The sequence below is a fragment of the Hyaloscypha bicolor genome (assembly GCF_002865645.1).
Source record: "Hyaloscypha bicolor E unplaced genomic scaffold K444scaffold_10, whole genome shotgun sequence".
Lineage (NCBI taxonomy): Eukaryota > Fungi > Ascomycota > Leotiomycetes > Helotiales > Hyaloscyphaceae > Hyaloscypha > Hyaloscypha bicolor.
In genome coordinates this window covers 3,543,653-3,648,947 of record NW_020194512.1, presented here as the reverse complement: position 1 = coordinate 3,648,947, position 105,295 = coordinate 3,543,653, and the positions used below count along the sequence as shown (strand labels likewise).

At 47.5% G+C, this 105,295-nt stretch overlaps 37 protein-coding genes across 37 annotated transcripts; 20 read left to right on the top strand and 17 right to left on the bottom strand.

Moving 5' to 3' along the window:
- Positions 1 to 3,295: 3,295 nt before the first annotated feature.
- Positions 3,296 to 5,667, top strand: K444DRAFT_18408 (beta-lactamase/transpeptidase-like protein). Its single transcript, XM_024870855.1, has one exon. The coding sequence runs from the start codon at positions 3,679 to 3,681 to the stop codon at positions 5,392 to 5,394; it is 1,716 nt and encodes a 571-aa protein (XP_024744488.1). The 5' UTR covers positions 3,296 to 3,678; the 3' UTR covers positions 5,395 to 5,667.
- Positions 5,668 to 5,687: 20 nt separating this feature from the next.
- On the bottom strand, positions 5,688 to 7,101 carry K444DRAFT_551049 (uncharacterized protein). The gene is made up of 5 exons (XM_024876528.1): positions 7,045 to 7,101; positions 6,603 to 6,913; positions 6,268 to 6,506; positions 5,920 to 6,194; positions 5,688 to 5,843 (listed from the first exon to the last, which is right to left on the bottom strand). The coding sequence occupies exons 2-5, from the start codon at positions 6,889 to 6,891 to the stop codon at positions 5,795 to 5,797; spliced, it is 852 nt and encodes a 283-aa protein (XP_024744487.1). The 5' UTR covers positions 6,892 to 6,913; positions 7,045 to 7,101; the 3' UTR covers positions 5,688 to 5,794.
- Positions 7,102 to 9,411: 2,310 nt separating this feature from the next.
- On the bottom strand, positions 9,412 to 11,605 carry K444DRAFT_658584 (putative MFS quinate transporter). The gene is made up of 3 exons (XM_024886276.1): positions 11,259 to 11,605; positions 10,866 to 11,184; positions 9,412 to 10,805 (listed from the first exon to the last, which is right to left on the bottom strand). Exons 1-3 carry the CDS (start codon positions 11,534 to 11,536, stop codon positions 9,720 to 9,722), a joined length of 1,683 nt encoding a protein of 560 aa, XP_024744486.1. The 5' UTR covers positions 11,537 to 11,605; the 3' UTR covers positions 9,412 to 9,719.
- A 530-nt stretch (positions 11,606 to 12,135) lies between these two features.
- Positions 12,136 to 12,725, top strand: K444DRAFT_18380 (uncharacterized protein). Its single transcript, XM_024870852.1, has one exon. It carries the CDS (start codon positions 12,184 to 12,186, stop codon positions 12,691 to 12,693), a length of 510 nt encoding a protein of 169 aa, XP_024744485.1. The 5' UTR covers positions 12,136 to 12,183; the 3' UTR covers positions 12,694 to 12,725.
- Positions 12,726 to 13,308: 583 nt separating this feature from the next.
- On the top strand, positions 13,309 to 14,796 carry K444DRAFT_579242 (uncharacterized protein). The gene is made up of 5 exons (XM_024877650.1): positions 13,309 to 13,767; positions 13,819 to 14,003; positions 14,053 to 14,173; positions 14,229 to 14,605; positions 14,668 to 14,796. Exons 1-4 carry the CDS (start codon positions 13,457 to 13,459, stop codon positions 14,584 to 14,586), a joined length of 975 nt encoding a protein of 324 aa, XP_024744484.1. The 5' UTR covers positions 13,309 to 13,456; the 3' UTR covers positions 14,587 to 14,605; positions 14,668 to 14,796.
- Positions 14,797 to 16,460: 1,664 nt separating this feature from the next.
- On the top strand, positions 16,461 to 17,578 carry K444DRAFT_606501 (uncharacterized protein). Its single transcript, XM_024879006.1, has one exon. It carries the CDS (start codon positions 16,499 to 16,501, stop codon positions 17,396 to 17,398), a length of 900 nt encoding a protein of 299 aa, XP_024744483.1. The 5' UTR covers positions 16,461 to 16,498; the 3' UTR covers positions 17,399 to 17,578.
- Positions 17,579 to 20,936: 3,358 nt separating this feature from the next.
- Positions 20,937 to 22,700, top strand: K444DRAFT_18265 (uncharacterized protein). The gene is made up of 7 exons (XM_024870828.1): positions 20,937 to 21,120; positions 21,195 to 21,311; positions 21,380 to 21,472; positions 21,530 to 21,787; positions 21,842 to 21,881; positions 22,019 to 22,488; positions 22,546 to 22,700. The coding sequence occupies exons 1-6, from the start codon at positions 21,103 to 21,105 to the stop codon at positions 22,405 to 22,407; spliced, it is 915 nt and encodes a 304-aa protein (XP_024744482.1). The 5' UTR covers positions 20,937 to 21,102; the 3' UTR covers positions 22,408 to 22,488; positions 22,546 to 22,700.
- Positions 22,701 to 24,676: 1,976 nt separating this feature from the next.
- K444DRAFT_690371 (general substrate transporter) lies at positions 24,677 to 26,748 on the top strand (the record flags this gene model as incomplete). Its single annotated transcript, XM_024887766.1, has 5 exons — positions 24,677 to 24,880; positions 24,956 to 25,213; positions 25,278 to 25,526; positions 25,576 to 25,882; positions 25,941 to 26,748. 5 exons carry the CDS (start codon positions 24,680 to 24,682, stop codon positions 26,519 to 26,521), a joined length of 1,596 nt encoding a protein of 531 aa, XP_024744481.1. The 3' UTR covers positions 26,522 to 26,748.
- Positions 26,485 to 27,264, bottom strand: K444DRAFT_18260 (uncharacterized protein). Its single transcript, XM_024870827.1, has one exon. The coding sequence runs from the start codon at positions 27,139 to 27,141 to the stop codon at positions 26,830 to 26,832; it is 312 nt and encodes a 103-aa protein (XP_024744480.1). The 5' UTR covers positions 27,142 to 27,264; the 3' UTR covers positions 26,485 to 26,829.
- Positions 27,265 to 28,262: 998 nt separating this feature from the next.
- K444DRAFT_690369 (uncharacterized protein) lies at positions 28,263 to 28,706 on the top strand. The gene has a single exon (XM_024887765.1). The coding sequence runs from the start codon at positions 28,305 to 28,307 to the stop codon at positions 28,581 to 28,583; it is 279 nt and encodes a 92-aa protein (XP_024744479.1). The 5' UTR covers positions 28,263 to 28,304; the 3' UTR covers positions 28,584 to 28,706.
- A 1,095-nt stretch (positions 28,707 to 29,801) lies between these two features.
- Positions 29,802 to 30,888, top strand: K444DRAFT_658579 (NAD(P)-binding protein; the record flags this gene model as incomplete). The annotated part of the gene is made up of 3 exons (XM_024886275.1): positions 29,802 to 30,311; positions 30,351 to 30,527; positions 30,595 to 30,888. The coding sequence occupies 3 exons, from the start codon at positions 29,802 to 29,804 to the stop codon at positions 30,802 to 30,804; spliced, it is 897 nt and encodes a 298-aa protein (XP_024744478.1). The 3' UTR covers positions 30,805 to 30,888.
- A 42-nt stretch (positions 30,889 to 30,930) lies between these two features.
- On the bottom strand, positions 30,931 to 33,257 carry K444DRAFT_551035 (VHS-domain-containing protein). The gene is made up of 4 exons (XM_024876527.1): positions 32,600 to 33,257; positions 31,881 to 32,550; positions 31,267 to 31,829; positions 30,931 to 31,216 (listed from the first exon to the last, which is right to left on the bottom strand). Exons 1-4 carry the CDS (start codon positions 33,143 to 33,145, stop codon positions 31,016 to 31,018), a joined length of 1,980 nt encoding a protein of 659 aa, XP_024744477.1. The 5' UTR covers positions 33,146 to 33,257; the 3' UTR covers positions 30,931 to 31,015.
- A 102-nt stretch (positions 33,258 to 33,359) lies between these two features.
- On the top strand, positions 33,360 to 34,944 carry K444DRAFT_606494 (DUF367-domain-containing protein). The gene has a single exon (XM_024879005.1). The coding sequence runs from the start codon at positions 33,401 to 33,403 to the stop codon at positions 34,568 to 34,570; it is 1,170 nt and encodes a 389-aa protein (XP_024744476.1). The 5' UTR covers positions 33,360 to 33,400; the 3' UTR covers positions 34,571 to 34,944.
- Positions 34,945 to 35,665: 721 nt separating this feature from the next.
- Positions 35,666 to 36,195, bottom strand: K444DRAFT_606492 (uncharacterized protein). Its single transcript, XM_024879004.1, has one exon. The coding sequence runs from the start codon at positions 36,167 to 36,169 to the stop codon at positions 35,882 to 35,884; it is 288 nt and encodes a 95-aa protein (XP_024744475.1). The 5' UTR covers positions 36,170 to 36,195; the 3' UTR covers positions 35,666 to 35,881.
- A 510-nt stretch (positions 36,196 to 36,705) lies between these two features.
- On the top strand, positions 36,706 to 39,203 carry K444DRAFT_658576 (uncharacterized protein; the record flags this gene model as incomplete). Its single annotated transcript, XM_024886274.1, has 6 exons — positions 36,706 to 36,855; positions 36,910 to 37,557; positions 37,681 to 37,838; positions 37,909 to 38,098; positions 38,151 to 38,477; positions 38,537 to 39,203. The coding sequence occupies 6 exons, from the start codon at positions 36,706 to 36,708 to the stop codon at positions 39,185 to 39,187; spliced, it is 2,124 nt and encodes a 707-aa protein (XP_024744474.1). The 3' UTR covers positions 39,188 to 39,203.
- A 2,183-nt stretch (positions 39,204 to 41,386) lies between these two features.
- Positions 41,387 to 41,763, top strand: K444DRAFT_516269 (uncharacterized protein; the record flags this gene model as incomplete). The annotated part of the gene is made up of 2 exons (XM_024873669.1): positions 41,387 to 41,435; positions 41,501 to 41,763. Coding segments are annotated over 2 exons (312 nt in total), but the record flags the coding sequence as incomplete, so codon positions are not given.
- A 1,202-nt stretch (positions 41,764 to 42,965) lies between these two features.
- Positions 42,966 to 43,751, bottom strand: K444DRAFT_623721 (uncharacterized protein; the record flags this gene model as incomplete). Its single annotated transcript, XM_024882315.1, has 2 exons — positions 42,966 to 43,314; positions 43,687 to 43,751. 2 exons carry the CDS (start codon positions 43,749 to 43,751, stop codon positions 42,966 to 42,968), a joined length of 414 nt encoding a protein of 137 aa, XP_024744472.1.
- A 918-nt stretch (positions 43,752 to 44,669) lies between these two features.
- Positions 44,670 to 46,541, top strand: K444DRAFT_658575 (HET-domain-containing protein; the record flags this gene model as incomplete). Its single annotated transcript, XM_024886273.1, has 1 exon — positions 44,670 to 46,541. The coding sequence occupies one exon, from the start codon at positions 44,670 to 44,672 to the stop codon at positions 46,539 to 46,541; it is 1,872 nt and encodes a 623-aa protein (XP_024744471.1).
- A 1,095-nt stretch (positions 46,542 to 47,636) lies between these two features.
- Positions 47,637 to 49,315, bottom strand: K444DRAFT_623719 (uncharacterized protein; the record flags this gene model as incomplete). The annotated part of the gene is made up of 4 exons (XM_024882314.1): positions 47,637 to 48,660; positions 48,831 to 48,899; positions 48,985 to 49,073; positions 49,136 to 49,315. 4 exons carry the CDS (start codon positions 49,313 to 49,315, stop codon positions 47,637 to 47,639), a joined length of 1,362 nt encoding a protein of 453 aa, XP_024744470.1.
- Positions 49,316 to 50,735: 1,420 nt separating this feature from the next.
- Positions 50,736 to 51,072, bottom strand: K444DRAFT_690361 (uncharacterized protein; the record flags this gene model as incomplete). The annotated part of the gene is made up of 1 exon (XM_024887764.1): positions 50,736 to 51,072. The coding sequence occupies exon 1, from the start codon at positions 51,021 to 51,023 to the stop codon at positions 50,736 to 50,738; it is 288 nt and encodes a 95-aa protein (XP_024744469.1). The 5' UTR covers positions 51,024 to 51,072.
- Positions 51,073 to 51,317: 245 nt separating this feature from the next.
- K444DRAFT_579225 (mannitol dehydrogenase) lies at positions 51,318 to 52,460 on the bottom strand. The gene is made up of 2 exons (XM_024877649.1): positions 52,244 to 52,460; positions 51,318 to 52,140 (listed from the first exon to the last, which is right to left on the bottom strand). The coding sequence occupies exons 1-2, from the start codon at positions 52,310 to 52,312 to the stop codon at positions 51,409 to 51,411; spliced, it is 801 nt and encodes a 266-aa protein (XP_024744468.1). The 5' UTR covers positions 52,313 to 52,460; the 3' UTR covers positions 51,318 to 51,408.
- A 3,902-nt stretch (positions 52,461 to 56,362) lies between these two features.
- K444DRAFT_606489 (uncharacterized protein) lies at positions 56,363 to 58,941 on the top strand. The gene is made up of 6 exons (XM_024879003.1): positions 56,363 to 56,625; positions 56,677 to 56,759; positions 56,827 to 57,021; positions 57,068 to 57,957; positions 58,009 to 58,473; positions 58,530 to 58,941. The coding sequence occupies exons 1-6, from the start codon at positions 56,568 to 56,570 to the stop codon at positions 58,654 to 58,656; spliced, it is 1,818 nt and encodes a 605-aa protein (XP_024744467.1). The 5' UTR covers positions 56,363 to 56,567; the 3' UTR covers positions 58,657 to 58,941.
- Positions 58,942 to 63,072: 4,131 nt separating this feature from the next.
- On the bottom strand, positions 63,073 to 64,809 carry K444DRAFT_18037 (uncharacterized protein). Its single transcript, XM_024870810.1, has 4 exons — positions 64,518 to 64,809; positions 64,162 to 64,451; positions 63,680 to 64,109; positions 63,073 to 63,625 (listed from the first exon to the last, which is right to left on the bottom strand). The coding sequence occupies exons 1-4, from the start codon at positions 64,540 to 64,542 to the stop codon at positions 63,294 to 63,296; spliced, it is 1,077 nt and encodes a 358-aa protein (XP_024744466.1). The 5' UTR covers positions 64,543 to 64,809; the 3' UTR covers positions 63,073 to 63,293.
- Positions 64,810 to 66,846: 2,037 nt separating this feature from the next.
- Positions 66,847 to 68,227, top strand: K444DRAFT_515487 (uncharacterized protein; the record flags this gene model as incomplete). Its single annotated transcript, XM_024873603.1, has 3 exons — positions 66,847 to 67,324; positions 67,385 to 68,120; positions 68,176 to 68,227. 3 exons carry the CDS (start codon positions 66,847 to 66,849, stop codon positions 68,225 to 68,227), a joined length of 1,266 nt encoding a protein of 421 aa, XP_024744465.1.
- A 647-nt stretch (positions 68,228 to 68,874) lies between these two features.
- On the top strand, positions 68,875 to 69,356 carry K444DRAFT_623714 (uncharacterized protein; the record flags this gene model as incomplete). Its single annotated transcript, XM_024882313.1, has 2 exons — positions 68,875 to 68,929; positions 68,983 to 69,356. The coding sequence occupies 2 exons, from the start codon at positions 68,875 to 68,877 to the stop codon at positions 69,354 to 69,356; spliced, it is 429 nt and encodes a 142-aa protein (XP_024744464.1).
- A 48-nt stretch (positions 69,357 to 69,404) lies between these two features.
- K444DRAFT_649455 (alpha/beta-hydrolase) lies at positions 69,405 to 70,770 on the bottom strand. Its single transcript, XM_024885570.1, has 2 exons — positions 70,207 to 70,770; positions 69,405 to 70,125 (listed from the first exon to the last, which is right to left on the bottom strand). The coding sequence occupies exons 1-2, from the start codon at positions 70,731 to 70,733 to the stop codon at positions 69,579 to 69,581; spliced, it is 1,074 nt and encodes a 357-aa protein (XP_024744463.1). The 5' UTR covers positions 70,734 to 70,770; the 3' UTR covers positions 69,405 to 69,578.
- A 1,337-nt stretch (positions 70,771 to 72,107) lies between these two features.
- Positions 72,108 to 72,819, top strand: K444DRAFT_17991 (uncharacterized protein). The gene has a single exon (XM_024870808.1). It carries the CDS (start codon positions 72,246 to 72,248, stop codon positions 72,648 to 72,650), a length of 405 nt encoding a protein of 134 aa, XP_024744462.1. The 5' UTR covers positions 72,108 to 72,245; the 3' UTR covers positions 72,651 to 72,819.
- Positions 72,820 to 73,147: 328 nt separating this feature from the next.
- K444DRAFT_623712 (putative nitrate transporter) lies at positions 73,148 to 74,724 on the top strand (the record flags this gene model as incomplete). The annotated part of the gene is made up of 3 exons (XM_024882312.1): positions 73,148 to 73,299; positions 73,358 to 73,730; positions 73,786 to 74,724. The coding sequence occupies 3 exons, from the start codon at positions 73,148 to 73,150 to the stop codon at positions 74,722 to 74,724; spliced, it is 1,464 nt and encodes a 487-aa protein (XP_024744461.1).
- Positions 74,725 to 74,917: 193 nt separating this feature from the next.
- Positions 74,918 to 76,250, bottom strand: K444DRAFT_17988 (uncharacterized protein). Its single transcript, XM_024870807.1, has 2 exons — positions 76,026 to 76,250; positions 74,918 to 75,977 (listed from the first exon to the last, which is right to left on the bottom strand). Exons 1-2 carry the CDS (start codon positions 76,077 to 76,079, stop codon positions 75,111 to 75,113), a joined length of 921 nt encoding a protein of 306 aa, XP_024744460.1. The 5' UTR covers positions 76,080 to 76,250; the 3' UTR covers positions 74,918 to 75,110.
- Positions 76,251 to 83,562: 7,312 nt separating this feature from the next.
- Positions 83,563 to 84,647, top strand: K444DRAFT_639445 (carbohydrate esterase family 1 protein; the record flags this gene model as incomplete). The annotated part of the gene is made up of 3 exons (XM_024884384.1): positions 83,563 to 83,727; positions 83,799 to 84,314; positions 84,444 to 84,647. 3 exons carry the CDS (start codon positions 83,563 to 83,565, stop codon positions 84,645 to 84,647), a joined length of 885 nt encoding a protein of 294 aa, XP_024744459.1.
- A 1,015-nt stretch (positions 84,648 to 85,662) lies between these two features.
- On the bottom strand, positions 85,663 to 87,320 carry K444DRAFT_17967 (ribosomal protein S2). The gene is made up of 3 exons (XM_024870805.1): positions 87,090 to 87,320; positions 86,174 to 87,035; positions 85,663 to 86,121 (listed from the first exon to the last, which is right to left on the bottom strand). Exons 1-3 carry the CDS (start codon positions 87,265 to 87,267, stop codon positions 85,851 to 85,853), a joined length of 1,311 nt encoding a protein of 436 aa, XP_024744458.1. The 5' UTR covers positions 87,268 to 87,320; the 3' UTR covers positions 85,663 to 85,850.
- Positions 87,321 to 87,452: 132 nt separating this feature from the next.
- Positions 87,453 to 89,705, bottom strand: K444DRAFT_579211 (CBS-domain-containing protein; the record flags this gene model as incomplete). The annotated part of the gene is made up of 3 exons (XM_024877648.1): positions 89,389 to 89,705; positions 88,456 to 89,329; positions 87,453 to 88,411 (listed from the first exon to the last, which is right to left on the bottom strand). The coding sequence occupies exons 1-3, from the start codon at positions 89,569 to 89,571 to the stop codon at positions 87,453 to 87,455; spliced, it is 2,016 nt and encodes a 671-aa protein (XP_024744457.1). The 5' UTR covers positions 89,572 to 89,705.
- Positions 89,706 to 90,643: 938 nt separating this feature from the next.
- Positions 90,644 to 92,635, top strand: K444DRAFT_515959 (uncharacterized protein; the record flags this gene model as incomplete). Its single annotated transcript, XM_024873637.1, has 2 exons — positions 90,644 to 90,983; positions 91,041 to 92,635. 2 exons carry the CDS (start codon positions 90,644 to 90,646, stop codon positions 92,633 to 92,635), a joined length of 1,935 nt encoding a protein of 644 aa, XP_024744456.1.
- A 1,199-nt stretch (positions 92,636 to 93,834) lies between these two features.
- K444DRAFT_658565 (uncharacterized protein) lies at positions 93,835 to 95,025 on the bottom strand. The gene is made up of 3 exons (XM_024886272.1): positions 94,787 to 95,025; positions 94,173 to 94,742; positions 93,835 to 94,116 (listed from the first exon to the last, which is right to left on the bottom strand). Exons 1-3 carry the CDS (start codon positions 94,976 to 94,978, stop codon positions 94,105 to 94,107), a joined length of 774 nt encoding a protein of 257 aa, XP_024744455.1. The 5' UTR covers positions 94,979 to 95,025; the 3' UTR covers positions 93,835 to 94,104.
- Positions 95,026 to 95,700: 675 nt separating this feature from the next.
- K444DRAFT_623705 (uncharacterized protein) lies at positions 95,701 to 96,500 on the bottom strand (the record flags this gene model as incomplete). The annotated part of the gene is made up of 2 exons (XM_024882311.1): positions 95,701 to 95,769; positions 95,823 to 96,500. The coding sequence occupies 2 exons, from the start codon at positions 96,498 to 96,500 to the stop codon at positions 95,701 to 95,703; spliced, it is 747 nt and encodes a 248-aa protein (XP_024744454.1).
- A 1,303-nt stretch (positions 96,501 to 97,803) lies between these two features.
- K444DRAFT_515116 (protein tyrosine phosphatase) lies at positions 97,804 to 98,268 on the top strand (the record flags this gene model as incomplete). The annotated part of the gene is made up of 1 exon (XM_024873569.1): positions 97,804 to 98,268. The coding sequence occupies one exon, from the start codon at positions 97,804 to 97,806 to the stop codon at positions 98,266 to 98,268; it is 465 nt and encodes a 154-aa protein (XP_024744453.1).
- Positions 98,269 to 98,719: 451 nt separating this feature from the next.
- K444DRAFT_623703 (uncharacterized protein) lies at positions 98,720 to 99,575 on the bottom strand (the record flags this gene model as incomplete). The annotated part of the gene is made up of 2 exons (XM_024882310.1): positions 98,720 to 98,797; positions 98,850 to 99,575. 2 exons carry the CDS (start codon positions 99,573 to 99,575, stop codon positions 98,720 to 98,722), a joined length of 804 nt encoding a protein of 267 aa, XP_024744452.1.
- Between the last annotated feature and the right edge of the window lie 5,720 nt (positions 99,576 to 105,295).

The following is a 105,295-nucleotide window of genomic DNA, read 5'->3' as shown; positions in this document are numbered from 1 at the left end:
GGATACTTCCACGTCCTATACATTATCGAACCTATCCTCTGGGAACATCTAATGAAACTCTACCAATGATAAGAGAGAATCTATTGACGATATCAAGTCAAGACGGTTTTGAGAAAGTGCATATTGGTGATCGGCAAGGAAGCAGCTTTTTCTCTGGGCTTGGGTTTCAGGCTCGTGTTGCTACCTTGGAACGTTTTCCGTCGCAAACGGGGTCAGCAAAAACGTGTCAGAGGTGAGGACCCGCTCATTCCAGTGTTGGGAACTAACCGAACTATTGCTAGAAATGTTTCGATGTTTCGCTGGTAGTAGATAAGTATGGGGGAGAGACGAGTCTTGGTCATTTATGAATTAAAGCGGGCTCCACAGAGATTTTGCTTTGAAGCTAGGACTCGTCCACCAGGTCCTCGCAAATTTCTTACTCATACTCGATAACATCTTTCAGTCAGTGTTAAAAGAGCTAGTGATTGGCTGGTTTCCCGAGAGCTCCAACGCAGGGTGTCTGGCTGTGTAACCTTCTATCCCACAAAAGCAATTTAGGCCCCACTAAGAAGAAGCACGAAGACATTCTTACACTTCGGGGGTCCAGATATGGCTTGAGCTGTGGGAGCCAGAAATGGGCTCGTGACACTGCCGCACCAAAAATCCTCGCGCGAGAAGGCCACCTACCTGCATAAGGTTACCCGGGGAAGCTCAGAATTGACCCCCGCGCGGTCCCGCACCGCCTCGGGATGCGACGCGAACCCGACTAAGGTAAAACTCAGGCTCTTTACTCGTTCCCTATGCTGGCGTCGCTATGCCAGAGCACGCTGCTGGCTGGGTTATTGCAGGGCCCGCAACACTGCTCGAGCCTATCAGCGAATTCAGTATTTATGGTTGGCTTGGATGGTACTGTAACTTTGAACTCGCGGGACGAGTGGAGGGTGGGGGTTGAAGAACTGCAAGGGTCCTGGCATTCTGGGTCGGTCCGCAAAGCCTGGGCAACACGTAATTTCCCCCAAACCCACAGAGCTGACAATCATTTAATATTGAATTGTAGCAAGAAGTAAACCGCCAAAGTCTGTTGTATACACAGATTTGTTCAAGTCTCTTGCTGAGTCTCGCAGTGTCCGCCGTCACGCCCGACCACAGCCCACAATCAGCTCAGCACTCGTCGTTCACTGTGACCACCACTGTCAGGAAGCAATACATTTATGACCCTGATAGCATTGTCAGACTCCCAATCGCGACAGACTTCAAGAATTGGTACCTACGCGGCTTTCCTTCTTGGGCTTTGGTTGAGCAGAACCACCCTTAGATGATCCACCAAGTGTCTCCGCTGGTACGTCCTCTTCCTTCCGAGGCTGAAAAGACGTATCCTCCGCGAGGTCTGGCATAAATTCTGGCAAGATGTGCGGCCGACTCTTCTTGCCCTTTTTCGAAATACGAGCAGCAGAGCCAGACATTCTGATTGGTCTTTGTTTGTGGGCTTCCGTGCTTCGTCGTTTTTGCCAGACCACGACCGCAACACCAACCCGTCAGGATACATCCTCTATCTTAAATAAACAGACTCAGGCCTGAGACCGTTCATCCCGCTCCTGCAGCTTGTGCAGAGACGTGCAGCAACACCATTGGCCTTCAACTATGCCCTCCACCCTCTACGGCCCACCTTGTACACTCAATCACACCGGGAAGTCGCTTCCCGGGCCGAATTTGGTGCAGCTTGAGTCAGAAAAGTCGAGCTCCGATCCCGAGCATCCCGTGGAGGTACTCCATCGAATATCGGCACGATCAACCATCGCATTACGAGAGGCCCAATTGGCGAGCCCTTTCGCAGCGTAGATGACTATCAGAATGCCAACACCTGGTATTCCCCAATGTCCCTAGCTGCCCTGATTGGCCTATCCACACTCCAGATTCCCATATTGTTTTGGCTCCTTGGCTTTGACAACAGTACCAGAGCAACATCATGTGCAATGGTCTGCTCCATGGCGAATAGTTTAATTTTTACCCTTAGGCGTCATCCCTCTGCCCTGGGCTAGCTGATTGCCATCGAATGCCATCACCTCCCGGTTGTTACTTGCTCCATGTTGCTCCATACATCGATCGAGCCAAGTCGACGTCTGCCGTTCCTTGAAGCACATCTGTTCTCGCTTTATGCCGATGAGATTCGATATAGCGTTTGGTCGGGAAGCATTCGCAGCGGGGTAGAAGATGAGGTGGGGTTTAGACTGGGTAATCGCCAAACAATGAGTTACGTATCAGCAACAGCCTCTGTATGTTTGCTCCAGGACCTAATGGAATTTTCGTCGTTCATAGGCACAGCCGAAGGCATTGCGCTTTTGGGAAGTCCGGCATTGTACTGAGTTCCATGACCTTTAAGGAGACCGTCTCCAAAAGGTATATGTAACTGGTCGAGAGGTTGTTTTCCTGTTACTTTAACAATTTCTTGATTATTTGGAATGAAGCTGCAGACCTGGACGGCGAAGCATCAGCGATTGTCGAGGTATAAAGGGTCGTTCTGTGGAGTCAACAACCTGTTTTGTCAGCATTCATCAACAAGATGAAAGCTGCAGAGGATGACTGAGCAAAGATACCAATATTCAGCACCAGCTGGCTGTGATCTATGTCGGACGCAGTTGATCTGCTTGTCGCGGTACGTTTCGTAGGTTCACTTCTGACGAGGCTAACTCCTTTTCGGTAGGAATGCCCCGCTGACTTGCCGCACCAATGCCACCAAGTGCACAGAAAACATTCCTCCAGAAGTCAATCCAATAGGCTAGAGAGATTGGCAATGGAATGTTACTAAGGTCATGGTGCAAATTCTGCGAGAATACATTCCACAGCAACATTTTTTGAGTAGCATTTGGCGGGTACCTTAGACTATTGCATCCATATTCTTGATCCTCTGTAATAAGACCAAGGGTATAGTACATCGCAGTTCCAACTTCCCATTTACATTTAGAACCACAATTCTTGGATTTCGGATTTGGAACACGAGATAGGTACCAAACACCAAGTTACGTACACCATGCTAACTGAACGGCGTAGTTGCCAGGAATCGATAGTCTTAGATACAGCAAGCGTCCAATGGGGCCCTCAAATCGATTTCCAATGGTCCCGACAGCATGTCCTAATCTTGCTGGGCTCAAATATACCACAACGCCTTTTGGATAGAGGCGATAAAGATACTTCTCCTTCGCCATGCTTGTCCAGAACTGGATCATGTTGTACGGTATTTATGTTCGTTTTCATTCGGATGCGTGCTCCATAAATATCTCTCCTACTGGGCTTGCTGTCTCTCCCGTGGAAACTTAATGGAGCTAAGGCGCTGGCGGGACGGGAGATAGAGGATTGAGGGGTGCACTCGCTCGGAAGACACAGGATACTCCTTCAGCTGGGCCCACCTTCTTTAAAACCGAGGCTAGACATCGGGCATTCGTAATTGCCTTCGGTTTGAATCATTTCCCTTACTCGCAGTACTAGAAGACATCTTCAATTCGAAGTCTACGAGTGATTCGAGGTCGCAAATCGGCTACTAGCGAGGAAGGTTGTTTTCACTACCTTTGTCTTGATTGTTCCTCTATTCCACGAGATTCTCCTCTCCCACCGATCCAACCATCTCCACCGAGCGCTCTACGACCACTTATCAACAGCTACAGCATCTGCCGACATCTGCCAGTCATATCTTACCTCTCAGCGATGCTTCTCGATGACCTCGCAGAATACGTACAGAAAGTTCAGGAGATCTCCAAAACCGAACTTTGTACTATCCACGTCGGAATAAGGAAAGCCAGATACTTCTCAACGTTCCGTCTTCCAGATGGTGGAAGTGCGGAGCGTATCGCAACCGCAGATGATGGACGTATCTTCGCTGGATCCTCACTCTTCAAAGTCTATATAGCTGCCGGCGCTTCCTGGATGATTGAGAAGCTATCAGCAGGCTCTGATCCATCCAACAGGTTCCGCGGCGTCCGAAATGCTTGGTCGAGGACGTTCACAGATGTATTCAACGAATATAGCCAAGATTTTAAGATCAAGCCTCTATACGGCAACCCCACAGTCTTCGAACTTATCGTCCATTACAAAGGGCCATGCAATATCAATCACTGGCTTTTTTCTCCAGACGGAAGCCCCCTCTTATCGAAGAACGCCTTCCTCAACACGATCTCTCAATACACAGAAGACTCTCGCAAGCAACACAATAATACGGCTTGGGTCGAGTACTCGAACGCCAATTTTATTTTGATAGCCCTCTTAATCGAAGTCGTTTCGGGCAAATCGCTCCCTGATTTCCTAAGGGAATACATTTTCGACCCCCTTGGCATGCACCAGACGTACATGAGTGCCGATGAGTTGAACGCGGTGCCAATCGGAAAACGAGTACAACCGCATATGGTGTCCAGCAAAGGACTTCGCCGAGCCATCCACGTTAACGAAATCCTTTACCTGTCCGACACTGTGGAGAAGGCTGCTATGGGTGGTCATACAAGCGCTGCAGATATTGGGAAATTCTTTGAAATGGTGCTGGAGGGGTTACATGGGACACCTAGCAGTGCCATGTTTGATAAAGGATTTGTCGAGTCTCTCTTCAGAGGCATAGGCACGCTTGATGACGAGAAACATGGCTACACAAGGTTTGGGCTCTATACGACACTTGACGAGGATTTGCCGGGTAGTCATTCTCTCAACCGACTAATATCAAGTGACGGTGATGCCTCAACCTATAAGTTAGGCAAGGATTCTCAAAACAAAGACGTGACAGCGTTTTATATGGCTGGGTGCGCGACCGGTTGGCTGAGCACAGTATATTTACTCCCGAAACAACAAATCTTTGTTATTATCCTGACGAACACCACGAGTCCCATTGATATGTCGGATATCGTCTCGAAACTCTGTCTCCAAGAGATCCTTGACCTTCGACCCTCCAAGATCGGAGATCCAAACTTTGCTTGTCGGCCAAAGGGGTGGCAGACGATGACGCTGCCCCAGATACATAGAGCGCACTATGTGGAGTTAGCGGCTCAGATGTACGAAGAGAACGCTCGTGTTTATTCGAAGCTCGAGGAGGAAGACAAGGCACCCGATACACTAACTGCAGCTTGTCCTAATATCCTCGGCATCTACAAGAACAAGAAGAATGGACAAAGTCTGGAAATCATTGACCTCGATGGCACCCTGGGAGTCAAACTGAAAGGAGAGACCAAGGTGTCGAAGCCAATGAGATTTGTTCGCAAGGGCCAAGTTTTTAGAATATGTTCGCGTGTACGTGGCACTACTGATTTAGCCATTGATTGTTTTGGAGACTGGGAGAACTTAACCTTTGGTTTCGAGGAAATGAATGGAGTTGTTGTGTGCTTCTTTAGGAATGGACGGAATGTTGTAGATCGTTTTACTCGAATCGAAGCAGTAGGTTGAGGGTTTGTACTATCGTTGGGAATTCGTCTAAGGTATAGTTCTGAGTACTCAATTGCCATAGACTTTACGTCTAATACTTATTTCGTCAATTTTCATGGCCTTTTGTTTTCTCGCAATGTTTTATAAGTTCTTGCTTCTTTGAAACAATCTTCTTTGTTGGGGAAGGTGCCTTTTTTTTTGGGAGAACACTAGCTACCCTTATTTGATTATCCTCAATCTGTAATTAGTTTGTCATGTTCTTTATTTTTTCAGGCTGATTCACGAACAATTTACGTATGGCGAGTCTGAAATAAATACTTTTGAATTTTTCATTTGCTTGAGAATGCATTCATACTAGGAACCTCTCAGTATAAAATTAACAACGCACTATCTGCTTGCTACGTCCTCCAGGATACACGTATCAGGGGCCACCATTACCAGATAGAAACACAACCAATATTGCAGCATACCTATTATGTGAAAGTCAGCCCAAGTAACTATGTGTAGAGTCTACACTAGGGAGATTGAAATGGCAGAGCAACATACCCTGCCACTAAAGCGAGACCGCTTTTATTTGGCATGTTTACAAGGCCCACAAAAAGCAGTGATGCTACGAACAAAAAGATTCCTAAAAGTACCAGCTTCCACATCTTACTTTGCATGTACGAGAGCCCTATGATGGGGCAAATCAATAAAATACAGAAGCTTAAGTGGAGAAAAACAGCCTCGGCACGTTGAACACTTTCTTCTGAGTAGAGCAGTATTGTCCGGGTTTTCGACGAAGGTCGCTGTTCTGGGGGCATCTGATCTTCAGGGATCTCCTAAATTCCTCAGCGTCAGCTTATTCCTGCATATTGAGTTAACCTGGCTGGTGACAGGCATAGAAAAACGCACGAAGATCCTACGCAAGCAATGATGCTTATCTATAAACCGGTGGGTCCATGATTTCTCAACCGCTGCTATCGACGCAAGGTCTTTAAGGCACGTGTTCCCTGGATAAGGTATCTCGAGTCCGTGCAATAGCGGATGGCCATTTTCAAGGCATGTAGTTCCCCATTCTGTCAACTCGCTGACAATATTACGGTCAGGCTCTCGATAAGACTTGAATCGGGCGAGGGATGACAATGCGGCATCTAGAGAGAAGCACAATATATTAGTTCAACTTGCTCTTGGCATGTTAAGCCGAAGTGGGGTACATGAGAGAATGGTAAGTTGGTTGTGGAGCGTACCGTATTCAGACAACGAACTCTGAATATCCGACAACAGGGTGTGAGAATCATTCTCCTCCTCATTCCCTTCCCCCGCTGATAGTTGCGTATCGAGCTTGTGTTCGAGCCTCACTAGGTCCAGCTGCATGCGGAGCACATTGACAAGGTGAAGCTTTCTAAAGCGCCGAAATACCCAAAAGTCTGGGTCAGTGTCCAAGTATCTTGCGACGCCCTCGAGTTCGGAGGAAGAAAAGGGTGGAGGGGTATTTGTGCGTCTATTTTCGGGATTATCCAGAGTGCCTTCCTCCATTGCAGCCTCAGGTGAGTTTCTTCTGTCATAAAATGTGAGAAGATTACGCCAATGCTGCAGTGTGAATTGAGTCATTTTGTTCATGTGCAATGCTTCAATATATCTCATAGCATACAATATATGGGTGAAAATTAGGCAACTAGATGCTCTTACCTTTATCTACGAGGCACACGATAGGATTGTGAAACCCACCGTTCCGAGCGCTCCCCGATTTTGACAGATGTACGAGCCGTTTCAGGTTGTCACTCCACCTAATACGCTGGAATAGGCGCCAAAGGGTGTTGCTGGAGGAGATGGTTGCATGGTGCCAGATCCGGTAGCCGCCGGAAGGTCTCGTGCACCAATCGAAGAGACGCTCGAAGCCGACATAGATATGAATTGTAATAATCGCTCGACCGCGGACCTTCCGAGTAGGGGACATGCCAGGTGTGGCCTACTTTTGACACAGCGCTAACTAGGTTGTGCCCCAACTTCTTTGCCCTATGCTGCAAATTAAAGGAGTATTTGTGGTGAGATGCAGAATTGTTGAAGGAATTCGCGAGGCGAGAGTTTATTCGGTGCTGCTTATGCCCCGTTCGTTTTCGCGATCTTCATGAAATCTGGGACATATTAGACCAAATCGCTCGACAAAATGAACGCGCAGTTTGCAAAATCGAGAACTAGGTCAATTTCATCAAATCGATCAAAATCGATCAAATTCTCCCATACAAAAAACGTCCGAGTGCCCGATTTCATGGACTCTGGCCCGGACCAGAGTTCATAAAAATCCTTGGCATTTCGCCCTTTTTCTATGTGTTTATTCTATGCCTTTAAGCTAGTCTTTAAGCCACGACTTATATAAGCCTAAAGATCAGATCTTTATAATCGCTGCCTATTCTTTAATAACTTTGGTAACTTTTATAATTTTCTAAAGAGGTCAGGTTTTTTGGTGTTCCTTATAAATTCACGAAATCGATTTCGTGAAGTGACTTTTGCCTTAGTTGGGGTTCATTGCAAGCCCGAGGATCTGCCTCACCGGGCCAAACGCCCAAACCACGCAACCGCCTATTCCGAACACCGAAAGTTTTGTCAACTTTTCAAAATACTTAAAAAATTCTAAAACTTTGGTACAATATGAAGAATACCCTGGTTATGGCGGATATTATGTTAATTTCTTGAAGTTGTGGCGTTAAGGTCTCCAAATCTCATTTTGAGCGGTTGAGTGAAATCGGCGATTGGGTTGTGAAACCTTCTGGGCGGACTGCGTGGATGTGTTGAGAGGGTAATTTTGGGGTCCTGCAAAAGAGCATATAATTGGTGTAAAGGCTAAGGTTTACAAGTGCCCAAAAATCAGAGTTTTACCCTTAGCGCCATCACGTGCAAAACAGCCCTTTTAACAGGATGTGCCTTCCTTAGCGAGCTACACTATCTGTACTTATCACTTCTCACACACCATCAATTGATCAACATCATCTCGCCCAATATTCTGAATGCAGTGCCCAGCCACGCTAAAAAGCGGGCAGACCCACCTCGCACTCTTTGAGATCAATGACTCAATCGAACCTTCGAATCGTTATTCAGGGTTTAGGGTCCGATTCCAGTCCGTTTGAAACGCGAAGAGCAAAAAATCCTATTTGGAAAGAATCGAAAGTCCGCGTGATTTTAGCGACAACACTTGCACCTCTCCCTTTCTAAAGACCTTTTAATAAAGATGAAACTTCGAGGAGGATAATACAGTATTTATTGCGATTAAGATACTTTCACTCTCATTTCCTACTCTTTTGTGTTGACGGAGCCAATATTGTCAAGTGTTGACATCCGCCCCGCCCCTTGTGCCTTCGCTTAAATTTGGCCACTCAATCTACCTTCTTTACTGTCACGTGCTGCGCACAGGCGTATATATAGCTTCTTCACCGCCCTTAGGGCATCATCATTCTTACATATTTACACAAACACACCACATTCCACCCCCACAGCTTGTCCAGGCCATGACACTTACCTATACAGGGTGAGATCTCTCTTAACAGATGGAGTGTCACATCACTACTTAGAATCACCTGGTCTTATCATTCACTCGCAAGAAGCTTCACGCCTTTAGTCTTCTCAGGCCATGCTGTCAAAATCGCGGCAAATTCGGAAAATAATGTCAACATAATAAATAATTCCACACCGGAATCCCCTATTTATTCGTTGGATGGCCTTATGTACACTGCATATTCAGGCACTTTAGCTTGGATCGCAAACGTTCTGTTCTGTCCAATGGTGCAAGCATACACGGTCATTCGGACGGTCTTTTGTGAGAATCAGTGCCGTAGATATTCTATTGCTTGCTAAATGCTATTGATCACAGGTGCCATTCATAGCCAATTTTAGAGATTTTTCTACGGAGATCGACTCATTAACGGATCCCCCGTGGTAGCTTCTCTTGGACATGATCAACAACACCCACCAACTCGGATTCATACCCCGTACGATATGCATTTTGAGGTTAACAGAAATCTCTCGCTTTTACCTGGTTGTGTAGTACAGTTGAGCAGCCCACTAAAAATAAATTCTTTTCCTTCAGGTTCTTTTCCAAATATCGTGGGCTGGTTGCACCCTCATGTTGGTTCACTCTAAGCTTTCGAATTCGTTTAACAAAGCACGAGTTTTGCCAATCAAACTAACCTAACTAATATTCGATGATCCCACACTGTCCCCGCCAAGAATCCCCCCCAAAAATGAAAAGAGCGAGAGAAGAATACTGTTGCGAAGTTACACAGGGCTGGTCCTGCCGCTCCTTACCGATATTCCTCACCGAAGCCACTTTGCCACACAACAATGTATACAACTATCTGGTATGTTATAAACTACGCCTTTGAAGTCTCAACCGTTTCAACAACCTCAACCTGGTGGACCATACCATGCTCGTGTCCCATGGCAGCCTCCTTCTCTGTGAGCCTCGCGTCTTGTTCCTCGGCAACCCGGTTTCCGTAGATACCGATCTTGTACCAGGGAAGTGAGAAGAGGCGATCCATGCTCTCGAGGTCACGACCGGCTGTCTCGGGGATCGTGAACCAGACCCACACCCCGCCAACAATCGTGACGACAGTGAAGAACCAAAACGTGCCAGAGGGGTTGATGCCGCCAGTAGCCTTCGGCAACAGCATGTTGGGCACAGCGCGCGAGTTTCCATACTGGTTCGCAAAGTGGAAGCACATGACGATAGAGGTAGATACCGCGCGAATACGGAGAGGGAATAGCTCAGCAGTAAGGAGATACTGCATGGAGTTCCAGCCTAGAGCCCATCCAACACCCGAGACGTAGATCATGACAATCGCACCAGTGCTTGCACCTTTTTGGGATTTTGGCAGGACAAAATTCTTCACGGTCCCGAGTTTGGGAACGGCGGTGAGAAAGGCGGCAATGTAGATCATGGAAATGGCTTGAAGGGTGATGCCAATTAGAAGTGAGCGCTTACGGCCGATGACATCGACGAGAAAGAGCGCACAGACGACAGCGGCGACTAGCTTTACAATACCAAAGATGGCTGTTGCTAGAAGAGCCTCGTTTGTGCCGGTAATTCCAAGAAGGGCAAACAAGTTGACGGCGTAAAGCGTGATTGAACCGGCTCCGGACCACTGAGAAAGAACCTGACTCATAAGGCCAAGGTAGATTCTGTAAAAGTTGCTCGGGATAAGGAACATCTCCTTGACAATTCCAATCCAGCCTTGGCCCATAGTTGCTTCTTCCTCTTCTTGAAGCTGGACTTGGATGGCATTGATTTCGCGGACGACATATGAATCGTCTTGTGGCAGGTTCCGGATAATTGCCATGTTTTTCGTTGCTTGTTCACCACGGCCCTTCTTAATGAGATAACGAGGAGACTCATATTGGAAGAAGGTTAGAATGAGAATGAGACTCGCAAACATAATGTGCAAGCTGGTAGGTACCTCCTAAACGGCAATCAGCTTAAATGACCCACGAAAATCAACAAGTTGTGAAGGAAAACTTACCCATCGTGCAATAGTACGCTCTCCAAGATTCACCGAGCAACCATAGTTGGCGAAGTATGCAAGGACAATGCCAAGGTAAACAAATCCGGTAAAGATGCAGGTACAAAGTCCTCGAATAGAAGCAGGAGCGATCTCGGCCAGGTAGACGGGACCAACGACTGTTGTTTGCCCAACACCTAAGCCAGCTATGAAGCGTCCGGCGTAGATGGCGCCCAGGTTGCCATTGGCACCCATAAAAATGGCAATGCCAACAATCCAAATTATGCAAAGTTGACGGGTTGCCCAGATACGGCCGATACGGTCACATACAAGAAAGGCACTAACTATCTCGTCAGTCTACTCCGACTTCTGCCAGCACACTGGGAAGTAGGAGTATAAAATGGTGAAACTCACATGAGAGCCCCACCGACAGAGCCTATCTGGACCATGGCGGAAACATTGGCTTTAATGTTTGTTTGTTCAACAGTGCTGTACGTGCTGTAGTGGATGGTTTTCTGGAAATTCTTCGAGCCGAAAGCACCACTAATAAGACCCTCATCGACGCCGCGGGCAGCGCCCATGAGGCCGAACGAAAAGACAGCGAACCAAAGTCTCCAGTTGAAAACTTGCGCTGGGTCATCAAGGTTCTTGAGTTTAAAGACATTGACAGGTTTCTTTACGCCCCCTGCCATTTTGAAAGAGAGGGGATGTAAGATAGCTGGGGTGTAAGATATGAAGGGTAGATATGCTCTGAATGAAAGGATTGCAAGTGATATAAAATAGTTGGGGATCTTGTGATTCTTATATCAAGATGAATAGTGGGAGGACGTAATGATGGCAAAGCACTCCGTTGGTCGCCAAACCATCCTAAACTGCTCATCCATCCATGTGAAAGACCAGCATTCGTTACCGGCCGAGTAGACCCGACTTGATGACATTCCCCACCATCTTCTTCCTTGACAGACAACATGGTGTCTGGCTCGAGGATTGCCGCGGAAGGGGCGCTAGGAGACTCTCCTAATTGACGACAGGGGAGCTGTGGATCTTCGGAATGTTGAAACTTTGAGACAGCCAAAATCGCGATAAGGTGAAAAGCCCTGCATAGAAAGATCCAGAGCCCTTCTGGAAAATCAAGTTGGAGTTACCTTCCCTTTCAAGCTAGTCTAATTTGACAACTTTGTCTGGTAGGCTCCGTCTCATGCGGGGCGGGATGCTGATTAATTAAGGGTAGAAAGCCGATGCAACAGATGTGACAACTAATCGATCCGATTTGTAGATACCCAAACGTCTTCTGGATCGTGGGGCCATGTGGGAAGGTGCCATCGGCAAGGGCATGTAGATGCGGGAGGAAGGGAAACTGCATAATCCAGGTGGTTTCCACGTGGCAACAACATGGCATCATGCATATTCCATGCATCCTTCTGTTCTGATCCCTCCCGCGGTTGAAACTTCCAAAGGTGACTGCATACTGTGGTATTCCGCTCCTCTACGAGGAGTCTTCGGCAAGACCTTCTTGCGTCTTCTTTGCCGGGCAACTTTGATCCCCTGCAGAACTTCTGAGCATGATACTACTGTCTTCCGTCTGCCTTCTAGACCCATCACTTGTGGCTTCCATGCATCTCTCCTGCAGGACGCATTTCGAGTCAGGTTCGAGCTCCCTGTCACCACGTGGGAGACCTCCAATCACCTCTGCACTTTGGAGGAACTAGCCGTTGTCATGGCGGCGGGATATTCAGCAGAATTACTGTGGTGTGGCACACATGGGATAATTGACCTTTCTACAAAGAACTTTCCGTCACGGAGGTGTCAACCTCCGCGTCCCGAATTGCCTTCCAGTACTAAATTATAGGTGCGCCACTTTTTAAGCTTTTTAAGGCCAAGTTGGCGAGTATCATGGGGCAACATGGGGCGTTGGGGAGGTAGCGGTGTGGACTTGAAGCGCCTGCTGCGTTCTGGTGTTCCAAGTCTTTTGTCCAATAGGCTGTTTTCGCGCTCTTTGAAGGTCAGTCTGACTCTTAGCGTAGGAACCACATACACATGGGTTTGAACGAGTCTAACCTCTCGACGAAAACTATCTTTGGGGGGGTTGAAGGCTGATGGTGGAGAGGGAATGTGGCTTCAAACATGCAAGCAGATTGGACCCCTCGTCAGCTCATTGAACAGCCACACGATAACATTACGGAGCTGCCGTGCGCAGATGCCAATAGGCCATGGCTGATTCATGCAAGTTCAAAAGCCGAAAGTTGCCGACCAATGTGCTCCTCCTCGACTGAACCCCAGGAGGCACAAGGCGGGCTGGAGCGTGGAGTAAACTTGGCTGCTCTGGGGGCGGGGTAAGAAACATGGGTGGCCCCCCCCCTTTTTTTTTCGTCTGACAACCAACCACCATAGTTCGTCTCCCGCTCAAGAGCGCCACACACATACAGCGCAACGCCAAAACGTCCCGCTCTTCCCTAACCTAACCCGACACCTCACCTCAACGCTCCTTATCCTTTCTCGCTTCCGCCCCGACCCTGCGACTTAATCTGACCTCTGGACCCTCGTGCAGCACACACCACGCAGCACGAAGCTGACAGAACTTTCGTGTCTGCAACAAACAAAACAGTTTCAGAATGGAAGAAGATTTGCGAAAGACTATCATTATGGTGGCTGTGTGCGGGTTCTGCAGCGCTTTGCTCATGCTAGCTCGCCTCGCAATGCGCAAGGTCAGACGGCAGGGGTTCAACCTGAGTGACTACCTCACCATGGTAGCATTGGCTTGCCTCGCCTCTCGTACTGCATTCACCACGGTCGTTGTTCTGTGGGGAAACAACAATTTGACGGCTGCAGATCGAGCTTCGAAATTGTTTACTGCAGTAGAAATCTACCAGCGTGAGGTTGGAAGTAAATTGACTCTTGTTAACAGGATCACTTACAATACCTAGTAAGTCGTTCTTGGACCAACTTCCCATGTCTTGTTAACCATTTACCTTAGTATTTGGATACAGAAGGCTGTCGTGCTACTTCTCTATCGACGGATGTTGGATGGCCTTCCACAACCCCATCATATCATGAACTTCTACTGGGCTTTTCTTGCTGTAACATATGTTGTGGTACAATCAGTCACATTCGTGGAATGCCATCCTTTCTACCTTTATTGGCAAGTAGTGCCACCTCCCGGTACATATTCTTCTTCACACATATGAACATGATCTAACTGCCATCCTAGGCAAATGCCAGCAGGCACTCGTTCAGTTGATCGTGTTTGTTACTCTGAACATCGTGACTGATATTCTACTCATCATTCTCCCCATGCCATGGCTTATCAGAATGAAGATATCTCTCAAGAGGTAAGCCTACTATTGCCTTATTTATCGCGCCTCTCTCACACAACGTCCATCATAGGCGTCTCTCACTTGTAGGACTTTTTTCGATTGGCTTTCTACTTATAGCCGTTGCTATTGCTCGTCTCCCAATATACGGAAATGGAACGAGCCAGGTCAACCGTAATACCTGGGGTTCTGTTGAGGAATTTGCTGCAGCTTTCGTCGCAAATGTGCCTACACTTTTCGCCCTTCGCCACCAACCAGCCACAGTTGACAACACATCGTTTCACAACAACCGCCATTCGGAGATGGCAGGATTTAGGAATATATCAGAAGAAGGGATCACGGTCACTCATTGTATTGAACTCCGGCGCGACACGATTGGAAACTCGAAGGATCCAGAAGGCTTAGAGGTCGTGTGTGTTGAGCAAGTTTGAAAGTAATTATTTAGTTCATGTAAGTCTCTACATATCACAAGATTTGTTGATGATAATATATATGCTAATGCTAACCCTCAGAATATACATTCCGCTTATCGAGTGGTAATTTGTCACATGTTTGTCATTAACTATTTGGAAATGTAATTGACAGTCTTAAAACCCATACTGACACAAAATGGTATTGCATATCACGTAAATGAAGTTGACCCTATTCCTTGAAGATTTCAAAAGCGTCCCATGAACCCAAAGTTGCAATTAGGCTCTAGGAGCGCTCTCTTTTCCTTGAAAGCACTCCATATGTGCCTGTGAGAATCTATGAATGTTGTACAGTGACCACGGTTAGGCCCTGTCCTCCGTTATATTCACAATAAGAGGGGAGCATCATCTCAGATTTTACCCAACTCAAAATGAACACCATTTTGACGTCTAAAGTCCTTTCGTTGATCCTGGGGGCTTTCCTTCCCACTTAGAACTGGGCATCCTTCGTGAATTTTTAGCTTTGTTGTTGTAGAAGGACCCATGCATAGTTTGTGGCATGGATTGATTTTTTCGGCCGCTCCATAATTCTGCAATCCTGAGCACCGTCAGAAATGCAGTTGGCACCCCAAGACGACCCCTGTTGTTTTGGCGATACCTGGAGATATTGCTAAAAGTTCTGACATACAACATCAAGCTTCGAAAACAACAACCAAGGGACCATGGCAAGGAAAGTGCGCGCTAGAAAACAGTTATGCAGCTTCCTTCCTCTTTTTCGTAAGAGAATGTCATCGAGGCCACCGGATTTGACGCGCGAATCTAGTGTAGACATGGTTGTAGACTGGTCCGCATGACTGCAGCCTTACCCCAGGCCTAAACGGAACTTTGTTTATCGGCCCCATGGAGCTCCACATTGGCTTCCAAGCGCTTGCGGATCCCGGTATCTGCCACGTGGGAAATGGTGTAAGTGCAAGGAAGTCTGCATCCTTCCAGGCACGGAAGGTCTCAAGTTGCGGGGTACCAAGAACATGTAGTCTGTTCCGTCTAGAAAGCAGCAGTATGACTTAGCGGAGTGCTGATTCGCAGAAAATGAAGAATGCAAGTGCAGGAAACACGCTTGGTGACTTGGGTAAATAAACCCATGCCTTCTCTGGATCCACAGTCGCCGCAACAAGGGATACTAGCGAATGCGACCACCGGAATTCAAGGTTTTGTGGAGGTGACCGTGCTAGAAACACACTTCAAGCTAGGGGTTTTCTTCCCGTCCTACACACGAGTATCACTGCGAATCCAGAGAGTTCTTGACAGTTTGAGCCATTCTGCATCCAGAACTGATAAACATATTAGCTTTGATCTCATTCATCGCAGGACCTTTCCCGCGGGATTTCTCGGGCGTCAGTGAAACCACACCATGAACCCCTGGCTTGATCTAGAAACCTCGGAGGCAAGAGAGAATCAATCGTCCCCGCTCTTGTCATTTCCAAGAGATATCACGAATGGAGCTTTACAGTTCCATTATTCGGATATAAAGAGAGTATTGCCCACCAAGAATCTTTTGTCAAACACGGCAAATACATCTTATCCCCTCCAAGGACTCTTTTGTTGAGTATCTCAAATATCTCCTCCCCTCAACATGCTTCTTCAATCTACCGCGCTCCTGGCCCTCGCTATTGGAGCCAATGCAGATCTCTATAGCCTAGTTGCAACTGTACCATGGGCTCCGGGAACACCATCATCTACCGATCAGAGCGCCATTTACAACGGGACATACTACTTGTCTGACCGCACCAACAAAGGTGTTCATGTTATATCCTTAGCCAACAAGACGCAAACTGGCTTCATCGGGGGCTTCGTCACCGGTCTCGTCAACGGCACACTCTCATCCTCAATTTCCGGTCCTGACGGAATCGTCCTCCTTGCCAACCGCAATGAAATGTACGTTGGGGACGGCGACGGCACCGTCAAAGTTATCAACCTCTTCACCAACACCATTGTTGCCAACATCTCCACGGGGTCGAAAAAGCGTGCCGACGAATTTGCCTACAACCCCTCAACCCAGACTGTCGTCGTGACCAACGCCAACGAATCGCCACCTATGGTCAACATCCTCGATGCCGCTACTCATTCAGTCGTTGGCAACATCAGTTTTCCCGGGGCAAGCGGTCTCGAGCAGCCAGCTTTCAATCCGGGAGACTCGCAGTTCTACGTCTCTGTTCCCGAGACGACCGGTGCTCCAGGCGGTGCAATCCAGCTGATAAACGTCGTCAAGGGTAGCCTCTCCATCGCCAAGACCCTTCCAATTCCTTCCTGTGCCCCAGCCGGGATTGTGTTTGGACCGTCGGATCAAGTTTTCATCGGGTGCTCTGGATCTCAAGTCTCGAGTTTTGGCTACGCAGCCAGCTACATCATGAACGTGACCACCGGGTCCATCGTCGCCAATATCAGCGGCATCACCGGCAGCGACCAAGTCACATACTCGGCAAAGACGGGCTATTACTACGCGTCCGCGTACTTGAATACCGTGAACGGAGTGCCGACCCCGATCCTTGCAGTGATCGCGGCCAACGGCACCGTGCTGCAGAAGATCGCGACGGACAACGTTACGGCGCATGCGGTGTCTGTCGATCCAAGCACTGGGAGCGTGGTTGTGCCGGTCAAGGCCAAGGGTATCCAGATCTATGCCCTCGGTGGTGCATCGACCACTGCTGGCAGCGGAACTCCAACATCGTCAACCCCGGCCTCCACGTCGAAGACCTCGGACGCTCAGAGCAAGCGCCTGGGAGCCTTGTTTGGAATGGTCGCTGCAGCCGCAGCCCTTGCTTGGCTATTGTAGGAGACACCAGTAGTGTGGAATTTACGGAGGGATTAGGGATGGTAGAGATATGTGAGAATAGTAAAACATCTTTTGGCATTTTTGAACTAGTTTCATTTAGTAGCAGTATGGTGGTGGTATGGTGGGTTGGTATGGCGATTTTTCATATTAGACGAATACTTCATTGAATTTTCATTGCTCCTCAGAAGCCAAGAGCTCATGTGAATATGACTTCTCGAAAATATTGTAGTAATAAAAATTTCCTCCGATTGAACGGGAAAGGACTCTCATTCCTGTAAAAGGTGGTTGCCACGGGTTTTGATGCAACCTGTTCTGGACTAGTGGATTCCACGACTGAACTATCTCTAGGTTCGTCGAATAACCCGGAGATATGCCTAAGGGGGGCCACTGCTCTTTAATAAGAAATACGTTTACAGCTTGGATATTTCTTGCATCCATTAATCCCGCGAACTTCGCCACTTCTACCATTGTCATAAGCTATAGTTAAGAAGAGTATGATTCTTTATTTAACTCTATGAACATTCGCTGCCTCGATATATATATCTGAATTGAATACGCATGCTTTCTTGGGATTATGTTCGGTGCCAAGGTCGTGCGTCTGGCCTTGCACTTGACAAAGACTTCGGCACCCAAGGCACCTCCTCCCTGCTTCTAAATGATCATAACGACTGAGGGTTTCACGGCCTCATTGTTCTTCACGTTGGATTGGCAATTGTGCCGGCTGCGTTCTCTTCCTTAACATTAACATTGTTGTACTTCTAAGGTGGAGTCACATAAAAAGATTGGACATCTTCGCCGTTTTGTATTACAGAATCAGTACTACCGCATTACGGACCACGATCCTCAGAGGCAATGCTGGCGTAACGCTCCATTCCATTTCCGTTATTTCGGATGGACTGAGCCCACCTGGCTGGTCTCCCTAAAGGGCAATTGCGCTCCTGTGGTTATTGTGGACGTGCAGAAGATGTGAGGGGGATCTCGAAGTTGTCAACGTAGTGCGAGGACGCACCTTAGAACTATGAACTCTATTGGATTGGCTTTTGATACCATCCTGATGCCGTTCCAACGTTTCAATGAGCGCTTTGTGTTTTATATTCTACGAGGAGATTGTCAGCTGGGGGCTCGACACAGACGACATCGGTACTCGGCTTGGTGATTTCCTTTACATTGTAGACAGAAAGAATTGATAAGATCTAGGCGGCCACGTTAACTCATGTAATAAAAGCGCCCCATCTCGTAGAGCCTACGTCTTCCGGTGGAAATCTAGCATCTCCATAGCCCAGAGCCCGCTCTATTATAGTGCAAGAGCTCCTCTGACGGCGTAAAGAATTATCAACAAAAAAGGAAAGGGGAACAAAGAGGGCTTTGCCAATCAAAAATGTTGTCGTTGAGCGGTGGCCGGGACATGATTCCAAGAAATTGCGATCGCATTAATAGCTTCGCTTAATTGGTGAACAACTCACCCCCTTTTGTTCTCGCTTAGCCCCTGGCGGCAGACTCTTGACAGCACCAGATCATGATGACCCTTACTCTCCAGCAATGATTACGATCTCCCCCTTGCCTGAAAAAGGTCCTCATCTTGCGATGATCTGGTGATAATATGATCGGTACTTGCATCCCACCCCTCTCAAGCCGGCGCTTGGGCAGCCTTGAGTTTTGGATACCCTATGACGGTGAGTGCATTGAAATTCGTCTACGAAAGCGAGCGGCATTGAAATCCGTCCAACTCGATAAGCGAGGACGGGCGCAATTTTAACGCTCGCATTCAAAAATTCTCATAATTCCGCATTATATTCTATTATTATAAAATTTTCGCCAAAGTTAGATCTGCTTCTTTTCTATTATATAAAGCATTTTTGAAGAGTTTCGGGCGTTCCATTGAGATTTGGTGTGATTTTCTGAACGTAGCGATTTTGGTATTCCTCGCAGTTTGGCAGATGGACGGTTTTCAACGCCGCGCGCTTTCGTAATACCCTTTTGACCTTGGCAATACAGAAATTCTCACAATTCCCCTTATATTTAATTATCATAAAAATTTCGCGAAAGTTAGATCTCCTCTTTTTATTTACACAAATGACTTTTAATGATTTTCAGGCGTTCCGTTGAGATTTGGTACGATTTTCCAAACGTAGCGATTTTGGTGTCCCTGGCTGCTGGCAGCTGGACGATTTTCAACGCTGGGCGCCTTCGTATTCGAGATGACGGCTTCGCCTCGTTCAATTGGCACATCGAGTCCTGGAGGGTGATCGCTGATCAGCACATTTGTACAAGGGCTTGGTACCCAATAATGACGCTGGGAAAACATCCGTGCCCTCGGTTGAATCCGCGGTGAAGGTGAGCGGGCCAATTTGACCGACCTTCCTTGTCCGAAATGCACCGCCTTCTCGCACAGCGAAGATCTCCCAAATCATCGCCTACGGCCTATCCGCCGACCCCGGCCTCCTTTTGGTTGGTTGGTGGAGAGTGAGATTGGGCTTCCCAAGGGAGACCAGCTCTCCCAACCAACCTCCTTTAGCCTCTAGAAACCTCCTTCGTAGACTCTAGCTAGATACACCCTCAACGATACAATAACTCGTGTTTAAAACCCTCCTCTCATGGCCCGAAGCGGACCATCCAGGGGCAAAAAGTGAAACAGTGATCCACGTGCATCGCTTATGATGTTGCGGGGGAATGTGGGGTTCCTAACTTCCTGGACACGGGACCTGAAGGCAAGTGCCGAGAATGGACTGGGTTGGCAGACCAGACCGTCGGCATCCCCGGTCCGAGTAGGAGATTTCGTGTCGAACTTGACGCATAAGAACGGCTCGTCAGGCAAACGGTTTGGGAAGATGCCCACCCCGTTGAAGAGATACGGCTAGAGGAGAGGGGGATAGGCTGCTCGGTGGAGGAAAAGAAATCCTGGGATCTCGGAGTTTGGAGGCGGTAGTTTCGCTCGGGAGAGAATGGACTTCGATTTCGCAGTTCTTGCGAGCTGAAGGTGAGTTACGGTGAGCCGAGCTGACTGTCTAAGGGCAGCGGCCTGTTCTTGCGGATAGGCTCATCTCCAGGCACCTTTGCTGTGAAGCTGCAGTTGGAAAAGTTGCTTTGACGTGGTACAAGAAGAAGTAAAGAAATAAGCAATCTCCCCTCACACCGCCTAGCACTAGTGTTCCGAAGGCGTGGGTTTGGAACGGGCGGCCAGTGGCTATCAATTTGTGGTATTGGTGGCACGCAGGTGTTGGGTCACGTTGTTCGTGCCCTTGGTAGGGAACGACTTGAGGAGATGCGAACGCAGCCGGCTCACGAAAGATGAGTGAAGATCGAAGTCCTTTAGTATAAGGAGGGTCAGTGCGCGAGTCTGGGGCTGAAACTTGTGCTAACTGCTGGACCATTTGGCACACCGTCGTGACAAATCCCTGCCGCTCTGGCCTGATGGCGTACCAATAAAAGGGACCTGGGGCTGCCCAAATAATGTCAAACACGCATTGGCTGTTGCATGCTTGCTCTTTGGCCGCGGGGAATTCGGAAGGGCAAGCCACTTCGGAGTCGCGCACGATACATGGCGCCCTTAGCTTTCTTTTCTTCCTTCCCAGTTTCCGCCATTGCTCGCCTGGAGATCTTATAATTATTCATCGATGAGATGCTGTCCCATCACAACATGAACACCCGACCGCGCTTGCCCCAAGATCGCACCGGAACCGTTCACGCATTGGAATTTCGTCGCTATGGTTGAAAAAGGGCAGGTACGCATCTAAATCGGCCCTCAGTCTGATACAATTTCTTTTGGTTGCTTAACTTGAGTCTAATGTCTATCTAGGTGGTTGTTGTCGTCTGCCTAGCGATATCCGTTGTTGTTTTCTGCTTGCGCTTCTACATCCGGGTTGTCAAAAATGGCCAGTTTACATTTCTAGAGATAACGCTTTTATTTGCCTTGGTTAGTTTTCATTCCTACGTTTGTCGAACATGACTGCTTTGATTTAGATGGCTAATAATAATGTTTAGGCAATGGAAGTCGCTTTTGGAGGCATACAAATAAAGCAATACCAGTTAATGGCGGCTCCTTCGACTGTGACAAACGCTGTGGAGCTTGGCAAGATGCGTCTCAAACCACCCCTTTAGCGCATTTGAAAGCTAACTCGTGGTCGTCTCCACTGGACTTACGCCAATACATTCTTTTACATTGCATGTATCTGGAGCGTTAAGTTTGCATTCAATATACTACACATCCGGGTGACGGAGGGTATATCTGCTGTTCACGTCTGGGCAGTTCGTACCTTATATATCCTCGGGTTTACCTGGATTCTCGTCTATGTTACATATCTTCTTAAATGCTTGCCAGTAAGCCGCAACTGGGACGCGCCGATAACCCATGCCAAACAATGTCCGGGTATCCTACATGCTTGGGATTTTGTAAGTCACGCTGCCTTTAGTATTTATTCTGGGATGGGCTAATATAGGAGATAGTGGTTGCATCTTGCGCTCCATCTTAGCACAGATTTCTGGTGTACGTCTAATCCTGAAAAGATTCCCCCCTTTCGCCGTCCCTTTTCCCAGAGGTTGCTCGTCCACGTGTAGTTGATGTATCACAAAGTGATCTTCCATCGACTTTATCTAAGTCTCACATCTCACTAACAACGCTAGTGTGCATCTTGCCGTTTCCAGCACTCGTTAAAATCAGCGAACCACGTATTCGCATGGCTGTGTGCGGTGTTTACAGCCTTGCCGGACTCACCATTATTATCAGCATTCTCCGAGCTGTCCTCTTGGGCCTAAATAGAGGCGCCAGCCTGGAACACATTTCAATTCTTACTATGATCGAGGTCATGACAATTGTTGTTATGAGCTGCCTCCCAGGCTTGTCGTCAACCTTCACACGCAAGTACATTCATCACGATGTTAGCTATCCGGAATCTGGGTCGGCCATTGGGCAACGGAAAAGCCAGAGTAGCTACGGGAATTTCGCACAACTTAAAGAACCTGGCATTGAGCTACATGGCGTTAGAAGCGAAGCTAGTGGCGAGAGATTGTAGGTTGTGCCCGATAGAATGTGACAGGGTAACCCTTTGGCGCGTGTAACAATTACTCTACTGACGGGGAGCTGGAGTTGTGAAGTGAGTCCAAATCACGCGATCCAAAGTCCTCGCGTTAAACTCTGCTGGGCTAATTAGACACGCTGGATCATTTTTGGTGCACACCTTTTCCAATCAGATTTTACCCGATCAGGCTCAGAATTTGGGCTCGCTTCTTCGTTTCCACAATCTCCTCCTCTTCCATAGCATCTGATTCTGCTCACAGTCCAAATATTGCCCTCCCTCGATACCCTCCTGGTGTACTACGTTTGATTCTGCACACTTTCCGGACCTGGCCTTCAGCTCTGCGTCCAGAATCTCCACCTCTTGGACAAGAGGTATCCCCGACAAACGTTTCTCAGTCAAAATCGATTCTCACGTTCCCGAATTACTCGTCTTCCACACTGTTCCTCTTCTCAATAACCCCGACTAATTCATGTATCCTAGGTCGAAATTTATTATTTCCCGTCTTTCTTGGGTTTAAGCATCAATCGACCTCATCGTGTTCAGCCAGATAAACCACCTCTTCTTATTCCACATCTCCAATATGAGCCTCTGCCATTGACTCTCTACCTTCCCGTCTTCGATCCACTTGGTATACCGATTGACAGAACGTCCTGTGACGGCCCTGTTGCGTTCGTTGGCCAGAGACTTACCAACAAGATCTGAGTTCTCACTTTTGTGCTGTACTTGTAGCCCATAGCATTGCCTTTGTCAACAAAGCGAGCGGGGGCCGACCAGCCGAACGTGTTCCGGCTGGTGAAGGAGCTATCACCAAGCTCCATGACTCGCGAACTGTCATCAGCTCCAGAGAAAATGCCCGCTAGTGAGCTTGTCCGGTGCTGACATACGTCCAACGCTCAATCCGCGTGAGGGATCCCTCCGCCCGGGGCCCATATCCCCGAACGGCAAACCTGTGCCGCCATCTTCCTTCCGTTCCGGTCGGTAGATCTTGCTGTTCCCTCGTTAGAATGCTTGCTCTTTCCTACTCCTATGTTTCACGTGAGCGGGGTTGCCTTGCTCAGGCTCGGTTCAGGCCGGGTTCATCTCAGGCTCAGGTCTGCTCACCCTTTTGCGCGGCGTAGCCAAGACTAACCTCACTAGAAATCTCAACTGGTAACGAGGATAGTGTGTGCTGTCCCTTTACGGGCTGCGACAATCTGTCCTCCCATAACTCCCTTAACTCGTGTGATGTTCCGCCGTTTCCACGTCGATTCTCGAATTCAGTTCATTGCGAAAATATTGGCGGCTGAAGCAAGGATTGATGTCACATTCGTCGGAGCACCTGACGAGAGAAGAGTCGCTGAGGGAAATGGTGAAGGGAGTAAAGTTAGCAAGGTTGGGAAAGCGCGGGGAAACTTGGAAAGATATCTCGAAGTCCGGAGATACAACCCTAAGTATTACACAGTATGACGCTACTTGTAGGGGTCTCAACTTTATCACCTTATATTACAACTACAACGCACCACCAAACACCAAAAGCAGATATATGTACAGCCCTCCTCCTAGGGATCATTTTAGTGCTTAGATAGAGGCTTTTGGTTGTCTGCAGGAAAAGTTATGAGTATTGAAATAGTGTGTGGCGTTCGGAAGCTTGCGGTGGCGTCGTAATACTTACGGAGTACTGAGTATGGGCGGGACCTCTGTACGCTCACCAATCAGATATTGCGGGCGCTTATTAGCTATTAGGGACGCCAAAGGATAGAAATTCCCTCGACGTGACTTTAGCTGCCTAGCGCCACGCCGGGATAAGGACGCCGTCCCCGTTGCCGTTGATATTGCGAGGTTGGAAAAGCGCGAAGTCAAATATCACGAAGTATACGCACCAGTTAGACATTGGGGGCTTAGGGGCGTTACGCCACAGCGCCGTTGCCGTTGTCACTGATGTCACGAGGCTAAGAAAGCGCGGATACGTGTAGTGGAAGCGCCAGGAAAGGTATCACGAAGTATGCCACGAGCCAGATATCGCAGGGGCTCAGGGACCCCGTGCATGGAAATATTCGGTCCGACCCCCAGTATCTTTTTCGCTTGTTGCATGCAAGTGAATCCACGTAGCACGGGCATGTACACAACATTGCAGAGGGGAGTGCACATCCAGTGAGTGTGAACACATGCGTTACGGCGCAGATTTAGCAAAAGACATAAGACCCCAACTCGCCCAGCCTTCTCTTCCTTGGCTTTCGTTCCTATCATGCACTTCGCATTGGCACGGTGACACAGCGAGCAATTCAAAATGTCGACAGGTATCAAGGCAAAGGATGAGGTCCACGGGGGCGAGCAGGTCGACGCTGTGTATCCCGAGGTCTTGGTCAACCCGGATCTCATGGGCGATGCCGTCGACGGCGAGAACCGCGAGCATGAGATGGGCGTATGGGAGGCGGTCAAGAGCCATCCCTGGGCTTGTTTATGGGCGTTTATCATGTGCTTCACCATCGTGGGTTTCCTTTGACTTGACTCGACTTTATTTCCTCTCGTGCAGGCAGAACAACAGCTGATGTAGGTCACCTAGGTCATGGAGTCGTTCGACATGTTCCTGAGCGGTAATTTTGTCGCGCTCCCCGCGTTCCAAAGAAGGTACGGTGTCCAGGTGGAGGGATCCGGATGGACGATCCCAACCAGGTGGCAGAGCGCCCTCTTCCAATCCGGGCAATGTGGTGCTTTTATCGGGGTTTTCTTGGCCGGGCCCATCACCAACCTTCTCGGCTACCGCTGGACTACCATGTTGGCCCTGATTCTTATGAACGCCACCATTTTCATTTCCTTCTTTGTGAGTGGCCTCCGCCTTGTTTCTGTCCTATTGTTGAGCTTATCGCCTGACTACATCTACTTAGGCCGACTCACTGACCGTTCTTACGGTTGGACAAGCGCTGGAAGGCGTTCCTTGGGGACTCTTCATTGCAAACTCCCCCGCCTACGCCAGTGAGATTGTTCCTCTCGCCCTTCGAGGTGCCTGCACAGCTACTCTGCAAATGAGTTGGTCTATCGGTTCAATCATTGTCGCCGGCGCCACCTATGGCTACAATCAGCGAGACGATCAGTGGTCTTGGCGAATCCCTCTTGCCTTGCAGTGGATATTCCCCGTGAGTCCCTCTTTTCAGGTCTTGTTCCTACGAGAGCTGACTCGTCTAGACCCCCCTCTTGGTCCTAATCTTCCTCGCCCCCGAATCTCCTTGGTGGCTTGTTCGTCACGGACGCAAAGAGGAAGCCCTTCGCTCTATCGAGCGCCTCGGCGAGAAATCCGGAAAGAACTCTCAACAGACACTGGCCATGATGGAGCGAACCGTTGAGATCGAAGCTCAGATTGGTGGTACCCCTTCCCTCCTCGACCTTATCAAGGGTACCGATTTGAGGCGAACAATTATCACCTGCTTGATGTACGCGTCACAGAATTTTGCTGGTAACCTGATTGCCAACCAGGCAACTTTCTTCTTCGAGCGTGGGTAGCTCCCCTCTGGCAGATTTCAAGCATGGAGGATGACTGACTCCCTGCGTAGAAGCCGGGATCTCGACCAACAAATCTTTCCAGCTCAATCTGATCAATTCGTGTCTTTCATTCGTTGCCAACGCGTGCTCCTGGTTTCTCACCGCCTGGTTCGGTCGTCGAACCATTTATCTCTGGGGCACAGCCACCAACGTCGTGCTGCTCTTTATCCTCGGCATCTGCGCTTCTGTCCCAACGAGCAATGCAATTAATTACGCCCAGGCCTGTCTAGGTATCATCATCTCCTTCGTGTTTGCCGGTACCCTCGGACCGATCTCGTACACCATCATTTCCGAGACGTCCTCAGTCCGTCTTCGCGCTTTGAGCACCGGTGTCGGTCGCGCCGCCTACTATGTTGCGGAGATTCCCATGATCTATCTAGCCTCGCAGATGCTCAACCCGACAGGATGGAACCTCGCTGGGAAGTGCGGTTACGTCTGGGGAAGCACCGCTTGCGTCTGCTGGGGGATGGCCTTCTTCTTTCTTCCGGAGCTCAAGCATCGCTCTTACCGTGAAAGCGATATCTTGTTCAATCGCAAGGTTCCTGCCAGGAAGTTTAAGTCGACCATTATTGACGTCAAGGATAACGAGTAAGGCATGGGCGATTGGTGAGAAGAAATAAAACACTTGGTGAGCTTCCGCAGCGTGATGACTGAGAAAAGAGTCTATATTTCGGTTCAATAAAGGTGGGAGAGTGCTTCACGTGTGACTTGGGGATATGGTAGTCCAAGCTGTCCATATCGATGCCGCGGCCATCAGGCGCAAACTACTGTAGTCCGACCGAGGAGGACCACAGGACTCGGACGGTATCAGGTGGCGCTGACCCGGCAGTCGCAAGCAGCGTGGGCGTAAGGAGCTTTGTGAAGAGGAAGGTACCGACGCAGTTCACGCCCGGGGCGAGCTTATGCCTGCACTGTCTTGAGCGGGGAGTTAGCCGGCCCGGTCATGACACCTGCGTCATTGAAGAGGACGTGTAGAATTGATTCCTGGGCGAGAAATCTCTGCGCTGCCGCGGTCACCTCTGTCAGGTCGGCGAGGTCGAGAGAAAGGAAGACTAGCTGGCCACTCGACTTGGGCACAGCTTTCCTGATGCTTGTAATGGAATTTTTTGCCTTCTCTTCGGGACTGCAAGCTAGGTAGACCTTGGAGTTCTTGGCATAGAGGATCCGGGCTAGCTTTTGGCCTATACCACAATTGGCACAAGACCTTGCCATGGAGGCCGGCAGGCACGTCTTTCTCGATGAATTTGGGTTTCGGCGGGAAGAACTGACTTTAGGCACTCTTGAAAGGGAGGTTCGACGCCATGGCGGGATAGCAGCGAGCACTATGAGGGGAGTCTGGATTTGAAAAGGCCGAGGAAGATGTGCTGTGCTAGTGAAGTGATCTGGATGTGAGCAGGTTTGAAGCAAATGGGAGGTTTCTTTGCTTTATGAAAGGCGGTACTGGGGGAACGAAGACAAATGGATAACAGCATGCCAATATCCTGTTACCGTTCGGCATATAAAAGTAGCTTCGGAAAGTCGAATAGGGTCCCAATAAATGCCACTGGAGAAATCATAGGGGGCTCGCTCCACCTTCACTGCCATCCAAGCGAGCCAATCAAACAACAGATTATCCGCCAGCGGGTCCTCCTACCACCATATGATTGACTCTATGGCAGCAGTCATCCCAATTCTACTCCCAGCCAGCCAGGAAATTCAACTAATTAAGCCATGAGACGATGTTTGCACTCCCAGTTCACCGCATTAGCACTAGTTGATGCAAAATGGATACAGTCGGTCCGACCCAAACACAACAAAAAAAAATAAAAACCACCACAATACCAATTAATATAAATCGTATTAATTGAAACTATACTATATATGCTAGGAATCAATTCTATAGTCTCAAAATTATAATATCTTTATTATTAAGGGAGTTATAATATATGTAATTAAGCGAGTAAATATTTTTGCGCTTTGTATGGTCATTTTTTTACTTTGGCTGTCACGTGACTGCCCCTCTAAGTTGACCGCTCTTCCATAATTATATTAATATCTCAACAACCACAAACCCAATCAAGTGCCCTTTTCGAATACTTCCTTCCAATGGCTACCTCTATAAGCCTTCGGAAGCGCAAGCGAGCTGATTCAACTCTTGATTCAATTACAGTTCTCACCATAGCTAAAGAAGCTACAATCCAAGCGACTATCGACAAACGGCATGGGAAACCCTCTAATATAGAGGATGATTCTGATAATTCAGATATCGAACCAAGTAATGAAGTAGAGCTTAAAGATTCGATACTCTTTTGGGTTCAGCGGAAGCTTTTTACTAGTGTAATGAATAATTATTTTGGAGAAGCCTATAGTTACACAGCGAGATCAACCCAATTGAGATGTATTGGGGGTATAGCAAAACTCGATATCGTCAAGTAAAGAAGACTAGCTTCCCAGATACCAAAGCTAAGGTGGTAGAGGCACTTGAAGCTTGTTCAATTGAAACCATACGGAGGTTCTGTAATCGTATGTTCCGCTGGATGGATGCGTACCGGAAGGGATTAAGTATTAAACAAGCTGCTTGGTGCGTAAAGAAGCAAAAACGCCATAGAACGATATCTAAAAAGGTAATGGACGAATGGGATAATATGCAAAAGGAAGGGAAAGAAGGTAGCTAAATAAGAAGCTAGGTTTATGGATTTAGTTCAGCTAAAAGTGAGCTTGAAACCTATTTAATTATAGCCCCACCATATATATAATATATATGGCACTAGAAAAAGCTATATTTAGTACTTAGGAAGGTTCATTTAAGCTTATAGGGCTTAATTATTATTATTTTATTAATAATAAGGCTAGTGAGATGCCGCGATCTCTCCCTAAAGTCCGGGCTCACGTGACCTTAGCGAGCAAATATATTTGCGTTTTGTATGACGAAAAATCAAAAAAGTAAAAAGGGTCCGTGCACTTTAGGCCTTAATTATTAATGAACCACAAATTATATCAAAAATCTGATTAATAGGTATTTTTCGCCTGGTTCTATTCTATAATCGCATCACTTAGTATAAATTAATGAAGGTTGTGGTTGAAAAGTTATTATGGGCGTAAAAGAGCGAGCGTTTTGTCGTGTTTGGGTCGGACCGACTGTAGCATAAGGCTTGACGCATCAAACTTATCCCAAGAGTGTCAGAAAATCCCAGAGCTCCCAAGCATGTTGTTCTTACTCTCTTTAGACTTGCACGAGATACTACTGTTGAGACTCTTAGGTATTGAAGGCGTGACAGATCAACGGAGTGCTCCGAGCATCAGTGAGGGGCTAATTATTCACTTTGCCCACGATCTATATCGAACGTTCCAACCGTAAAATGTAGATCTCTACGGCTTTGCAAAGAGATGATTTCGCACGAATGATCTCTTGGAGAGTTATTTTCCATAATTGATGCTATCGAGGCCATCTCTAAAGGGTGAAGAAGTCCTCGCGGTGGTGAGCTCCGGCGTGCGCTTCGGCAGCCTCAAGTGACGAATCAAAGCTCGAATTCCATGCGCGCCGCGAAGCGGCCGATGCGGACGCTTGTTACTAATGCCCCCTTTGCAATTGTGGAACCGCTTGTAGTCCCTATGGAGGGAAATTGGCTCGAGAATGGCACAGTTACAGGAAATTCAACGCGAACAGATATTCCAAATGGATTGAATTTGTAAGAAACGTGCTGTACCCCCGAACCGAGGTTTATAAGTCACCTCCAGACGAAGGTGAGCTCCTCACTTGTGAGAAAAACATATAACGCGACGAAAACCGCTTGATGATTTAGTCCCACTGGGTACAACCTCCATCTCCTTTAAAAAATCACTCTCAATTCTCTCCATCACCCACTCTCATCTTATCCAAAACAAACTACCAAATGTCCATGGATCTCGACTCAGTCGATCTCAACCTCTCTACGGGTATCACTCAACACCATGAGCCATACCCCTTCATTGCAGCTCTCAACAAGCCCACCTCCCTCACCGGGCGCATCGCCCTCGTGACCGGCGCCAGTCGAGGAATCGGACGCAACACCGCTTTGGCCTTCGCAGCAGCTGGAGCTTCCGTCGCTGTCCTGGCCCGCACAGCCGCCGATCTGGCGACCCTCGCCTCCGAGATCAAGGAGAAATACGGGACTCCCGTTCTCGCTATCACCGGCGACGTTCTCGCTGACCCAGGATCTATCGTCTGCCATGTTGAGGAAAAGTTGGGGAAGATTGATATATTAGTTAATAACGCAGGCATCTACCGCATGTCCCACTTTCCCCAGGAGAAAGACATTTCCGCCTACTGGCGAGTCTTCGAAGTCAACGTCAAGGGTCCCCTCTCCTTACTCCACGCCGTCCTCCCCGGTTTCCAAAAACGGGGGAAAGGGACAGTGATAACGGTCGGGAGCTCAGCTGCTGATTTACCGCTCCCATTTTAGAGCAGTTATGATGCGAGTAAGGCGGCAGTGCAAAAAGGGATTCAGATTCTGGACATGGAATTGAGAGAGCTGGGGGTGCTGAATTTCTTGATTCAGCCGGGGACGATGGCGACGTATTTGGGGAAGGGCGCGGTGATCGGGGAGGAGTTTGAGGTGTTGTTGAGTGGGTATGCAAAGGTGGGTCTTCGTCCCCTTTCTGTTATCCCCTTTTGCTTTATGGAGTGGCTGCTGATGAGCGGAACAGTATATGATTGATAGCATCGACCTCCCGGCTCAGAGTATGGTTGCACTTGCTGTCCTTGCTGGGAATGAGAAGGATAAGGGTGGTGATGAGAGGGTAAAGAGGTTGAGCGGAAGGTACTGGGATGTGTCGGACGACTTGGAGCAGATCTTGGAGAAGAGTGCGGAGATTGCAGAGAGGGATTTATATCACTTGAGGATCCGGAAGTTGTAGGAGCCAACAGCTGAAATCGAAGGCAGATAAAAGCAGGGTAGAGATGAAAGCAAGGAACGGATGATGGCATAAATTTGATGAAACCTGACTCCAGGTTACATCAAAACATTGAAATATTTCATTCATCCTCAAGCATGTAATCTCTCTGAGCTCGGCTGTGTCGGCTGTGGCCATAGCCATAAATGTGTTAGATTCTATATGACTCCCTTCATCACGCAATACCTAATGATGAAATCTCTCCTTGTTCTTGTATTGGTAAGCCATTGACCTTGTACGATGCTTTCCACCGTAACTTGACCGTATCTCCTTTCCCTTGCTCGACACCTGTCAGGTGACCGATCTGCTTCACGCCAGCTTGTTCATGAGGCTGTAGCCTTCGTCCACTCTGTGGTTGTAGTTTCAATGCGTATTTCTACAAGCCAGGTCAGCGAGGTGCTCAAAGGAAAGTGGAAACGAGCTTACCTTGGTCACTGCAACCGCGAATTCTAAGTCGGATATTGGTTGATCTGTTTTACCTGAGAAGGATAAGGACAGTGTGATCACAGCTGGGGTTGTCGGTTCACGGGTCGCATGAAGCGAGATGCCTAGAGCTGTTTCGCTGACTGAAATTGTGTTTTCAGATGGGAGGCCTTCTGGTAACGCGGACGAAAAAGCCCATTCGTCGTCATCCGCAGCTGCGGCCGGGGCTGATTGGCGATTGCCGAAATCAAAAATAGAGTGTGTAGGTTGTGCTTGCTGCGGTGTAGATTGTCGTACAGGCGAAGCTAAAGCTGCGAAGGGATCTAGTGCCGGGGCGTGCTGTTGCTGCTTTGCAAGGGTCGCTTGCTGCTGGGCCTGCTGCTGCTGGAATAAGGAAGGCTGAGGGGTCGTTGACTGTGGAGCTGGAGTGCCAAAGGCAGAAAAAGGAGAGTAGTTAGGTTTAGGTTGGGTGGGAGCTTGTGGTGGGGCTGGTGATCGAGTAGGCGTGGGCCCTCTCGCGGTGCTGTGCTCTGTTGTGGATGAAATCAGAGCAGGGCCAGGTAGGTCTGCCAATGTTAGTATCACCGCAAGGCATACTTCGTCTCGGGAGCGCTCACTCGTATTGTTCCCAAATCCGAGAGTAATTCCACCTCCTTGTCCGTAGCTGCTATCAGACATGGAAAGACCTAATAGGTCGTCTTCTAATCCTCCAGGCTGACTTCCAGTTGGGGCCGCAGAACTGCTTCCATTGGTCTCCGCATCGGCGTCAAAGTCGATTAAGGAGAGCTCGTTCGCTGCATTCTTCCCCACCCCAGTGCTCGTACCTAGTGTCCCCTTTGCGATCCTGGATGCAGCATCCACATCTCCCTTCTTCATTAGCTTATACCTCTCCACCGTTCGATGTATGCTGTCATTGATCTCCAATAACTTTGCCACAGCTTCATGATCATCAGATTCCTCTTCGCACATCTTCTGGATCTTTGGGTGTGCGCTCTGAAGTGCTGAGGCGAGCTCCTCGTAGACGTCTCCCTCGACCATGACATCGCCTGGCTTGAAGGCTTCTAGTCGCTCTTCCAGTAATCTCGCTTTTTGTTGAACCTTTCCGACTTCCTCTGCCGCTTTTGCTCTGTAATCCGTCTTCGTCCGGGTATCATATCCTGCCATGATTTTCATCAATCTATTCGCTTCTTGTAGGTCTTCTGGTCCGCCACGTCGAATTAATTCTTGGAGTTTCGCAGATTGCGCCGCCCGTTCTTCCTCTTCCATTTCTTCCGCAGATTTTAGATTCTGTAATAGTGTTAGCAATATTCCAGGCTTGAAGCATTGGTCGACTGACATCACTGGGGTTCAAGACCGCAGCATCCTCCCTCCTAACCTCCGGAAACACGTAGCCCTTGTAACTGAGCAGCCTGTGCATATCCCGTATGAATCCCAGATCCTCCTTGTACCTAGAGGTCTGACATATTGTGCCCCTCCATTCTTCAATCGCTTCCAGTATCTTCATTTGCACTCTCGTCGGTCTGATCGGGGGCCTCTCAGGGAACCTCCTCACGAGCTCATTAAGGAATTCCTTGGTACTGATCTGAAGGTGAAACGGGTATCCGCAGTTCTTGACGCAAATATCGAGCAAGTTGAGAGCCAGCAAGGAGATGTTCGGGTTCCTATGATTGATGTAATTGACGATAGCTACCGCTGCCTCCCGCGGTGCATTTCCTTTCTTCGAGTTGATTAGGTCTGCGATCTCGAGGTTCATCGCCAGGTTGGGCTCGGGGTTTTCGTGGCTGCAGGCCTGCTGGATGTATCGCTGGAGAGTTGAGGGGCCTGGATCACCCATGGCGCCGAAGCGGTCTCTGGCCGCCATCCTCGCAGATGTTGCCTCCATGAAGGGGCTGGGGGGTATTTTTAATTTTACCAGCGACGAGTAGGACGGATGCGATGTAAACAGGTTGCTTGTTGCGCAAGGCAAGCTGTGAGGTGGTGAGGCGCAAGTTGGTGGGGGATTCAAACACGAATCGGTGCCTTGGCTGATGCTGATTCGAAGCGAGCCGCCTCATTTTTGAGGGGCTAACATTTTTTTGTGAACAAACGACTCTCCTCCCTATTGCAACCTCCCTACACAAGCACAGAGCTCTTCAACATGGTTCGGCACAAGAAAGACAACTTCTCCTCCAGAGGGAAGAAATACAACAATGCGCCGCGAGCCAGAGGCCCACGAAACGACGACGAAGATGGAGATCACCCCGCATCTCGCCCCTCCTTTAAGGCAGCATGCTGGGATTTGGGCCACTGCGACCCAAAGCGATGTTCAGGGAAGAAGCTAATGAAACTTGGACTTATGCGGGAGCTTCACGTTGGACAGAAACACTCGGGCGTCATCATCAGCCCGAATGCAAAACAAACAATTTCTCCTGCGGATCGAGAGCTGATGGAGCAATATGGAGCTGCGGTGGTGGAGTGTTCGTGGGCTAGGGTGAAGGAAGTTCCGTGGCCGAAGATTGGCGGGAAGTGTGAGAGACTATTGCCGTATCTGGTTGCTGCGAATAGTGTCAATTATGGGAAGCCGTGGCGACTAAACTGCGTGGAAGCATTGGGAGCGGCGTTCTACATCTGCGGACATCCAGAATGGGCCGAGGAGGTACTGTCACATTTCTCATATGGAGAGGCATTCTTGGAGATCAATTCGTCAATCTTAAAGAGATACGCGGCGTGCAAGGATGAAGAGGATATCAAGAAGACAGAGGAGGCTTGGATGGCCAGATTGGAGAGGGAATACTCGGACAGCAGAGCGGATGGTGAGAACGGACCTGAGACGGATATGTGGAAAGGTGGAAATTCGAATCACCGAGCGGCGGTCAGTTCAGACGAGGAAGACGAAGACGAAGATCGTAAAGGGGAGGGAAGTGGGGATGAGATGGGCGGAATGTACCTGGGCACGAAACCACCAAAGCCAGCTGAAGAGGAACCAGAGGAAGATAAGGATCCGTTTGATATCTCTGACGACGAAGATGATGAGGAAGAAATGGCCGAATTACGACGAAGAGTCCTCGCCTCGAAGCCCTTCTCGAACCCAACAGCGTTCGAAGAGAAGAAACCCCCGGAAAAAGTGTCTCGGCCGGTGCCACTGAAGGAAGATTCAGATGTCGAGGCAGACTCGGACAATGGAGATGATGACGAGTTTGATAATATCATCAATGCTACTCCAGTCACCGACAGAATAGGCATTCAAGCGAAGCAGAAAGCAAAGGCAGAGCCTCTTGCCAGCGCAGTATTCTCCAGAGCAGTTGTTGGGGCGCCTAAAAAGTGGTAGCATGGCAACTTAATAAGCAAACACACTTCCCAAACCCTCAAGATTCACAAGCTATACGACTTCAAATGTTTCTTCTCTGGTTGCTCCCAAGTTGAGATGTCAATCTTCATGAACCGTAACTTAGAAAAGTGACGGTCCGTACACACCGCCCATATCCGTTGGTCATGTTCTTATCCCCAGATTTCATCAGGGTAGTCCGTGTGGTGTCAGAAGTCAAGACTTCCTGACCACAACCTTCACTCCACCCCCGCATTATTAAAGAGCTCCTTCACCTTGGCAGGATACAGCCACTCGAGGCCCGATTTACGTCGTTCAATCAAGTCTACTTCCCTAACATCCCGCGGAATAATTTCACCCCAGCGTGGCCGGTCCCCCCCCCCCCCCAAACAGAGTTACCTTTGATAGTCGAAGAAGATTCTCATTCTTACTGCGACCTAACGCAAGAATCCAGGCGTAGCTTTGGGGCGGGGTTCCCTGCCATTTCCGTACCACCAGAATCGAATATGATGGATCGTTGAAAATTAGTTCTTGCTTTCAGCTCCGACATCGAAAGAGGTGGCAACCCGTGAAATCCTCCAAAGAGCAGGGCAATTTCCGGACCAGATCCATACGATTCGAGTGGTATTTCTATCAATACTCATAGCAAAGACTATCTTCTCATGCGTAATCAATGTCTTCAAGGAGCTGAAAGCAGTGAAATCCATCTGCTAGACTGCTACCTCTTGCTGCAATTCGTCGTATCAATCATTGAGAGGTGTAACTCAGGAAGCTGTGTCTGCACCTCTCTAGGGTATCGTAGAAGAACTTTGGTATCCACGGCCTCTTATGTCAATCTGTTTGAACTACCCAAACTAACGACTTCAAGTAAGGATGGCTCTTCAACAATTATATGGCATACCTACCCATGGGTAACAATACTTACCAGAACCCGAGCGTGGTAAGCCATTCCAACTTATCTTCTTCGTTTCTACCACGGACATCGCAGTTTACTACCAGCATGAAATGTTATCTGCATGTAACTCCTGAAAGATAGTGTTCAAGTTCACATTGTGTGCGCGGAACTCTCTTGCACAATACAGGACGGAGAGACTGACCGTCAAATCTCCCAAGTCAGTGACCGCAAGTTGAGGTGCGATTCTAGGAGGTTGAATGCGAAGGGCTTGATAGGCAAAGGGGCATTCCAGAACTCAGTGGTCGAGAGTATAGACGGTGGATGGTGGGGGCGTGTTCGTCCAACTCTCTCTGGGAAAGAAACACCTATGACACGCAAGAATGTGAGGTTAGGCAGGTCATAGAGTTTGACTATATTGTCTATCCAAATACCGGACAAGTGAACTTCCAAGGTCTGGCAAGACAGAGTAAGTCGCTGTTTGATTGATGGTGAGAAGAGAGGATGTTGGTTTCCGACCAGCTCTGGTGGTTGCCGCGGTTTATGTTCGAGTTTGAGAAGGTCTTAGTTGGAGAATCGGCCAACGTGGTAGAAGATCGTGTTCCATGAGAATTGATTTGCAACTCTCGAGGCAGAGGCTCGCTCGCCGTCTGCAACTTTAGAGCCGTTAAAATCGCGCTGAGCCTAACCGTGCCAACGAGAGCTGACATTCGAGCGAGCACACCATTGTTGCTCGACACCCAGGTATCAAAGATACGCAGGAATCAAAATTTCGTGTATTTAGGAACTCGGGTTTGATTTTGGCAGTGTAGCTTCAGCTTCTGACTCGCAGTGCGGAAAGGGCTTGCCGAAATTCAAGAAGTGGATCATCTTAGAAGTTAGCACACTTGTTGTTTTCAAAGGTGGGGTATCAGACAGCGTCCAATGCAAAACACAAAATCATTATTGAGAAAGAAAACCAAGCATGGTGCGTGGTAAGTAGGTTATGCTATGCTTACACATTCTCTTCCCATCAATCTTGTGGTGGGAGTCTAGGGTGTAAAGATAACGGACTTTACTGCGGTTGAAAGTAAGTCGTTGTTGTTACGGCGGGTCCTCCGAAGATAGTGGCGATAAGCCATGAACTCCTCATCTTTGAGTCTTACATTATTCTTCTGGTCTGGTTCCTTAAACCTTCATCTCTGAGAGTGGTGTCACTTTTATATCAACCCTTACACTTGCGTCCCTTCGAAACCCTGCCTCGAAGATGGATCCAAGCGAGTTGAATTCTCCTCCTGTAGTAGCGAGCCCAGAAGACGAGCAGTTCTCCCCAACCAATGCATCGAGATCGACAAAACCAGCACGGAGGTCTCGTGTTGCTCTTGCATGCCAAAGATGCAAACAACGAAAGCAAAAGGTATGTTTACCCCACTAAAATTATCCATGGCCACTTCTCTGACCCTCGGCGCAGTGCAACGGCAGTCAGCCTACCTGTGCCAGATACATGAGGCTCGACCTTGAATGCCATTATGTAATGCCAACCACGCCAAAGCCTGGTCAAGCTCGGACTTATATCAAAGCTCTTGAGGACAGGGTTGCAGAGCTAGAGATGCTGCTCACTCAGAATGGGAACATTGCTGTCTCTCATGATCACTGGAACGAGGGGCCAGAGGAATTGGAGAGCGACGAGCAAGAAGACATCGAACCACTTCTCAATGCTGTCCGAGATTTATCTTTGGATGTTGCGGGGTCGTATGTTGGCGGAGCATCAACGATCACTCTAGGACGCGCTTTGGGGACCGCGTTGGCGGGCAAGTTGCAGTTTGTCGTCCCTGAAATAGGTGCCCAGAGGGAGAATGCCAGACCACTGCGTACGAGTTCAATCGCAAGTGAGGTAAGCTCACTACCAAGTGGCAACGGCTTTCACATCAGTCAAGTTCATGATGATGCTGCGGAAAGGATGGTCAAGGGCTATCTGGGCCATCTTTGCACAAATTTTCCTATTATGTACTCATATTCCATCGTGGAACTCAACAACAGGCGGCATAATTTGAAGGACATCTACGAAGAGAGCATCTTGAACTTAATGTATGGGCTGGGTGGACATTTCCTTGAAAAGGTACGTGAGCTTGTTTTCCCGCTTCTTCTATTGCCAAGCTTCCTCGTTGGAAGAGTCGCCTCTTTGTTCTGATTTTCACACTTGCTCGTCCAAAATTTGAAATGATTGCTGAGTATATTCCAGACAGGAGACCCAACAGGTGTATATTTCCCCGAGAAACATTATGAGGCCGCGTTCGATAACCGAGAGGTTATCTTACGATTCGGAGACACTCGTTCACTCACCTATCTAATGCTACTTGTCCAACACTGTCTACGAATGCCAAAAGATCCAGGACCCTGGTAAGATCTTTCTAATACTGCAAGGGGGACTACTCTCCGAGTTTTAAAATGATGCTAACATAAATGCAAGGACATTTATAGGTCTGGCAATGAGAATGTGCATTGAACTTGGATTGCATAGACAGAAGCGATCTTCAAAGGTGTCATTGAGATCAGAACTTAACAAACGTCTTTTCTGGTGCTGTTACTGGTGGGATCGCGAGATAACCATCGCACTTGGCAGGCCACCTTCTATATCTGACCATGACATTGACGTCGAGGTACGCTGACTTTCCTTGAAATAGCTAGCTCCCACTTAATGATTCAAATTAGCTGCCATCAGACATCGATGAAGCGAATCAAGACGTGGAAGTATTGAGAAGGGCTGCGAACGTCGATAAATCTGCCCCAGCATATCCACAAACCACAATGTCGACCTTCATCCATATCCTACGGCTCAAGAAAATCGAATCAGACATCCAACATATCATCTACAGAGTGGATCGTCCCAGCGCTTCTAAATCTATTCACCAATCGACAGACTTGTTCCTCGAGAGACTTTATGCCTGGAGAGATGCCATTCCGCCACAGAGTAAGCAATGGGGCCCTGCAGATCGGAATAAATTTCGAGGTGACGAGTACATGAGTTATGATTCTTATGTGAGTTACAAACACTCATTTTGAATCGAGTTCAAATTTACTCATAGACACATTTGCAGATGGCTTCATATCACAAGAGCGTTCGAGTTCTACTCCAACCTCGCCTCTACGAGCAGAACATCGACCAACGATACTTGGATCTCTGCGCAGAAGCCTATCGTGGAGTATGCCAGACATACAAAAGATTGCATCAGAGAATACCACTCGCGTTTACTTCGGTATCTCTGCAATCGGTGTTTCTTGCAGGCCTTACGCTCGTCTACTGTATGTGGCATGATCACAGTCATAATGGCTTCAAGAACTTTGGCGCCTTGACCGACTGCAGCATAATTCTCTATGTCATGGCCGAACGCTGGCCCGCTGGACGCAAATATCGTGATTTATTTGAGTCTGTTAAGAAGTCAGTTCTGGATGTAATTTCAGAAGAGAAGCATGTCCCGAGAATGGCGGTGGTGAATATGAAGGATGAGATGCAGACTAGTCTGCATGGATTGCAAACTAACCCGTCGACTGAGATGGAGACGGTACATGACGATTTGGACCAGATGATTAGTGATATGACTGGGGAGCAACTGTTTTCTTGGGAAGATAATGAGATTGATATGATTATGGGAGTTGAAGATGGGAATGGAATGGGCTTCGCTGGCCCGGTAGATATGTTTGATGATATGCTTGAGAATGTCGACCCGGGATGGGAGAACACTATTTAGGTCTGTAGGAATTAATTCGTGTGCTTAGACTAACTCCTATGGTTTCGTTATGTGGAGAAATTGTAACCTTCGCTTAGGGAAACCCAATCCTCAAAGCTCTCTTGTTATAAAGCGAGACCCTCAGAGTTTTCCCTCTTCTGTTATCACCTAATACTCACCTACAGATGAATTTACAAAGTTCAGAGTCGGTGTAGGATGGAAATCCCCAGACTCCCATCAACCACCGGTCACATTTTGAACTTGATAATGTCTATGCTTCATCGTTTAGGTCTGATTCCAACTACTAAGGGAGCTTCTCAACGAATCGGATGTGTAGCCCACTCTATTGCGGACCCAGAACCAAGTCTCTAGTAACTCTCTGTAAAATAGACCCGAACTCTCGGGTTGTGCTGGGACATCCTTATCATCCCACTCTTCTTATCTCGGTGTGAACTAACTCCCTTGAATTTAATATGGGTTCCACGTTTCCTCCATATAATTATTTAGCGGCAAGTCCCTGCCGATTTGCAGCGCAGTTTCGGATCAAGGGCCCGCCCCGGCCTTGCGCCTCCCATGCGGATTACAGACTTGAAGTTCGACTTGAAGAGTCTTGGCAATGAAAACGGGCTGCTCCTGGGAGCTGCAAGATATGGCTAAGATATGCATGAGCTTCGAAATTATTAAGAATGAACACTAGATTTCCAATATGATATAAAATCCAGCCTAGCGGTCCTACTGCATAGCTCATTACGCCCCCACTATATAGCCTTTGAGTTTTTGAGTGCCATAACTCATCTTGCACGAAGGAACTATGTCTAAATACCTGAAGTGGGCAGGGTTGCCCGCACGAACTGATATTCATCAGGGTAAAGGAATAACTGAATAGGGAGACCACGATTTGTACCCCATCCTCGAGAAGGAACTTACATACGGGCGTGGAGCTGTCATCCTTTACTGGACGACTTACGGTATCGGTCTCCCAACATGGCTATAGGAAGCTCGTATATCTCTGTTTGGTTAGCCGCTTGCGAGGTTGTTGGCGCGGTGTTGCTTGGAACTATCATTTCTAGTAGCAATGCAATCCTCTGGTGGGAGATTAGGAGGCGAGAAGCACTTGGTATATGTGAGCAACGAATCGAGACAGGTTGATTTGTTTAGCTAACCGTAGACAGACAATGACGGTCGGGGCTTTGTTCGGGTTGAGAGGCATATATTTGCCATTGTTCTTTCAAGTGCTGGGAAATATCATCTTTGTAAGCCTCCCACCATGTTCAAATGATTTCTGAATATTGCTCACTCTTGGATACAGTTCGGACTTCAGGCAACTTATGGCGGCCAAGCTATTTCTCTTATGCTTGGCGCAATTTCTCCATTCTACAATAGTCTTGCCAACACTTTATCTGCCAGGTAGCCCTCGTTTTCTTCTGATTTTACCCGAAGAACAAATGGAAAAGAAATATGGTGAGTACTGACATTATTTAGTGCTGGTACAACCACTAAGGGCATGATCGGATTCCTCCCCTATATTATCACATATCTGCATATAATTGTCTTCATCAAACCCCGCAAGCTCGAAAAATTCATGTAGCTTATTTTCATTGGAGTTGTTAGTACAGTGTTCGGCATCATGGCGTGGGCGGTTCATAGCAATGGCGAGTTTTGCTGGCGATCTTGCGCACCCAGATATCACCTTTAGTTCCAGCGCACACGGCTTCAGATTCGTGCAATATATCGGCACTGTGGCTGGAACATATGGTGGTGCGGCAGATCGAATTTCTGATGTAAGCATATTCCTCTCTGTTTAACTACACTCTACTGCTTGCCAATTTCGTTTCCTCTGTGCTACTGATACTAATTATTCGTAATGGACGTGATTCTCGAAGAAGAACTCACACATTATCGGTTCCACAACAACCATACCAACCGTGATCACAATATGTGCCCTCCTGGGCGTCCTCACAGCAAGTGCGACTCGAGCAACTTACGGAACAGCAATGTGGCTAACCCTCACTATCCTCACTTACGTCCAAACCTCGGACTACTCTGCCGGATACCGAGCCGCAACGTTTTTAGCAGGGCTAACAATTTATTAGCATCAAGTATTAGTAACGTAACTCAGAATAACGTTGGCCCGGGGATGGGTCTTGCTGGTGTAATGCCGCATATATTAGCTTCATGAGAGGTTCTGTAATAATGTGTCTTTTGGGATCAATTCCTTAACCATGGAGGTTCTTGACCCAAGCCTCTGTATTTCTCTCCGTCATTTCAAGTTTCAGGGATAAGTTCCACTCCGTCCCATGCCATCATACATTGTGGCTGGCGTGTTTCTCTTAGTCTTTACTTCTGTGAAAACAGAAATTCTTGTTTTCGATTACTGGATTATCCGAAAGAGGAAGTGGGTGGTGCCTGACCTCTTCATTGGGGGCCGCGGACATATCTATTGGTATTTCCGCGGCATCAACCCCCGAGAGTGGTTCGCTTATATTGTCACTACGATTCCGTCTTGCGTAAGCTACCACTCCTTCACTTTGCCGTTGCGCCCAATTACTAATATTTTACCCAAGTGGGCCAAGTCGGACTCTTTGAAAGTCCTATAGGAAAGACGACCGGCGCCGCTGTCATAATTTACCGGGTTCCCTACATCTTCGGTTTTGTCCTCGGAGCAATTCTGTTTATTGGCACCAATCACTTCTACCCTCTATCAGGGCTCGGTATAGACTTAACATTTGAGGTAGATGTGCTCGAAGGTGTTGAAGCCGTGGTTCCTTCAAGTGATGGAAGTGAAAGGTCGACGAAAGAGGCATTTGCGATGCTGAAGCAGAGCAGTGATAAGACTGCATAAAAGCTTAAGAGTATCGATGAAATTAATGGTTGTAAAGTATGGTATCAAAAGGGTTTTAAGTTTATTTGAAGAGAAATGTAGGACCTCTGCGGTTTAAATTCCGACTTTGATGGTAAATGTGTGCAACCCCTGAATGGGGTCGCTAAGACTACTCTAACCCCCTGAAAATTAAGCGAGTCCACCCCTATTTTGCCCCGATGACCTCGCGACTCCCTTAAATCCTAACGTCGAAATTTTGGAACTGTCTCTACGCTTTCTGAGGATATCAGCTGGAATTATGACAGCGACAGAAGGATTTCTCTGGCTTCAAATTACCTGACCAAGCGGAATGCGCACTCCACACGGCAGCAGACAGCCGGACTTCTCTCACCCTTGAGTGCACGAGTCATGGCACGAGAATAAAGACCACATATTTGGCAAATCTAGTTGATAAAACTTAATAACAAGGAGATTTGAGAAGAAATATACCAACTCGGATTAATTGGAGATGATCACGGCTGCGGCGGTGGAGTGCGATATTAGATGGCTTTCTCAAGGAAAGCTGTATTGACAGTTTAGAGAAGACGGAATGGCAGAGGAACAGCTTCGAATTCACAAATTTCCTCATGTTGCTACTTTGAGTTCGGTTGACGATCCTTCAACTAATCGAACCCCTGTGCCTGCCTTTTTTGTCTCTGTCTCTTTTGGTGCGTTCCACCTTACCTTTGCACCCGGATGTGTTGCCTTCAGCAGACTCTCGCCAGGAGCACTCTGAACATTCTCTCTCAAAGTGCCTCCTGGGGCTGGATAATCATTCCAGTAGATGCCTCTTTTCTGTAGTTCAGGAACAAGCAAATTCGTAACTTCCTCGAAGCTTTCGAGATTTGAGATATCTAGTCAAGCCAGACTTGCACATATCAGAGCATTTTTAGATGGATGCTCACAGTTGACGTTAAATCTATCAATATCTGCCTCCTTTCACCACTTCTCAAAGAAATTGGCCACCATCTCCGGTGTTCCGATCGGTCTTGGTCCAGCACCTCCCAACACAAACAACTCAGCCATCATCCTCGGCGTAAGAACTTCCTCATTGGCAATTTCTTTGATATTATCAATGACACCCTGGATACTATTCTCATAATGGTCTCCTTTGAAATCAATGGGCTCGTCCAAGGGACATCCACTGAGATCCACAGCTGTGAACCCACAAAACCTTGCCAGACCTCCATTGACACTACCTGTACAAGCAGCGTCAAAGAAGTTCAACTGCATCATTTTCTTGGGAGTGGTCGCCATCTTGACATCCTTATGCAATGCCGGGTAATAACTGAAAAAGTCAGTAGCGGAATCGGACGCGAAACTTGCTTGAAATTATCCCCTAAAGTGATATAATTTTCAAAGCATTGTAACCGTTGTGTTGCAGAAGTGTTCTCCGGGTGGTAGTTAATACTGAGCCGGCAAAGTTTCGCCGCTTCGGTAGCAGGAGCCGATTCGCGAATATCGTGGTCCCGACAGAACGCAAGTACTTGAAGAAAGCGATTTCGAGAACAATTTCCGGATTCTTCAAACCTATGCAAGGTTGTACGCCCGTTAAAGAATCATCTCTTCCCTCTTGCTCTCTTCTCGGTCATGAGCAATCACTTATGAGACAGACTCAACCCATAATAATTTCTCGCGTGGGACGAGGACGCGTACTTACTCGGTATGATATCCGTTGAAAGTTTCTCCTCCACCTGAACCGGGATAATGTTCCTCAATTGTCATTCTGTCTCGTCTAGAAGTTAAAATACTTCTCCGTCCATAATCCCATGAACATATGAATCCCCAAGAATTGTGTACCACCGTTTCGAGAGCAGCTCTCTTCATCTATAATCTCCATAGACAGGAATTAGTTACACATCTCTTATTTACTCTAGTCTAAAATACTTACTAAGGATATTTAGCTGCAAGGAGGAAGAATAAAAGGTTATTAATATATTATAGTTAAGGGACAATTACGAAAAGAGGGGGGGGTCTATAGTAGGGGTCTTTACTCCTAGATCTCACACGTGGCTTAGTCACGTGCTAGACTCCTTAGGCTCTCAGGTGTTGAAATTAGGGGCCTGAGGCCCCCAATAGGCTTAGTAAGCCCTGGAACCGAACGCCATGGGGCTGTGCACTAGCTTAATACCCTGTCCAGCTGGAATACCCTGTATAGCTGGAATACCCTGTACGGCTGGAATACCCTGTATAGCTGTAATCGGTTCAGCTGGCATAGGGATTTAGTACATGTGACTTAGGGGGTTCAGGGCTATATATACGGGCTACTTACCACTGTAGAACAGCAGTCAATTCAGTATCGTTTACTTGGTTTACATTGCAAGCACGTGACCCTAGCTTTATTATTTAGCTAGTTCAACATCAGGCCTTCCTACATTAGCTTAGCTGTCTGTATTCTTAAGATGTCACATCGCACGTGCGATTAGCTTTAGCAGCTTACACTTCGCACAAAGCTCTTATTATTACTCGTTCGACTAATTCTTCCTTATATAAGACTGGCCCTCTTACTTATTTAGCGCCCACGCCTCTCTTTACCCTCCCACGCAAGCCTACGCCTATACATGGTCCGAGATCCTTATAATAACTACGTCCCATCACACTATAACCTCTTCGATTTTGCGCGGCCCTTCTCAGCCGAAGAAAATGGAGGACTTTGAATACAGCCGATTATCACTTGCAGAGAATGAAATCCGCCTCATCACATTGCTCCCAGGTCGAAAGACCGACCAAATCAAGTGCGAAATTGTCAGTAGGGCGCTTGAAGAAATCACCGACAACACAGCATATGAAACACTCTCGTATTGCTGGGGTCCGCTGGATGCTACAATGAAAGTTCATATCTACGACGGACCGTTGAGAATGGGATCCGTTTGGGTAAAGCCTAATTTGCATGCCGCCTTGCTTGTTTTCCGTCGCGAAAAAGAGCCCAGGAAAATGTGGATCGATGCTATATGTATTGATCAAATGAGCGACGAGGAAAAGAATATGCAGGTCCCCCTTATGCGTCGGATATACGAAGGGGCAAGTGGCGTTCTGATTTGGCTAGGAGAGGGTTCCAAGGATAGTGATCCTGCAACTTCTCTGATCAGGAAGCTGAACAAAGCCGCAACTATCGCTGGGCCCACCATAACAAACATCAACGTCATGAGTAGCCAAGATCTCACGAAGCTCGGGTTGCCGCCTCTCTCTAGCCGTGATTACTCATCGTTGCTATCGCTCCTCGAGAGCAAATGGTTCTTCCGCGCATGGGTTGTCCAGGAGGTTACGGTTGCGAAGAAAGCGACACTCTTTTGGGGTACATCCAGTACGGAATTGAATGATCTCATATCAGGGATGGATTTTGCACTCAAACTTCACCTGGTCTTTACGATACATCCAATTGCCAACTCTGTTCTCCCTATCGCGGTGGAGGTAACGGCCTACCGCTCGGGAAGGTGTACACTCCTCGGCGTGCTCCTCCGCCATCGTAGGTCCCAAGCTACAAACCCATTGGATAAAGTCTACGCCTTTATAGGATTGACGGAAAATTGTACAGAGCCGCAGGCTAAAATTCAAGTGGACTATAAGCAAGATGTCCGCACCGTCTACATAGATGTCGCGCGGAAGGTTGCTGCGCATGACAAATCCCTAGATATTCTCAGTTTGCCGGCGCTACCACTTGGGTCTGGTATTGACAGCTTGCCTTCCTGGGTGCCAGACTGGAGCACGCCAACAGAAGAAAGTGCCAAGCAACTCCGACACATTGTTGGGGGTGAAACAAATTCACTTGCTAACGGCGAGGAGGCGAACTACAGAATATCGGAACCCTTCTGCGCTACACAAACCACTCTCTACACAGGCGCCCCTCTTTCCTCATATGAGGGAGCTGTTTTGGCAACAAGAGGCCATATAGTTGATACAGTCGCTGCTGCCGGCGACCTCTTCGAGGGGCTCTACATAGCAAAGAATATCAGATCTGTCATGCGTACTGTAAGAGGCATTCTCAGGATGCGACGTACTGTGTCCAGTTGGGAAGACGTTGCAGAGCTCCACACACATGATGGGAATGATAAATATGTGAGCGGCGAGGATACCATGGACGCATTCTGGCAAACGCTAGCTACTGGGAATTTCTCAGAACGCAATAAGGACGAATTGCGCTTAATGTATGGCTACAGGCGTACCCGGACGCACAAAATACGAAGACCCAGTTTGGCACAGGCTTTCTTCGTAGCATCCCTCCTACCTGTCGTATCTCAGATATTTAAACAGCCACGTGCGGATCTCCTGACGCAATCGCGGTACTTGTTGTTCAGGCGGATGATCCGGACAGAGGGGAAGAAGTATCTTGGCTTAGTCTCTGGGGATGTTAGGCGTGGCGACGAGGTCTGGCTGCTTGAAGGATCAAAGATTCCTCTGATTATCAATAGGCAGAGGGAAGGGTATGGGCGACTTATTGGGGACGCATATATCCATGGTATCATGTACGGGGAAGCCTTTAGGATTGACGATTGTGAAGACTTGATACTGGAATGACAAACGGGTCGCATCTTGTTGGATGAGAAGGTCTGGCTGAATACTCCCAAAAGCCCCCAAACCGCGAGATGGATTCCAAAGTTTTTGTGTGAACGGTGAACGAAGTTTCGACGCCTTCTTTGTTGTACTGAGGGATTAAACAGAAACTTACGGTGGTACGTATATCGGCTTGCTTGGCTGGTGGAATGCCGCTCCTTCCTGTGCAGAAATTGGAATAATATTCAATCCCTTTAATTATTACCTTAATGTGCGTTGGTTTCCAAGGGCTAAATCTGCGTATTATAGGCTAGAATACACCTATTGCAACAATCTAAACTGTAGTACTGCGATCAGAAGTACTCTGGCTTGTAGCAGGAAAAAGGCACGTACGCCACCCTGCAGTGTTATAAATAAACGTACTCGCAACTATAGAGCTGCAAGCGCCCCTGCTTTCAGGATTCAAACTTGCCCCCTTCCAGAAACAACACCTCTTTCAGGAAGCACGATCTCACTTTAGAGCAGGAAATAATGCCCCAATCTGCAAAGGGTGGGCGCAGAACGCAGGCTGAGCTCTCCGAGCACACACGTGCTGGCTAAAGAACCGACGGTTTAGTACTGTAATTAGATTGTAGGAAACCCAAAACCTTAGAACCCGGACTCTATTTAGCGGGGAAGGGATTAAGTTTACATAAACTAGAAATCAAATTCCTACAGAGATGGGATTCTTAGCAGGACGACCTAGAAATAGCACGGGCGCTGCGAGTAGCGCAAAACGAAACCCCTCAGAAAACAGAGGTCAAAAACTCAAGTTTTCGAGGTGTTTTGTTCGGTATCAATCGACTCATGAGCAAACTATATTGACCCCACAAACGAATCCAACAAGTTACATACACCCCCGGCAGATCCTTGGGCCTACTAAGAGCCTTCTTTCTCTGTTATAATAAAAACTAATTATTACAAATAAAATTTTGCCTTGCGAATTCCTCCCTCCACCACCTCTCTTTATCTTTCTCAAATAGACCCGCCCCGAATATCTATAATAATAGCATACTACTATTCTCTTCGCATTACTAGGCCGTGTAGTATAGCTATAGTACGAAGAATTATCGTAGTACTCTACTCCTCCTTTTCATCCTCTGTCCTAGAAACATTCTGGTCTAGTGCAGCGAGTAGTATGCTAGCCATGGAAAAGAGGGCGGCAAACTGCCCAAAAGTCCGAACATGAGTCTCCGCACTGGGGTCTTCTATCCACGGAGAAGATGCTACCCAACGGCGAAGGTTTAAGATCCAGAAGGTCCTGTAACTGAAAACGCCAACCGCAAAACACCATACCAACATCAGAAATAACCAAAACATTAACACAGCCCGACTCTTACTGTCAGGGTCAGGGCTAGGATCAGTTTCCTCACGAAACGGTCTCGTCGCACGACGGCCGAAACGGCCGAGCATAATAATGGCCCAGATAATGCAGGTCACTGCCCAAGATATAAACTCTTGTGACAACTCAGGGTGTGTGAGGCAATTACCGATCACGGCCTGGTTATTGATTTGGTCATCCACAACGACCTTTCTGAACGATGGGTCCATGAAGCACAACGCGTTCAGAAAGATTTGACTGCTGCCCCGGTGGTCGGAGGGGGTGATTTCCGAGGCAAAGCCGGAGTTCACCTGGAGCATGAGAGGCAACCCAAGGGAGAAAATCAACGACCCTATCAACGCCACCAAGCGAAATATCGCTGACAAAAAGGATCGGAAATAGTGGCGAACCATAGCAAAGGACAGGACAGCGCTGGTGGTAGCTTTGAGCCACAAGTTGAGCCCGACCTTGAAGTGGTATTGTGATGTTGTGCATCTGTTGTCGGTGGCCATGAAACTCATGCTGAAAGCCAGCGAGAGAAGGATCTGTCCGTCGGAAATGCACAACATGGTTGCTTCTAGTATGTCATAAAACGCATGATCGCGCTCGATTGGGTCTTTCTTCGCCGATAACTCGTTCGACTCTGAAGGCTTTAATGATGACTGGTAGTGCGAGATATTATCAGGGTTTGCAGGTGTCGCGGGGCCCATGTAGGTTGGAGTAGGCGTGGAATAAAGAGGATATGGATACGGTGGATGGTAAGGGAGAGGGACATGGTTCGCGCTAGGAACGGATCCAAGTGTATTCGGTGGATGATAGTAGCGCAAGCCCTGAGGAATAGGATCTCGATGAGAACGAGTGTGATAAGAGAGGGGACGAGGTTGTATCTGGAACTGATCTTTTCTACGTATAACAATTGGCTTAGTACTTCGAGTATTTCGTGAGGCACTTACATCCATTTTTCAACCCGGTTGAGCTTATATTTGGGCTCAGGTGCAGGACGGGGAATTGGAATATTTCGTCTAGACACAAGAAAAAGTCAGTTTATTATTCACATGCGTATTTGCAATGAAGCGGCCATGAGGGAATGAACTAGCGGCCACTTACAGAGGTGGTATGGGTACCAACCGTGGCACGATAATCAACAAGCTGCAGAGAAAGAGTATGGCGCTCGGCACAACGAATGAGATTATGGTCTTTAGTTTTCGGGCCCCTGATTAGCATTATGAAATTTCCATGTGTTTAAAGTACGGCGTACCCCTATTCCAGCCACGTCTGGGTCTGCTTGGAAAGTTCCAAATGCAACGTTGCCAAAATATGCAACAGTGGAGTTGCTACTATCGGTGAAAGTTGTCAAGCAGTTAAGAGGGGTTTTGGCTAGCGGGCTAGCACAATCTGTTGCCAGATAGCTCGCTATTGTCGAAGTGGCATTGCCCATTCCTGCGAGTTTCGTGTCAAAGGAAGCAGAAAGTTCGTAAAAATTACAAGGCTGGGTGAAGAATTCCGAATGGTCATCACGTTTATAATTCCAAGGACAGCATTATTAATATCTTCCTTAATAGTTCTAGTGACACGGTTTAAAGACTTTGGTATATCCTGAAACAGTTGTTGCTAGGCGGGAATCGTGGCCGCAGACGCCCTCGGGCGCACATATCAGCTGTGTTGGTTATTAGTATCACTTACTCTATACCGGCTGAGGGGACATGTTATTAAGACAGACTTGTCTAATTAATCATAGCATTTGCACACTACTGTTTTACTCTGACCATGTAGAGTTATTTAACCTACCAGTTGGCATTATTAAAGAAGACGACACTGCGGCATATACTGCTTGTTTGTCAAGTCGACGATTGCAATTGAATCTATTTTCAGCTCGAGGACGTCGATAATAAGCGCTAGCCTTGTCAGAAAGGATTACTTGCACAGCTCACCTCCTGAGGACCTACATATGACCTATATGCAAATGTGAGGTCAGGCTGGCAGGTGGCCGCAAGATGATTACGATAGAGCTTACAGGAGGCATTAATGGGGCAATCATTGAAGCCATAGGGATGCTGGCGAGGGTGGCGGGGCCGGCAGATGGCACACAAAGGGGAGAGGTCTTGGAGTGGATAGCCAGGGGATGTTAAATGCGCGTTAAACCTTCTCAGCTATCCTGCGACTCCACGAGAGCCAACAGAAGGCAGAGAACCCGATCCAGTTTCGGATGCGCATAGGCTGCATTGGGATAGCCTCGTTCCCACAAGGTATATGTGCAACTTTGGGGGCGGAGACAAGAAGCATATGGTAGAGCCTTGCCCTCTTGAGGGTCGGCGAGGGCTGCAGTAGGGGCCGGCGGGTCGCGAAACCGATCCGGCAGGGACCCTTGTAAATTTAATAGGGGATCAGGGACCGATCCCATTACGACATCGTTGATGGGTTCAAAGAGGTGGCTGGAGGCATTAGCAAGATTTATATTTAGACAACACGAATTCGCGAGGGGAACCAGAAGAGGATCCCCTAAGCGTGATCTAGCTGATTTTATTAGAGTGCTTAGGACTCACAGCTCCAGGACTCAGGGCTACTTCTATCAAGGCTTACAAATTGGCTCTAATACACGTGCCATGTGATCTCATCAATATCAAATAGAGCGCAGTATGAAAGATGTCTTCGATGGGGTCAAATTAACAAAAGGATATAAACACTTGAGAAATAATATTACTTTAGAAATATAATAGACTTTTATTATGAATAGTATCTTCGATCGGGGCAAGGCCAGCAAAGGATTCGCGCACCTAGGACAAAATGAACCCCCCCCCCCCAGAGAACAGAGGTCAAAAGCTCAAGTTTCTGAGGTCTTTTATTCGGTATCAATCGACTTATGTGTAAAGTGCATCCACCCAGAGAACCCTTTCCTGATTGTTGAGTCGCAGATACTTCAGAGCTAAGTAGAGGTTCTTGGTGATGGGGATGCCGCAATCTTCGATTTCGACCGGACGAGTGTCGTTGGCATCTCCCCATGCGTACGATAAAGCTTCGTACTGTGGTCGATCGTCAAGCAGGGCTAACGAGGATCGGGCTTGGATTTCATCCCGTTCCTTCGAGGCTCGCTTAAGGTGTAACAACCGGATGACGTTGTGCGAATTATTGAGTGGAGTATAGGCCATGGCCGTCGCGCTATTTGTTGACGGGCAGATGGAATGGGATGAAATGACCCGGTTGCGGAAATATAGAGAGAACAGGAAAGTGAAGGAACGTCGGCAAGTGGTCCACTAAATCTAGGGCGGACTGGTAGGACTACAAAGGCTAACTCGTACATCACCTCATACTTTGGATGGCTCGATTCTAGACACTAGGAAGGGAGCATTGCCGCTCTATTACCAACTCAACAAGGCTGCGCTGTAGTTGAAAATATAGCAGGCACATGGAAATATCGACACTTCCGCCTGGACACACTGAAGCTTGGATTGCATGATGTGAATTCTTGAGCTGTCATTTTATCAAAAAGAACTTTTCAACACTAGGCTCCACGATCCACACTAAACGATACATTTATCGTGCGCAGTAACCACCATCAATGACGATATCAGCGCCAGTAGTGTACGTACTGGCATCAGAAACCAAGTAAACATATGCGCCCTTCAGCTCCTTCGCCTCCCCATCACGACCCATAGGGATCATACTCTTCCACAAATCCTGTGTCTTCTTGTCCACGAAGTCAGAAAGACCAGTATCGATATAACCGGGGGAAATAGAGTTGACTCGAGCAAAGTCACGCCACTCGTTAGCCAGCGAGCGTGCCATATGAATGCACCCCGCCTTCGCAACATTATAGCTCGTCTGCTCCTGCGGGAAGTTCGCAATATGTCCACTCATACTAGCAGTAATCACGAAACTACCAGTGCCCCTCTCCTTGAAATGGTGTCCCACCGCCTTTGCACAATGGAAAGTTCCATTGAGATCCGTCTGAATGACTTCGTTCCAAGCCTCCACCGTACCGTCGAGGATCCCAGAGTCTGCGGTGCGGCCAGCATTGGCGATGAAGGCGTCAATCTTGCCAAACTCTTTAATGACATCGGCGACCAGCTTTTCAACGCTGGCGTAGTTGCCGATGTCCAATTTGTAGGCCTTGACCTTCACGCCGTAGGACTCGGCGAGCTCTTTTGCATTCTTTTCACCTCCTTCGGGGCGGGACGAATAGGTGATGGCGAGGTTGGCGCCCATTTCTGCACAGCCGCGTGCGGCTTCGATGCCCATGCCCTTGGGGCCGGATGCGCCGGTGACCTGTGGAACTTCTGCGTTAGTGATTGCTGGTTTACAAAGTCTAGGGGGACTACGGCTAGAGAGACATGTGGAGTGGCAGATAGAAAGCTGAGGGTATACATACCACGACGACCTTACCCTTAAGGCTGAACAGGTCCATCAAATGGTCTGCTTTGGGGACTGGGATAGGCATGATGGCGGTTTAATTGAATTGATCGAAGGAAGATAAGTACGGAAGAATTGATTCTGCTGTGTCTTGGGAGAAAAATTCAAGCGAAAAGGAGGTGCGGTGTTAAAGAGAGGGAGGAAAATGTTGAGGGGGGTTCTTAAGTAGGGATGAGCTCATGGTGGGGTTGGAGGGGCAGATATGACGTCCAATTGCGCGCTGCATCGAATGAGGCCGGCGCGGGATTATTAACGACGGTGCAGAAATACAGTCACGCGATCGATGCGCAGAACACACATGTAGATTTATGGTTCTAATTCCTTTGGGTAGTTTAAGTATTTCGACGATATTTCACCAGGCTTTCGTCTGAACCAAGCTGGTTTGCGACCTGTTGATGGGAGCTCGATGACATCATCTCGCCTATGAGGTTAGCAGTCCCAGCCTCCATTTGACCCGTATAGCATCATGTGTCTAGTAATGAGAGAAGGGGCTGAAAGAAGGGTATGTAGGTGAAACCCTTTAGCCACTGCAGGATGCAATGAATAATCGCGGATTAAACCTTGGGAGGAAAGTGCGCAAGCTTAGTAACAGCTTCAAGGATATGGGGTACCTGCATGAAAGGTTCACGGGACCTCCTTTTCAAGTCCGGATTAAGACGGATATTGCGGCCCCAGATATAGTCAATCACGAACGAAATGATAAGAAGGAGTTCATAGAATGATCCTTTGCCTTCAAGGCCTCCTCGATGCTATGTAAACTACCTTGGATTTGGGATACTACCTCATCTCTCACGTCTCTCAATTTTATTCGATCTCACTCCCCCGCCCCCTCAACCTCTCATATAAATGGATACTCATATATTCCTCATGAGACTGGTGTCGCTTCTTCCACCCAACTCGGCAACTCTCCCATTATCATCCGGCAACCAATCCACACTCATCTCGCTCCCCTCACTCCCCGCCGCCGTCGCCGTCCAAAATACATTCTCTGGCTCAACCCCCCTCTTAATCTCCACGATCACTCATAATTGCTCCCGTAAAATAGCTGCTGGAAGCCATTTTCAAGACGGCTTCCCTAATTCATATAGCTCTCCGCCCCCGGCATCGCATCGCATCGCTTAGCGGCTTCATCCCGTCCGCGATGAAATCCTTCCTCAATTGCTGTGTTGGGCCGCGGTTGCATCCGGAGCCCCCATGAGGAATGCGACCGTGTGGCTGAGAGTTTCGCGCCAGGAGGGGTGGACTGCGTTTCCTTCTTTGCCTCCCGGAGACCCGGCCCGCGAGGGTCGGGGCGTACATACGAAGACAACGGCACAAAGTATTGGGAATACAGGGCATTGGGAAATTTTTAGGCTCTCTAAACATACAGGTTAAGGTAGCAAACTCGCTACAAGGCCCTATATTTCCAGGCCCTTCCCCTAAAAGCGCAATTACGCCTTCGACAAGGGCTACCATACCTTTTTAGGGCTTCTCCACTATACTTACAGGGGGGTTTCGCTAAAGGGGCATAATAGTTGTTCGATTAGTGTCCGAGCGCTGTAGTTACTCCGCTACTAGTAATAACCATAGAAGATCTACTTATGCCCTGCGAATGTCTTATAGCGCATCTTCACGTCAATTTAGGGAGCACTACCAGGAGGGATAGGGGCCTATGGCAAGTTTTTGACCTAAATTCGCACCCAGTAGAGTACTAAGGGTCAAAATGACCTGTATTCCCGATACCTGTGCCGTTATCTCCGTACACCAGTTGAAACTCCTCCCGCATCAGCAAGTACACGGAGCGCGACGATAGTGATATTCAACTTTCGTATTTTTCAAAGTTCCCATAAGAAGTAAGATACGAGACTTAGTCTAGATTATAGGAGAATAAAGCATAAAATGTTCACAAGAATATGCTGTAGTATGGTGCGTGGTAGGTAGAGAACTGAGTCTAATTTAAGGCGAGGTTAGTACCTGCGTCTTTATCTCTTCTAGCCAAGGACAGGTAATGGTTTGCGTTTGTTCCTGTGACTTTCCAAGTTCAAAGATGGCGGTGAGACTGAATCTTGGTTGGCCGTCAGGGGGAAGAGGAAATACCCCGTCGGTTTTGGGGTATAAGAACCACTCGGCTGCCATTCCTTCGCTTGTGAAGATCGCAAAGTATCTAAAGTATACTAGTACTCCTTACCACAAGGTTTCCATTAATATGTTGTTTATTTGAACCCTACTCGGCAGTGCCGGCTGTTGTCTCGGCCTCTTTGAAGGCTTTGAAGACCATGGATGTCACAACTCCGAAAGTACTCCCGCCGCTGTCGCGGATAGCCAAGAAGAGAGCTATGTTCTCGCTCGGTAACGCAGTGCGGAAGTTCCGGTCTGCAGTTATCAGGTTAACGAATAAGATCTTGTCGGCTCCGAGACCTTAGAGGGAACTGAGCATCTAGTGTCTACCTCCTCGTGAGTAGCCGCCGCAGAGCCCCACAAACTGTATTCCTTTTGGCTTTCACTTTTACCAACTGAAATAATCAAGTGAAGTCACATCGCAGGTGCCGCCATCGACTATAAGACCTCGGTCAGAGGCAGCGCCGTGAATATCTCTCGCTTGAGCATCAGCACGTACCCTAAATGCTGGACCGCTATATCCATCCATAGTGTAGTTCACATAGCACTGTACAAGATCTCTTTAGGCTTCAGGTGCTTTTGGAGCGGTAAGTATCGTGCTCGTAGGAAAGATAGAAAAGCATACACGCGCCCATGTTAACAGTGTCCTTGCCCCAGGTCTCTATCTTTAAAAACGGTTCCTTGAAGCTTCATAACTTACGAAGATTGCAGTATAAAGTGACGGGATTATAATCGCATGTATAGATATAGGGTCACTAATTGAGCCTGTAGTGTCCTAGTAAGCGCTATAAGCCCTCTAATTGTACTGAGTTGGAGGGGTAAGGCATCTGAAGGCTTACTATAACTATATGCGCCTTGATTAGGAGGTTATATTACGCTATAGGGACATAGACTAAGAACAGGGCTTCTCAGTAATCGGTTGCAAAGCAAAGAATTAAGGGCTTCTCTATAGCAAGCTTTTCCTGACTTTAAACTCTTATATTCCCCCTTATCGTTGGGCCAATATATATCCCTCGGAAAGACTTTACAGTCGTTGTTCTCGAGAAGGAGCATCGCTCTTGCATCTTCGAGCTAGAAATCTTCTGGACGCAGCTGGAACCACACTAGGGAATGTATCCTCTTGCGCCAAGACCAGCGTAGCTTTTGAGATGAATCTAGGGATGACAATCCACAGTATAGATAAATTAAACTGACGTGAGATATATGAGGCGAGGAGGCACGTGCGCTCTCCCCCCTTTTCATTAAACCCACAACTCGCTTATCAACGGGATGGCCTCACGTGAGCACGTAGACAATTTTTACTCTTGGCATAAGTAAACAATTTTCAGAGTTGCTTTTGAGGAGTGCCTCAGGGTTGTGATTGAAACCTGCCTCGTATTTCTGTATACTTCCGAATTTTTGTATTATCGGCTTGGAACTCAGTGGCTGGGAGCGATTACTTTGAGATCTAATAGGTTGGTGTTTCGTGATTTTCAGTCTAGCCCTGGTCTAGTTTTTAGACATTTAAATTCAACCCAACAATGGTGTATAGGTGTGCCTTCAATCCAGCTTTTCAACAACAGAAAAAGTACCTTAGCTTCTTGAATCACATCCGGAAAGGCATTTTTCGACTAGTTCTGTCGGCTTGATCTATGTCAGAATGAAATATCGGGGTGAGCTAGTAGAGGTCAGTCAGAAATGACAGCCTCAAGTAATGACCAATAGTGAACGTTCAGCGCTCGCCACCAACCAGTAGAAATAAAATAAACTTTAGATTGGTCCACCGAGAATGATTTGGTGCAGTCCGGTGCATGCATGCCACCCCCCACCACAAACGGCAAGATAACTCCAGCGAACCTTCGCGTGCCTCGTGGAACGCGGGATCTGGTCCGGCTGTCTCGCCATGCCAACGCATACCCAGCACAACCATCCGAACCAGTCTGCCAAACATACCAGACTTCGTCGACTTCACTTCAACATGAAGTCAAACTATCAGCCATGACAATCATGAGATTTCGGTGTCTACTTCCGGATGGTCCCATTCCTGCGGCCTGTGCCGCGTTACGTACAGTACTTGGGGGCCAGGACTTTTCCACGTGATCTTGCCCGCTGGCGCCTACAGCCTCACTTTACGATGAGAAAATTATCATGGGATTTCAACATATTCAAGCTTTCCCGAAACTTCGCGGCATATCAACTATGTGAATATGGCGGAAACATTGGGGATGGTGACCGGAGTCCTTACACTCCTGCCTTTATGTCGAGGTAAGTTTCTTCCCCAGACTGCGAGGCCGGGGAACTAATCCAGAGAGGAAGATGGCCTCGCAATGATCAAGGGGGTTTTCGACGCGCCAAGGACACTTCAGTTAGCCGTGGCTAGGATAGAGTTCCAACAGGACGTAAGTACTACCAGTTCTGCCAGATGTGGTACAAATCCATCGATCCTTCATCGCTCACGTGACCCAGAGATTCGACGAATGGAGAGAGATCTGGCGAAATGAAGACGGCGAACAGGATATGAAATTCGAACATTACGCAAAGAGTGATCCTGTAACTGCAAGAAAAGTTCATCGCCAACTGGCTTTGATGGCACTGGCACTGTTCGATACTCACGCTTTCGAGGAGCAGTTTGGAATGAAGCCCCAGCGATTTCCGGACCGAGTGAGTTTTTCACTTCTCAAAAATCCAGTTGAACTAACTCTAGTAGGAACCGAAAGATCTCACGCGCTTCCGACTCAAAGATGGCGAGAATCTAACACTCGAAACGCAAGGCACCTTCCTCGAACGATGCAAAATCAACATGTCCATCATCAAGAGGTGCAAGTTTCTCTTCCGACATAGAGATGAAGGATATAACAAACTTATTGATCTGCTGAAACATAACATAGAGGAACTTGTCACACTTGGGCCAACATTCGAACTGGCAAGGGTGAGGAAGGGAGAATGTGATAAGTTGAGGAAGATGGACATGGAGGAGTTGCGCGGCAGAGCTGAGGCAGCAGCCTACGAGGCAAGACACACCCCGCCCGGAATTTCTATTGGGGATACCTATCATAATATCTCTCTTGCTGCGAAATTCAGCATTGTGGTGCGGTACCAGAGGCAACATGCGGCGTACAAGTTTACCATGCGAGACTTCCGACTCGATCCAGCATACGCCCTCCCTTCTACCGAGTCTTCGACTATGGCGCTTCTATTTGACTATCCTGCCAAGAAGGAAAACCGAGTTGTTTTGATTGAGTGGGTTGATGATATGGAGCGATATGCAGAGAAGGATACAAGAGACAAGACATTGATTCTTTCGACCTCCAAGCCTGGACAGCTACTGCTTCCTACTTGCTATGGGATGGTGGAAGACTCAGCAAATAGGAGGTTTGGTCTTGTGCTGGCACCACCAGCCCATATCCGAGCTAATCTACCATCAATTATGCCCACCGGAGCGATTTCACAGAAACGAATGCCGGTCTCACTCAAGGAGTTGTTGGAAAAGGAACACCCCGCCTGTCAGCAGATGCTGGAATTGGGTGCTCGCTTCCGCCTTGCGAAGAAATTGGTCGATGCAGTGCATATGATGCACAGCGTTGGCTGGATCCACAAGTATTCACCTTATGTTGACTGAGAAATATAGAAACCTACTTACATGAACAGGAACATTCGCTCCAATTCGATCCTCTTCTTCCCTGCGCCCAATATTCCCTCTAGTGGGGTCCCAGTAGGCCCTGCATCAGGCTACCCGCAGCCCATCGGATACGAGCTTCCTCTCTTCACGGGACTTTTCAACCCACGAATCGACGACATCCTCGAAGAAGTCTCAGACACAAAAGAATATCGCTCAGCCTTCTCAGATGCAGAGATATATCGCTCGGTCGACCCACGACCACAGCGTAGCAAGCTCGCTAAAGACTTCGAACAAACCCTCGATTACTACCAACATCCGGACAAGCGTTGGAATCCTACGATAAGATACTCGAGGTCACATGATATATATAGTCTTGGATGTTTGTTGTTGGAGATTGGGCTTTGGGAACCGCTAGAGACGTTAGTGGAGATTGAAGATGATGATTTCGAGCGAGTGAAGAGGGGGTTCCAGGCGTTGACTATGAAACTTGATAGGTAGGCTGTTATTTTACCTAAAGATACCTTGATATGGTTTGCTAACATTACCATAGCTTGGCGGGGTCGGTATACGGTGATATAGTCCGGAAATGTCTCGCGATTAATGTCCGCGAACGAACCGAACACTTGTCGGACTTCTGCTCAGAAATTGCAGCCCGACTCGATAAGTGCTGGGCTTAGTAGGAGTCGGTTCTGTTTGGCATACGGCAGTGTAATACTAGAATGACGAAGCTGTTTTCCGTTCTATGGTTCATAATGTGTGGGTGGGGGTTGAGCACGTGATCGATCTCGATTTGGTCCGATGGGACGGAATCACTTGCATATTTTTTTGGCCGTCTTTGTACTTGCTTTCTTTTCAATTAATACTTCACATCTCCGAGTAGTGTCAAGCCAAATTTAAATTTATCATAATATGTCTTTCGGTCTCAACACCGGCTAGCTGAATGCTGATCATCGTCGCCTTCGACATCTGCCACACCTACCGGTCCTCGGCGCGAAATACACAAATGCTCGAGTACAATGTCAAAGCATTAAAAGGAAAGCTGGCTCAGCTTGAGAAAGTTGTTGAGGGGAAAGAAATCTGCTTGTCAAAAACGAATGACTCCCAGCTGAAATTGGAATTCTCCCAGCTCAGGGAAAAGGTCCTGTCTCTCCAGTCGAAGGTGGAGCGTTTAGAGATTCTGATGAAAGAGTAGATGGAGAAGGATCAGGAAGATAAATAGGGCTTGATTTAGGGAATGAAGGCAATTGGGAATTCTGGCTTATGATCGCGTGTCGGAGGAGGCGAAGGAAAAGATAGTGATTGCGGCCCGGGGAATGGATGTCCAATAAATGCGGAAGAAGTTGTGATACAGAGTGGATTGCACACTTCGTACAAAGACATCGAGTCGTGGCTTTCTATTGAAAGATAAATCTTCTCAGGTGTGTAGGGCACTACATTGGATGTTGTATTTTGAATGTACTCCTTTGGACCTCAATTCTGTCATCGGTACAGGTCTATACCTCTATAACCAAATGCAAATGCGAGAATTACGGTGAACTTCTTTATTGCTCCTTAAGAACAATGTAATTGTAATTTCTGTGAAGCAGTTTCTGGCCGAGGAAATCATTCTTGTAGTTCTCATCATCTTCGCCATCATCTAGGAGATATACCGACGTGACATCTTGAGACCGCACGAAGAGGAGGCACAGCGAAGAAGGAATTCTCAAGAGAGGGACGCGGCAATTAGGAATAGAGAGTGGGTTGAGATTAATTTGGGGTCAGTGGGGGTGGTGCAGCATGTTGAGTTTGCAGATGTAGATGTGGAGGGGGGAGGGGAGGGGAGGGGAATATGGTGCAAAAGCAGAGCCGGTTCAAGAAGATTATGTTTCGGTTTCCTTCTGGTTGGGAGAAAAGGTAGGTTTTATCGGGTAGAAGCGGTTTGCACTTTAATTTCTCGAGATATTCTCCCAACAGCAGGGGGCTGTTTGGAAAGCATATTTTGTAATTGAGGAATTAAGTGCGTCAGGGCTTGTGCTGAAGGTTAGACAAAGGTAGCTGCGAGAAACCCCTCCTACAAAGCCTTATTATATATGTAGACCTAGGCGCGATGATGTTTCTCCATGTGTCTCTCAACGGTGCTCAGCGCTTTGCTGGGAAAGAAGGCGCGTACACGTAGATAGACAGATGGATTGCTGTAGCTGGCATTAATATGACTGGAAAGCCTGCTTGGTTGAAATTTTGACGGTGTTTGTGTTACGGATCTCAATTTGCAAGGATTTCATTGCGGCTAGCGAGTATGGCATGAGTGAAACCAGTAGGCTTGATGTCTAATGGGAGCAGAACATGCATGATAAGCTGCTCAGAACAGAATCTATTTCAAGAAAACTCGCAATCTCAATTATGGGAAGAGATATGTACAACACATGGTCAATTCCTTCAACTCAGTAATCTTCGACTGTGATGATCGATTTGCACTTGTAAACTATGCACTGATGGGCGGTACGAAATATTTATATAAGGATTTAACTACAATCTCCAATGACTAATGCTATATATGTGCGTGAGTACTTGATTTTGTTTCTTCGAAAATTGTAAAGTGCGATTGAGGCTTACCAAAAAGACCATACTCTGCTATTTGCTTGTCAGTGCTGTCCACTGTTCTGGTGAATCGAGCATTCTGTCCTATTAAACACAAGGGAATATGTCAGAGTTGATTTTCATACTGGCGTCGCTGGTGTATGTCGTGATTAGAACTCACGCTTTCTCCGCCATGTCCAAATCTGCATCTGCGAAGATGATGACGGGGGATTTCCCCCCTAGCTCAAGTGTCACATTCTCCAGGTTCGATGCTGCAGCCATCTGCATGATTTACCCCCTCCCCCAGTCACTACAGAGCCTGTGAAGGCAATTTTCCGAATTTTCATGTGTTCTGCCAGAATTTTGCCCGTGATATGACCATATCCCGACACGATGTTAATCCGACCGGGAGGAAATCCAGCTTTCTTGATCAAGGTGTCAAGTTTGAAGCACCGATAAAATATTTAGCGGCTGGTACTCTCTAATAGATGTTGCAATTATCTTACGGCAAGAGGTGACTTTTCGCTAGTCTTAACAATGATAGCGTTCCCAGCAGCAATGGCAGCGGCGACTTTCATTGCGAACATGATCAATGATATATTTCACGGAATGATGGCAGCAACGACGCCGTACGGTTGCTTGATAGTCATGTTAATCATCCCTGGCGTGTTCAAGCTGCACTGCCCTTCGATGTGGTAAGCAGCACTTGCATAGTGTCCGAAGAGACCAGCGCGGGCCATCTTGTCGAACATGAACGAAGAATAAGGTCTTGTCGCCAAAAGCCAGTACGAGTTGCTTTCAAAACGATCGGGGAGGATCTCTAAGTAATATCTACTTTCTCATGGAGATAGCCTCCAACCTTGCTAGTTCATCCCCACTTTGCATAGTCAATCCCGCTCGCTTACCATACGGAGGAGCCTTCATCATTGGAGGAACATTTTACCATCTCTCCTGAGCCGCCGTGGCGGTAATGAAAACATCTTCGATGTCTGCGGCTTCTGCTTGGGAGACGTCAGCAACGTGTTCCACTGTCGCGGGGCTGTACAAAGCAAAGTCGATCCTGTCTTTGCTGACACAAACTGGAGCGTGTCTTAGGGCCGAATGCATGAGTAGTCACCATGGATTGCATGCGTCGTTGATAAATAGCCGGGTTACAATTGGGGTCGACATCTTAAGATACAAGCTGCTTCTTCTTGCAAGTTTGTGAGTGCCAAGTAAGAGGAAAACGTCGCCAATATTAGCACTATATACCCATAAGTGAACGTGGAGGGTAAGCTATTGGGAGAAGACGTTTGACTGGGCCCTACCGTTGCTGGATCTTGAACCCAAGGCGAGTCGCACTGTTGGCGAGAAACTCATCCGCACCCTGAGTATCAACGGGGATGAACGGCAAGCTGCCCACATTCTGTAAGCGGTCTATTCAATTCTCGCGAGATCGCGGGGATGAAAGCCGGTAACTCGCTACGACTTATCCCACGCTTCAATAATGAGTGGGTCAAGGCTGGTCTAGTAAAGGAAGTGCAGTTTCTAATACTCATGATTTGATTCTCATAGCGGGGTGGGATACCCCTTGTCCACTCGCAATTGCACGCTAGCAACACCTATATCGGCCCTCTCTCTAACATGCCACCCTACCAAAGCTTTAAGGATAACTTTTAAGTCATAGGAGTAGTTCGTACTTAAAACAATTAAGCGAGTCACGTACTAGAAGTGTAAAATTATATCTCTAACCCGCGAGGTAAGAGCTGATTTAGTGCCTTGTATTACTTAGTCAGGAGAGTAGTAGGTGCCGCTCTAACTTTTAAATAAGGCCCGAAGACCCTTGCATATCTTAGAAAGAAGTTAATCGAGGTTCCTACACTTGCTTCTAAACGCGAAAGGGGATAGTATACGCTAGGTAAGGAACCAGACCCACGTGACTAAAGACATGTGATTGTAATTAAGACCACTAAAGTAGCACTTTAAAAGGGCCTAACTCTACACCTCTTCCTCCATGGTATATAGTAAGCAAAAAAGAACATGTGAATATATTCGAAACGGTGTTCTGAGCCAAGTCTCCAGTATCACGTGTGAACGCGCCGATATATGGCGAGCCTTGCGCACCCCCTTAGTTCAATACCCCCTCGCATTCTCTCCATTCATCACCATTCACCGTCCTTCATCCACCAGCATTGTTACTGGTGGTCATGTGCACGCCACGTCGCCAGTGGAGCAAAAGCGATATCACACGCGCACAGGGCTCTGCTGGCAGCCTTATCAAGTGAGCCTGGTGTGGTTGCACAACGTCTGCGAGTCAGCAATCGCGGGGCTGAGCTGAAAGCCAAATGCCATGGGGGTGGAAAGGCGGTGTGGTAAGGCTCCCCCAAGAGTGGGCTGAGCGACGGGGTCGGTCTTGTGTGTGCGCTCCCAGTGAAAACCACTAGGCTAAAAAGCAGCGACATAATTCCGTGATGCGGAGGGAGCCTGGGTAAAGAAAGATCGCGTGGCAGAACTACCTACTTCGTTGCATAATCCCGTTAGTTCTATTCGCTATGTGGGCTTCTAGTGGGCGTGATGCGTTAATCACTAATACTTCTTGCAATGTGTCATGAAATCCGTTATTCGTCTGAGCTACTTCACTTTCAATTCGCCGAAATCTCAAACAAAACAAAACCGTACCTCCGAAAAGAAAATGTCCCAAAGCCGATTGCTCGATAGCCTGTAAGCGCGATGTACAACAGAATAGGAAGGTTATTTGCCGGACAGACCATGAAGTTGGTCAATCGCCCTTCGTTGCCTTAGGGTTTGTCAAAACCCGTGCCGGGATCTCCTCGCCTGGGAAGTCTTTTTGCCACTCATTTCTCAGTTCTTCGAGTTTTTCGTTGCGGCCTTTCACTTCTTTGTGCTTGTTCCAGTATCTATCAATCTGAAACCGTCGATTCTCGGCATTGAAGTTTTGCACGGCAATCTCATATTTCTGCTTGAGGGAATGATATTGCTCCAGAATCTTGGGGTCCTTGGATTTTTTCGGCCCTTCTACTTTCTTCTGAATTGGTGCATACTCTGTTTTTCTTTCGTTCATAATATCACGGAGCTCTTCAAGTTTCTCTGCTGTAAGCTTGTTAATTGACGCGGGAATAAATAGCTGGGCGGAAGCAAGCTTACAGCCTTTCTCCTTATTAGGAACATTATGCTCCCCATCCATCAAATTTGGCACATCCAAGATCCTATTTTGGTGGATAGACTGGGAGCCAATGATAAGGTCATACATCGGATGCTCTGAGATCAAAAAGCGCATGTCCCGGAATACGCGGGTGCTATTGTTATGGTACCACGTCAGAGAGATTGCGCCTTGCGGGATGAGCTTGTGGCCAGTTACTCCAGTCCCTCCAGCCTCTTCCACTTTTGTCAATGGCTGAAAGCAGGACTCAGGGTATCCGAGAACATCAATGACAAATGTTTTGGATACCAAGTTCCCTTGAAGGTTTCCGGTGTCGATCGTACATTTGGCTTCTTTCGGTATGAAATGTCTTGACTTGTCCTTTTGAGTCGAAAGAACGTGGACAGGTAAGATATACGGAGAGCGGCAGTGGTACTGTAACTTGGGTCAGTGAATACTCCACACCCCCAACTATCGAACCACATACCTCGTCCTCTTCGGGTTTTGTTGGCATGACTGTCATTCTCAACGAGACTCTGCCTCTCCTTCTAATGCAGAAGACGCCCAAAAAATGGTCCAGCCAGGTGGATTCCTTGACTTTGTCTGTTGTGCCGTACGCAGTGTCTAGTTTGTACTCCAAATCTTCATCATATCCAACAAGTGTGATTCGAGATCTGCTAGATCGCATGGAGGGCTTGATAGAGGATGACCTGTACGAGATGGAGCAAGTGTGCGCGGGCTTTTTCGAGGTAAATTCAGAGTTGTCGTATTCTAAAACTGCGAGAGAAATCCACGTCAGCCGGGAAGCAGGTACCTTCGCGAGAGCTGGAAAAGTGAACTGACCATTTGCTACATGCACTTCGTTCATGTTTCTGTATGCCTTCGAAGCGAAGTCTGCTGCAAATATCAAGCGTTCTCAGTTCGTGTAGTTGGGTCGCGGATTGTAACAATGAAGCTGAGCGCGAGGCTGCGGGGTAAACTGCGAGGAGCAATATATGTAGCAACGGGTGGGGGGCCCAGAGGAGTTTGCTGCTGTAATGGGTCGCCTTTTGGAGAGCCTCACTTGCACTTTCTTACAAATGTGTGTGAGAGAGCGGCAAGAAAAGCCACATGAGTCGCCTAGATCGCAGTTTTCAAGCAGAAGCTTCAGGGATGAGGCTCGCCGTCTCGTGGGGAGGGAGAATCTGCGCTCCCACGGACAGCAAGGATGATGATAAAGCCGGCTCGGGACCCCAACAACGCGACCCTTTTTCGGTTCTCCCGGCCCGTCTCTGACCGAGTACGAGTAAAGGTTACCCTGTACAGCTTTCCGTGATTGCTTTTTCACACGCAGTCGTGGTTGCCTTGCGACCCCTCTTGTCACTTGGCCAACTTGATCCGGAACGAAACCAAGTGATGGTTGCTCAGCTCGTGCTCAACGATTTCTCAACCACGGTGGTGGTGTGATGAGACTCCAGGATGGGTAGGTTACTCGGTCGTCGATGTTGACACATCAGGGAGGACGAAGGTTGGGCGTTGACAGAGAGTGACCGGCCCATCAACCGGCCCCCCCTAGCGGCTCCCGGATTCCTCTTATATAAAGCGACGACATTTCGTCGCGTTTTCGCAAGGTGTCGCCACTTGTCCTCGCAGAATTTTCCCGAGACTGAGTGGACCAACAGCTGGCCGCCATGATGCGTGCGGTCCAGCTCCGACATTCGGACGCTGACAGCCTATCACATCAAGTTGTCAATAGTAGGCGCTTACCTGTGCACAGGAGTGATGGGAACAGTCCTCGGTTTCTTTTGGCAGGTAGTCGGGTTCGACTTTGTGAAACGAAGGTTGTTCCAAGTGGAAGCGATGAGACGCCTGAGATTATATATCTCGGCTCCTTCCAGCCTTCTCCCACTCGGTGTCATTCAGGAATCAGCATTTCGTTTGCCTAGCTGCAGAAGCTTAGACATCCTCCTATGAGGCTCGGATTTTGACAGATGCCTGTCAGCTGAGCCTCTCATCGCTCCCACTTCAATTGCGCTGCAGACAGTTGCATCATTGGTATGGTCGGGGCGTAGGTGCCAGCGCACGCATGCCTTTGGGCATGACCAATCTGAATTTGACTTCTTATGTTATCCGATTCGGTTCACCAAGTCTGAGGTTGTTCTTCATTGCTTTCTATTTCAAAATACTTCTGTGTATTGGCACTGAGACGCCTCTATCACCCAAACGTTTCATCATCTTTATTCAAGAGAGCGAGCTTAATTTTATTTTTCGAACTATTGCTTTACTCCTTGATGGTACAACGGCGGAATATTTGGTCAATGGCTTCATTGGACTGGCCTGGACTAATCAGAGACCGGTCCACCCACATCCAGCCCAGCAAACAGGAGTTGCAGTGTCAATCTGCGTTCTCTATTCGTCCTTGGCGAGCGTCACCGAGTGAGATATCAAGCCCTATCCAGCAGAAATTTCGCTCGTCGCCACGAGATGCATGAAGAAGGCTCGTGTCTCCCACCAAGCCGGCCGCGATGCCGCCCGGCTTAAGAGTTAATTGAGGCTGACGATTATAGAGCACACATGTTCGTACAGAATGCTGCCACTTTGCAATCGACGAGGGAGCCTACGGGCCAACTGTCAGGAGAGAACATTCTTCATCGCCATAAAAAAGGGCTATGCTGAACATCGCCCGCGAAGAAACAGCAGTCTTCATGATCGCTTTCGCCTCGGTGTCCTTGAACGAATGAACAGATCGCTTTGCATGCAAGACCCAGTCAGATTTTCTTTCTTGCATCATGCAACATGCTGTATGGCATGACGGCCCCCTCTCGTTCGCCTCAGACTGCGCATCTACAGGATCTAGAGGCCAATAGGTTGTCTAGGAATTCCGGAAGGCAGGGCATCAACGCACCTCGCCCCCTTAGGCTCATATCTTGGCTTCTGGGCATCAGTTCCGTACCCCGGGGGGTAAGAGTCGATGGGCCGCTGACAACACACCGTGGAGTGAGAGAAGCCCCGCTCGCGGCTGAGATAGTTTCGCCCCACCCCGCAACGATACTTCAAGACGAGGTCAGTCAGCGCTCTTCTACGAACCGCCCTTTATGATCTCTTGTTTCCTACTCTATCGACTTCTCGTTCGCCACAACTTGCTGCAATATTTGGGACGAATCAGAGAATGAGCATCCATATCTATACAGGTATGGACCCTAGCGAGCCCGCCACATCTAATTCCGGGTCGGAGAAGATGTCTCCTACGACCACAGCCTTTTCCTCACCCTCACAGTCACCAAATCCCGGCATAACGAAGAATCGCCCCAATGGAAGCGTCACCATGGAAGATGTTACCGGTACGGTTCCTGGATGGCCTGCGTTGGCCAGAACAATAGCCAACAAACCTGCGTTTGTGGCCTTTCCATCGTTCAATGATCTCAACGTGAAGTCTTTACTCTACTATCAAGCGGAACTCATCAAACTGAGGAAAGAACTGCATGAAACTGAATACCAAGACTATTTCCACGGCGATGCCTCACAAATTCACTTTGCAGAAGACTTGGATTGGTTGTTCGACTCAGTGCAAAGCGACTCAGAGCAAAAGGACTCGGACCAAAAGGACTCAGAGCTAAGTCCTGAGCAATTGAAAATACTTGAAAAGATTCGGATTATTCTGGATAAATACAGTAAGCTACTTTGAAAATTTCTGTGCAAAAGGAATACTACTAACTTGATCCTTCTCAAAGACGCTGCACTGATCCAATTCTCAAAAGTTTCAGAATTCCCAGAGGCTGACAGTAGCAATGTAGAGTGTCTGAGGAACTGTGCAAGGGAAGTTGTTAATGGCTCTGCTATCACGGGATCAGGCTCCCAGACCTGGGGCACACTCGGCAAGGCGAAAGTTACGCAGAAATCACTCGGCAAGCTTGTTTGGGGCCTATTCGTGGGATTGTTCAAGACTCAAGAAGTAAAGCGTGATGTGGTCCTGCAAGAATTTCAAGAGCATCTGATAGTGCCTCGCGCGGGAAGCAAACCCGACGGCTTAACGTTATGGGTAGTGTACAGTTTCATCCCGTTGTTTCATCGTGTGTGGAGAGGATGTGGAGAGCCTACCTGGGCGAAGCTTTGGGGGGGAGTGAAGGGCCCGTTTTCTTCATGCCATCTTCCACGATTCCGCCAAGACTCAAGCGCATCCACTGCCTCTACCGCTGGCACTGCGGCATCGAGAGGCTCAAATCTCTCCAAGGCTGGTGACAAGAATCTTACCGCCTACTCGAAAAGCTGGATCTTACGCGTTACGTCCATATTGACAACCATCGTGGCCTGTCTCCTCCCCGTCGTCGCCATCGTCGTTCTCTCTAGGGTGCAGTCGATGGGAATGATTCTCGGACTCATCGCCATTTTCAACAGCGTCTTCGCCTTTGGTCTCGTCCTGATTTCATCAGGAAGCTCACGGGTTGAGATCTTTACTGCTACTGCTGCGTAAGTTTCTGCTCTTAACCATAATACAAAGTTGCTAATGATACTCGGCATTCAGCTTCTCGGCAGTGATGGTGGTGTTCGTCCAGAACAAGATCTCTCAGAACTAAGTTGGACAGAGTATTTGTTTGAGTTTCAAGTAGGCGTTTGGAAAGGATTCCCTTATGGTGACACCGCAAGGTATATGATTTGGATGACTGACGGCCGTTTCTGGAGTATTGTGGAGTGCGGATTATTCCTGGTTGTTGGCGAGTACGGATCACGATTTAATGACCTTTGAAACTTCCTCATGTCTCTTACTAGTTCTGTTTCATCAATGTATGACTTGATGCCTGTGCCGTTGTGCTGCAAATGCCGACTTGTCGGTGGTCAATGCCTTGGAAGAAGTCAACATCGAAAAGTGAGGTGAGGTGCACTGGTCACGTGACAGACATCTCCCCCCCCCTTTCTCTCTGTTGAATCGCCCATTTGTAGGGAAAGCCCCAAGGCACACAGGTCCTCACGTGGTAAAAAAGAGTCAATTTCAATTTCAATTTCTTACAATGTTCGAGGGGTAGTTCTGACAAATCTCCGATCAATCTCTTTCTAGTATCGGGCTGCCGAGTTTCCCGGAATGACGATATATTCCCACACTTTGGTTGCGCGCATGAATGAGTACTTATAAAGAGACACAACGTCTTGAATCAAAAGTCTTCACAACAAGGCGTTATCTTATCCGTTCTAAGCAGGCTATCTCTCAGTTCAAAACGCATTCGCAATGGTGGCCGCTATGCTGGAAACAATAATTCAAATATTCTCCACGCTGCTCTCACGTAAGTTCACTCCCACCACGCATGCCACTTGCCCTCGTCTCACCAATATACAGAGCTCGCTATGGGAGTACAGGGATTTCTCTATATCCTTGTCTCACGCGATACCTTCAATTCGCTTCTGGTTCCCCTGGCTATGTTTCTCGTCCTCGTTGTCATCCTCGGAACCGGACTTCTCTTGTTCTTTGTTGTATACATCGAATATCATTGTCTAGAATGTAAATTGAGCTGGGTTAGAGCATTGAGAAACTTTTCACGTCTGCAATGGGCATGTTGCTGTAGGACTTGTATGGAGAATGCCGATGAAGAAGATGATCGAGAAGTGAGGGATTTGGGCGAGAGAGAGGAGTTTGGGAAGTTGATTAAGGATGGAAAAGGAGGCGAAAAGAGGTTGAGGGTGGATGGGGAGGGTGCAAGGGCAGTGCTTTGAAGTGACACTGACAGCAGAATGGGGAGAATGGGGGAATCAAGAAGCAAGGGGGAAATGTCCAGAAGAGTATCTGAGAAACAGAGTCCCAGGAACACAGTTCAACCATCTTCGACCGACAAGTAGATGTTGAAAGGAAATTTGTGTATATTGAATGAGTTGAGTATCACAGCGCATGACTAGCTGAAAATCTAGGGCAATCTAGTGACGATTAGGAGGGAAAAATCAAAGTTGATCAACAAATGCCAAAATTTTCTGAGCACACTCTTCCCAATGCAGATCATTCTGGATATGATGGCCCGAACCTTGAATAACCTCAAAGCCGACCCCTTGTTGATCACTACTCTCAGGCTTAGTCTCCGATGTCTCCATGAATCTGGCACCCCAGAGACTTTTGGCAAAGCTGATGAACTGTTGTCGATAATCCGCAGCCATCTTTCGCATCAACCCAACACCCATCAAAGTATCCTTCTCCCCGGCAACAACCAAGACCCGTGCTTGCCCCCCATCTCTCCACCCAATAACACTCTTCAACACATTTCCCACATTCACAAAACTAAACATCATCCCTAGCGGCCACACCAAACTCTCATACTCCGGCATGAGTACCTCGAACTTCTTTACCTCCCCTACTGGATACTCCGGTGAAAAGAACGCCCTATGAACAAGACTGGTAGAGGACAACGGAGATCGAGGATGCCGCATATCCCTAAAATAGAGACGCGGCGCAAACCAAGGATCTAGTTTAAACCAATTCCAATACACCCCCAATCTGCACCAAAATTAGCACTATTCCCTTCACTGTCCATCCCCCTTCCCCACCCCATACAAAGAGAATGAAACTTTCACTCACCCCCCAAAGTTCGGAAAACCCGCTAAAATCACAGCTCCTCCAACTTTCGCCATCCCCCGACTCAAAAACCGCTGTACTAACCCACCACCCGCCGAATGACCAACCAGAACCAAATCCTCATCGTCCATCTCTCCTCCCCTCCGTTCCTTCTCTAGAGACTTGACGAATTCGAGGCCACATTTGAGATCGAGGGCCATGGTATCTTTGCCGTATCGCCAGACGAGTGAGAAGAATGAAGGTTTCCAGCTGGCGCCGTGGCCCCTCAGGGAGAGAGCATAGCATGGGTGGCCGCGTGAGGAGAAGTAGGTCAGGAAGGGGAGCCAAACGCAGGCGTATCCGAAACCGCCGTGTTGGAAGAGGATAGCTTTTTTCCTAGGAGAGAATGAGATGCTGGGCTGGGCGGAGAGCAGCTCGAGGGTCCCAAGGGGGGTGGGGATGTAGTGCCTGGTTATGTCGGTAGGGAGGTCCAACGGGTGGCCAGGAGACGAGGAGGGGTGGAAAAGGAGGGTGTGCTTGTCTGATGACATGACTAGTGAGGTTTGGGAGGATATTAACGCCTTTGAGATATGTTAGAGAGGTATTGAGGTTGTCCGCGGCTGAGCTTTAGGAGCTGATGAGTTTTGATTGTGGCTTAACCTACTTAACCAGCTGACCGAGACACGGCAGGGACTTGGCATTCTCGTCACCTGACAACGCAAAAACAATGAAAGAAAATGATTGTAGGAAGTATTATCACCTGTGCATGAAACCCTCTTCCAATTGACTCTTTCTATTGAGGCGGTTATCAAAAGATTGGAGCACGTGATATATCTCAACTTGGAGGAGTACAGGTACTCACGACCCTGGACTTCCTTTCGGGCGGGTGACTTTCCTTATTCAGTCAAACCCTTACCCTAAATCCAACAAAGAAGTGGCGGGTTGTAAGTTGTTTTATTAGCGCTGGGATAGGCCTGTTGTGAAAGGTGACACTGCAGAATGTCGTGTCACGATCCACAGTTGAATAGTACGGTGGCAATTAATCAACAGCAAAGACAATATCGAGGAGTGGAAGATAATTAGAGTATGAAGAAGACTTCAGACACAAAATTAACTCATCCTTATCCTCATGACGAGTTTCCAGTACCCAGTTGAAATTGTTCCGGCAGTTGGCATTATTTCATCCCTGGTGTTTTGGGTTTTCATTGCCATTGTTGCCTCAAAACCACATATATCACGAACTTCTTTCCAGCGCAACTTTGCAGAAACGAGCAGCCTCAAATCAGAGACTGGTCGTTGCTTTCGGGATTGAGAATGGCTTTACAACCACCAGGGAACAGGTACTCCGCGAGTTCCGGGGAGGGGTCAAACTATCTGTTGAGTGAAATAACAATGACTCGGCCAGAAAGCACTTAGCAGTATTGATATCGCATTCAATTCAAGACTTCTTGTAAAAATGCAGACACGCATCAGTCAATCGCGCTTGCAAACGTGGTACAGATCGCTGTCTCCGTGCAGCCATGGACATCTTATATAGCCCCTTAACTAGCGCTAGTGTACTTGAAGAGAAGGACACGTGACTGGAGTCACGAAACAAGAGACAAAAAACCCACTATAGTATCTTGAATTATTGCTATTTACTAGCTTAGTACTTTTATTAAGGTGTGTGATTTTGGTTATTGCCGGGTTTATTATTAACCCAAAATTAATTGCTAAGGCTTAAATAATGGCGTGGCTCCTTTACGGACTGCTGAGAACGAGCGGCTGAGCTAGAGGGAGAAGATAACGTGGACGGGGAAAGATATGTGTAGTCATGTGATTTGTCATGTGATAGCAGTCAGGTGACCGATGTACATTTGGGTTGCGGAAGAATAATGGCACACGAGAGTTCATTTCGAAATTGGCTTCTCCACGACATCTCCTATCTGATTTGAAAACTTTCAACTCGCATTGCAAAAGCAATTTTCCTCGACATCGTGTACTTCTGTACCTTCTCCTCGGCTGTTGAAGTTGACCTTCACACCTCTCACCTGAGTGTGTGTACCTGGCACAGCTGATTGTCGATGGGTTTGTCTTCTCCTCCAACATCTCTTGAGGTTCAAGTCCTGAAGCCTCCGCGGCGCCATCCCCGTCCCCAAAACCTTATCTCGCGTGGGCGATGTTCTGCATCTCCGGTTTCTCCGCCGCCTCAGACATATATAACCCCCATCGACCCGCCAAATTGCCGAGACCCCTTTTGGGAGCTGAGACCCTCATTTTCCAAGCCTCCCGATGCCATGCTGATGCTTGGCAGGGCAGGACGTGGCGTTTTGCATGTGCTATCCCACGATACAAAGATACCAGCGTTATCTTTGGGCGTGGGACTGAGACATAATCCTCTTATCTCACGCTTTTTCTTGGGAATAGTATCAAGTTTCTTCGTACCCCTGGATACTGATTTCGTCATTGGTGGTACGTTCAATTGGTAGGATTTTGGCTGCAGCCAAGAGGTTGTCCCCGAACAAAAGGGGGATCAAACCGTAGCTCCAGGCATTCCAGATCTCCGTGGAATTGAGGAGAACAGGACCATCCTTGTATCCCCAGATGCTCGTCTCATACATATCCCAAAAATGGGCCAGAAGGCTTCTTCCGCCCAGTGGCGCTTAGCTGGCTCTCGCTTCCCTCTCTCCGCAAATCGCACGGTCGAAAATGTCCCGTGGAGAAGGAAAAACACTGTGTCCAGGGTTTTTCCCAGATAAGGAAACAGTCAGGTCCAAGGAGATCTTCATTTTCCATCGCCTCTTTGAGTCGCGGATTGTTTACTATATATGAAGTTGAGCGCACCCCTATACTTCGTTCGTTATTCAGCGCCAGCCTCGCCCTGTCCTCGTGATCATTGCTTCTTTTTTCGCCTCGCCAATTTCAGACTTTTCTCGACGACGACACTTCAACAACACCAGGTGCATCGGGAATACAAACTGCCGGTATGCCTTTCGCAGTCTCCCAATTGTGGGCTGCTCCGGAGATCAATCCGATTAACAAGAAGGCGCGCTCCATTCCTGTCCTTAACCCTGTCGACAAGTATGGGCGGACATTCTTCTTCTCCTGGTTGGGTTTCATGACCGCCTTCTTGTCATGGTAAATATGCCCCCAAACTATCGAAATTGAGGCAACGAAGTGCTGATAAACGATCAAGGTATGCGTTCCCGCCTCTCTTGACCCTCACCATCAAGAAGGACCTCCACATGAGCCAGAACGAGTACGCCAACTCCAACATCATGAGTCTCACCGGCACGCTCGTCATCCGCCTCATGGCTGGTCCTCTGTGTGATCGCTTCGGACCCCGTCTCATCTTTGCTGGCTGTCTACTCGCCGGCGCCATCCCTACTGCCATGGCTGGTCTCGTCACGACCCCCACCGGAATCATCGTCCTCCGCTTCTTCATCGGTGTCTTGGGCGCCTCGTTCGTTCCCTGCCAAGTCTGGTCCACTGGCTTCTTCGACAAAAATGTCGTCGGAACTGCCAATGGTCTCGCTGGAGGATGGGGTAACGCTGGTGGCGGGATTACCGTGAGACTCCTCCGATTTTGATAGCCTTCAGATGTGTGACTGACAAATGTTTCAGTACTTCGTGATGCCCGCCATCTTCGATTCCCTCATGAAGAAGCAACACTTGACCGCCCACGTCGCATGGCGCGTCTCTTTCATCGCCCCCTTCATCATTATCACCGCCGTAGGCCTCGCCATCCTCTTCCTCGGCGAGGACACCCCCACGGGCTCCTGGGCCACCCGCCACCACGTCGGCGACCCCATCACTGCGCCCGCTTCCTCCACAAACAGCATCAAAGACTCCTCTCCACTTGAGAAGTCCGAGAAGGACACCGAGGCCAACACTTCAGTATTCCCCGTTGACACCGCCGAAGGCGAAGTCATCGTAGCCCCAACCCTCAAAGAGGGCCTCTCCGTCTTCTTCTCCCTGCAAACCCTCGCACTCGCCGCACCCTACGCCTGCTCCTTTGGCGGCGAGCTAGCCATCAACTCGATCCTCGGCTCTTACTACCTCAAGAACTTCCCCAAACTCGGCCAAACCGGCACCGGCCGCTGGGCTGCCATGTTCGGCCTCCTCAACGTTGTGTTCCGACCACTCGGCGGTGTGGTCTCCGATCTGATCTTCAAGTACACAGGCAGTATCTGGGGTAAGAAGGGTTGGCTCGTGTTCTGCGGCATCGTGATGGGCTGTTTCGAACTCGCTATTGGACTAACTAACTCCCACCACACGAAGACGATGTTCGGGCTCATTGCTGGGCTGGCGGTCTTCATGGATGCTTCAAACGGCGCGAACTTCGCTGTCGTGCCGCACGTGCATCCTTTTGCCAACGGTATTCTGAGTGGCATAGTCGGCGCTTCTGGGAATCTAGGGGGTATCATCTTTGCCATTGTGTTCAGATATAATGGTGTGCACTATGACAGGGCGATCTGGATCATTGGCGCGTGTTCGATTGGTGTTAATGTTGCTTGCTCGTGGATCCGACCCGTGCCTAGGGGGCAAATCGGTGGTCAGTAAAAGTATAGGAGTTGTCTTTCTTATTTGGGAGTGTTGCATTATGAAAGCAGAGGCGACGGCTGGGTTTCCAGTCGATCTCAAGTTAGAACATTGCCGTCTCTATCGTCTAGAAGTCGGCGTTTATAAATCAAAGAGTAATCTTTAAATAGAAATTGTAAACCACGAAACACCGCTCCATCCAGTTCTTGCTTTCAATCTCTCATCGATTCATTTGATTCATTGCTTGCTGCGTTGGCATTGTTCCGCTGCCTCCTGAACCATTCCATTCGATCAACCGGAATTTCCCGATCATTTAAATACGATTCGCCAGACTCCAAATGTGAATGTCCCAGGCCATTCCTGTGACAATCGCCCAGGCCCAGTTTCAATTGTCCCAAGCTCTCATGCTACATTGATTGTCCCTGCCAGTCTCTTTCCAACCTAACAAACCTAACCTCCAACTCCCTCACCCTCGACAACCTCTCCGCCTTCCAACCATTCACCCTAAAATTCGGCAACTCCCAGCGCCACCCCCAAGGCTCAACCGGAAGCTTGACAGAACTAACTTCCTCCCACTGCCCCTCACTCTCAATCCCGCTCATTCGCCCCTTCCTCTCGACTCCCATCACGACCACCAGCTCCTCCAGCTTTGGGCACCGGGAAAGCAATTTCTTCCACGGACCAACAGGTAGTGCATCCTTGACCCAAGCAGGTGGAGGTGGAGGTGGAGGTGGAGGGACCCTCATCGACCCGCCATTAAACCCAAACTCCCTGATCGCCGCCTCGTATGGAATTGCCAGTCTCTTCACATCATGCAGCCACCTGCCAAGGGTCACCCTGCCCGTCACCATATCAATCGATTTTGGGATCTCGGTCCAGTCTTTGAAAGCTGGGATGACGCCGGGGAAGTACATGATGTCGGAGGAGCTGGAGATGAACGCGGTGTGGCGGTCGAAGACGTTGGTCTTCCAGTGCGAGATGGTGTGCGTCTCGAGCCAGAGGGTGCGGGACTCGTAACATGTGTGGAGAGCTGCCGGGACGGGTTGGTGCTGACGCCAGGTGAGGACTTGTGGGGGCATAGCATCCTTCCAGACCTTTTCCCGGAGCTCGGGTGGGAGGCGGGGAAAGAGATGAAAGCGGTCGAGAGGCTTGGAGATGCGGTTTCGGGCGTTGAGGGAGGTCGAAATGGCTAATTTGGGATGGAGACGCCGACGCTTCGGAGTCTGAAGGGCTCCGATTTGTGAGAAGCGCCGTTTCTTTGGCTGGTGAACAAGCTGTCAAGAGAAGTCAGCACTGGTTCGTGATAGATGAGACCGACTTACCTTGGACGCGGGATTGCACGAACAACATGAGTCCATGATGGATAGGCCTTCCATGGTTATTTGTCGAAGGAAGTCCGAAAGAAAGAGTTTTGATATGTCTGCCGGAAAAGCCGACAGTCGGGGACAACGCTATCCGGATTCACTTGACGAATCCAGCTATTGTGTGGATTCACTTGACGATTCCAGCTATTGTGTTCGGATCTCTTCCTATTGTGCGATCCGTCTGCAATACTATCCCACGACACCGTGTGCTACACACTAAGAGCACTTTCAAAACCAACAACCAATTGTTCGGCAAGACTCGTCCAAACGAAGCTGAGGCGGGTCAGGCCGCGGGGCAGCAGCATTCGTGGTTCTCGTCTCGGTACGTGCACGTGATAGCCGGCGTCCCCGCGCTCAACCAGGACGAACCATCAATCCCTTGGGTGAAAATTGACATGCGTAGCCATTGGTCGGATGGGGGTTTGAGTAATTATTGAGTTGATGCGCTCCAGAGTGGGGGGTGAAGTCGGTGAAACGTCGTTGTGCTTCCTCGGCTAGCATGGGTCAGGTGATGCGGCCGAGCAAACCTACATTCACCGGCTTTCAAGAGCTCATCTCATCAGAACTTCCTTTATTCAGCTGGATCTGATGTTATGCATTGTTTTGGATATCTCGATTCGAAACCAGAACTTCCATTTCTGTTAATAAAGAAGATTGCTGGAATTAAGCGAGCCGAAAGGGGTTGAAAAGGGGCTCGTGTGAGAGCCTCGAACCTGACTTAAGCTGCTCTACCAAGTTCTTGGAACAGTGAGCAAATTCGCTGAGAACTTAAAGCTCAAGAGTGGAATAAACGTTCATGAAATAATTGTTAACCTAGTGAACTTTTTAGCGCTCGCTTTTTGTGGTCGGAAAGGTCAGAAAAGCAAGAATCCACTGAGGCTGAATTTGCACAAGTCATCACAAGAAATTTTGTTCCCAAAGAATTTCAGTATGTTGATGCCCTCGCGTGACATAGATGCAGAGTCTTAAAATTCCTGATGCCCTTTGAGACTGGACGCTCGTCCAGGAAGAGGAATCTAATAAGTCACGTGATGCAGCCCTTTTACCCGATCCTGCTTAATATGTTGCTTCTGCTCTTTGAACCCCATTCAAGAATTAGAGCACTTTCACCTTAACCCGAGAAAGATCTTCTCGCCATTTTCAAATATATAGAAACACGACAAGTATCACGCATCCGCACTTCTAAAACTAAACCGGCTTGCACAAGAATTGAAGAAGCATTGGTATGGAAACTAGTCTAGAAGGTGCCCACTCAAGGAATATTTAGCTTCAATCTTAAACTCTGTTAGCAGAGGGGCTATATTCTAAAGAAATTCAAGGAAGCTTTACTGCCCGGCCCGAGCCGCTTGTCAGACTAAATCCCAATATGACAACAATTCGGCTCCAACAGACCTAAATTTACCAAATTTCTGGTCCATTACTTCAGCGCTAATCTTCGGCAAGGAGCGCGAAGCCATTCTACAAGCTCGATCTGGTAAACTCGCTTTGCTAAGAATTGTTTCGATATTTCGACCTGGACTGTCTAGTCGTCATTGGCCTCACAGAAACTTCATTTGAATTTTGATCCGATACTCCTCAGAACCGCGACATTGACACTTACAAACATTCATATCTCTTGCGAACGAGTATTCTCCTACAAGAAACGTAACAGCTCGTATCCTTCAAGGATACCCGTCTCTAACACCCAATTCAACCCTTTGTTGGCTACGGACTACCGAGAGTGGGAAATTCGGATTGTTCCTGGAGAGCAGTGAACAATCAGAAACGGAAATTTTAATATGGGCTACGTCGCTACTCCAACCGGTCTCGTTTTTGAGAGGAGCTACAGTGTGCTTCCAATCCTCCCCACTCGACACAACACGCTCACACTCCCCGAATGCAACAACCCTGCTCAACTTCCCGCCGACACAACCGACAGACGACCTCCGATACAATCAAGCAGTCAAGTAGATACCACTGCACTGCTTACACCAATGTCTCGTGCATCGAGCTCAGATCTTGACTCCACGTCCTCCTCGTCTACCGCCGCCACGTCTCCGCTCAACGTTCAAGTCGCCGTGGTACTTCCACAAATTCACAAAGGCCAAGAGCACTCCGACCCTGAACTCGGGAACATACAAGATGCGCTGACTCCTGGAGTGGAATTGGAGAAAAATGGAGAGTCGGCGTTCAATGTGCCAGATACTGTGGTGCATTCACAGGCTCCCATCATCGCAACCGGCTGCGGCCCGTGTAATAGTGGACCACACGGCCAAGGTACAAAGATTATTCCTGCTCCGGACATGCCTCGAGCGGGTAGTTCGCGACCCAGGGTGACTTCTTCCCTCTCCCTCTCAACCGTTATCACCTCCCCGCTCAATGTTCCAGACGATGTGGTATTTCGACCCAGTTGCAACCCAGTGCACCCGGAAATTCCGAAGAGGCAAGAAACATTGACCACGAAGTCGGATGACAATGAAGAGCATGGACGTCAGCAATTGATCCAGAAGCTGGAGAACAGCGGGGATCACGAGCACAGGACATTGGCCCTGAAGCTGGGGAACAATGGAGAACCACAGGGGATGAGAGAGGCTATGAAGGAACGGCAAGAGTCTCTCTTGCAAGAACTCTCTGCAGTCTTGGACGAACAAGAAGTGATAACCATGAAGTCCGGAGACTTCGAGTCTGTGCAGAGGAATCTCTTTTTGACAGAACAGCTCCAGTCTCGCATCAAGGAGGACGATCAGCTGAAGGCGATGGTTGAGTCAAAGATGCAAAGGACGAGGGTTGTATTTGCGAAGATACTTTGCGAAAAGCAGAAAAAGTTCGCCGAGACTCTCGAGGAAAAGGAGAAGGGTATCAAAGACGCTTTTCGTAAAGGAGAAAAGAGTATGGAAGACACCCTCCGTGAGAAGGTAGAGAGTATGGGGGAGCAAGTGAAGTCTGCGGAGCAGCGAGCGCAACAAGCGGAACATAACGTTCGAATACGTGAGGAGGCTAAGTGGCAAATTCAACTGAAAGTAGCTGAGATCGCTGCTCATGACAAACGCGTAGCACTGAATAAGAGGATTTCAGACCTCGAGGTCGAGACGGGGGAGTGCAGAGAGATCCGAAAGAAGTTGCAGGATGCAGAATGTTTCTCTAAGGAGATCCTCAAGCAGATCGCGCAGCTCAATGAGGAATCGTTGAAAGTCCCCGAGTTAAAGACGGACATTGAAAGACTTGAAGCAAAAGCGAAATCTCTGCAGGCACAAAATAAGGAGCAGGCTGAGGGATTGAAGTCGGCGGGACAAGAGGTTCAAGCTTCACAATCAAAGTTCGAGGAGCTCCGTACCAAGTTCAATGAGCTACGAGATAATTACAAGCTTGAGAAGAAAGAAAGAGAAATAGGAGAGGAAAGGGAAAGGAGGATAGTCGCATTAGCCGAAGAGACGTCGGCTAAGCTTGAGAAAGCTGTGAGGAAGAAAGAGAAAGCGGAGGAGTATAAGGCGAAGATGAGGGTGGCCCTGGAAGAAGCGGAGACGAGAGACAGAGAAGCGCAGCTGGTTTTGGAAGCTCGTGAGATTTTGATCTCGTGTTTAAGAAGCGACCTTGAATCAGCCCGAAAGATATGGTGGTCTTTCTGTCTGGTTATCTTCGTTCTTATTGCTGCCTGGGTGTCCACGCTCCCAACTGGGAGAGTATGAATTGCCAGCTCGGTGGGGGGACATTACGATAAATAGTTAGATGGACTAGATTAAATAGGAACGATCAGACAATTCGCTTTCCGAAGTTCCATTTTCAATGGAATAATTAGATCCCTATTCTTTCACATAATTCTATTTCGGAGGGGGACAATTAGATTTTCATATAGCCCCGTACCGACCGACCTTGGGGCAATAAAGTATGTCGTCGAAGGCAAGTTGCCATGTTCTCGTTGGATGGTTCACCTGAACCACCCCAGAACATGTTGACGGCGAATGAACGGCTGGCTTCGAAATTAATCCACATAGCCACACGTTCTAAAGCAAGCATCAGTCAATCGATGTTCCACTGTGTTTCGTATATTTGGGAACTGGAGGGAGCCATTGTCCTAGTTTGGGAACAACCCGGGGAGACGGAGGCTTACGATGTATCCGCATGAAGCAATTGTCCTTAGCGACAATCTCAGCTTGCAATTCCGACTTTTACTCGTTGACGCTATAAAATGGGAATGGCTCACAGTCGGGTGGGAAATAGTAGGATTTCTCATTGTCTGGGAGACGAATGGTGTGGCGTAGAGTTATCTCGAGGAAAGAAGCTGGGCTTTCGTAATGAACGCGGATACTATCTTTACCGGCGTGAGGAATGATTCTGTAGTCACTCTCCAAGGCGGCCTTAATACTTTCGGGGGTGGTGCCAGGAGCCATATTAGGTATAAAGAAGGTTATTGCCTCTAGAGGGAAGGAGAATCGTCTCCGACTGAGGGTTGAAAGGTCCCTCACTGTCGATCGATGTGCGGAAAGCGAGAGAAAGGAGAAGCGGCGTAGACGTGCTCCTCAATAAATCGTGGGGCTGCGTTGATTGGAATCGATTGAGCGCACATGGAGGTTGAAGGAATAAGGGAGGAAGGAAGAAGTAGGTTGAAATGACCGTCCAGACTCATTGTGGTTGGCGCTTAAGCGAGGCTATGCATAGCCTCTACAAAAGGGGTAGCCGCGCCACCCTTACAACTTCCACCAAGAGAATGTGAGCAGTTAATCGAAGGAATAAATCCACGTGGAGTCAAAACAAGGAGAAGATTCTTGAACAATGAAATATGCATACTTAAGGAAGATTGAGTTGAATTTGCTAGAACTCCAGAAACACCTCCTTGATGGCATGCATGGTCCCTATTTTCCATGTACTTCCTGACGCCTGAGCCCATTCTCTTGCCCGCTTGAAATGCACCACCCGGGCTCCGAACATCCAAAGATCGCTATCTTCAGTGGTAATCTCCAAGAACCGGACCTCAAATCTCAGCCGCAGTCTTGATCTCGCCCAATAGCTTCTCTATTGAGGGAACTGGATCAAATGAGGTCTTTTGGTCAATAGCGTTGAACTCAACCACAGAAAAGCCATAAAGACCCTCGTAGTAAGTTCTCTTGATACCTCGCTTGGGATCAAGTGACCAACATTGTGAATGCCGGGGAAGTTGCCATTGATACCGCTCTTCTCTTTATAAAGCGTGAAGAATGGATAACCATATTTCTTGCCCATAGCAATATAGTATGATCTTCTCTCTGCTTTCAACCCTGATACCGAGCTTGAAAACTGATCCCCATGGCTTCTAGTTCTATAAATCATTAACGTACTATCGATGTCAAGAATAATAATGAGATAGAAACTACCACTTACGATAAATGGAAGTGAAAATTCCTCCCTTGGCAACCAGTGACTGTGGCAGTGACTCCGCATAATCAGACACTAAACAGAGTGTGAATGAAGCGCAATCTGGAGGGAGATGGTAAGCATTACCATTATCGGGAACCCGAATTGTGCGAATGAGTGAGATTTCTATAGTCTCGGAGTTGCGATCAGTGACTAAGATTGTTTCGAAGGCACCTTGGTCGTTAGAAATATCTTTCAACTTGACGCTCATCTTTTTAGAAAGCCCGGCGTAGGAGAAAGGAGCGGTTGGTGCCATGTTAATATCGCGATAGGTTCAAGATCAGTATCCGGATGAGAGCAATAGTCTATGGACAAGAAGGGTGATTGTGATTTTGCGTTTGAAGAAGGAGGAGACTGCTGGGGCAAAAGATGAGTGCCAGTTTATATGCCGAGCTCTGGTCTCAGAAGCCTTCCACGTTGAACCGGCTGAGACTGGTTCAATAAAGAACCAGAATTTCGAAAGAATAAGGAGAACCTCGTGCCTCATTTCGCGGATAACGTTTCGACGGGAATGAAGCGGCTCGCGAGATACAGAAAAGAAGGGGCATTTATTCCGTTTGCACGTGGAAAGGCAGCACCCCTCCCTGGCCCCTCACTTGACGGAGACAACCACCCCCTTTAAGCAGGAACATTTCTTGCTACTAGTGAGGTAGTCAAGATTCAAGACCATTTCAAAGGGAATCAAGACAACTCAAAGAATATCGAGAAATTAAAATATGCAAGTGGCACAACTCAAAAGGTGTACACGTAAAAGATAAGGAGGTGATGCCCAGCAATTAATACGATAAATATGGACGCTGGGAGCCAGGCCCTAACAGACGGAGCAGTCTGAACTCAAGATCCTGCCTCCGCAGTTGAAATTTCACAAGCCTTGGGAGAGTCGAATCTCACAATGGCGAGCCTAATTTAAGTTTCACGCGTTCAAAGCGGGAGAAGAAAAAATGGAAGCAAAAGAACAATAAAGGAAAGAGAAAAGATCAAGCGAAGCCAGAAGCAGACTCCGAAAAGAAACAAAAGCAGAAGGAGAAAGGAGTTTCAGCTCAGCGCCACCGCCTCGTCGCCAACCAATCAGCCAATCAAACACATCCATACCTCTCCTTCCCTCTCTTCATCTCCCTAGCATCTTCCCCTTCCCCTTCCGCGTCGCATCTTTCCGCCCCAAATATCACAAACATTCACCACGGACTAAAAGATTCTCCTATTTGAAATGTATAAAATATTGCTCTCTACTTGCTCAACTGGTGTAAGCACAGCCTGAAACCTATAATTGGAAACAAAGATTTCACTGGATTCTAAGGGTTCCAGGTGTCCTGGATAGGACGAATCCGGCTTCTCCGAGGCCCGCAATGCAGCAGGTTCTGTCGGTGCTATGTAGCCCAAATGACTTCGTTGGAGCAAGTTGAGGCGGCCCGGCTAACTATGTTCGACAACTGCTTGGCGGTTTTCGAGGGCCGATGGCCCCCAGCCGAGTTACTAGTGTTTTGTTAGAATTTTGAGAGCTTTCTCTCACATAAAGTTAGCGTTTCATTTCAACGGCCCTCTGAAAACACTAGGAGGGTTAGTTATTCTCCGGGGCTATTCTTTGGCTAAGATAGACACCGAACGAACCTGCACCGCGTCAACACTATTAGTAGCACTCTTACCAGTGGCGGAACAATAACAGAGAGTTCGGTACAGCGTTGTATTTATCCTTCCTCACTTGCCGATCCAAGCTACCGGTCCGGAAAAAAGTAGTGTTCGTTTCAGAAAGTCGTAACTGAGTACTGTACTTTGCAACGAACGGGGAGGTTTCATCCAAAGTATTGTCGTTTTAGCCGCCAGCCTCACGTTCTTCTCCGTGTTCGGAAAAACAAAAGGCCTCCCATCGGCCAAAATGGCTTCAGTTGCCGACTCTCATTACCAGCTGTGGATGTAGTCAAGTGATACAGTTCTTTCTGAGTGCTATAGCATTAACTTGACACTTCCCCACATTTCATCTGCTAGTGGCAGCTATATATATATAAGTAGGAATGCCGAGTCTCTAGAAAAGAAGAAAACCATTGTTCTATGTTCGTTCTCCTGTTCCCACAACCGAGATATTCCAGTTAGTTATCAGTACCTTCATCGTAACTTCTCTGTACCCACTATTATGTTTCGGCCAAGCCCGTCCATCTTTGTGCTTGCCACATGTGTGGCACTCGGCTTTTGCGCTTCGCTGCAGGCGGTTGCCAGCTTCGGCACGAATCCTACTAACATCCAGATGTATATCTACATGCCGGATAAGCTGGCGACGAAACCGGCCATTATCGTCGCGGTTAGTAAAACCAATCAAGACTCATTGCGTGTGTCTACTACAAGCCATTTCCCAGCTAACTTTAATCATAGCTGCACCCCTGTGGTGGAACCGGTCCGCAGTGGTATGCTAGTACCAAGCTCCCATCATACGCCGATACGAACGGCTTTATTCTCATCTACCCCAGTACTTCCAATTTCAACCACTGCTGGGATGTACAGAGCGTGGGGAGCCTAACACACGGCCAAGGCGGCGACGCACTCGGAATCATCAGCATGGTCAATTATACGCTGAGCAAGTATAGCGGGGACCCAGCACGCGTGTTTGCTATGGGGGGCTCTTCAGGCGCAATGATGACAAATGTGTTGGCTGGGTCGTACCCAGATGTGTTTGAGGCTGGCGCTGCCTTCTCAGGGACTGCTCACGCATGCTTTGCTGGCGCCGCGAGTGCTACGCCCGCCACTCCAAACCAAACGTGTCAGATGGGCCTCGAACACACAGCTGCGGATTGGGGTAACTTCGCCCATAACTCTTATCCCGGATATACTGGGCGCCGAACTCGTATGATGGTCTTCCATGGCCTAGCAGATGGGTTGGTGAGACCGCAGGTAAGCCTTAATCTCGTATCAATCAGCTAGCTGTTCTCTGAGCAGAGCCCAAGAGCTGTCTTAGGAGCCGTCTCAGCTCTCAGCTCCTGCATAAGTTCTCTGGAATTACAGTTCTGATTTGCTGGGCAGTGTGCTATCGAGGCGCTCAAGCAGTGGTCGTATGTGCTCGACGTGCCGTGGAGCAAAAACGTTACGGGTTTCCCGTCCGCCGCTTATACTCAGGAGATCTACGGCGACGGGACCAAGCTGCAGGGCTTCTTTGGCCAGGGGGTGGGCCATATCGCCCCTGTGAATGAACCCGTAATGCTGAAGTTCTTCGGACTTACGGCTTAGTTAAGCAGAAAGCCAGCTGCAGGGGCTAGGCAGGGAAAAGAATCACCGGTTTAGGAAATAATCCGATCATACTCGCAAAACTTCTATAGAGCAAGTATATTGTGCATAACGAGGGCAACGATCAAACAATAGCCTCAGGCTCAGCTCAGGTTAAAGCAGCCGCTGCTCACGTCCTCAGACTAAAACTGAACAAAGGAAAGAAAATATCGAGGGTGACTATACTAGTAGATTAGGGAAGTATGGAGATGAAATTGACAGTCTTTAAAAACCCGAGTGTGGTGTAATTTCTGCTAGGCACTGTAAGTCATATCTTATGCGCAAGCTATGCCTTAACGTGGCCTCCTTACCACACTTGGCACCCTAAGAAGGAAGCATAAGGAACAGGGAAATTACGAATAAAGATAGCAGAGTGAAGGACACAAGAGAAGAAGGAGAGGCATAATGCGGGGTGCGGGTTTCGTGTGAGTCCCAAAGAATTCAAACAGCTACTTCCCATCTCTTCCCATCCCCACCCTTCACCCCATCCAAAACCTCAATCCTTCTCCTAAGACCCCGCATCTCTCTGTCCCGCCGTTCTCTCTGCTCTCCTATTGCTCTCCACACGCTGAGATTCCATAAACCTGCCGAGATCGCCACTATCCCCATAAAAACCCAAGGATTCCAGGAGCGCCTTCCCCAGCTGAAAGTCGAATTCGATGAGTCCATTGTGAGGAGATTATGAAGATGTTGAGGAGGAAAAAAAGATGTGAAGCCTCGAGCTGTGCGAATAGAAATACTCCGAAGCAAACCGAGAGGTTCTGCGCAAAAAATGTGATCTTGATTGGGTTCTGGACTGAAATAGAAGTGATTTAGTGTCGGAGAGGAAACGAGTAAAAAAATTGCGAAGTGTGGGACTGAAAGTTCTTATTGGAGTGCAAAGCGGTAGCACGACTAGTGCTGGTACGATTGATTTTTAATGACAAAGCTTTTTGGTAGTAGGTTTCCAGAGAAGAGTGAATAAGGATGGGATGGGATGGGAAATAGTACGAATTGACGAGGAGATAAAGTTGGGAGCTTCCCTAGTCAAGGCTAAGAAAATTGAAGATTGAAGATCAAAGAGAGAGGATTCGAATAATGGCACAGCATCCAGCTTGAAACACCATCCCATGGACTGTACACATCTATTTTGTACATCTAAAACCCATCATATCATATCCTACAGTTCTAGTCGTCATCCTCCTCCTCTAAACCGCGGGAACCCGGTCTGCTCCTCCTCCCACTCTCCACCTCATCCGCATTCAGCTCAACTCCCTTCCCCTTAGGCTCTCCTGGCCCCGCAGCCTTGTTCTCCTTCTCCTCTTCCTCCTTCGGTTTCCCGAGACCAGGAGGAGGAAGCCAAGTTATATCCCCTTTCTTCGCGGCTTCAAGACGTTTTTTCTGCCCCGCTTCACCGGCACGGCCGAGGACGCCGGCTATGACTTGTATGCACCTCAAACTAGGCCACTCATTAGCACCATCTCCCCATCAGAATAAACAGGGAGACAAACCTATCATCATTCGCCGGCACCGGGTACGTAACCCACGTCGGATCCGCATCCGTGTCAATGACACCCACCGTTGGAATATTATTAAGCCCACACTCATGCAACAGGATATAATTCTCCCTGGGATTCAAGACGACCACCAAATCCGGCCTCAGCGCTTTCCACTCCGCAGCTTTCTCCTCGAAGCCCTCAACCTTCTTATCTAGTCCATCCACCACCTTCACCTCACACTTCGCTAGTATCTGATCTCCATTTGTGATGGTACCGGGAATCCATTTCTCGAAGAGATGGCAGCCTTGCGCTAGTTTCGCGGCTTTGACGACCGAGGCGGCTTGTCCTGGCCGTGTGCCCACGAAGAGTATGAGGCCGCCGTGGTAGGCGACGCCTTCTACTACTTTGGCGGCTCTTCGAAGATGCGCTGCTGTTACTTCTAGGCTTATGATGTGCACGCCTTGGCGGACGCCGTAGATGTAGCGCTGGTTCATTGGGTTCCAGAGACTTGTTGCATGCCCGAGATGGCTTTGACTCGCCATCAAGAGCTCCAGCGTCACATCTTCAGGTCGCGGGGGGTTGATGAGTAGTTGGTGGGGTTCGTAGTGAGGCGTGATGTTGGAGCCTATGTGGGAGGTGCGTTTCTTGATGTGCTGTCGGAGGATGAAGTCTTTTTGTACTTTTTTGATCGATTCGGAGGGATCTCGCGTGGGGTGCAATGCATTTGTGGTATATAGTTGGTTCAGATTCGCCCCTGTCTCTTTCCAATGGTTGTCTATTGAGTGCTCGATTGCTTCGCGATCTTCGACGAGGGTTTCTGTTGTGAGGGTTCGCAGGAGGGATCGAGGGGTTGGGGCGGCGAGCGCCTTCCGGCCTGTGGGCTGTCAATTAGTATATGCAGAGAAGATGGAAAGAGGAAGAGACTTGCCATGCCGTATGGCTACATTTCGGAGGATCATGGTCGACCTTGAATGTTGTCTGATGTCGACCTGAGAACTTTCGAGGTTGAAGCTGTCCGCGCTAGTGGCATTTTCACTAGCGCGAACAGCATCATCGGATATGGAGCAAATCTTCATCCAACACATCTCTTGCTCTATGCTTTTCATGCGAAGAGATTAACAAGGTCAATTGATCCCGTGTGCACTCCACAGTCGAAATTGAATAGCGACGTGCCCAAAAAAATCTCATTAGTGCATCATCTCAAGTAATGATGCTAGTACACACGTAAATGTACAAGGAACGAAACGCTACAATGCAGTCTATCATCATCCCATTCATCTCCCATCTACTATTAACGACTCGTAGCCCTGGTCAAAGCAAACACCCCAACAATAACAACAGCAAGAGTCACTATCGCTCCTGGCAACAGCAGCTCATTTGGCACACCAGCAATCACCTGCTCTGGTACTGGTGCAGGCGCGGCTCTCTTCGTCCGTCGAACCGGCACTTCTTCTTCACTGCCTTCCTCATCAGAAACCACCCTCTTCCTCTCTCTGGTCGTAGATGGTGGCGGCGTTGGTTGAGAGGCAATAACAGGGTGAGGATCCAGTGTTGCTGAGATCGGGGGCTTCTCCGGATCATGAACGAACAGATCAACCTTATCCCGATGGCCTTGTCTAGCAATGATAATTGCTTCCAAAAGATCATGATCCGTAGTGATGGAAACGGTATCTCCGTCATCGTCCAGGTAGCTGAGAGCAAAACCTGATACACCAAGCTTGCCGTCCTCGAAGGTAGCTGCACCCCCGACTACATCGACCTCCGACCCTAACTTTGCAATCACAGCGGCGATGAGCTCTCCCATTCCATGAGCAGCAATGACCTGAAGTCTGTGGACTCGACCGCTAGGAGCCTTGAATTTAAATGGGAAAGGAACTTCCTCTGCTGGTGTCTCGGCCGGTCCCGTGACAACGGAATGAGCAGGTGATTCAGCTCCGGTATGTGATGCAGAGTCTCCGGGAGCAACGCTGGCATCGACAATCTTCTCATGACCTCGAGACAAGTCCGGCGACATTAATGATCGTCCGCCATGAGCATGGCTGTGGTGATGGCTGCCTTCTCCAGACATCACAGATTCGGTCTCGTTCTCAAGTGAAAGCCAGAATTTGTTCCAGGCCGGTCCTTCACTGTCTCCAGTGGACATGGTGTTGATTTGCTCCAGGGTGGCATAGGTCAACTTGAGGACATCCACCATGCCGACAATCTCCCCAGCCTCGTTCATCACGGGTAAGTTCAGGTAATGGCCATCTACTATGATCAGCAAATATTTGGAGAATCGAATGAACTAAACTTACCGTGCATTTTCCTCAGGGCAGCTTGAATGCTCATATCCATAGGAGCAAAATCTGGATGTGGGGTCATGACACGAACGACACTACAGTTTGCAGGGTCTAGCCCAGGAGCAATGACACGCAGCACAACATCCTTGCTGGTGAAGATACCAGTAATAGAACCTTGATCTTGAACAAGGACAGCAGTGGTGTGGTTCTCCTTCATCAGAGCTGCGGCCTCTTTCACCGAGGTTCGCACGGAGACCGTCGTGGGGGGTTTCCCATCCAGCACCGACTCCAAAGTGGGCCCAGACATCTTCGATCGCAGAGCCTCAACATATTGAATGATCTGCTGTGGTTGACTCGATCCCAATTCCGATTGAACACCCTCTAATGCATCGTAGAGTTTCCTTGATGAGCTGTAGGCACGCTCAAGCTTTTCCATAGCATCGTAGAAACACTTGGTGATATCCAGGATACCTGAAATATCTTGGTTTTCATCCATTACTGGCAGATGTCTGAAGCCCTTCCTCACCATGAGGTCCAATGCATCGGTAGCACTTGTGTCTGTTCGCGCACATAGAGGATTCTTGGTCATGATCTCTGCAATCGTAACATTGCTGGCTTTGATGCCGGCTCCGACAACTCGGAATGCCAGATCCTTGGCTGTAAATATACCGGCAATTCGGTCATCATCGTCGGTGACCAGCACGCAGTCTTCCCTCTTGGCTGCCATCAACTGTGCCGCCTCAGCGACAGTGGTATTCGGTTTGATCTGGAGGGCTTGACTCGGCCGAAGGGCAAGGACAGTTCCGGGGGGAGCTTTTCGTGTTTGGCGTGCTCGGCCAGTGGTGTGCTTCTTCTTGCTGAGGTCCGTCTCAATCTTCCTCCGAATGGCCTGTGAAGATGCTATCAGTTGTGCCCAGGAACTGGTGATAAGAGCTGTGCTAAGCATACCTCATCTCTCTTGGATTGCTTCTGTCTGCTGGCACTCATTGTTGATCCTCCGGCTTCGCTCTGGGAGGCGCTGGGATGTGATTCGAAAGCTGGACGTGGAATATTGGATGCGGGACTGTTGGTGAAGGCAGGCACTGTGCCCCGTCCCTTGGGCGTGCCCCTCATTGTTCCGCTGGAAGCCATCGCGGGCAGGCAAGGGCAATGTTGTCTGCTGTGTCGCAGATATCGTCCAGGAATGCTAAGCGCTGATTGATTCCTGGATAAGAGGACTGGTTGAGCGACAATTGCCAGGGAACGGAACAACCGCTGCAAGATCTTGTTTTTCCGGCGCGTTGATTGGGAAACAGCACAATAGGCCTGAGGCTCGGCAAGAGCTGAGTGGTCGGCGAAAGGGAACAACGAACCGCCGATGGCCAGGCACGGTTCGCGTGTGGGCGGGCGGCGGGCGGCGCCGTTGCCGGGCAACCACAGCCGTTGTTGACTCGCTCCTAAAACATGCATTTGAAGATCTCGCTCAGACCATCGAGTTCACAAATCCCACCCGCAGAGAAAAAAACCACACTCCACACCCTTCACACGTTTTCAAGAACCACAACTCTATAGACACCTCCCGCTCTATATCCTCTGGCTGCGCACATCAGCATCTCCTAAACCGCTCCACCAATTTTAAGGCTGCGGCCTTCCTAAATATACCCCAGGGCTCTTCAGAGTCAACATCTGCTGAGAAGAGCAACGATTTCCGTCTGCCCGGCCTAACGGCTTGCGCTGCGTGAGGTATGCTTTTGGGCCTCAATTGTATCTATCATGCATGCTAACCTGCGAAGTCTCGGAACAACAGGTGTGCTTAATTGCATTTACTTCGACAACAACGACTTTCCGAACTCCTCGAGCATTCATAATGCTGTCCAATCCTACCAACAACCTTCACAATCGCCAACGACAACACCGACGACAAAATTCGACACCAACGGCATTCGAGCCAGTGAAGGCATCCAACCTGCCCAACATCCAGCGACATGGCGGCCACCGCCGTGGAATGTCCCTGGACCAAAGACGACGACAAACCCCGCCGCAGGAATACATGGTAAGTACTACTAACACAGGATATCAAACGACACAACAGCATATATTGCGAGAAACGCAGCAGCAAAGACTGGCACGCCCGGGCCCACAATTCAACCAATTCGACAATGACGAGAACTACCACAGTTCACCTACCGTCACCACTCACAGACAATCTTTTGATGCCGCTTGTATGGATCAGTATGGAACTGGGGAACACAACCAGAACCAAAACAGGTGGTCATACTCCGGACCCATCAATACGATAATTAATGTCGATCCCAACCAATTCAATGGGAGCAACGACTTCAACCTCTTTTCAAACGACCAAATCCTCACTCCATCTGCATTTCTGGACTTCTCGGCTGGCTTCGATAACGGCAGCGATGCTACGAAGAGTAAAAATCATAGCAGGAGAAGTTCAAGGAGGATCAGTGGTGGTATTGTGGACAGAGTTGCTCAATTTGAGAGCCTGGCACTGCAATCACCCCACACACAGAGACCCATTACTCCTCCCAACCAGAATGTTTCGAGTAAGTTCAACAATCGAGTATTTAATTCATATTTTTATTCATAGCTAACATGTTCAGGTTATTTCCCTCTTACACCGCAGGAGACACCGCACGATCGCACGATCAAGCACGAACAGATACCGCAGAGATTCCTCGATACCTATGATACTTCAATGGAAGAGACAATTAAACCAAGGAGCAATCGCCGAGCAAGAGGAGTCTTCGACGATATGAGGGAGGCGGCTGAAATGAACTCCATCCCGAGTCCACCTCGGACCGGCCCCATGACTACACCGAGTACTTTCGACTCCGCCCCAATGCCGACCGGTAACTTCATGAATATGACAAATATCAACCTCGATTTCATGAAAAGTGAAGATCAGTACGATGGCTCTACACACTCGCAAGCTTCGAATCTCTCCCCTGCCATGTCATACCATTCGTCTCCAGAGATTACCGAAATGGCCATGTTCGGAGATCCATTCGTGACCAGACCAGACCTGGATGCTCACACTTATCCAGAGCCCACTGCTCATGGTCTTCCTATTCCAGCTTCCCCGACTCATTCGCTCCATCGACGATCAGAATCTGTTTCCAGTATCAACCCTGACGAATCAATCACTGAGACTGGAATCACAATTGATGATATTGCATCTTTCATTTCTGGACCTGAACCCTCGGACGGAAAATGGATTTGTCTTTTCCCCGAATGTAAGAAACGCTTTGGACGGAAGGAGAACATCAAGTCTCATGTTCAGACTCATCTCGGAGACAGACAATTCCAATGCCCTCACTGCAAGAAATGTTTCGTGCGACAACACGATCTCAAGCGCCATGCCAAGATTCATAGTGGTGTGAAGCCATACCCTTGCCAATGTGGAAACAGCTTTGCCAGACACGATGCATTGACACGGCACAGACAACGTGGAATGTGCATAGGAGCTTTTGAGGGTGTTATCAAGAAGACCGTCAAGCGTGGCCGACCTCGTAAGAACCGGCCAGGCGATGAGGAGCGCCTCAAGAAGTCATCCCGAACTCGCAGCAAAAACAAGGCAATGTCATCTGCTTCATCCACTTCTGACTGCTCAGAAAGTCAAGATGGCCAGTCTCCCCGAAGCGACGCTGGTATCCTTGATGACAAGCCTTTCGGTGATTACGAGTACCCACAGAATGTCATGGAGACCAGCAATTCCCAATATTCACAACACCATTCCCCGATGGACAACAATTGCGTCTCTCCTCAGGCGATTCAATCACAGACTGCACACTCCCCATCAGCATTCAGCCACCATTCTCAATCTCACCGTGGCTCCATCTCCGAGCATCTGCCGTCACACCCCACATCTCCAGCTAAGAGCATCCACAGCTACCACTCCCCCCCAGGACTCTGTGAATCCTCCTCCAGCCCGGCTCCCAGCAACCATTACTATGATCTGGAAAATGGGTCTCGGCACGGCGACGATATGCAAATGAACATGACCGGAATGAGCAACATCTCAGAGCACGACGATGAGATGTTCCTCGAGGCATTCGCTGCAGCCAGTAACGGTGGCCTGACAACTTTGGAACGCGATCCAGAATTGTTGATGGCGAAGTTTGACGATGAATTCAGCAACACAGCGGGTGATGATCTCTTCAGGAACAGTGAGGATGTTTTCTTTGGCAGTCCATGATTACCTCTTCACGCTACAAAATTGAAACGGAGGGTAGATTCGGATCTGGATTTCGCTTTTTCATATTCAACAACGGAGACTGTACTGTACAACATTCAAAATTGCTTTTCGAGCGAGGGTTCGCGGTTGGGGATTGGACGGACGCATGATGACTGGATCTAACGACTCTCCTTCATTGGCGTATATGATGCAGATGGATAATGGATCGGAATATTGTTATGATTACGTATGGTGGGATGGGAGGATTAAATAAAAGGATCGGGACCGGGCGATAATTACGTAGTTGTGTGGAATTAAAATGCGATTGTTACGGGAATTAGGACGTGCCTCAGCCCAATTCGCTAGTGAGACTTCACCAACACTCCTTGAGTGAGTTACTCTCTTTACTTCCAAATCTTCCACTTACCGTAACTGGTTCTATTCGGTCATTCGAAGTAGACGTGACGTCAAATCAGGGCAAGGCCTCCTCCCTCATTCCTTGCTCGCTCCTTCCTTTCTCAACCGTCTTCTTCATAAGAGTCACGCCGACATCCTTGCTTCCTCCATCTAGCCTTCGATCTCTCTCGCGTTCGCTCTTTCCCCAAACATAAATACAACAGCCCCTCTCTCGCATTCGCTCAACTCTTCTCTCCTTTCCATTCTATCATCACTTAGTTGTCAATTCCCATCCATCCATCCATCCATCCATCCATCCCTTCACTCCTCCCACAGGGTGCTCAAGGTGTTTTTCCTGAGATTGTTAGAGAATTAGGTAGAATGATGGAGGTTAAGTACTGGAATATTGGTCTGGGAGATTGTTGCCACATGGAAGCGGGCATTGATATATCGCCTTCACGGGAAGAATTTTTCACCCTTTCAAAGTATTTTCTTATTTGCTAGGCTAAGCATTTTCCTCTTTCCTGCGACGCCACCAGTTATTCAGTCTCTTTTTCTCGCAGACGAGTTGTTGCGATGAGTTGATATTATGAGGGGGAGTAGTTTCGTATGCCGAGTATGTTTGGTGAGGAGAGACGTTTCTGGGGTTTCGTCTCGGTGCCGCGTATTCGGCGCTGGAGGTGGGAGTGAGGAGAGTTGTGTTTGCTGGAAGTCTAGTCATGATGTCGAGCGGGGTTTACCTTTCTGTGGAGATGGATATTGTTAGGAAAAATGGCATATCTAGAGCGAGGATTGCGTCTGGCAGATCTATGAGCTGAACCTGTGCCGGCTCGATGTTGTGAAGAGTATCTAGTTTCACAGGTGCGTCCGCGGGGATAACTTGTACTGATATATTGTGCAGGTACGAAGCTTGGAGGCCGACTGCATCGCTAAACTGAGCCTTGCGAAGGACAGCAATGATCAAGATATGCACTTCCCTCGAATGTCTCATCGACCCGAAGGTTCAGTGGCTACGCTTCTCGCACCGGAAGCAGCTGTTTCCTCCTCAACAGCACACTTCTCAAATATTCTTCTTTGTCTTTTTTGCTTGACTTTTAAGTTCTTTCCTGCAAACTCCATTTAGTATACACTCTCAAATACAATGCCCAGCAAGCAAACTCACCTCCTGCGAGAGATACATCGCAAGCATCTCATCGTTGGTCAGAGCCTTAAGTTTAGGACCATTCCCTCCAATAGGCTCGTCGACCTTAGTCACGGACCTATCTATAGAATTCCTCCCTCCACTAGGGACTCTCTTCCCCAACCACGCGGCATCAAGTCTCTGCTTAACGCATTCGAGATGAACTCGTGTGATATTAGGATCATTGTGCCAAATGTCCTGCACAACCTCCTCGATAATGAGCACCTTCAGCGCTTTGAACCGGACAAGCACCCAGCCGAAATCATCTAGGCTACCTGCGCGGTAATAGCCCCTAAAAACAAGGAACTTGAGTTTCTTCTCCAACTCGAGGATTTCATCTGGAAGTGAAGAGGCATAGCTCGCGTCCAGACCGGCGAAGAAGAAATCGATCACATCGTCCTCCCAGATCAGAAGCGTGTCGACAGCATAGTTGATGTAAAATCCCAGCTGGCCCAAGAAGGCGGGGCTGAAGAAGAAGTCGTAGTGCTCAAGCACGATGAAGCGTGCTTCTTGGGACACGGATAGGATTGCTGGAACGGTGCGGGCGTTGTGCTTTACGCCTGTGATGTGATAATCGGGGTTTCTTGTGTACATACCGTTGGTGATAATGTATCGCTCGGGGAAGGAGAGATAGGTGCATGAGATGTAATTGTTCGAGGGGTGTTTGCGATGAGGCGCCAGATCATGAGGCGCAGCTCTGGTGGGAGCTTGGGGAATTTGTGGAAAGTGGCGGTGGGAGCTGGAGATGAAACCAGTGGTGGAGACTGTGTGGGGGGTAAAGAGGGCATCTTGACAGCGGAAGGCGCCTCTTATCTTGAAAATGGGAAACTCCCCTCTCTTTCAGGAAGAGGCTCTGCAGTTCCGAGAAGCTTTTGGTGCAGTTGGGTGTTGTTGGAAAAGTCTTTCGTTGTGGTGGAAGTCTTCTGTTGATGAGAGAGGACGAAGGGAAGCAAGGGTTTGTTGCTGCTAATAGGCGATGTTTTTATACCAGTTTTAATTTCGCCTCCGCTCCCCTGTTTGCCGCGTCTTTAAAATTTCCGATAAATCCTGGATTCAACAACCAGGACCTGATAAAATAAAAGTATATAGCCGAGAATATTTAAAGTATGAGGCGGAATTGTTTGAAGCACTACTTACTATCTTTAAAAGGAAAAGAGGAGCCTTTGCTTATTTAGATTCGGGCTCAAAGATATAGACTTCAATATATCCTGGACTCCGAGAAAATAGGTGGTAATAAGGCAAGTTATGTAATAATCATGTTTACCTAATTTTAGCTTTGGCAAATTTCATGAAGAGCAGATTTGAGAGAGTCAGTTTAGTGATGCTTTACTGATTTGCAATGCCATATATTGATACTCTTCTTCCGCTTGCCCGATCCATACCAAGACGCCCAATTTTCCCTACTGAGACCAATCGCTGCGGGAGAAACATGATCCCGAATATCTGCGTCCACTGAAAGAAATCAAAGAGCCACTTCGCTATGCAGGTGCTCTGACATCTGACCGCCCTGTCAGTCCATGTAACCTTCTCGGTAAAGTCCTTCCACAGCTCGGAATTGTTCCTCTCTCATATTCTTTTTCTAACTTTCGTTAGCGTGTGGCCAAATATTGTAGAAGGATGTTGAACACTTACAGTCTCCTCATGAACCAAATCCAAAAACTCATCAGCCGTGACAGTCTTCACAATGGGTGTCTTCTCCCCTTTGCTCGCAACTTTCCACAACTTCTCCAGGGCTGCGAGATAATTGTTCCACGTTTCAGTGTGAGGCAGAAAACTTCTTGGTGGTGCCTCGAGAACCACTTCTGCCACACGCCAGAATCGAGTCAACAGCGCGTTTCCAAGAAGCATGATTGTGTTTCCAATCACCAAACGCTTGAGCTTCCTCTCCATTGGGAGGCGTTCGGAGAGCGCAAGAAAAGAGTTGTCTTGCTGCGACATCCCGTCATTGGCCCGTCCGTAGAAAGCATCCAAGTCTGAGGGGAAGGGGAAGTAGAGACCATCGACGTCATAGTTGAAGAATATGTGGCGGCCTCCGAATTGGGGGCCAAAGTGAATCTGGTAGTGCTTCAAAGCAATTTCACGAGATTCCCTATTGGCATGCAAAATTCCCGGTACGATGTGTGCATTGTGCTTTGCGACCATCCGGTTGGCTTCGGCATAAGGTTCTGCACCGCATATGGTGATAGTACGTTGGTAGTTTGCGGCGAAGTGCCAGATCGTGACGCGCAATTCCGGGGCAAGCTTTGGAAAGAGCATGAACTTGTAGGCAGGGACAAACTTTATCCGCTTGATCATGTTGGAGGAAGGCATCTTGATGCTGCCACAAGTTGCTCGAGTGTTGTATTGTGCGGTTTGTGTTTGTTGCAAGAAGAATCCGATGGTAGAAAGCAGAGTTTGTTCGAAAGGTCGAATGTTGACGAAGGATGATGGAAAGATGGAAGAGAATACCAAGGTCTAAATATATAGGGCAGGACTTCGCTTTGCTACAAGTTGAGCTCCTTTAATTTTCATAACAGCTGTCGATGCGAACAGTGAATCAATATACGTAGTGTTGTTCAGGATGGATTGGGAACTGTTTATTTCATTGCAGTGATAGGGGAAGGGTCATGCAAAACAGGAACAGAACATTAAAGTTTTGATAACCATAATTGTTCTCGAAAGTTATGATAATAGAGAGCCTTAAATCACAGAGATCTGATGATTCTGTGATGGCTTTTGAGAATCGCAGAACTAATTTTTGCATGGCAGTACGCACTCCACCCATTCAAATTGAAATCTAGCATCTGAAGTTTGCTAGAATTAAGAGTTTGATACAACTTGGCACAGTGGCTTGAGACTTCGTGATCACTTTGAAATATCCTATGTAAAGATACTGCCCTTTATCCCTGCTCCTGAGGAGTGGAACTTCGGGAATGCCGGATGGCCTGATGTTCTGTTGGTTGAATAAACAAACGTCCCAAATAGCCTGCTTGTATTATTTAAAGCGCCACCTCTCTCTTCCAAGCAGCCTCCATCTTTCCCTTTATCACCTTAACCAGAATATTCAATAGCATCCGCAAATTAGATGGGTCTCTAGGTTCTGGGGACTTATTTTCAGACTGCTCCAAACCACAAAACTCACTCTTGCTAGTGAATAAAACATCGCGAAGTCTTCCGATCAGAAAGCGCCAACACTCGCTTCTGTCTATGATGTCTTCTGGCTTCTCGCGCCTCGATCGGTAAGGTTGTTTTCGTAAAACATGATCTGAAGTCGTTGGTGCACGTTTGGCCTTTGGCTTTTGGGATGTCACTGCTTCCGCATAATTCGCGGAGGCGGTGCCCATCCCGCCCCTATGCCGCAAGCACCCCCAATTGTGTTATTTTGGAATGCTGGCATGTCACTCACCTTATCAGGCCTAGGCTTGGAATGTCACACTGAAGTTATGATTGGCTTGTGGCGAAATAGGCGATCATCCCCCTTTAAAATACTAACGTGAAAACAGAAGTCGGTTCGCATGTTATTATTTTCATACATCCGTCACATCTAACAGTTATATTCAAAATTTCAGCTACTTTCAGGGCCAGATTGCAATCAAACCTATCTGACTAAACTTGTATATTTAATTGGTACACTATGAAACCCGGCGTTCTCATTCTTTGCACCGGTAATTCCTGCCGCAGCCACATGGCTGAAGGCATCTTACAAGCCTCCGCCGGCGACCTTGTCGAAGTTCACAGCGCAGGGTCGAAGCCTGCTGGCTATGTCCACCCCAAGGCGATTCAGGTGCTGAAGGAGATTGGAATCGACATTTCTGATCACACGTCTAAGGACATGAACACCTTTCTCGACCGCCAGATTGCGACTGTCATCACTGTTTGCGGAAACGCCGATAAGGCGTGCCCCGTATTTCTCGGGCAGTTAAATCGCTATCACTGGGGTTTTGATGACCCCGCTCACGCCGAGGGCGGTGAGGAGAAGGTGCTGGCCGAGTTTCGCCGCGTGAGGGATGAGATCCGCAAAGTGATTGATGCCTACGCTGCGGGGCTACGCGAAGGCGCTTCTTGGAAGGAGACATCAGTACCTGTACACAAAGTTTGAATGCGGGCTTAGTTTCTCAAGCAAGTTTGAGCTGTACCTATCTGTATCTTTTCGACGTTAGTAGAATGAGATACGGTTTTTAAAAGTCATGTTACGATTCAAGCCAAGTGGTGAGAATTTTCCGCCCAGAGCAGGTGGACATTACTATAATCATGGTGGATATTCAGTGTGTTAGAAAATCAAGGGAAAAGGATAATGAAATAATGAGGAGTACTGTTTGGCTGTCTACAATTCTGTTATCAAAATAAAGGGCCAAATTCTTAGGTTGAATGTCGCATTCTCTATGCTCAGCTCCATCCCATCAGCCTACCGCAATTGAGATGTTAACACAGCGTGGCAAATAATCCGATCGTTACCATGGAAAGTTCTGCCTCACTATCCCTACTCATGAGGATTCGGTCCTTTAGAAGAACCAGATGTTTGCCTTAGCTCTGATCACCAAGACAAGTATCTAAAGCACATTGGTAGCCTTCTTGAAAGCCGCTTTCCTCTTCTTAGCAGCCTCAATCTTTGGCTTTACTCCTTTAATCTAAACATTGGTTAGCTTTGGCAACTCAACCAGAGGTGGCGGTGCAGCTTACAGTCTCGGAATCTTCCAGAGCCTTGAGCTCCACCTTGCTGGCAAACCTGATCCCAGGATCCTTTCCAATTAGACACTGCCAGAGATTCTTCAGGTCTACCAAGTCCTCCGGTCTCTCGTGGGGAGGAATGTCAGCCGGCTCTTCAATGGCGACTTCTTCTACCATCTCAAACCGAGCGGTTAAGCCGTTGTGGATATCGAGCAGCTTTCCCCCGACGATTAACGTCTTGAGCTTTTGCTCGATCTGGAGAATGTCAGGAGGCCATATGGTTGTCGAAACCACCAAGCCACCATAGAAAGCGCGCATATCGTCATAAGACGGGAAGTATAGGGCATCGATGTCGAAGTTGAAGTAAACCGGGTGCCCGCTGAAACGAGTTCCGAAGTAGGCTCTGTAAGTCTCCAGGCCGATACATCTTGCTTCCTTCGATGTATGCAGAATACTAGGGACAGCAGCTGCATTGTGCTTTGGTACAGTTGTGTGGATCAAGGGATGGCCCTTGCGACGTACTGTGATTACACGTCCATGCTCTGCCATTACTTTCCAGATAGCAACACGAAGCTCCAGAGGTAGTTTGGGAAATTGGACAAACTCTATTGCTGGAGCTATCTTGCTCAACCGATTGCCTCCTGAAAAGACGCTGTTGCTCCTAGAGAAAGACATGTTGGAAGAGATAAGTGGTGGACAAGTAGTGTCGTAGTCCGGAATTGCTGGTTCCTCAACCATGTTTGATGGTGGTTTTGGTGGAGATTATCCTCGGTGTTGTTGACTAGAAGACAAAAAGGCTGACGATCGCTCAAAGAAGAGCTGTTTATTACCTATATCTAAGCCTCGCCTGTGAAATATTATCTGCCGCATATTAAAATTTAGAAACACACTTAGGGTCAATTCTGCCATCTCATCTTGATTCTTGAGCGAGGAAGCTGGTGGGAGACCTTGATTGGTATTCCCCTTCACGTCGAATTCGAACTCAACGGGACAAGGAAAATATTTGCCGTCATGTTAGTATGCCGCACGAGGGTTAAGTTAAGACAATGGAAAGAAAGTGATTTGCTGACAAGGTCATGATTGTTTACAGAGACAAAGAATAGAAAGCGTTTGTTTAATTGTTCTGCAATCTTACAACGGTACAAGTATCCAGGGAAAAAATAGAAATTGGTTTTATTGTTCAGATGTCTCATTGATTATTGCTATGGTGAGTATCTGTAGAAGTCCCTAAGTCCCGGTGTCAATTCCCAGGCAATGTTCTAGAGACGTTTATCAAATGCCCTTGCCAAATGAGAGGCAATGTGACCTAATTTACAATTGAAAAAGTGAAAGTAACCCATGACGGATAAGCAGAACACCTCGAAGAGAAGCCTTCTATGAATGTTTTCCAAGTCTGAAAGGCAGAGAGTATCCACCAATTATCACCCCATCACCTGCGACTTCGACTTGCTGGTGTTTCTCATGTCACTAGAGGATTTGAGCAGATAACTCAGGACTGGGCAGGCATTCTTTGTGTGCATTTTCAATAACCTCTAACTCTGGTGTCTTCAAAGTTCTGAGGCATCTAACTTTCGGACAATTGCCTCCATATCCCGTCTTTGAGACCACCCACTTCCAGCACCTCACAAGCTGAGCCGCGTCTCAGTTTGTCACGGGAACCGTACCAAAATATTTCATATACCCTCGCTGGTCGAAAGCATAGAAGTTGTCAACTCTAAAGGATTTAGAGGTGTACGAACTCACAACGCAGTCAGGGGTCGTTGCCATAATCACGGTCGTGATGTGCTCCTCCATGTCGAGGATCTCATCAATCATTCCTTACTTCCTCTTTGACTGCGGCTGTAGAAGGCTGTAAGATCTTCCTTCTTGCCGAAGTAGGGGGAATCTTGGTCATAGTTTAGGTATATAAGGCCACGGTGGAAGGTTGAGCCCAGGGCGAGTTCGTAGAACTGCAGGCAAAAATTTCGCGAGTCCTCGCAAGCGTGCAGAATGCCCGGTATACTGTCGTTATGTCTCGCTCTGCGTGTGTTCTTGTGAGGGCCATCTTTAATGCGGTGATAGAGATGATACGCTTGGCCTTGGCCGCGCTTGCTCCCAGATCATATTGCGAAGCTCGGGCGGCAGCTTCTTGAAGCGGGTGAACGTGGTTGCTGGAACGGTTCGGTTAGAGACAGTGATTGGGAGTTTCTCCATCGTGGACTTGACGGCGTTTGAAGTGGCCTTTCTTGACATGATCGTTTTGGAGAATATGTTTGGCGGAAGCGAAAAGAGGTAGTTATCACGTATCTGGAGCTTCGTGTCCAGTTCTTTGTAATGGTGTTGGTTCTTGCGAAGATGTCACGTCTCGGGTTTAATGTTGCCGATGAATCCAAGAAGGAAGAAGTAGTTGACCCAAGTACTTTATTTATACCCAAGTCAAGTGAGCCGTCCTTTAAGTAATCCAAAGCCCTGGTAGCTGTTCTAAGATCGTGAACGACGTCAGGATAAACCCTTCCAAGGAACGATGCTTATAAACAGAAAATTTTGATGGAGGCATCATAGCGAACGAAATCGACAAACAATTGGCAACCATATAAAATCGAATCCAGTAAGTAGATCTTCGATTGCTCGGATATATCCCAGGCTCGGCAAAAATACCTGAGGTATTAATAAGGAATCGATAGTTACTGGTATTAATAAGGTATTAGTAAGTATCAATACGTATTAATTCCTTATTGATTCCTATACCGCTTTCTACCCCGCACCCTCTAATTTTTCACTCTCTCTATTCTCACATCTTTTATTCTCATTCTATTTGGATTACACACTCAAAATGTCTTCTTCGCATAAGCTAGACTTTTCCTCTCTAGCTTCTGCTTTTGTAGATCTAGAACTAGAAGCCCCTTCCAGCCGAAAATTAAGGGCCCCGGTCTGGAAGCATATACGTAATCCCACTGTAAAGAAGAACCAAGCCTACTTCTATTATATCTATTATAATAAGGAAACGAGAAAGCCATATTATACTTCTCTTTTAGAGAATATAAAGAAGCATATATAAGGTATTTACAAGATCCCTATTAAGATAGCTATTAGTAAGAACCAAGTAATAGTTAATTTATAATTAAGGCAATATTACTACCAAGCTACTAGAACAAACAAGTAAGAGGAGCTTAATACTGAGATCCTAGAAGCTTACCTTAATATCTCGGTTATTCTTAAAGCTCTAATTATTCTCATTATTATATGGAATCTGTCCTATACTCTTATTAAATAGCCAGAGTTCCATATATTTTGCCAAGTACTTAATCGAGCTATTAAAGGCAAGATTATAACTTCGTATTTAGGAATTACTAGCTTAGTTAAAAACACTTGGAAAAGGCACTAGGATATCATATAATAAGTAGTTTAGGCTATACTCTTACTTATCTATATTTCTCTAGATATCTAGATCTCTCCAAATTAATTACTTTTACTTATAATCTATAGCCATTTTACTATATATAATAGAAAGTAATAAAAGGCCCTTCTTGCTTTAAAGCAGGTCTCTGGCTATAGCTCAGAAGCTTAAATATTAATCCTTTAGCTAGTTCTTCAAGATTATAGTATTATTTATAAGCTTGAAGCTATTATATATAATAATGTCTTAATAAATAATATTCTTTATTAATTAGTTTAAAAGAAGCTAAAGAATAAGCTAAGCTTAAACTAGGAGGTAGATTACTAGTATATTCGCTATCTGGGCTATATTATTAATCTAGTTATATAAGCTTTCTTATTTACGAATTAGGTTAGCTTAGAGAACCTTAATTCATATAATAAGCAGAAGTAGTATACTAGAGTCTTTAATATAATAGAGGTAATAAAGGCCTAGTTTAGGCTAATAGGATCCCTTGGCCAAGTATATAATATTATAGTTTATATTTATAAATTAGCTAGAAAAATAGAGGAGTTTTATATACTTATAAAAAGGCTAATTCTAATAGATAATTATATAAGATAGAATAGCTAGTATAAGATACTTTATATATTACTTAACTTGAGGCTAGTAATAGAAAGGTATTATTAAAATTATAAAAAGAAGCTTAAGGAGAATATCTTGATTTCTAAAGATTAGAAAAAGCTTTATATAATTAAGGACTTTCTTATATTCTTTATATAAGCTACTCTTATAGCTAAGGACTTAACTTTATTTAATTCTACTCTTTTTATAATAAATATCTTAATTAAATACCTCTAATAAGAGAATATAAGTTATTCTTTTCTTTTATATAATCTTATATAATTATACTAATTCTAATAAGCTAAATATTAGAAGAATAAGGATATAGAGGAAAAAGACTTCCTTTATTAAATTAAGGCAGTATATAAAGTTCTAGATAATTATTATATAAGAACTAATATGTCTCTAGTTTATATTATTATATTAATCTTAAATTCTTATAATTATATAAGATATATTAAGATATACTAGCTAAAGAAATAGTTAAAGCTAGTTTTGGCTAAGATTAAAAAGCTCTAGGAGAAATATTAGAAAAGGCCTATTATTATACCTATACTACTAGCTTTTTAGTATAAAGGCTTATCTTACGAGATACTAGAACTAGATATATATAATTATATTACCTTATTTCTTAGAGTAAAAGCTCGTCTTATAAGTTAAGACGAGTTTAAGAACTATAACTTATTAGAATTATATAATTCTAGTAAATAGGGGGCCCTTATATAATAGTATTAGGATATATAGAGGTAATACTAGCTAAGGCTCTCTCTTATAGCTATTAATATTCTCTTTATTCTACTAATAAATAATAAGCTAGAGAGAGTATTTTTAGAAGAATATTATATAATAAGCTAGAATAGGATATAAATAGAAGTAGAGATAATTAAAATATAAGAATATTTAAAGTACTAGAAAAGAAATAGGATTCTAAATACTTTCCTTAAGACTAAGAGAGAAATCTGAGAAAAAAGAGAGATTCTATACTTTTTATATAATATTTTAGGGCCAGATTAGAATCTCTTCTTTTAGTTTTCAGGTACTATATAAAAGTAATTATAATTATAAGTAAAATTAAAAGAGGGTAAATATTATATAAAAGCCAGATAATTATATAATATAAAGAGAGTAAGTAGCCCTATCTAGAACCTATAAACTTACTAGCCAGGATAAGCTCTAGGCTTTAAAACTCGTTTACTTTATATAATTTTAGGAGATTTAGACTTTTCTATAGAACCTCCCTCTTCTCTATTATTATTAATATCTCATATAGTATATTAGGTCGCATAACTATAATAAATATAGTTACTATATATCCTATATTATTCTTTACCAGGAACCCTTAAATACTCTATAAATATATCTTGACCCTTATTATAAGTAGTATAAGGAGTCTGGGTATTAACTTTACTACTATATTACTTAGTACAGATTATATAAACTCAGGAGAAGTAACTTATACTTGCTAAGTCAAGATTATATTAATAACTTTAGGGAGAAGTAGGGTATTAAAGATACCAGGAGTATAGGGATCCTTAATTATAATATCTGAGGGTTCTGGATTATTAATATTAAAGGTACGCTTCTGCTAAGGACTACTATTAATAACTAAGGGCTAGAGCTCATTTCCTCCCATATAAAGGAAGTACTAAGCCTTAGTATTATTAGAGGGGTCTATACGAGTCCAGATAACGAGATCTTATTAAGCGTGGGCTGCCATTATATATATATATATAAAGTAGTATATATGAAGTATTATATATAAGGTATATATATGGAGTATGTGAGGAGAGAGAGAGAGTATATGTATATGTAAGGAAGTTAGAGGGAGGGCTAAGAGCTAAGAGCCTATTATATAGATATCTAGGGCTAAAAATGACTCAAATGGGAGCCTGAATAATTCAGATTAAGCTATGAATTAAGCTATGAATCATATAGTTATTTGGTATAGTTCAGACGATGCGGGGAAATAATTGGCTAGAGCCTTAGAAATAGGGCTATAAAGCTGTGAATTATATAGTTATTTACTATAGTTCAGATAATGGAATTAAAATAATTAGCTAGGGTATTAGAATTAGTTATATTAAGCTGTGAATCATATAATTATTTAGTAAATCAGATGGTGGGGTCAAAATAATTAGGTAGGGCCTTAGAAATAGGGCAAATACTGACTAAGTATTGATAGAACTATCGATACTATCGATACCTTACGATTCTGGCATCGATTCCTATTGATACCGGAAATTAGGGAATTTTTGCCGAGCCTGATATATCCCTGTTAGCGTTGGGCATGCTTTCCTAATTACCAAGTTATCATAGCTGATGGTAGATCCTTGTGACACCTATTGAACAGGGAGCAATATGGAGGTGCAAGAACGATAATATTAATAACTGATAAGGCCTAAATAACTAAAATACAGCGGAGTGAGTTTTAAAACAGGAGAGAAGGAGTGCAAAGCTTCGTTCTTATGTCCATTAGCCT

What these genes read in the sequence shown, in the direction of transcription:
- K444DRAFT_18408 (XM_024870855.1), top strand. Translation starts at nt 3,679, where the DNA reads ATGCTTCTCGATGACCTCGCAGAATACGTACAGAAAGTTCAGGAGATC.
- K444DRAFT_551049 (XM_024876528.1), bottom strand. Translation starts at nt 6,891, where the DNA reads ATGGAGGAAGGCACTCTGGATAATCCCGAAAATAGACGCACAAATACC. An exon ending in ATTGCTTGCGTAGGATCTTC is followed by an intron (nt 6,195 to 6,267) that starts GTGCGTTTTTCT and finishes TGAGGAATTTAG; the next exon opens with GAGATCCCTGAAGATCAGAT. An exon ending in GGTCTCGCTTTAGTGGCAGG is followed by an intron (nt 5,844 to 5,919) that starts GTATGTTGCTCT and finishes TTCACATAATAG; the next exon opens with GTATGCTGCAATATTGGTTG.
- K444DRAFT_658584 (XM_024886276.1), bottom strand. Translation starts at nt 11,536, where the DNA reads ATGGCAGGGGGCGTAAAGAAACCTGTCAATGTCTTTAAACTCAAGAAC. An exon ending in TCTGTCGGTGGGGCTCTCAT is followed by an intron (nt 11,185 to 11,258) that starts GTGAGTTTCACC and finishes CGAGATAGTTAG; the next exon opens with TGCCTTTCTTGTATGTGACC. An exon ending in AGCGTACTATTGCACGATGG is followed by an intron (nt 10,806 to 10,865) that starts GTAAGTTTTCCT and finishes ATTGCCGTTTAG; the next exon opens with GAGGTACCTACCAGCTTGCA.
- K444DRAFT_18380 (XM_024870852.1), top strand. Translation starts at nt 12,184, where the DNA reads ATGCGGGAGGAAGGGAAACTGCATAATCCAGGTGGTTTCCACGTGGCA.
- K444DRAFT_579242 (XM_024877650.1), top strand. Translation starts at nt 13,457, where the DNA reads ATGGAAGAAGATTTGCGAAAGACTATCATTATGGTGGCTGTGTGCGGG. An exon ending in AGGATCACTTACAATACCTA is followed by an intron (nt 13,768 to 13,818) that starts GTAAGTCGTTCT and finishes CATTTACCTTAG; the next exon opens with TATTTGGATACAGAAGGCTG. An exon ending in ATGAAGATATCTCTCAAGAG is followed by an intron (nt 14,174 to 14,228) that starts GTAAGCCTACTA and finishes CGTCCATCATAG; the next exon opens with GCGTCTCTCACTTGTAGGAC.
- K444DRAFT_606501 (XM_024879006.1), top strand. Translation starts at nt 16,499, where the DNA reads ATGTACGTTGGGGACGGCGACGGCACCGTCAAAGTTATCAACCTCTTC.
- K444DRAFT_18265 (XM_024870828.1), top strand. An exon ending in ACGCTGTGGAGCTTGGCAAG is followed by an intron (nt 21,473 to 21,529) that starts ATGCGTCTCAAA and finishes GGTCGTCTCCAC; the next exon opens with TGGACTTACGCCAATACATT. An exon ending in TCCTACATGCTTGGGATTTT is followed by an intron (nt 21,788 to 21,841) that starts GTAAGTCACGCT and finishes TATAGGAGATAG; the next exon opens with TGGTTGCATCTTGCGCTCCA.
- K444DRAFT_18260 (XM_024870827.1), bottom strand. Translation starts at nt 27,141, where the DNA reads ATGGCAAGGTCTTGTGCCAATTGTGGTATAGGCCAAAAGCTAGCCCGG.
- K444DRAFT_690369 (XM_024887765.1), top strand. Translation starts at nt 28,305, where the DNA reads ATGTATTGGGGGTATAGCAAAACTCGATATCGTCAAGTAAAGAAGACT.
- K444DRAFT_551035 (XM_024876527.1), bottom strand. Translation starts at nt 33,145, where the DNA reads ATGGAGGCAACATCTGCGAGGATGGCGGCCAGAGACCGCTTCGGCGCC. An exon ending in CGGATTTGGGAACAATACGA is followed by an intron (nt 31,830 to 31,880) that starts GTGAGCGCTCCC and finishes TAACATTGGCAG; the next exon opens with ACCTACCTGGCCCTGCTCTG. An exon ending in TCGCGGTTGCAGTGACCAAG is followed by an intron (nt 31,217 to 31,266) that starts GTAAGCTCGTTT and finishes CCTGGCTTGTAG; the next exon opens with AAATACGCATTGAAACTACA.
- K444DRAFT_606494 (XM_024879005.1), top strand. Translation starts at nt 33,401, where the DNA reads ATGGTTCGGCACAAGAAAGACAACTTCTCCTCCAGAGGGAAGAAATAC.
- K444DRAFT_606492 (XM_024879004.1), bottom strand. Translation starts at nt 36,169, where the DNA reads ATGTCAGCTCTCGTTGGCACGGTTAGGCTCAGCGCGATTTTAACGGCT.
- K444DRAFT_579225 (XM_024877649.1), bottom strand. Translation starts at nt 52,312, where the DNA reads ATGCCTATCCCAGTCCCCAAAGCAGACCATTTGATGGACCTGTTCAGC. An exon ending in TTAAGGGTAAGGTCGTCGTG is followed by an intron (nt 52,141 to 52,243) that starts GTATGTATACCC and finishes GAAGTTCCACAG; the next exon opens with GTCACCGGCGCATCCGGCCC.
- K444DRAFT_606489 (XM_024879003.1), top strand. Translation starts at nt 56,568, where the DNA reads ATGGCGGAAACATTGGGGATGGTGACCGGAGTCCTTACACTCCTGCCT. An exon ending in ACTCCTGCCTTTATGTCGAG is followed by an intron (nt 56,626 to 56,676) that starts GTAAGTTTCTTC and finishes CCAGAGAGGAAG; the next exon opens with ATGGCCTCGCAATGATCAAG. An exon ending in CCCAGCGATTTCCGGACCGA is followed by an intron (nt 57,022 to 57,067) that starts GTGAGTTTTTCA and finishes TAACTCTAGTAG; the next exon opens with GAACCGAAAGATCTCACGCG.
- K444DRAFT_18037 (XM_024870810.1), bottom strand. Translation starts at nt 64,542, where the DNA reads ATGAACGAAGTGCATGTAGCAAATG. An exon ending in CAAAACCCGAAGAGGACGAG is followed by an intron (nt 64,110 to 64,161) that starts GTATGTGGTTCG and finishes CCCAAGTTACAG; the next exon opens with TACCACTGCCGCTCTCCGTA. An exon ending in TCCTAATAAGGAGAAAGGCT is followed by an intron (nt 63,626 to 63,679) that starts GTAAGCTTGCTT and finishes ACAAGCTTACAG; the next exon opens with CAGAGAAACTTGAAGAGCTC.
- K444DRAFT_649455 (XM_024885570.1), bottom strand. Translation starts at nt 70,733, where the DNA reads ATGTCATCAGACAAGCACACCCTCCTTTTCCACCCCTCCTCGTCTCCT. An exon ending in GGTTTTCCGAACTTTGGGGG is followed by an intron (nt 70,126 to 70,206) that starts GTGAGTGAAAGT and finishes ATTTTGGTGCAG; the next exon opens with ATTGGGGGTGTATTGGAATT.
- K444DRAFT_17991 (XM_024870808.1), top strand. Translation starts at nt 72,246, where the DNA reads ATGGGTTTGTCTTCTCCTCCAACATCTCTTGAGGTTCAAGTCCTGAAG.
- K444DRAFT_17988 (XM_024870807.1), bottom strand. Translation starts at nt 76,079, where the DNA reads ATGGAAGGCCTATCCATCATGGACTCATGTTGTTCGTGCAATCCCGCG. An exon ending in CGTGCAATCCCGCGTCCAAG is followed by an intron (nt 75,978 to 76,025) that starts GTAAGTCGGTCT and finishes TTCTCTTGACAG; the next exon opens with CTTGTTCACCAGCCAAAGAA.
- K444DRAFT_17967 (XM_024870805.1), bottom strand. Translation starts at nt 87,267, where the DNA reads ATGAAAAGCATAGAGCAAGAGATGTGTTGGATGAAGATTTGCTCCATA. An exon ending in AAATGTAGCCATACGGCATG is followed by an intron (nt 87,036 to 87,089) that starts GCAAGTCTCTTC and finishes GACAGCCCACAG; the next exon opens with GCCGGAAGGCGCTCGCCGCC. An exon ending in GTGCCGGCGAATGATGATAG is followed by an intron (nt 86,122 to 86,173) that starts GTTTGTCTCCCT and finishes TGAGTGGCCTAG; the next exon opens with TTTGAGGTGCATACAAGTCA.
- K444DRAFT_658565 (XM_024886272.1), bottom strand. Translation starts at nt 94,978, where the DNA reads ATGCCCTCTTTACCCCCCACACAGTCTCCACCACTGGTTTCATCTCCA. An exon ending in GCGATACATTATCACCAACG is followed by an intron (nt 94,743 to 94,786) that starts GTATGTACACAA and finishes ACAGGCGTAAAG; the next exon opens with CACAACGCCCGCACCGTTCC.